The 142,384-nt window shown below is 45.1% G+C and overlaps 1 protein-coding gene across 1 annotated transcript; it reads left to right on the plus strand.

Moving 5' to 3' along the window:
• The first annotated feature begins 66,859 nt into the window (after positions 1 to 66,859).
• On the plus strand, positions 66,860 to 70,214 carry LOC133031383 (uncharacterized). The gene is made up of 3 exons (XM_061104868.1): positions 66,860 to 67,512; positions 67,690 to 68,357; positions 70,207 to 70,214. Exons 1-3 carry the CDS (start codon positions 66,860 to 66,862, stop codon positions 70,212 to 70,214), a joined length of 1,329 nt encoding a protein of 442 aa, XP_060960851.1.
• The last annotated feature ends 72,170 nt before the right edge of the window (positions 70,215 to 142,384 follow it).

The raw sequence follows: 142,384 nt of genomic DNA on the forward strand, positions 1-142,384 counted from the left end.
ACAAACTTGAAACTAATTAAATTCCAACAACAATGTAAATGTACAACTAACATACTTTCAACAATAGATTAAAAATAAAACAAACACAAACTTCCAACTCCAAATTTCAATACACATGTATGGGCTTGGGTTTGTTGCTAAGAAGAGAGGGTTTTTGAAGAGTTATGGATTTTGCCCTAAGATTTATAGGCTTGGGTTGGGCTCATATGTATGGGCTTAATTAAATAAACATAAAAATAGAAATTTCAAAACATGCGGTGCGGTGCGGTTTGAATCGCGGTTTAATAATTCAAAACTACAAACCAAACCGCACCGCGCAGTTTGGGAAAAATTCAAACCGCAACCGCACCGCGAAGAATTTCAAAACCCATTTTTTTGCGGTGTGGTGCGGTGCGGGCGGTTTGAGTGGTTTGAGCGGTTTGACGTACAACCCTACCCGGTCCTAGTTCTGTTTCCCAGGTCCCTATCCTGATTCTAGGTCCAGGTCCCAGTTATTGTGTGGGTTTGGGTCCCGGTCTAGGTTCGGGTTCGAGTCCTAGTCTAGGTTTGGGTTTAGGTCTCCGTCTGGGTTTTGATCTGGGTTCGGGTTGGGGTTTGGGTTTAGGTCCTTGTCCTGGTCCTAGTCCTTTTTATGTTCTAGTTCCATTTACGATTGTGAGATCAAGTACGGGTTTGAGTTCGGGTTGGAGTTCGAGTCAAAGTCTGAGTTAGGGTTCAGATCTAGATTTCAATCTAGGTCCAGATCAGGCTTTGGGTGTGGGTTCGCGTCCTGGGTCTTTGTCTAGGTTGGGTCGGAGTCCCAAGTTCCAATCCCAATCTGAGTCTGGATTCAGTTATGGTTCTAAGTCCTTGGTTCTTATCCTAGTCTGGGTTCGAGTTTGGGTCTGGGTTCGGGTCTGGCTTTGGGTCTGATTCTAGGTGTGGGTTTGAGTTCGGATCCGAGTCTGTGTCGGGGTTTGTGTCTAGGTCTGGTCCCCGATCTGGGTCTAGGTTCGGGTCCAGGTCCAAGTTCGGGTCCCGAGTGCAGGTAGAAGTTTGGGTCTAGGCCAAGATCTCAGTCCAGATCTGGTCCAGCATTTTGATCCCAATGTGGGTCTTGATCCTAGTCCAGGTTCGTATCCGGATCCCTATATTGGTCCAAGTTTGTGTTTGGGATCGGGTGCCAAATTTAGGTCCAGGTCCGGGTCTCTGTATCTTTCTGGGTACACGACCGTGTCCGGGCCCGAGTTCCAGTCTCAGTTTGGGTCTCCGGCTAGGTCTGTGTTCGGTTCTGGGTCCGGGTCCTGGTCACGGTCCTAGTCTTGTTCTAGGGTCTTGGTTCGGCGATTCTTATTCAGGTTCTAGTTTTGGTTCCCAGGTCTAGGTCTGGGTTCGGGTTTGGTTCTTCGTCTAGGTACTGGTCCTAGGCTGAGTTACAGATCTAGACACCGACTGGTGGTGTGTTCCAGGCCCCGTTACATGAATCCTGAGTCAAGATCTGGATCACTGACACGGGTCTCGATCTGGTTCTGGTTCAAGTCCCAGGTCCCATTTCTGAGTTTGGGTTTGGGATCGAGACTGGGGTACTTTTCTAGGTCCCGACCCTAGTTCTGTGTCCCTAGTCTGGTTCCATGTTTGGGTTTGAGTTCAGGTTCGGGTTCGGGTCCGGAGTCTAGGTTTGGTTTGGGATCCGGGTCCGGCTCCCATTTCCGGTCTAGGTCTGATTTGTAGTCTGGGTCCTGGTCCGGTTACCGTTCTGGATCTAGGTCCACTTTCAGTTATGATTCCAAGTCCAAGTCCTAGTGTTGGAAAAATATTTTACCAGGATCTTAGATCTACTCACAAGTATGTTTATCAACACCCTAAATATGAACATTCTAAAACGATGAAATAAACACATATAAAGTTTAAGAAACCTTACATTGGGTGCAGCGGAATATAATGACTCCTTCCGTTCAGATATCTAGCCCTTGATTCCTTTCTGTAGCACCTGGATCTCTTTCTCTGAATCTTTGATGCTGAAACTCCTTCTTGCTGAAAGTCTTTCTTCACGATCTTCCTCACTATGATTGAGGTATCACTTGCTGTGTGTGGGCACTACTCTTACACTAAGAATTTCGAAATTTAAGAGGGAAGAAAAAGAAGAAGTGGCAGCTAAAGATAGGGAGAGAGAAAGGCTCAGGTTTTTCTCTGAAGGAAAAATAGAACATTTAAGTGTAATTTTCCTGAAGCCTTCACTATCTATTTATAGCATTCCACTAGCGTTAGGTTTGAATTATTTGGCATTAAAATAATGAAAATATCAGTTTAAATTTCCTACAAAACTGGCAGGCCCTATACTAGTGGATTTGGGCCTCACTTTTTGCAATTTTGCAGTTTTAACTTTTCTGCAACTGATTTTCTCAAAAACGCCAATTTTCAAATTCAACCATTTAAATGTCAATTCTAACTATTTAATAACTATAAATAAGTATTAAATAATATTGTCATTTATCATATTTATTAATTGAACCATACAAAGTATCATAATTAACAAATATGCCCCTATAAACTCTTTCTTTACAATTTCGCCCTTACTTAGTGAAAAATTCACAAATAGACATAGTCTAATTTGAGAATTATAATTGATTAATCAAAACCAATTATATGAGTCTTACAAGCAATATTATCTCAACTAGTGCGGGGACCATGGGTCTATATAACCGAGCTTCTAATAAGTAGATCAAGAATTTAGCACTAAAATTCACTAACTTATTAAATCTTCGTTGAATCCACGCATAGAACTTAGAATTGCACTCTTAGTATATAGAATGCTCTATATGTTCCACCATATAGACACATCATTAGTTATCCATTGTTATAATCCTAATGTGATCAATGATCCTCTATATGAATGATCTACACTGTAAAGGGATTAAATTACCGTTACACCCTACAATGTATTTATTCCTTAAAACACTTGACCGCGTATAAATGATATTTCAGCTTATGTGAAATGAGTACTCCACCATTTATGTTCGTTTGGTCAAGCTCGAAGGAGATCATCCTTTGCTTACTATTCGCCAGATAGAAGCTATAGATTCCATGTTTATGATAGCGCTCCCACTCAATTGCACTACCGTGTTCCCAAAATATACGTATCACCCTGACCTAAAAGTAGGCTTAACTAACAAATCAAAGAACACGAATAGCCTCTCGAGATTGAGCCTAATCATATCAGGATTAAGATCATTTGATCTAGGATCAACTAGGCGATATTGACTTGAATAGATATTACGGTAAGTTTAATAAATCTAAGTCAAAGTTCAATATCGGTCCCTTCCGATGCATACTCCATGCATCCAACCTGAGCTTTACTTTAACCAATGCTCTGGAAAGAACATAGCATTTCTCCAAATGCAAGTAAACTCTTGTTGTAGATTATCATATCAGTAAAACCCTATGTCTGATAAATCTAGGAAACTTTATTCACATAGTCATGTTTACTTTCCAATGTGTTGACGGCACAATAAACAGGATCAAGTATGTGAAAAGGGTTTCAGATGAATTCATACATTATGTACATATAATCATGAAATAAATCATGTGAACCATGCAACATTAAATGTTATTTCTGATCTATATTAATAAGTAAATCTGATTATATTGAAATGAGTTTTATTTAGGGCATAAAACCCAACAAACTCCCACTTGCACTAATATAAAACAGAAAGTGTGTTTCAAATAATCTCAACACCTCGATATACAAATCAAGTGTAGTAGTAGTAAACTCCTCGTAATAGGATTGAAAGGTTGAATTAACCACAACCTTTCCTCCACTATTACTCTTCCTTAATCACAAAATCATTGATAATGTGAAATTCCTCTCTATATGTCTACTCTCTTGGGATACTGGATTCTATATCTTTGGCAACTACTTTTGGTTAATTAGGAAATTAACACTAGTAGTTTAGGCAATTTGGAATGGTGCCAAAAATGTATAGAACTTTCCTTAGACTGAATAAGTACCTTTCCTGTAACTTTAACATTCAGTCCCTTCCTGGTAGACCTAGAGACTTCAGATAGGTTTTTACACTTCTCCAAAATTACTATTCCACCCTAGAGTAACCACCATCTTATCAGAAAGATTTACTAGCACAAAGGCAAATTTCGAAATCTGATATGGTGTAGTCTAAGAGTTTTAAACACACTCTTATTGACTAACATATAGTTCCTCTTCTTAATCTTAGGATTTACTTGATTGTGTTCCAATGTTCTTCTCTGGATTAATCTGATACCTACTCATTACTCCCACTCAACAGCAGGTGTCTGGTCTAAGGCATACAAAAGCATATCTAAGACCTCTAACTGTTGATATAAGAAATTCTTTCATGGCTTTATCTTTTCTGGAATAGTTCAGACTTTTCCTTAGATAAATAAAATCTATACCTAAGAAGTTGTGAAGCTTCTATAGATTGCCATTAGAAAGAAAATGCTTCAGCATCTTACTAAAGTAAGTTGCTTGCATTAGAGTAAGTAATTACCAGGTATACCACAAGCCATAGGTTTAGATAAACTCAAACCTATAATACTAGGAACAGGAAGTTAAGTCCATTGAATGGACTTATAAACGAAAATTTCCTTTTATGTCCTTGTAATAGAAAACTTTAGGTTACTCCATGTGAATGGATTAAACCATAGTTCTATTGGCTTTCTTCTTAGTTTCTTATCTTGACAATCCATTACTTGTTTAAACTCACAATGGATTTTAATCACTAGTGTCTCCCAAGTCATAAGAAGGTGAGTTCCTAGAAACTCTCTCACTACGACAAGGTACCGTGAATTATGTCGAAGAAAACTAAATGGTTTTAACCTCTTTGGTTGTGACAAGACAACAGAGGCAGTGGGATCATCATATGTAAGATGATAGGACACTTTTGGAATCAAGAATTAAATATCTCTTTTATTTGCTACTTGTTTTTCAGACTTAGTCATTTTCTTAGAAAAGTAGTATTTGTTTGAACAAACACTTTCTTATCTATTGACTATGGGATGGTCCACCCCTAATCATTTATAATAGCTAACAAACCATGGTTTACAGTTCTAGCTTTTCTTAAGATTTTGATTAGGTCATCCATGAATCTATTAATGATTTACATTAAGTATACAACCATTACATCATTCTGAAATTGTATTACCATAGAAGGAATTAGGCAACGACTAGTAACTAATCATCAACATGCAACTCGAAATTTCTGGGGAGGTAAGTCTGGATATAATTCAAAAATCAATTTAATGATCTTTGAACTGCATATCTACTAACTATTTCTCCACCCCTATCAGTTCGCAAGATCTTTAACCACTTACCTTAATGGCTTTCACCATTGCTAGAAATTAATGAAATTTTTCACACATTTAAAATTTCTTGCTAAAAGGTATAATTTAGAGTTATCGTTTTAAGAATACAACGAAAAACTCATATCCACCCCTGAATGTACATCCATCTGCGAATGAGATGAACCACTTTCAGTGGATATAGGCATAGTAACTCTTTGCAGAGATTGATCTTGTCAAATCCACTATGAACAAGATACAAATGCCATAGATTAAAAAAAAGGTGGTAGTGTCTATTGATGACATAGGTTTAGTTACATCAAAGAGTTTTTAGAATACTGCAAGTGGATCCTCGTCACAGAATACCTAACTCATATTCCATACAGTTTTAATCCATTAATAGAAGATGGGTATTAAACACTTGAGAAAGTGTAACTGTATTGTATTTTGGAATTAGAAATATAAGAAAATTTCTATTTGGAATCTAAAAATAAAGTCAAAGGCTTAAATTTATACCAAATATAATGAGTAATTCTATCTTGGACCAGCACTACTAATACAAACTCTAAGTCAGATTTGCCCATACAAGTAGGAGATTTCTGAGATTGAGGATTTATATCAATTAGGAATAGAATTTCGGGATTATAATCATATGCGTCATTTAATTTCTTAAGAGAAAATGTAGAATGACATGAAATGATTTATAGACCATTCATCCAATGATATGTTTTGAAGCTAATTCGAAATGAATAAGCTAAGAGGAATTAGGATAATTTCGTTTATAAATAAGAATCCAACGATGCTTCGACTAGCGAATGTCAAAGTAATCTTATTTATACAATCTTCTTGTTTCATATCGTAAAAATACTAGTCTAAGGTGTCTTCAATTGATGAACAGCTAGATGTCACATATACAATATTTATCTTTCGAGATCTAACACTATTATGTATGTCTAATGGTGAAAATCCACTAGGGATTTATCTCATTAGATAAATGTTGCTCCAAAATTCGCCCAAAATACGTGGACCAGTCAAGAGGGGACACGTGGATCAGATAACTTGGAAAGATTTGCTAAGTCTTTTTATGCCACCAGGAAGCGCTATTAACATGGGTCCCGGAGGAGACACCCGGAGTACAAGTTACTCCTGGAAGCTAGTATAGCGTGAAGGCCCTCCGGGATGTGTCAGGTCTCTCCCGAGAAATCAAGTCGCATTTAATGCTGCATGGGAGGAAGCGTGTTGGGACTGTAACACGCAATAAAGTCTGACGGCACAACCCCCAAACAGCAGCGCTACAGTAATGAGCATTTAAGTCTAGCGACGGCTACTCTGCGAAGAGTCACGTCAATCATAAGACAAAAAGGACATTCTCCATAAAAGCCCTACAGCACCTAGGGATTTGACCATGCATCACCCATGGTATATTCATCGGAAATGCCCAACTTTATGGATACTTATAGACACATGTGTAAGAACAATTCTAGGGATTACCCCACCAAAACACTATAAATACCCCCTCAAAGCTCATTTAATGGGGTCGGAGAACCTTGGTTGCAAAAGAGCAAGAAGAGAAAAAACTCACCAGGAACATTCTCTGTATTTAAGAGAAAAACATTCTCACAAGTGTAGAATCTGTATGAAATATATCCATTAATAGCAGTGGCTCGTGGACTAAGGCTCATTAACGCCCCAACCACGTAAAAAGTCTTCATCTCACTTTCTTACAGCACATTATTATAATTATATTTTAATAGTTGCCGAAAACCTCGGTCAACATTTTGGTGCTTTCATTGAGAGCTGAGGAAAGCTGCTTCACAACAAGCATTTAACTTCACGATAATGGTGGAGACAAGAGCTACACGTCATCCTCGCCCTCTAGAAGACGCTCAAGATCCCAATGAGGAAGATGTAGCCTCAAGGGCAGCAGAGGAGTCCGAGGAAGACGAAGAAGGAATAATTCCCGATGAAAACCACGAGGAACACCTCGACGAGTACGCTTATGATGATGGAAGCTACCAAGAGCTGGTGCTCCTCAGACAAAAAGCTATCGATCATGAAGCTGAGATCGAAGCTCAGAAAGTGCAAAACCAAAAAATGCATGAAGTGATGCTAGCCATGCAGAAAGCCATGGAGGCAGCTGGTATTCACGTGCATCCCAAGGCGATGGCCGCTGGACTCGACGGGGAGCCAGCGACGTCTTCGCCTAATTCCCAGCAGCAAAGGCCTAGGGAACCTAGCCCTATAAGGCACCCTGCTGAGGAAAACCAAACAAAAAACCCTACTTCTGCCCCTGGTCGAAAGAAAAAGGTGCAGGATCCGCGAAAGGTCCGCTCGGATTTCCCTAAAGGGAAAGGTCCGCAGAGGGGCAAGCCCCAAAGAGGGAGTCTTGGCCCTCAGGATCGAGGGGACCGGAAAAGCGTTTCCGTGCACCAGGAACCAGGGGGTAGAGGAAGGGGAGGACAGAGATGTCCACCCATTGATTTGAGAAATCAAATCAATGGGAATCAAGGTGACCTCCGGGATCACCTTCACCAAAAAAGATACAGACCCGTAGTCTCTTCGGCATCAGAAACGAAGGGATTATGGCAAGAGCTTGCCATACTTCGAAAAGATATTGCCCGAGTCTCCCGGAGGCAGAAGGGAGATGACTCCGACTCGGACAGTGAGGATCGGGAGCCTTGTGCCAAACATATCCTGGAGGCGGAGCTCCCTAAAAACTTCAAGATGCCCGAGATGGCGGCATATACTGGGAACTCCGACCCCAGTGATCACTTGTCACGATTCAACCGAGTCATGACAGTCATGCGGGTCAGCAATGACGCCAAATGCCTATGCTTCCCCCTCACGCTGAGCGGATCGGCAGAGGAATGGTTCAAGAAATTGGAACCAGGATCGGTGGGATGTTGGAACAAACTCCAACCCAACTTCCGGAGACAATTTGTCGCCGCCAGGAAGGTCAACTTGGAGGTTAGTGCCTTGACCAACATCAAGCAACTGCCCACCGAGACCTTGAAGAATTACATCAAGAGGTTCCGAGAGGAAGCCTCGAAGACCAAGAAGGTCGACGACGGACAACGCTTGCGCTTCTCCAAGCAGAATCCGCACCGGACTCCCTTCGGAACGAATTACGCAAGAAGGCGCTCGCTAGCCTTCGTGACTTCAAGCGAGTCCAAAAATATATTAACCTCGAAGAAGCTCAGATCGTGGCTTACGGAGGCTATTATCCCACCGGATAGCAGGATACATGCCGGAGTATCGCCTCGGCATCGTCCCGACCGCGACCCCTCCGATAAGTGGTATACGCCGCCACTCCCGGATACATGCCCGTGGCCAAGCTTTGCCCCCGCATCTTCCCATTACGGCAACCCGTCCGGGTGAATGGACGGGCTCCTTCACAGGCTGCCCCGACCGCTAGCTTAATGTGCCCTACCTGTGGGTCGAGAAGCAAAAGGTCTTCCAAGGGCGGCACCCGAACGGAGAGAAGCGCCAAAAGAAGGGGTACACACCCCAATACACCCAAGACACAGAGCTCACGGACTCTCGGGAACGTGTATATTTTGCCACAAGGCAGAATACGCACTACCGGAGACCCTGCCCATTGTACAGAGATGCTCCGGAGAGATCCGAGTAAAAGGTGCGAGTACCACAACGACATTGGCCACAGCACCAATGAGTGTAAAAATCTCAAAGATGAGATTGAGAATCTGATCCGTTTGGGCCACCTCTATGAGTGGATCAAAAATAGGTTGCCCCACCTTAGCCCGGGGCAGGTGGCAGGGGGTATGCCTTCGGGAACACCAGGGGGTACGGCAGAGTATTGCCTCCAAGCTCCCCGCAGTGACACCCAGCATATACCCGGACTACCGCCCCGGCCTAATGGACGGGTAGCCATGATCTCCGGAGGTCCCCATATCGGAGGAAACACTCGAAAGGAGCGAAAGAGATATGCCGAGGCCACAAGACACAATGAGGTGTGGGAGGTCACTCAACTCCCAGCTCAAAGGCCTCGGCTAATGGACCAACCCATAAGGTTCACGGAAGAAGACGCCAAGACGGTGCGCTTTCCTCATCACGACCCGCTGGTCATAGAGACCCCCATTGCAAATAAAGTGGTGGCTAGGGTCCTGATGGACAATGGAAGTTCCGTGAACTTGCTCTTCAAAGAAGCCTTCACTGCGATAGGATTGACCGACCGGGACCTCTCTCCTAGCGGATCGCAGCTCACAGGGTTTAACGGGACAACGCTAATCCCGATGGGAAAAGTCAGGCTCCCAGTTACCCTGTGCCCGGATACCCCCCAAAGCACATTCAAGTATTGCACCTTCGTGGTGGTAGACTGTCCAACAGCCTACAACGCAATCTTAGGCCGACCGGCCCTTGTCGATTTTGGTGCAATAACTTCAATCCGACACCTATGCCTAAAATTCCCTACCCAGGAAGCCGGAGTCGGAACGGTGAGGGGAAATCAAGGAGAGGCCAGGCAATGTTACAATGTTGCCACCCACTTGCCAGTACTCATGATCCGGGGGCCCCCTGAAATAGAGAAGGCTGAAGAAGACGAGCTGGATCCTCGCATAGGATCCAAAAGGGTCGTAGAACCAATGGAGGACGTCGAAGAAATACCAGTGTGCGACGACGACTCCACCAAAGTACTCCGGATAGGGAGAAGCCTAGATCCGGAGGAAAAAGATAAAATAATAAAAACACTGAAGGGCGCCATCGACATTTTTGCATGGCGCCAAGAAGACATGACCGGCATCAGCCCTCATGTCATCACCCATGTACTCAATGTCAACCCGGACATGCCCCCTGTACAGCAAAAGAGACGCCCGCTCGACTCGGTGAAAGCCGAGGCCTTAGAGAAAGAGGTGGATAAACTTTTGTCCAATAGCATGATCCGCGACGTATACTATCCGGAATGGCTGGCCAATCCGGTCCTGGTGCCCAAGCCAAACGGGACTTGGCGGGTTTGTATAGATTTCACAGATCTAAACAAAGCCTGCCCAAAGGACTGCTTTCCGCTGCCCAGGATCGACCAGATGGTGGACGCCACGTCCGGATTTAAGCTGCTGTCTTTCATGGATGCCTATGCTGGGTACAACCAAATAAAAATGCATACGGCAGACAAGGAGTGCACTAGCTTCAGGACCGATAAGGGGTATACTGTTACCTAGTCATGCCATTCGGACTGAAAAACGCCGGAGCAACCTATCAAAGAATGGTTAACCGGATGTTTAAAAGCCTCCTGGGACGAAACATGGAAGTATATGTAGACGACATGCTCGTCAAATCCAAAGCATGCAACAGCCATGCAAGCGACTTAGAGGAATGTTTCGAAGTCGTCCGGAGAGACGGCATGAAACTCAACCCGAAAAAATGCACCTTCGTGGTCAAGTCGGGAAAATTCCTGGGCTTCATAGTCAGCCAAAGGGGGATCGAGGCGAACCCGGAGAAAATCCAAGCTCTCCTGGACATGCCATCCCCCAAGAAACATAAGGACGTGCAAAGTTTGACCGGAAAGGTAGCAGCACTGAGCCGCTTTATCTCACGGTCCACGGACAAGTGCATACCCTTCTTCAACATACTGAAGAAATGCCAAAAGTTCGAATGGACAGATGAATGCGAGGAGGCATTCAAAAGGTTAAAAGACCACATGGCCAAACCTCCTATCCTATCAAAACCCGTCCTTGGAGAAGACTTGTTCCTTTACTTGGCCGTCTCCGAGCATGCGGTCGATCGCACTGGTCCGGGAGGAAGAAAAAATTCAGCACCCCGTGTACTATGTTAGTAAACGCATGGTAGGGGCCGAGACAAGGTACCCGGTTATTGAAAAGTTAGTATTCTGCCTCCTGATGGCATCACGGAAGTTGAGACCATACTTCCAAGCCCATCCGATCAGAATTTTGACCAATCATCCACTCCGGCAAGTCCTCCAGAAGCCTGAAGCATCCGGAAGACTCCTCAAGTGGGCAATGGAGCTGAGTCAGTTCGACTTACATTACGTGCCCCGGATTTCCATAAAAAGCCAAGACTTGGCGGACTTCATCACCGAATGTAATGAAGCCGAGGCAACAACCAATACACCGGAGCCACCCATCCCCACTTGGAGAGTATTTGTGGATGGAGCTTCTAATGAAAACGGTTCAGGAGCCGGAGTGGCTATGATATCGCCTACTGGGTTGCGGCTCCAGGCAGCACTCCGATTCAACTTCACAGCTTCGAATAATGAAGCCGAATATGAGGCCCTGATAGCAGGGCTAAAATTGGCTAAAGCTGTAGGAGCCAAGAGGGTGGAAGTCTACAGCGATTCTCAGCTGGTCGTAAACCAAGTTTCCGGAGAATACCAAACTCGCGGCGAAAGGATGGCCGCGTACGTAACAATAGTCCGAGAACTGCTCCACGAGTTCACGGACTATAAAATAGAAAGAATCCCCCGAGAAAAGAACGCTCACGCGGACTGTCTGGCTAAGTTAGCCTCGGATAGCGAAATCGAAGAGCTGGGGGTAGTACCAGTGGAACGCTTGGCAGAGCCAAGCATCAAAATAAAAGAGACCACACAAACGGTTGGGCAAGAACCCAGCTGGATGGTCCCCATCATAAAATACATAACCACAGGTGAGTTGCCCCAAGAGAGGGCACTGTCTCGAAAGATTCAGTATCAGGCTCATTGTTATGTAATGATGGATCAAATTCTCTACCGGAGAGGACTCAGCAGGCCTTATTTAAGGTGTGTATCGGACCCTGAAGCTAGACAAATCATGTTGGAGGTCCATGAAGGGTCCGTGGAGATCATACGGGAGGACCCAGCCTCTCAAAGAAAATATTGAGGCGGGAAATACTTCGGCCAACAATGAAAAAAGATTGTATAGACTATGTCCAAAAGTGTGACTCGTGCCAAAGGTACGCGAACATACCGAGAGCTCCTCCAAATGAGATCACTTTGATGACCAGCCCCTGGCCCTTCGCGGTCTGGGGCATAGACCTCATCGGGTCTCTACCTACGGGAAAAGGAGGGGTAAAGTATGCAATAGTAGCAGTGGACTACTTCACCAAGTGGACAGAGGCTGAGCCTATGAAGACAATAACTGCTAAGAAGGCGTTGGACTTTGTTATTAAAAACATAGTGTGTCGATACGGCTTGCCTCACAAAATAGTCTCAGACAATGGAAAGCAATTTGATTGCGAGGAATTCTCGACTTCGCAACCAACACGGAGTAGTGAAAAGCTTCTCCGCGGTAGCCGGCCTCGGACAAACGGCCGGGCGGAAGCGATCAATAAAATCCTAAAGGTCACCTTGAAAAAGAAGCCGCTGGCTGTAAAAATAACCGGCCCGAAGAATTGCCAAGGGTATTGTGGGCCTACGGACGACCCCCGTAACCACAACCGGTCACTCGCCGTTCTCAATGGCGTACGGTTGTGAAGCAATGGTCCCAAAGTGGAAACATTATTCCCATCCCACGGGAGGATGACTTACGATCCGCCACCAATCGTGCCCTGCTCCAAGAAGCTCGGATCAAGTCGAAGAACTCGGGATGAGTCCCAAATACGGATGGCCGCTTATCAAAAGAAGGTGACCAAGTATTTTAACTCCAAGGTTAAAAACGTAAAATTCGCTATTGGGGATATGGTCCTAAGAAGGGTTTTCCCGGCCACCCAAGAACCGGAGTCGGGGTACTTGGCCAAATTGGGAAGGACCATATGAAATCGAGGACGAAATCCTGCCTTCCGGCACTTACAAACTGAAAAGAATGGACGGAACTACTGTCTCAAGAGCCTGGAATGCCGATCACCTCAGAAAATATTACCAGTAGCGAATTAAACTTAGATTTTGTTCAAAGGGTTTGTACCGTCCAAATGTATGCCTCCTCTATATTAAATAAAACTGAGTGCCTTAAAAACAAAGTTTCTATGCCACTCAGGGGGGTACTAGGGTATACCGCACGGACAAACAAAAAACAATCTAAGTAAAATATCCTGACCCAAAGGGCAGGTCAATCTAAGTAAAATATCCTGACCCAAAGGGCAGGTCAAAAAATATGCGCAAAAATAAAGAGCGTAAGTATAAAAACCACCGAGCCGTAGGACAAAGTTGAAATATATAAGTGTGAAAAAAGATCGCATATATATATAAATAAAAAGAAAAAATATATATCCTAGCCCGAAGGGTAGGTCATACACATGTAAATGGCCCGGGGACAGGCCTTAAATTGTCTCCCCTTCAAATAAAAGCTGCCGCCTGTATGCAAATTGTTCTAAGGCAGCAGCAAGTATGTACAAACAAAAAAGAAAAAAAAAGTTATAAGAAGAACGGGTAAAATCTGGGTCAATAATATGGCAGCTCAGTCAGCCCGCGGTGGAAGACGAGGTCCAATCCGTGCCTCAAGCTCAGCATCAAGCCTCTTCTTCTTTTCCCGAAATTTGGCAATCATGTCCTCGGGTTTGGGATAAAAAGTAAGCTTGATACTCTGATCATTGGTGGCCCAAGCCATGTAGACACCATCATCAAAGCGCTTCGGGCACCGGGCGCAGGAGACAGGAGAAAGGAGCTCGGCCCTCTTGGCCTTCCTGGTAGACTGATCTTTGTAGTCCCGAAGCTCCTTCAACTCCGCAGCTAGAGCGGCCTTGGATTCGATATCCGACTGGTGAGTCTCCTCTAGAGACCTCACCTTGGCGGCCATTTCATCCAAAGCCTCCCTGGCCTCCCGAAGATCTCGCCTGGCCTTCTCAGCAGCCTCGGTTTGAGCCTTTAGTTCCTCCTGATGATGGGCCTCCATCCTGCCTCTCCGCTGGGCCTCGGCCTGGATCATGGCCTCCGCCTGAGCCTCCCTCCGGGTGGCCTCCTCTTCCTTGGCCCTGGCCTTCTCTTCCTTGGCCGTGGCCGCTGCTTCCTGGCGCTCGGCAGCTTCCTGGTAGATCTGCCTCTCCGCTGTGAGGTCTTGGAGGACCTTCTTGACGTCGTTCATGTCCCCAAAGTCGGACAGAGCGAAGCCATGGTTTATAATGTTCCTGGAGAGGCGACCAGCCTCAGCGGCAAGCTGAACCATAACGGGGTATAAGGAAGAATTTCTCAAAGGAAGAAAACAAAATACAAACAACAAAAAGGAAACGCAAGAAATTGCAAAGTACTTACCACTGTGAGGGAATGGCTGAGGTCCTGGACCTGGAAGATGGAGTTCAGGGAAGCGCAAGTGGCAAACCGCTTGGGCGCACAGCGTGTAAGCTGAGAAGCGAACTCACCGGTCATTTCCGCGGCAAAGGGAGCCAAAGTGGGCCCTAGGAGGGGACGGAACCAGTCCGTTAAAGGGTCCAAGTTGAGGTTCCACGGATCATGATAGTCCGTATGGTTGATGCTCGCCTCAACCTCAGCTCGCAGAATCTTCCTAAGGGCCTCCACCTCGGCATACCCCCGGGAGTACTCATCCATAGCGTAGTTGTGTTTGGCTATGCGAAGCTCCTGCCTCACCTCATCCCCCGGAATCGGGGTAAGATCAATGTGAGGAGGAGCAGGATTTTCCTCCATCGGTGAAACCCCGCCGTCTAGGCCATGAGCAGGAGTGTCGGCCCTCCGAGGCCTCTTCGGCTCGTCCTGGGCAATCATCTTGCCCTTACGCTTGCGAATCAGAGCCACTTCAGGCTCCTCCTCGTCCTCCTCTGCTGCCACTGGAAGGGCTTGGGGCTCTCCAGTACCCTCGGCGGCTTCCTCCGAGAAGTCCCACCCCTTCCCTTGGCCTTCTCCCAGAAGCACCTCCTCGTCATCCACTAAGTCAATGGTTTCGGGAGGAGCGCCGGAAGGAACCTTCAAGGAAGGAGCCGGGGGAGAGGGGGTGAAAGCCGGAGGAGCCACGGGAGTATGAACCCCGGCAAGCTGTTCCAGGATGGCATCCATGGAGGTACCTGTTCCAATAAAATAAGCAAGTGTTAGAAGTTCGTGAGAAACTGCTTATAAAAGGTGCAGCAAATAAACTACTCCTACCCGAACTTCCTAATTCGGCCCTAGCAAAGTCCCGAACTTTAATGCTGGCAGCATCATCTCCGAGATAACTGTCCGAGGGCCGAAACCAGCTGGACGCTATGTAAGCCGACGGACCTAAGGGAATAGGTTCCGGAGGGCCGGAGCCCATCCGGGACCGACCTAGGTAATCTCCTAAGTTCGTAAAATAAAATTCCTTCAAATGATCCCCCCACCGGGTCGACGGCATCTTAAACCTACGGAGACGCTCGTCAAACCCTATGGGCCTATGACTGGTATATTCATCAACGGAAGGAACATAGCGAATTATCAAGGGAGACTTACCACCAGCACCGGAAGTGCTAGCACCGGGAGCACCCGAGTTTGGTTCGGGGGCTGAAGGCTGAGGCCGGGAGGTCTGGTTCTCAGAAGAACCTTCAAGACGAAGGGGCCCCCCGGCGAAAGGACCCCCAATCTCTTCTTGAAGAATCTTGTCAAAAAATTTTGCCTCGGACTTCCCGCCAATGGCTTGGCTCCTTCGCACCACCGGACTCCCCACGCGAAGCCCTCTCCCAGAGGCAGCCTCGGCCTTAGAATACGCCTTCTCCTGGGCCTTCTGGTAGAGATAATCTTGGTACTTCTTCTCTGCCGTAACAATGAGCTCATCCCGGAAGGCCTTCTCCGCAACCGGCGCCCTCACATTAGGGCAGATGACCTTGGAGAGGTTGGAGTCATCCACGGATTGATGAGAAAGGATAAGTTTAGCCTTTCTACAATTCTCCGTGGTGACTGTGCCCCGACATCAAGATCGGCATGGTCGTAGGAGGCGAAGGCTTGGGCCCTTCGAAGGAAAGCCTGAGTGGGGAGCGTCCGCTGGTAAGGTGGGATCCGCACCCACTCCGTGAGAAGCTCCGGGTGGTCCACGGCCCTGAACCCGGACGAGAAGAAAAATCGGTGGCGGTACTCCTTAACATGAGTCTGCCTATTATATGGAACCATCCCCTCGTTAGCAGGGTGGATCCGGAACCCATAAAAACCATCCTTAAGTTTGTCCCCTTTCTTGGGGACGGATACAAGTTCATAAAAATATAAAATTTCCGCCGGGCTGGGAGCCCCCCAGCCGCGGGCGGTGTAAAAAATAAATAAGCCTGAGAGCAGGCGGTAAGCTTGAGGAATAAGTTGGTATGGCGCAAGGCCGACAAATACAAGAAAATTCACAAAGTAATCTTGGAGCGGGAGCATGGCACCGGCCATCAAATGGGTCTGGCTCCAAGCCCCGAAGCCGTCATAGTTGTGATTAGGCGTCTCCGAGTCACGAGGAGGCCGGTGGAAGGTCCCTGAGGTAGAGGGTTTGATCCCGGCCACGTTAATGATGTTCTCCAGCTGGTGAGGGCAAGTCAGGGTCGATCGAAGCTCGGCCGCCTCCCAACCAGTGGCGCGGGACTTGTACCCTTCCTGGGCAACGGGTCCCAGAGACACCTCCTCCAGGGTGGCTATGTTTTTCCCTTTCTTCTTCGAAGATTTCGAGCCAGCAGCAGACATTTTATGTTCTGAGAAAAACAGAATGAAAAAACCCAGCAGTTAGGCCCCATACCAAACCCTAAATCAGAAAAAAGGGAGTGGGGGTCCCCTAACCGCTGGAAAGAGGCCCCCTCCGGACACGTGTCACCTGGGAAACTCAAGAGAGAATCCCTGAACAAGTGTCGGGTGCAGTAAAATCGCAGAAAAGTGGTTTTGCAAAAAGGAAATGAAAAGAGAAAAGCCTTCCTATGCCCTAAGCAATTGCTAATCGAAGAACACATGGCCTTCTTCAAACAAAGCTATACGCCTACAACAGAGGCATGGCAATGGCGACTCTACAACTAGCACAGTAAACATAAAGCAGAACTCGAAGAACTTAAACACTCACACACCCAGAAGCCTCTAAGTGCGAACCCAGAAAACAAACGAAGTAAATGTAAGCATGTTATTATCAAAAGATGCAAGAAACTTACAGTTGATTGTTGAACTGGGGGTACTGAGCGTGGTTGAGTGAGAGTTGAGAAGCACTGGCAAAGTCGAACACTGGAAAATTAAAAGAAGTGTTCAAGTGTTAAAGCAGTTTGTGCTACTTTGAGGAATTTTCTCTTTGAGAAATTCGAGCAGAAATGGCAAAGAATGGAAAGTAACCCGAAATGAAGGAAAGGTGGTGGCTTTTATAGGCAAATGTGCATGAGGAACAGGCGTCTTCACCTACCAATCGCACGGTGGGGGAAACGCACGATTCGAATTCCCAAAGGATCAACGGACCAGATCAATCTACCATTAAGGCGGTGGAAACGTTTGAGTATCCGTCTGACACCATCAATGCGCCGCATCAATCATGGGGCGTGAAACGAATCGACCTCTGAAAAAGTGAATCGCCGCATTTAATGCCATTATTAGACACACCTTCACGCGCCCCCAAGTCGTATCAGAAGACCGAGGAGACGGCTGGAAACATTCCTGCAAACAAGCATATTGCTGCATTAAATGACATCATTTAATGTGCCCCCACGCGCTCGAGGCTCGAGCTAGGGAAACGAGGGGTCAGCTGGAGACACTTGAACAAGCCTTGGTTTATTTTTACTAAGTAAACAAGGCTTGGGGGGTAAATGTTGCTCCAAAATTCGCCCAAAATACGTGGACCAGTCAAGAGGGGACACGTGGATCAGATAACTTGGAAAGATTTGCTAAGTCTTTTTATGCCACCAGGAAGCGCTATTAACATGGGTCCCGGAGGAGACACCCGGAGTACAAGTTACTTCTGGAAGCTAGTATAGCGTGAAGGCCCTCCGGGATGTGTCAGGTCTCTCCCGAGAAATCAAGTCGCATTTAATGCTGCATGGGAGGAAGCGTGTTGGGACTGTAACACGCAATAAAGTCTGACGGCACAACCCCCAAACAACAGTGCTACAGTAATGATCATTTAAGTCTAGCGACGGCTACTCTGCGAAGAGTCACGTCAATCATAAGACAAACAGGACATTCTCCATAAAAGCCCTACAGCACCTAGGGATTTGACCATGCATCACCCATGGTATATTCATCGGAAATGCCCAACTTTATGGATACTTACAGACACATGTGTAAGAACAATTCTAGGGATTACCCCACCAAAACACTATAAATACCCCCTCAAAGCTCATTTAATGGGGTCGGAGAACCTTGGTTGCAAAAGAGCAAGAAGAGAAAAAACTCACCAGGAACATTCTCTGTATTTAAGAGAAAAACATTCTCACAAGTGTAGAATCTGTATGAAATATATCCATTAATAGCAGTGGCTCGTGGACTAAGGCTCATTAACGCCCCAACCACGTAAAAAGTCTTCATCTCACTTTCTTACAGCTCATTATTATAATTATATTTTAATAGTTGCCGAAAACCTCGGTCAACAATAAACAAGCCAAGTTAGACCAACAATGAATATTCGAAATTAAACTACAACTTAATAACAGAAAATAACATGGTTCAATATAAATTCATACACAATTCAGAAATTATAAACATATAGCAAGTAGGAATGACAAGTGAAAATACTAAAACTTACAATCCTAAATAATTTCCAAGGTTTTTCAACAAACTGATACAGTGTCCCGTTTAGGCGAGAGTCAAAGCATCAACCATTGAATAGAGTTGTCAGCTCATCTTAAATGATAACCATTCTAGCAACCTTTTATTCGATCAAGATTGGAATTCAGCGTTGTCCCGTTTAGGCGAGAGTCAAGGCAATTCTATCTTATGAGCTTCCACCATTGTTTCATAATTTGCAAGTCAAGTATGGTCGCCACCATTAGGGTGATCCATACCATACAAAACACGTACAAACTACTTATCATGCGAGGTTAAACGGTGCGAAATTGCTAATGAACGTTCCTCCATTAGGGAGGATCACTCACTAAAACAAACGCGGTATAAAACCCACAATGGAGATCGAATATCTTAATAATAAAGCTCATTATTTAAAAAGAGTTGTATTTTCTTTGATTCTCTTTATTTAATCTATTTATTTTAAATATATATATTTATTAATTAAAATTTCTCATTTAGAATAAAAAATTCTAAATATAAATTTTAATTTAAAATTTATAAATTTTACTTAGATAGATATGAAAATAACATGAATTATTTCCATCTTAGTAATAATTTCCAATAAATATTTAGAAAAATATTCAATTTAAGTTGTTACAAAATTAATTTAAATTAATTTACAACTCAAATTTTATTTTCTATAAATATATATTGCATTTCGAAAAATTAAAGTATCTAAGAATACAATTTTCGAAAAATGCATATTAAAATAAAAAATAAATCCTGGAAAAATTATTCTAATTTAATGTTGGCCCAAAATTAATTAATAAAATTAATTTACAACAAAAAATATAATATTCCTATTTAATTAAATATATAAGAAAAATTTCAAATATTTAAGTATGATGATGAAAATCAACTTAAATATTAATTTTCTATTTAATTAAATACACTAGAAAAATACTTCAAGCAAAAATATCATCTATCTAGATTTTTCTTTGACTAATTAATTCAATTTCTAATAATATACTTTAATTCAATTTATTTTAAATTAATAAATAAATGAAAAAATCATTGATTTAAGTTGGTCCAAAATTAAAATAAATCATTTACAACTTTAATCTATTTTTCAAATAACATTCGAAATTCCAGCATTTAAGAAATGTAATTTCGAAATTTGATTAATAAAATAAAAAAATATATATTTTGAAAATTATTTAAATTTAGTTGAAAAATTAAATTTCAACTAAAAATAATTTTCTATTTAACTAAGTGTCATGAAAAAGAAATATTTAAGTATCATGATGAAAATGAACTTAGATATTTAATTTTCAAATTAATTAAATGTATTAAATTCAAGAAATAAAGAATTAAGTGTAGAGAAGGCTTAATTATTAATCTCTAGTTTAATACTAGGAAAAATATACTTAAAATAAATTGTACCAAAATTAATTATATAAATAATTAATTTCACAATGTATAATATTTTCCTATTTAATATTAGAAATAATAAGTAGTCTAGAAATAATTATCTAGAAAATATCTTATTTGACTAAGTATCTTTTCCACAAAATTTGAAAAAATATCTAATTTAAGTTGTATTAGAAAAAATCTAGAACTTAAATATTTTCAAATTTAAATTTAATTAAGTATCAAAAATTAAGTTGTAACCACTTAATTCAAAAATATTCCATTTTAAGTTAATATTCGAAAAGATATTAACTTAAAAAATATCTAAAGAATCTTAATAACCAATGCCTAAAATTCCTCAACTTAATTTTGAAATTTGAAATTCAAAAGATATTCAGATTTAAGTTGGTTAGTTGTAGATAACTAAATATCAACTTAAATAGGAATATTTAATGAAAATTTTAAATTAAGCTCCAGAAAGAATCTAGATAGTTATAATTCTATATTTAATTAAATACAAGAAAATACATATAGTTTAGCTTAGAATAAAGAATTCTTTAAACTATAATTTTCTTAAATTAATTTCAAAATGAATGAAATTGATTATGTTGCTAATCAATTTTATTAGGTTAAACTAGTTTAATTAACCTAGTACAGTTATTCAAATCAGGCAAATGGGCCTTCACAATTGGGGTGGTTCATGTGAGGGGGTGCTGGGTTCAGTATGTCGTACCCACTACTATAGCTCCCAACTCTCACACAAGGCCCAAAACAGAGGAATTTAACCTTAATAAGAACAACTGTTATAAATTGAATAGGCCCAAAAACTAAATGGGCCTAAATAAAGTCTATCAAGAACTATGATAATTTATTTTAGCAACAACAACCTATATGCATCTATAATAAAATTAAACACATAGGCTCACACAGGCACACTTTGGATGGGTCCAATCATGTTACTAGGTCATACACAAATGAAAGAAGATTGTAAATATACCTGTTACAAATTATTTACTTGACCAAGGGAGCCATCAGATCATTACATCTGGCAAAAAGTAACCATGGCTATTTGCAATCAAGTAATAATAGGTTTTGAAAACTTACAAACAAGCTAAAACACATACTCCTGCAACAAGGTTAGCTGGATAGTTGGATGTAGGATTTATTTAATTTTAAATTAAATAATTAATTTCGAAATTAAATAATTAATTAAAAAAAAATCGAAAATTTAAAAAAAAAAATTGAAATAAAAAAAATCGAAATTAAATTAAAATTTAAATTTAAAATTAAACCTACAGTTTTGAAAAATTAAGTTTCAACCAACCTAAATATCATTTCAAAATTTGCTAACTACTTTTAAAATTTAAATGTTATTTTATAAATAAAAATTAAATAAAAAATTAAAAAAGATAAATGAATATCTTTTTCAGATTTTAAATGTAATTTAAATAAATAAAATAACAAAATTTAAAAGTTAGCAAAATATCTTATATCTATTTAAAATTACATGATTATAGTTATCTTATTTTAAATTTAAATAAGGTTAAATTATTTAAAAAAAAGATTTAATTTAAAAAATTTAAAATCTGACCTTAAATTTAAAAATAAGATAAGATATTATCAAATTTAAAAATAAGATAGATTATTAAGCAAAAAAGATAGATACTAACTATTTTCAAATTCAATTACACTAATATCTTGAATTAAATTTAAAAAATATTAAATTAATTCAAAATGATAATTAGAATTGAATTAGAAATAGTAATAGTATAAATACAGAACTACACAAAAAATCGGAAGTTAGTTCCATGAAAAAACATGAAAAATCGAAGAAAAACGAAAAAATTGTGAGCTGTACGGACAGTTTTCGCGATCGCAGGAAAATTTCAGCACAACCCCGATTTTTTCGAATCTTCAAAAAATCATAACTAATTCAAATTAAATCGAAATTGAGTTCTATAAAAAAGTAACTTGCTTAATTTTTTCCATACTATCCAATAAAAATAATTCCAGAAACAGGATCGCAATTATTTTTCACGAAAATTTACAAACATCAATCAATCATCAAAAAACACTCAATACAACATGATACCATCCAAAAACAAACAAACAATCTTTTTAAAGTCCAAATTTCTTGCAAGTAAATCAATTACCATGGCTCTGATACTAGTTGTTGGAAATTTATTTTACCAGGATCTTAGATCTACTCACAAGTATGTTTATTAACACCCTAAATATGAACTTTCTAAAATGATGAAATAAACACATATAAAGTTTAAGAAACCTTACATTGGGTGCAGCGGAATATAATGACTCCTTTCGTTCAGATATCTAGCCCTTGATTCCTTTCTGTAGCAGAGCATTATCAATATCTGAACCTGGATCTCTTTCTCTGAAGCTTTGATGCTGAAACTCCTTCTTGCTGAAAGTCCTTCTTCACGATCTTCCTCACTATGATTGAGGTATCACTTGCTGTGTGTGGGCACTACTCTTACACTAAGAATTTCGAAATTCAAGAGGGAAGAAAAAGAAGAAGTGACAGCTAAAGATAGGGAGAGAGAAAGGCTCAGGTTTTTCTCTGAAGGAAAAATAGAAAATTTAAGTGTAATTTTCCTGAAGCCTTCACTATCTATTTATAGCATTCCACTAGGGTTAGGTTTGAATTATTTGGCATTAAAATAATGAAAATATCAGTTTAAATTTCCTACAAAAGTGGCAGGCCCTATACTAGTGGATTTGGGCCTCACTTTTTGCAATTTTGCAGTTTTAACTTTTCTGCAACTGATTTTCTCAAAAACGCCAATTTTTAAATTCAACCATTTAAATGTCAATTCTAACTATTAAATAACTATAAATAATTATTAAATAATATTGTCATTTATCATATTTATTAATTGAACCATACAAAGTATCATAATTAACAAATATGCCCCTATAAACTCTTTCTTTACAATTTCGCCCTTACTTAGTGAAAAATTCACAAATAGACATAGTCTAATTTGAGAATTATAATTGATTAATCAAAACCAATTATATGAGTCTTACAAGCAATATTATCTTAACTAGTGCGGGGACCATGGGTCCATATAACCGAGCTTCTAATAAGTAGATTAAGAATTTAGCACTAAAATTCACTAACTTATTAATACTTCGTTGAATCCATGCATAGAACTTAGAATTGCACTCTCAGTATATAGAATGCTCTATATGTTCCACCATATAGACACATCATTAGTTATCCATTGTTATAATCCTAATGTGATCAATGATCCTCTATATGAATGATCTACACTGTAAAAGGATTAAATTCCGGTTACACCCTACAATTTATTTATTCCTTAAAACACTTGACCCCGTATAAATGATATTTCAGCTTATGTGAAATGAGTACTCCACCATTTATGTTCGTTTGGTCAAGCTCGAAGGAGATCATCCTTTGCTTACTATTCACCAGATAGAAGCTATATATTCCATGTTTATGATAGCGCTCCCACTCAATTACACTACCGTGTTCCCAAAATGTACGTATCACCCTGACCTAAAAGTAGGCTTAACTAACAAATCAAAGAACACGAATAGCCTCTCGAGATTGAGCCTAATCATATCATGATTAAGATTATTTGATCTAGGATCAACTAGGCGATATTGTCTTGAATAGATATTACGGTAAGTTTAATAAATCTAAGTCAAAGTTCAATATCGGTCCCTTCCGATGCATACTCCATGCATCCAACCTGAGCTTTACTTTAACCAATGCTCTGGAAAGAACATAGCATTTCTCCAAATGCAAGTAAACTCTTGTTGTAGATTATCATATCAGTAAAACCCTATGTCTGATAAATCTAGGAAACTTTATTCACATAGTCATGTTTACTTTCCAATGTGTTGACAGCACAATAAACAGGATCAAGTATGTGAAAAGGGTTTCAGATGAATTCATACATTATGTACATATAATCATGAAATAAATCATGTGAACCATGCAACATTAAATGTTATTTCTGATCTATATTAATAAGTAAATCTGATTATATTGAAATGAGTTTTATTTAGGGCATAAAACCCAACACCTAGTTCCACTCCCGGTCAACTACCAGTTTTAGTTCCAATTTTGGGTCACAAGGTACGGGTTCGGGTCAACTTTTAGGTTTTGGACTTGGTTCAGGTCCCAGTGTGGGTTCGGTTCCTTGTCAGGGTTCGGGTCCAGGGCTGTGTCCCAAATCCAAACACCGACTACGGGTTTTATCCAAGCCCTGGGTCCAGATCTGGATCCCTTCTCGGGTCACAGTTTGGTTCCAATTTATGTGCCGGGTCACGAGCTGGGTCCAAGGTTCAAGTTCGGGTCTAGGTCGGGTACTAGATCCGGTCCTAGTTCTGTTTCCCAGGTGCCTATCATGATTCTGGGTCCAGGTCCCGGTTATTGTGTGGGTTTGGGTCTTGATCTATGTTCGGGTTTGAGTCCTAGTCTCGGTTCGGGTTTAGGTCTCTGTCTGGGTTTTGATCTGGGTTCGGGTTTGGGTTTAGGTCCTGGTCCTGGTCCTAGTCCTAGTTCTGTTCTAGTTCAATTTGCGATTCTGAGTTCAACTTTGGGTTTAAGTTTGGGTCTGAGTTCGAGTCCTGGTCTGAGTTTGGGTTCAGGTCCGGATTTCAGTCTAGGTCCAAATCAGGCTCCGGGTGTGGGTTTGCGTCCTGGGTCTTAGTCTAGGTTGGGTCCGAGTTTTAAATTCCAATCCCGATCTGAGTCTGGATTCAGTCCTTGGTGTAAGTCCTTGGTTCTGGTCCTTGTCCTGGTGTGGTTTGAGTTTTGGTCCGGGTCTGGGTCTGGGTCTAGCTTTGGGTCTAATTCTAGGTGTGGGTTTGAGTTTGGGTCCGAGTCTGTGTCCAGGTTTGTGTCCAAGTCATAACCCCGATCTGGGTCTAGGTTCGGGTCCAGGTCCAAGTTGGGGTCCTAAGTGCGGGTCAAGTTTGGGTCTGGGTTAGGATCTCGGTCCAAATCTAGGTCCAGCATTTCGATCCCATTTTGGCAAGGTCCGAGTCAAGGTTCGTATCTGGATCCGTATCTAGGTCCTAGTCTGTGTTTGGGATCGTGTCCCAAATTTAGGTCGAGGTCTGGGTACACGACCGTGTCCACGCCTGAGTTTCAGTCTCAGTTTGGGTCTGAGGCTAGGTCTATGTTCTGTTGTAGGTTTTTGTCCGGGTCTTGGTCACAGTCCTAGTCTTGTTCTAGTGTACCTTTTCGGCGATTCTGGTTCAGGTTCTAATTTTGTGTCCCAGCACTAATTTTGGGTTCGGGTTTAGTTCTTCGTCTGGGTTCTGGTCCATCTGAGTTTGAGTTCTAGACACCGACAACTTGTCTATTCGAGACCCCGTTACCTGAATCCCTGGTTAAGATCTGGATCACTGTCACGGGTCTCGGTCTGAATCTAGTTCAGGTAACAGGTCCCATTTCAAAGTTTGGGTTTGGGATCGAGACTGAGGTTCGTGTTCGGGTTCAGGTCTCAGTCTGGGTTTTGATCTGGGTTTGAGTTTTGGTTTACGTCCTAGTCCAGGTCCTAGTCCTAGTTCGGTTCTAGTTCCATTTGCGATTCTGGGTTCGAGTTTGAGTTTGAGATTGGGTCGGAGTTCAAGTCGAGGTGTGAATTTTGGCTTCGGGTTTGGATTTCAGTCTAGGTCCAGAGCAGGCTCTAGGTGTGGGTTCGTGTCCTGGGTCTTGGTCTACGTTGGGTCGGAGTCCCAAGTTCCAATCCCAATCTGAGTCTGGATTCAGTTCTGGGTCTAAGTCCTTGGTTCTGATCCTGGTCTGGGTTCGAGTTTGGGTATGGGTCCGGGTCTAGCTTTGGGTATGATTCTAGGTGTTGGTTTTAGTTCGGGTCTGAGTCTAAGGTTTGTGGCCAGGTCTGGACCCCGATCTGGGTCAAGGTTCGGGTCCAGGTCCAAGTTCGGGTCCCAAGTGCAGGTCCAAGTTTTGGTCTGGGTCAAGATCTCGGTCCACATTTGGTCCAGCATTTCGATCCCAGTCTGGGTCTTGGTCCTAGTCAAGGTTCGTATCCGGATCCCTATCTAGGTCCAAGTCTGTGTTTGGGATCGGGTGCCAGATTTAGGTCCAGCTCCAGGTCTCAGCTTCGTTCTATGTACACGACCGTGTCCGGGCCCGACTTCCAGTCTTAGTTTGGGTCTGAGGCTAGGTCTGTGTTCGGTTCTAGGTCTTTGTCCGGGTCCTGGTAACGGTCCTAGTCTTGTTCTAGGGTCTTGGTTCGGCGATTCTTATTCAGGTTCTAATTTTGGTTCCCAGGTTTAGGTCTTGGTTCGGGTTTGGTTCCTCATCTTGGTTCTAGTCCTAGTCTGAGTTCCAGATCTAAACACCGACTACTGGTCTGTTCCAAGCCCTGTTACCTGAATCCCGAGTCAAGATCTGGATCACAGTCACAGGTCTCGGTGTAGTTCTGGTTTAAGTCCCAGGTCCCATTTCTGAGTTTGGGTTCGGGATTGAGACTGGGGTGCGGTTCTAGGTCCCGTTCCTGGTTTTGTGTCCCAAGTCTGGTTCCATGTTATGGTCTGAGTTCAGGTTCGGGTTTAGGTCTTTGTCTGGGTTTTGATCTGGGTTCCGGTTTCCATTTAGGTCCTTGTCCGTGTCCTACTCCTAGTTAAGTTCTAGTTCCATTTGCTATTCTAAGTTTGAGTTTGGGTTTGAGTTCGGGTCAGAGTTCCAGTCCTGGTCTGAATTTTGGGTTCGGGTTTGGATTTCAGTCTAGGTCCAGATCAGGCTCCAGGTGTGGGTTCGCGTCCTGGGTCTTTGTCTAGGTTGGGTTGGAGTCCCAAGTTCCAATCGCAATCTGAGTCTGGATTTAGTTGTGGTTCTAACTCCTTGGTTCTAATCTTGGTTTGGGTTCGAGTTTGGGTCTGGGTCTGGGTCTAGTTTGGGAATGATTCTAGGTGTGGGTTTGAGTTCGGGTCCGAGTCTATGTCAGGGTTTGTGTCCAGGTTTGGACCCCGATCTGGGTCTAGGTTCGGGTCCAAGTCCAAGTTCGGGTCCTGAGTGCATCTCCAGGTTTGGGTCTGGGTGAAGATCTCGATCCACATCTGGTCCAGCATTTTGATCCCAGCTTGGGTCTGTGTCCTAGTCAAGGTTCGTATCAAGATCCCTATCTAGGTCGAAGTCTGTGTTTGGGATCGGGTGCCAGATTTAGGTCCAAGTTCGTGTCTCAGTTCCGTTCTGGGTACACGACTTTGTCCGGGCCCGACTTCCAGTCTCGATTTGGGTCTGAGGCTAGGTCTGAGTTCAATTCTAGGTCTTGGTCTGGGTCCTGGTCACAGTCCTAGTCTTGTTCTAGGGTCATGGTTCGTCGATTCTTTTTCAGGTTCTAATTTTGGGTCCCAGGTCTAGGTCTGGGTTCGAGTTTCGTTCTTCATCTGGGTTCTGGTCCTAGTGTGAGTCCTAGATCTAGACACCGACTATTGGTCTGTTCCAGGCCCCGTTACCTGAATCCCGAGTTAAGATCTGGATCACTGTAACGGGTCTCAGTCTGGTTCTGGTTAAGGTCCCACGTCCCAATTCTGAGTTTGGGTTTGGGATCGAGACGGGGGTGCCGTTCTAGGTCCCGACCCTGGTTCTATGTTCCTAGTCTAGTTCCATGTTTGGGTGTAAGTTGAGGTTCGGGTTTAGGTCTCTGTCTGGGTTTTGATCTGGGTTCGGGTTTCGGTTTAGGTCCTAGTCCTGGTCTTAGTCCTAGTTCGGTTCTTGTTCCATTTGTGATTCTAACTTCGAGTTTGGGTTTGAGTTCGGGTCGAAGTTTGAGTCCTGGTCTGAATTTTGGGTTCGGATCTGCATTTCAATCTAGGTCCAGATCAGGCTCCGGGTGTGTGTTCGCGTGCTACGTCTTGGTCTAAGTTGGGTCCGAGTCCCAAGTTCCGATCCCGATCTTAGTTTGGATTCAGTTTTGGGTCTTTGTCCTTGGTTCTGATCTTGGTCTGGGTTCGAGTTTAGGTCCTGGTCTGGGTCTAGCTTTTGGTCTGATTCTAGGTGTGGGTTTGAGTTCTGGTCTGAGTGTGTGTCCGCGTTCGTGTCAAGGTCTGGACCTAGATTTTTGTCTAGGTTCGGGTCCAGGTCCAAGGTCGGGTCCTGAGTGCGGGTCCAAGTTTGGGTCTGGGTCAAGATCTCGATCCACATCTGGTCCAGCATTTCGATCCCAGTCTAGGTCTTTGTCCTAGTCAAGGTTCGTATCCGAATCCCTATCTAGGTCCAAGTCTGTGTTTGGGATCGGGTCCCAGATTTATGTCCAGGTCCGGGTCTCATTTCCGTTCTGGGTACTTGACCGTGTCCACGCCTGAGTTCCAGTCTCAGTTTGGGTTTGAGGCTAGGTTTGTGTTCGGTTCTAGGTCAGGGTCCGGGTCCTAGTCACGGTCCTAGTCTTGTTCTAGGGTCCTGGTTCGGCGATTCTTGTTTAGATTCTAATTTTGGGTCCCAGGTCTAGTTCTGGGTTGGGGTTTGGTTCTTCGTCTAGGTTCAACTCCTAGTCTGAGTCCCACATCTAGACAAGGACTACTGGTCTGTTCCAGGCCCCGTTACCTGAATCCTGAGTCAAGATCTGCATCACTGTCACGGGTCTCGGTCTGATTCTGGTTGATGTCCCAGGGCCCATTTCAGAGTTTTGGTTCGAGATCGAGGCTGGGGTGCGGTTCTAGGTCCCATCCCTGGCTCTGTGTCCCTAGTCTGGTTCCATCTTTGGGTCTGAGTTCAAGTTCTGGTTCGGCTCCCCAGTCCATGTTTCGGTTGGGATATGAGTCCGGCTCCCAATTCGGGTCTGGGTCTGATTTGGAGTCCGGGTCTTGGTCTGGTTACGGTTCTTGATCTAGGTCTAATTTCAGTTATGATTCAAAGTCCAAGTCCTAGTTCCAGTCCCAGTCAACTTCCACTTTTTGTTCCAATTTTGGGTCACAGGGTACGGGTTTGGGTCCACTTATGGGTTTGGGACTTGTTCAGGTCCGGGTGTGGGTTCGGGTCCTTGTCAGGGTTTGGGTCCAAGGCTGGGTCCTAAATCCAAACACTCACTACGGGTTTTGTACAAGCCCTTGGTCCAGATCGGGATCCCAATCTCGGGTCCCAGTCTGGTTCAATTTCTGTTGCCGCGTCAAAAGCTCGGTCCTAAGTTCAAGTTTGGGTATGGGTCGTGTACTAGGTCCCGGTCCTAGTTCTGTTTCCCGGGTCCCTATCCTGATACTGGGTGCAGGTCCAAGTTATTGTCTGGGTTTGGGTCCCGGTCTAGGTTCGGGTTCGAGTCCTAGTCTCGTTTCGGGTTTAGGTCTCTGTCGAAGTTTTGATCTGGGTTCGGGTTTGGGTTTAGGTCAATGTCCTGGTCCTAGTCCTAGTTCGGTTATAGTTCCATTTGCGATTTTGAGTTTGAGTTTGGGTTTGAGTTCGGGTCAGAGTTCGAGTCCTAGTCTGAATTTTAGGTTCGGGTCTAGATTTTAGTCTACGTCTAGATCAGGCTCCAGATGTGGGTTCGCGTCTTAGGTCTTGGTCTAGGTTGGGTCCGAGTCCCAAGTTCCAATCCCGATTTGAGTCTGGATTCAGTTCTGGGTCTTAGTCCTTGGTTCTGATCCTGGTTTGGGTTCGAGTTTGGATTTGGGTCCGGGTCTAGCTTTGGGTCTGATTCTAGGTGTGGGTTTGAGTTCCAGTCTGAGTTTGTGTCTGGGTTTGTGTCCAAGTCTTGACCCCGATCTGGGTCGAGGTTCGGTTCCACGTCCAAGTTCGGGTCCCGAGTGCGGGTCCAAGTTTGGGTCTGGGTTAAGAGCTCGGTCCACATCTGGTGTAGTATTTTTATCCCAGTCTGGGTCTTGGTCCTAGTCAAGGTTCGTATCCGGATCCCTATCTATGTCCAAGTCTGTGTTTGGGATCGAGTCACAGATTTAGGTTCAGGTCTGGTTCTCAGTTCTGTCCTGGTTACACAACCGTGTCCAGGCCCGAGTTCCAGTCTCAGTTTGGGTTTGAGGTTAGGTCTGTGTTCGGTTCTAGGTCAGGGTGCGGGTCCTAGTATTGTTCTAGGGTCCTGGTTCGGCGATTCTTGTTCAGGTACTAATTTTTGGTCCCAGGTCTAGGTTTGGGTTCAGGTTTGGTTCTTCGTCTTCGTTCTAGTCCTAGTCTGAGTTCCAGATCTAGACACCGACTACTAGTCTGATCCAAGCCCAGTTACCTGAATCCCGAGTCAAGATCTTGATCACAGTCACGGGTCTCGGTCTAGTTCTAGTTCAAGTTCCAGGTCCCATTTCTGAGTTTGGGTTCGGGATTTAGACTGGGGTGCGGTTCTAGGTCCCGACCCTGGTTCTGTGTCCCTAGTCTAGTTCCATGTTATGATTTGAGTTCAGGTTCAGGTTTACGTCTCGAGTCCAGGTTTGGTTTGTGGATCCGGGTCCGGCTCCCAATTTGGGTCTAGGTCTGATTTGGAGTCTGGGACCTGGTCCGGTTACGGTTCTGGATCTAGGTCCAATTCCAATTATGATTCCAAGTCCAAGTCCTAGTTCCAGTCCCGGTCAACTTCCGGTTTTGGTTCAAATTTTGAGTCACACGGTACGGGTTCGGGTCCACTTTTGGGTTTGGGACTGGGTTCAGGTCTGGGTGTTGGTTCGGGTCCTTGTCAGGGTTCGGGTCCAGGCCTGGGTCCGAAATCCAGACACCGACTACGGGTTTTGTCCTAGCCCTAGGTCTAGATCCGGATCCCAATCTTGGGTCGCCTTTTGGTTCCATTTCTGGTGCCCTGTCACGAGCTGGGTGCTAGGTTCAAGTTCGGGTCTGGTTCGGGTATTAGGTCCCGGTCCTAGTTCTGTTTCCCAGGTCCCTATCCTGATTCTCGGTCCAGGTCCCGATTATTCTGTGGATTTGGGTCCCGGTCTAGGTTCGGGTTCGAGTCCTAGTCTCGGTTCGGGTTTAGTTCTCTGTTTGGGTTTTGATTTGTGTTCAGGTTTGCGTTTAGGTCCTGGTCCTGGTCCTAGTCCTAGTTCTGTTCTATTTCCATTTGCGATTCTGAGCTCGAGTTTGGGTTTGGGTTCGTGTCGGAGTTGGAGTCCTGGTCTGAGTTTGGATTTGGGTCCTGATTTCAGTCTAGGTCCAGATCAGGCTCCGGGTGTGGGTTCGCGTGTGGGTCATTGTCTAGGTTGGGTCCGATTCCTAAGTTCCAATCCTGATCAGAGTATGGATTCAATTCTGGGTCTAAGTCCTTGATTCTGATCCTTGTTTGGGTTTGAGTCTGAGTCTAGCTTTGGGTCTGATTCTAGGTGTGGGTTTTTGTTCGGGTTCGAGTCTGTGTCCGGGTTTGTGTCCAAGTCTGTATCCCGATCTTGGTCTAGGTTCAGGTCGAGGTCAAAGTTAGGGTCCCGAGTGCGGGTCCAAGTTTGGGTCTGGGTCAGGATCTCGGTCCAAATCTAGGTCGAGCATTTCGATCCCAGTCTGGGTCTTGGTCCGAGTCCAGGTTCGTATCTGGATCCGTATCTAGGTCCAAATCTGTGTTTGGGATCGTGTCCCAAATTTAGGTCTAGGTCCGGGAATCAGTTCCGGTCTGGGTACACGACCGTGTCCGTACCAGAGTTTTAGTCCCAATATGTGTCTTAGACAAGGTCTATGTTCTGTTCTAAGTCTGGATTTGGGTCTTGGTCACTATCTTAGTCTTGTTCTAGGGTCCTAGTTCGGTGATTCTTGTTCATGTTCTAATTTTGGGTCCCAGCTCTAAGTCTGGGTTCAGGTTTGGTTCTTTGTCTGGGTTCTGGTCCTAGTTTGAGTCCCAGATCTAGACACCGACTACTGGTCTGTTCCAGGCCCCGTTACCTGAATCTCGAGTCAAGATCAGTATCACTGTCACGGGTCTCGGTCTGGTTCTGGTTGAGGTCCCAAGTCACATTTCTCAGTTTGAGTTTCGGATCGAGACTGGGGTGCAGTTCTAGGTTCCGAACCTGGTTCTGTGTCCCTAGTCTGGTTCCATGTTTGGCTCTGAGTTCAAGTTCCGGTTCGGGTCCCGAGTCCAATTTTGGGTTGGGATCCGGGTTCGGCTCCCAATTCGGGTGCAGGTCTAATTTGGAGTCTGGGTTTTTGTCCGGTTACGGTTCTGGATGTAGGTCCAATTTCAGTTATCATTCCAAGTCCAAGTCCTAGTTCTAGTCCCGGTCAACTTCTGGTTTTGGTTCCAATTTTGGGTCACAGGGTACGGGTTCGTGTTCACTTTTGGGTTTGGGACTAGGTTCAGGTCCGGGTGTGGGTTTGGGTCCTTGCCAGGGTTCAGGCCCAAGGCTGGGTCCTAAATCCAGACACCGACTCTGGTCCCACTCTGGTTCAGATCCGGATCCCAAACTCGGGTCCCACTCTGGTTCCGTTTCTAGTGCCGGGTCACGAGCTGCGTCCTAGGTTCAATTTCAGGTTTGGGTCGAGTACTAGGTCACGATCCTAGGGGTGTTCGCGGTTCGGGTGGTGCGGTTTTTAACCATTTTTTCAAACCAGGCCGCACATGCGGTTTTTCCAATTTTCTAAACCTCACCCGCACCGGCACCGCGATACTAAAAAACTGCAAAAACTGCACCGCAAAAAATGATGCGGTGCGGTGCGATTTGAATCGCGGTTTAATAATTAAAAACCGCAAACTGCACCGCACCGCGCGTTTTGGGAAAAATTCAAACCGCAACCGCACCGTGAAGAATTTCAAACCCCGTTTTTATGCGGTGTGGTGCGGTGCGGGTTTCAACTCGTAGTCTGGGTTCGTGTTTGGGTTTAGGTCCTGGTCCTAGTCCTAGTTTGGTTCTAGTTCCATTTGCGATTTTGAGTTCGAGTTTGGGTTTGAGTTCGGGATGGAGTTCGAGTCCTAGTCTGAATATTGGGTTCGGGTCTAGATTTCAGTCTAGGTCCAGATCATGCTCCAGGTGTGGGTTCGCGTCCTTGGTCTTTGTCTAGGTTGGGTCGTAGTCCCAAGTTTCGATCCCAGTTTGAGTCTGGATTCAGTTCTGGGTTTAAGTCCTTGGTTCTCCTCCTGGTCTGGGTTCGAGTTTGGGTCTAAGTTTGGGTCTAGCTTTGGGTCTGATTCTAGGTGTGGGTTTGAGTTCGGGTCCGAGTCTGTGTCCGAGTTTGTGTCTAGGTCTGGACCCCGATTTGGGTCTAGGTTCGGGTCCAGGTCCAAGTTCGGGTCCCAAGTGCAGGTAGAAGTTTGGGTCTAGGTCGAGATCTCGGTCCAGATCTTATCCAGCATTTTGATCCCAGTCTTGGTCCAAGTCAGTGTTTGGGATCGGGTGCCAGATTTAGGTCCAGGTCCGGGTGTCTTTTGCGTTCTGGGTACACGACTGTGTCCGGGCCCGAGTTCCAATCTCAGTTTGGGTCTCAGGCTAGGTCTGTGTTCGGATCTAGGAATGGGTCCGGGTTTGGGTCCTGGTGACGGTCCTAGTCTTGATCTAGGGTCTTGGTTCGGCGATTCTTATTCAGGTTCTAATTTTGGTTCCCAGGTCTAGGTCTGGGTTCAAGTTTGGTTCTCGTCTGGGTTCTGGTCCTAGGATGAGTCCCAGATCTAGACACTGACTGGTGGTGTGTTCCAGGCCCCGTTACCTGAAACTTGAGTCAAGATCTGGATCACTGTCACGGCTCTCGGCCTGGTTCTAGTTCAGGTCCCAGATCCCATTTTTGAGTTTGGGTTTGGGATCGAGACTGTGGTACGGTTCTAGCTCCCGACCCTGGTTCTGTGTCCCTAGTCTGGTTCCATGTTTGGGTTTGAGTTCAGGTTCGGGTTCGGGTCCGGATGCCAGGTTTGGTTTGGGATCCGGGTCCAGCTCCCAATTCTGGTATAGGTCTTGTTACCGTTATGGATCTAGGTCCTTTTTTAGTTATGATTTCAAGTCCAAGTCCTAGTTCCAGTCCCGGTCAACTACCGGTTTTAGTTCCACTTTTTGGTCACAGGGTACGGGTTCGGGTCCACTTTTGGGTTTGGGACTCGGTTCAGGTCCGAGTGTGGGTTCGGTTCCTTGTCAAGGTTCGGGTCCAGGGCTGGGTCCCAACTCAAGACACTGACTACGGGTTTTTTCCATGCCCTTGGTCCAGATCCGTATCCCAATCTCGGGTCACAGTCTGGTTCCAATTCTGTTCCTGGGTCACGAGTTGGGTCCTAGGTTCAAGTTCGGGTCTGGGTCGGGTAATATGTCACAGTCCTAGTTCTGTTTCCCAGGTCCCTATCATGATTCTGGGTCCAGGTCCCGTTTATTGTGTGGGTTTGGGTCCCGGTCTAGGTTCGGGTTTGAGTCCCAGTCTCGGTTCGAGTTTAGGTCTCTGTCTGGGTTTTGATCTGGGTTCGGGTTTGGGTTTAGGTCCTGGTCCTTGTCCTAGTCCTAGTTCGGTTCTAGTTCCATCTGCGATTCTCAGTTCGAGTTTGGGTTTGAGTTCGAGTCCAGATTTAAGTCTAGGTCCAGATCAAGCTCTGGGTGTGGGTTCGCGTCCTGGGTCTTGGTCTAGGTTGGGTCCGATTCCTTGGTTCTAATCCGGGTCTGGGTTTGAGTTCGGGTCTGAGTCTGTATCCGGGTTTGTGTCAAGGTCTGAACCCCGATCTGGGTCTAGGTTCGGGTCCAGGTCCAAGTTTTGGTCCTAAGTGCGGGTCAAGTTTGGGTCTGGGTCACGATCTCGGTCCAAATCTAGGTCTAGCATTTCCATCCCAGTTTGGGTCTTAGTCCGAGTCTAGGTTCATATCTGGATCCCTATCTAGGTCCAAGTTTGTGTTTGGGATCGTGTCCCAAATGTAGGTCCAGGACCGGGTCTCATTTCCGGTCTGGGTACACGACCGTGTCCGAGCACGAGTTTCAGTCCCAGTTTGTGTCTTAGGCAAGGTCTTTGTGCTATACTAGGTCTGGGTTCGGGTCTTGGTCACAGTCCAAGTCTTGTTCTACGGTCCTAGTTCGGCAATTCTTGTTCAGGTTCTAATTTTGGGTCCCATCTCTAAGTCTGGGTTCGGGTTTGGTTCTTCCTCTGGGTTCTCGTCCTAGTTTGAGTCCCAGATATCGACACCGACTACTGGTCTGTCCAGGCCCCGTTACCTGAATCCCGAGTCAAGATCTGGATCACTGTCACGGGTTTCAGTCTGGTTCTGGTTCAGGTCCCAGGTCCCATTTCTGAGTTTGAGTTTGGGATCGAGACTGGGGTGCGGTTCTAGGTCCCGACCCTGCATCTGTGTCCCTAGTCTTGTTCCATGTTTGGGTCTGACATCAGGTTTGGAACCTGAGTCCAGGTTTTGGTTGGGATTTGGGTCTGGCTCCCAATTCGGGTCTAGGTCTGATTTAGAGTCCGGGTCCTGGTCCGGTTACGGTTCTGGATCTAGTTCAAATTTTAGTTATGAGTGCAAGTCCAAGTCCTAGTTCCAGTCCCGGTCAACTTCGGATTTTGGTTCCAATTTTGGGTCACAGGGTACAGGTTCGGGTCCACTTTTAGGTTTTGGACTGGGTTGAGGTCCGGGTGTGGGTTTGGGTCCATGCCAGGGTTCGGGTCTAGAGCTGGGTCCCAAATCCAGACACCGACTACGGGTTTTGTCCAAGCCCTTTGTCGAGATCCGGATCCCAATCTCGGGTCCCAGTCTGGTTAGATTTGTGGTGCCGAGTCATGAGCTGGGTCCTAGGTTCAAGTTCGGGTTTTGGTCGGATACCAGGTCCAGGTCCTAGTTCTTTTTCCCAAGTCCCTATCGTGATTATGGGTCCAGGTCCCGGTTATTGTGTGGGTTTAGTTCCCAGTCTAAGTTCGGGTTCGAGTCCTAGTCTTGGTTCGGGTTTAGGTTTCTTTTTTGTTTTTGATCTGGGTTCTGGTTTGGGTTTAGGTCCTGGTCCTGGTCCTGGTTCTAGTCGTAGTTCAGTTCTAGTTCCATTTGCAATTCTGAGTTCGAGTTTGGGTTTGAGTTAGGGTCGGAGTTCGAGTCCTGGTCTGAGTTTTGGTTCGGGTCCGGATTGCAGTCTAGGTCCAGATCAGGCTCCGGGTGTTTGTTCGAGTCCTAGGTCTTTGTCTAGGTTGGGTGCGAGTCCCAAGTTCCACTCCGGATCTTAGTCAGGATTCAGTTCTGCGTCTAAGTCCTTGCTTCTTATCCTGGTCTGAGTTGGAGTTTAGGTCTGGGTTCGGGTCTAGCTTTGGGTCTGATTCTAGTTGTGGGTTTGAGTTCGGGTCCGAGTTTGTGTCCGGGTTTGTATCCAGCTCTGGACGTCGATCTGGGTCTAGGTTCGGCTCCTGGTCCAAGTTCAGGTCCCGATTGCGGGTCCAAGTTTGGGTCTAGGTCAAGATCTCTGTCCAGATCTAGGTCCAGCATTTCGATCCCAGTCTGGGTCTTGGTCCGAGTCCAGGTTCGTATCCGGATCCCTATCTAGGTCCAAGTCTGTGTTTTGGATCGATTCCCAGATTTAGGTCCAGGTCCGGGTCTCAGTTCCGTTCTTGGTACACGACTGTGTTCGGGCGTGAGTTCCAGTCTCATTTTGGGTCTGAGGCTAGGTCTGTGTTCAGTTCTAGGTCTAGGTCCGAGTCCTGGTCACGGTCCTAGTCTTGTTCTGGTCCTAGTCTGAGTCCAAGATCTAGACACCGACTATTTGTCTGTTCCAGGCCCTGTTACGCGTATCCCGAGTTAAGATTTAGCTCACTGTCACGGGTCTAGGTCTGTTTCTGGTTCTTGTTCAGGTCCCATGTCCCATTTCTGAGTTTGAGTTTGGGATCAAGGCTGGGGTGTAGTTCTAGGTCCCGACCCTAGTTCTTTGTCCCTAGTCTGGTTCCATGTTTGAGTCTGAGTTCAGGTTCGGGTTCGGGTCCCGTGTCTAGGTTTGGGTGGGGATCCGGGTCCGGCTCCCAATTCTGGTCTAGGTCTGATTTGGAGCCGGGGTCCTGGTTATGTTACGGTTTTCGATCTAGGTCCAATTTCAGTTATGATTCCAAGTCCAAGTCCTAGTTCCAGTCCCTGTCAACTTCCGATTTTGGTTCCAATTTTGGGTCAGAGTGTACGGGTTCATGTCCACTTTTGGGTTTGGGACTGGGTTCAGGTTCGAGTGTGGGTTTTGGTCCGGGTGTGGGTTCGGGTCCAAGGCTGGGTCCCAAATCAAGATACCGACTACTGTTTTATCTAAGCCCTAGGTCGAGATCCGGATCCCAATCTCGGGTCCCAGTCTTGTTCCATTTCCGATGCCGGGTCACGAGCTGGGGTCCTTGGTTCAAGTTCGGGTTTTGGTCGGGTACTAGGTCCCGGTCCTAGTTCTGTTTCCCAGGTCCCTATCTTGATTCTTGGTCCAGGTCCCGGTTATTGTGTGGGTTTGGGTCCAAATCTAGGTTCGGGTTCGAGTCCTAGTCTCAGTTCGGGTTTAGGTTTCTGTTTGGTTTTTGATCTGGGTTCGGGTTTGGGTTTAGGTCTTGGTCCTTGTCCTAGTCCTAGTTCGGTCCTAGTTCCATTTGTGATTGTGAGTTCGAGTTTGGGTTTGAGTTAGGGTCGGAGTTTGAGTCCTGGTCTAAGTTTGGGTTCGGGTCTGGATTTCAGTCTATGTCCAAATCAGGCTCTGGGTGTGGGTTCGCGTCCTGGGTCCTGGTCTAGCTTGGGTCCAAGTCCAAGTTCCAATACCGATCTGAGTCTGGATTCAGTTCTGGGTCTCACTCCTTGCTTCTGATGCTGGTCTGGGTTCGAGTTTGGGTCCGGGTCCGGGTCTAGCTTTTGGTTCTATTCTAGGTGTGTGTTTGAGTTCTGGTCCGAGTCTGTGTCCGGGTTTGTGTCCAGGTCTGGATCCCGATCTGTGTCTAGGTTCGAGTCCAGGTCCAAATTCGGGTCCCGAGTTCGGGTCCAAGTTTGTGTTTGTGTCAGGATCTCGGTCCAGATCTAGGTCCAGCATTTCGATCCCAATCTGGGTCTTTGTCCGAGTCCAGGTTCGTATCCGGATTCTTATCTAGGTCGAAGTTTGTGTTTGGGATCGTGTCCCAAATTTAGGACCAGGTCCGAGTCTCAGTTTCGTTCTGGGTACACGACCGTGTCCGGGCCCGAGTTCTAGTCTCAGTTAGGGTCTGAGGCTCGGTCTTTGTTCGGTTATAGGTATGGGTCCAGGTCGTGGTCACAGTCCTAGTCTTGTTCTAGGGTCATGGTTCGGCGATTCTAGTTCAGGTTCAAATTTATGGTCCCAGGTCTAGGTCTGGGTTCGGGTTTGGTTCTTCGTCTGGGTTCTGGTCCTAGTCTGAGTTCCAGATCTAGACACCGACTACTGGTCTATTCCAGGCCCTATTACCCGAATCCCGAGTCAAGATCTGGATCACTGTCACGCGTCTCGGTGTTGTTCTAGTTCAGGTCCCACGTCCCATTTTTGAGTTTGGGTTCGGGATCGAGATTGGGGTGCAGTTCTAGGTCCCGACCCTGGTTCTGTGTCCCTAGTCTGGTTGCATGTTTGGGTCTGAGTTCAGGATTTGGTTGGGATCCGGGTCTGGCTCCCAATTCGGGTCTAGGTCTGATTTAGAGTCCGGGTCCCGTTCCGGTTACAGTTCTGGATCTAATCCAATTTCAGTTATGAGTCCAAGTCCAAGTTCTAGTTCCAATCCTGGTCAACTTCCAGTTTTGGTTCCAATTTTGGGTCACAGGGTACGGGTTCGGGTCCACTTTTGGGTTTGGGACTGGGTTTAGGTCCGGGTGTGGGTTCGTGTCCATGTCAGGGTTCGGGTCCAGAGCTGGGTCCCTAATCCAGACACCGACTATGGGTTTTGTCCAAGCCTTGGGTCCAGATCCGGATCCCAATCTCGGGTCCCAGTCTGGTTCCATTTGTGGTGCCGGGTCACGATTTGGGTCCTAGGTTCAAGTTCGGGTCTGGGTCAGATACCAGGTCCCAATCCTTGTTCTTTTTCCCAAGTCCCTATCCTGATTCTGCGTCCAGGTCCCGCTTATTGTGTGGGTTTAGGTCCCGGTCTAAGTTCGGGTTCGAGTCCTAGTCTCGGTTTGGGTTTAGGTCTCTGTTTGGTTTTTGATCTGGGTTCGGGTTTGGGTTTAGGTCCTGGTCCTCGTCCTAGTTCAGTTCTTGTTCCATTTGTGATTCTGAATTCGAGTTTGGGTTTGAGTTAGGGTCGGAGTCGAGTCCTGGTCTGAGTTTGGGTTCGGGTCCGGATTTCAGTCTAGGTCTAGATCAAGCACCGAGTGTGGGTTCGCGTCCAAGGTTTTGGTCTAGGTTGGGTCCGAGTCCCAAGTTCCATTACCGATCTTAGTCTAGATTCAGTTCTTGGTCTAAGTCCTTGCTTCTGATCCTTGTCTGGGTTCGAGTTTTGGTGTGGGTCCGGGTCAGCTTTGGGTTTCATTCTAGGTGTGGTTTTGAGTTTGGCTCTGAATTTGTGTCCGGGTTTGTGTCGAGGTCTGGACGCTGATCTGGGTCTAGGTTCGGCTCTAGGTCAAAGTTCAGGTCCCGAGTGCGGGTCCAAGTTTGAGTTTAGGTGAAGATCTCAGTCAAGATCTATGTCCAACATTTCGATCCCAGTTTGGGTTCGAGATCGAGGCTGGGATGCAGTTCTAGGTCCTGACCCTAGTTCTGTGTCCCCAGTTTGGTTCCATGTTTGGGTCTGAGTTCAGGTTCAGGTCCCGAGACCAGGTTTGAGTTAGGATCCGGGTCCGGCTCCCAATTCGTGTCTAGGTCTGATTTGGAGTCCTGGTCCTGGTCCGGGTACGGTTCTAGATCTAGGTCCAATTTCAGTTATGATTCCAAGTTCCAGTCCTAGTTCCAATCCCGGTCAACTTCCAATTTTGGTTCCAATTTCGGGTCACAGGGTACGGGTTCGTGTCCACTTTTGGGTTTGGGATTGGGTTCAGGTCCGGGCGTGGGTTCGGGTCCAGGGCTGGGTCCAAAATCTAGACACCGACTACGGTTTTGTCCAAGCCCTGCATCCAGATCCGGATCCTAATCTTGGGACCAAGTCTGGTTCCATTTCCGGTACTGGGTCACGAGCTGGGTCCTAGGTTCAAGTTCAGGTTTTGGTCGTGTACTAGGTCCCGGTCCTATTACACTACCGTGTTCCCAAAATGTACGTATCACCCTGACCTAAAAGTAGCTTAACTAACAAATCAAAGAACACGAATAGCCTTTTAAGATTGAGCCTAATCATAACAGGATTAAGATCATTTGATCTAGGATCAACTAGGCGATATTTACTTGAATAGATATTACAGTAAGTTTAATAAATCTAAGTCAAAGTTCAATATCGGTCCCTTCTGATGCATACTCCATGCATCCAACCTGAGCTTTACTTTAACCAATGCTCTGGAAAGAACATAGCATTTCTCCAAATGCAAGTAAACTCTGTTGTAGATTATCATATCAGTAAAACCCTGTGTCTGATAAATCTAGGAAACTTTATTCACATAGTCATGTTTACTTTCCAAAGTGTTGACAGCATAATAAACAGGATCAAGTATGTGAAAAGGGTTTCAGATGAATTTCTAAATCAAATAGACAAGCAATTGATAACATGAACCCAAACATACACAAATTAATGAAAAATACTTATGTTTCTTTATTGATGGATTACTTTTAAATGGAGTTTTATTTAGGGCATAAAACCGAACAAACTCCCACTTGCACTAATATAAAACAAAAAGTGCATTTCAAATAATCTCAACACCTTGATATACAAATCAAGTGTAGTAGTAGTAAACTCCTCGTAATAGGATCTGAAAGGTTGAATTAAACACAACCTTTTCTCCACCATTACTCTTCCTTAATCACAAAATCATTGATAATGTGAAATTCCTCTCTATATGTCTACTCTTTTTGGGATACTGGATTACCTTTGGCAACTACTTTTGGTTAATCAGGAAATAACACTAATAGTTAAGGCAATTTGGAATGGTGCCAAAAATGTATAGAACTTTCCATAGACTGAATAAGTACCTTTCCTGCAAGTTTAACATTCAGTCCCTTTCTGGTAGACCTAGAGACTTCAGATAGGTTTTTACACTTCTCCAAAATAACTATTCCACCCCCAGAGTAATCACCATCTTATCAGAAAGATTTTCTAGCACAAAGGAAAATTTCGAAATCTGATGTAGTGTAGTCTAAGAGTTTTAACACACCCTTATAGACTAACATATAGTTCCTCTTCTTAATCTTAAGATTTACTTGATTGTCTTCCAATGTTCTTCTCCTGGATTAATCTGATACCTACTCATTACTCCCACTCAAGAGCAGGTGTCTGGTCTAAGGCATACTAAAGCATATCTGAGACCTCTCACTGTTGATTTAAGAAAATCTTTCATAACTTTATCTTTTCTGGAATAGTTGAGACTTTTCCTTAGATTAATAAAATCTATGCCTAGAAGTCGAGAAGCTTCTATAGATTTCCATTAGTAAGTTGCTTGCATTAGAGTAAGTAATTACCAGATATACCACAAGCCATAGGTTTAGATAAACTCAAACCTATAATACTAGGAACAGGAAGTTTTGTTAAGTCCATTGAATAGACTTATTAACAATATTTCCTTTTATGTCCTTGTAATAGAAAAATTTAGGTTACTCCATGTGAATGGATTAAACCATAGTTCTCTTGGCTTTTCTTCTTAGTTTCTTATCTTGACAATCCATTACTTGTTTAAACTCACAAAGGATTTTAATCACTAGTGTCTTCCAAGTCATAAGAAGGTGAGTTCCTAGAAACTCTCCCACTACGACAAGGTACCGTGAATTATGTCTAAGGAAACTAAATGGTATTAACCTCTTTGGTTGTGACAAGACAACAGAGGCAGTGGGATCATCATATGTCAAATAAGATGATAGAACACTTTTGGAATCAAGAAATAAATATCTCCTTTATTTGCTACTTTATTTTCAGACTTAGTCATTTTCTTAGAAAAGTAATATTTGTTTAAACAAACACTTTCTTATCTATTGACTATGGGATGGTCCACCCCTAATCACTTAGAATAGCTAACAAACATGCAAACAATGGTTAACAGTTCTAGCTTTTCTTAAGATTTTGATTAGGTCATCCATGAATCTAGTAATGATTTACATTAAGTATACAACCATTACATCATTCAGAAATTTTATTACCATAGAATGTCTTAGGCAACGACTAGTAATTAATCATCAATATGCAAATCGAAATTTCTGGGGAGGAAAGTTTGGATATAATTCAAAAATCAATTTAATGATCTTTGAACTGCATATCTACTAACTATTTCTCCACCCCTATCAGTTCTCAAGATCTTTAACCACTTACCTTAATAGTTTTAACCATTGCTAGAAATTTATGAAACTTTTCAAACATTTCAAATTTCTTTGCATAAGGTATAATCTAGAGTTATCGTTTTAAGAATACAACGAAAAACTCATATCCACCCCTGTATGTACATCCATCTACGAATGAAATGAACAACTTTCAGTAGATATAGGCATATTAACTCCTTGCAGAGATTGATCTTGTCAAAACTACTATGAATAAGATACAAATGCTATAGATTAAAAAAGTGTGGTTGTGTCTTTTGATGACTTAGGTTTAGTTACTTCAACGAGTCCATAGAATAGTCCAAGTGGATCCTAGTCACAAAATATTAAACTCATATTCCATACAGTTTGAAACCAATGATAGAAAATGGTTATTAAACACTTGTGAAAGTGTAACTGTATTGTATCCTGGAATTAGAAATATAAGAAAATTTTTGTTTGGAATATAAAATTAAAGGCAAAGACTTAAATTTATACCAAATATAATGATTAATTCTTTTTGGACCACCACTACTAATTTAAACTCTAAGTCAGATTTGCCCATACAAGTAGGAGATATCTAAGATTGAGGATTTATATCATTGTGGCATAGAATTTCGAGATTATAATCATACGCGTCATTTATTTTCTGAAGAGAAAAAATAAAATGACATGAAATGATATATAGACCATTCATCCAATGATATGTTATTGAGCTAATTCGAAATGAATAAGCTAAGAGAAACTAGGATAATTTCGTTTATAAATAAGAATCCAACGATGTTTCGATTAGCGAGAGTCAAAGTAATCTTATTTATACAATCTTCTTGTTTCATATTGTAAAAATACTAGTCTAAGGTGTCATCAATTGATGAACAGCTAGATGTTGCATATACAATATTTATCTTTCGAGATCTAACACTATTATGTATGTCTAATGGTGAAAATCCACTAGGGATTTATCTGATTAGATAAACAAACAAAGTTATACAAACAATGAAGATTCAAAATTAAACTACAACTTAATAACAGAAAATAATATGGTTCAATATAAATTCATACACAATTCAGAAATTATTAAACATATAGCAAGTAGGAATGACAAGTGAAAATACTAAAACATACAATCCTAAATAATTTCCAAGGTTTTCAACAAACTGATATCAATGTCCCGTTTAGGCGAGAGTCAAAGCTACCATCCATTGAATAGAGTTGTCAGCTCATCTAAAATGTTAAACATTCTAGCAACCTTTTATTCGATCAAGATTGGAATTCAGCGTTGTCCCGTTTAGGCGAGAGTCAAGGCAATTCTATCTTATGAGCTTCTACCATTGTTTCATATTTTGTAAGTCAAATATGGTCGCCACCATTAGGGTGATCCATACCATATAAAACACTTACAAAGCTACTTATCTTTCGAGATTAAACGGTGCGAACTTTGCTAATGAACGTTCCTCCATTAGGGAGGATTACTCACTAAAACAAACGCTATGTAAAACCAACAATGGAGATCGAATATCTTAATAATAAAGCTCATTCTTTAAAATTTATTTTCATTATTATTTATAATAAAATATATTCATTAAATATCGAATTCAGAATGAAAATTCTAAATTAGATTTTAATTTAATATTTATAAAATTATACTTAGATGGTGATTGAAATAAATTAAATTATTTCCATCTTAGTAGTAATTTTAATATATAAATATTAAGAAAATTATTTAAGTTGTATTAATTTAAATTAATTTGCAACTCAAAATAAATTTTCATGAGAATATATTTATTGTATTTTGAAAAAAAAAGTATAAAAACTTTATATTTTCGAAATATTTAAATAATAATTACTTAGAAAAATACTTCAAGCAAAAATATCATCTATCTAGATTTTCCTTTGACTGATTAATTCAATTTCTAATAATAATATACTTTAATTCATTTATTTTAAATTAATCAATAAATGAAAAAATCATTGATTTAAGTTGGTCCAAGAATTAATTAAAATAAATAATTAATTTACAACTTAATCTATTTGTCAAGATAAATTCAAAATCATCTTGCATTATTAAATGCAATTTCGAAAATTGATTAATAAAATAAAGAAAAAATATATTTTGAAAATTATTTAAATTTAGTTGAAAAAATAAATTTCAACTAAAAATAATTTTCTATTTAAGTAAGTGTCATGAAAAAGAAATATTTAAGTATCATGATGAAAATCAACTTAGATATTTAATTTTTAATTTAATTAAATGTATTAAATTCAAGAAATAAATAATTAAGTGTAGAGCAGGCTTAATTATTAATCTCTAGTTTAATACTAGGAAAAAATATACTTAAAATAAATTGTACCAAAATTAATTATTTAAATAATTAATTTCACAATGTATAATATTTTTCTATTAAATATTAGAAATAATAAGTAGTCTAGAAATAACTATCTAGAAAATATCTTATTTGACTAAGTATCTTTTACAAAATTTGAAAAAATATCTAATTTAAGTTGTATTAGAAAAAATCTAGAGCTTAAATATTTTCAAATTTAAATTTAACTAAATATCAAAAATTAAGTTGTAACCACTTAATTTGAAAATATTCCATTTTAAGTTAATTTTGAAAAAATATGAACTTAAAAAATATCTAAAGAATCTTAATAACCAATTCCTAAAATTTCTCAACTTAATTTTGAAATTTGAAATTCAAAAGATATTCAGATTTAAGTTGATTAGTTAGAGATAACTAATATTCAACTTAAATAGGAATATTTAATGAAAAATTTAAATTAAGCTTCAGAAAGAATCAAGATGGTTATAATTCTATATTTAATTAAATATAAGAAAATACATATAGTTTAGCTTAGAATAAAATTCTTTAAACTATATTTTTCTTAAATTAATTTAAAAATAAATGAAATTAATTATGTTGCTAATCAATTTTATTAGGTTAAACTAATTTAATTAATCTAGTACAGTTATCCAAATCAGGCAAATGGACCTTCACAATTGGGGTAGTTGATGTGAGGGGGTGCTGGGTTCAGTATGTCGTACCCACTACTATGGCTCCCAACTCTCACACAAGGCCCAAAAGAGAGAAATTTAACCTTAAAATGAACAATTGTTATTAATTGAATAGGCCCAAAAACTAAATGGGCCTAAATAAAATCTATCAAAAACTATGATATTTTATTTAGCAACAACAACCTATATGTATCTATAACAAAATTAAACATATAGGCTCACACAGGCACACAATTTGGATGGATCCTCTCATGTTGCTAGGTCATACACAGATGAAAGAAGATTGTGAAAATTACCTGTTACAAATTATTTACTTGACCAAGGGAACCATGAGTTAAAATGAGATCATTGGATTTGTCAACAAGTTAACCATGGCTATTTGCAATCAAGCAATAATAGGTTTTAAAACTTACAAACAAGCTAAAACACATACTCCTGCAACAGGCTTAACTGGATAGTTGGATGTAGAATTTATTTAATTTTAAATAATTAAGTTTCGAAAAATAATTAAATAAAAGAATAATATTTAATTTTTGAATTTTAAAAAAAATATTTATATATTTTCGAAATTAATAAAAAAAATAATATTTAAAATTAAACCTACAATTTTGAAAAATTAGGTTTCAACTAACCTAAATATCATTTCAAAATTTGCTAACTACTTTTAAAATTTAATGTTATTTTATAAATGAAATATTCAATAAAAATAAAAAAGATAAATAAATATCTTTTTCAGATTTTATGATTTAATTTAAATAAATAAAATAACAAAATTTAAAAGTTAGCAAAATATCTTACTTCTATTTAAAATTACATGATTATAGTTATCTTATTTTAAATTTAAATAAGGTAAAATTATTTTAAAAAAATATTTAATTTAAAATTTAAAATCTGACCTTAAATTTAAAAAAAAGATAAGATATAATCAAATTTTAAAAATAAGATAGATAATTAAGCAAAAAAGATAGATATTTACTATTTTCAAATTCAAATTACACTAATATAATGAATTAATTTAAAAAAAATAATTAATTTAATTATGATATTTAGAATTGAATTAGGAATAGTAAATGTCTAAATAAAAAACTACACAAAAAATCGGAAGTTAAATCCATGAAATAGCATGAAAAATCGAAGAAAAACGAAAAAATTGCGAGCTGTACGGACAGTATGCATTGCATACTGTCCATGGGGGCGAATGGGAGTGCTTGGGCGAGGAAACACGGCGCAGCAACGGTGCTGCATGATTTCCGCGAGCGCGTGGTGCAGTGACACCATCTCGATATTTTTTGAAACATCAAAAAATCATAACTAATTCAAATTAAATCGAAATTTAGTTCTGTAAAAAAGTAAATTGCTTAATTTTTTCCATACGATCCAATAAAAATAATTCCAAAAACAGATATTAAATTATTTTTCACGAAAATTCACAAACATCAATCAATCATCAAACAACACTCAAAACAACATGATACCATCCAAAACACAAACAAATTGTTTTAAGTCCAAATTTCTTGCAAGCAAATCAATTACCATTGCTCTGAGGCCAGTTGTTGGAAATTATTTTACCAGGATCTTAGATCTACTCACAAGTATGTTTATTAACACGCTAAATATGAACTTCTAAAACGATTATGAAGTAAACACATATAAAGTATTAGAAACCTTACATTGGGTGCAGCGAAATAATATGACTCCTTCCGTTCAGATCTCTAACCCTTGTATCCTTTCTGTCGCAGAGTATTATCAAGATTTGAACCTGGATCTCTTTCTCTCCTTCTTTAGTGTTGAAACTCCTTCTTGTTGAATGTCATTCTTCACGATCTTCCTCACTATGATTGAGGTATCACTTGCTGTGTGTGGGCACTACTCTAATCACTAAGTGGTTCGAAATCTCAAGGAAGAAGAAAGAGAATAAGGTGGCGGCTAGGTATAGAGAGAGAAGGCTCAGGTTTTTCTCTGAAGGAAAAGTGTGAAAGTTAAGTGTAAATTTCCTGAAGCCTTCACTATCTATTTATAGCATTCCACTAGGGTTTGGTTTGAATTATTTGGCATTAAAATAATGAAAATATCAGATGAAAAACCCTATAAAAGTGGCCGGCCTATACCATATGGATTTGGGCCTCACTTTTTGCAATTTTGCAGTTTTATCATTTCTGCATCTCATTTTCTCAAAAACGCCAATTTTCAAATTCAACCATTTAAATGCCAATTCTAACTATTTAATAACTATAAATAATTATTAAATAATATTGTCATTTATCATATTTATTAATTGAACCATACAAAGTATCATAATTAACAAATATGCCCCTATAAACTCTTTCTTTACAATTTTGCCCTTACTTAGTGAAAAATTCACAAATAGACATAGTCTAAATTGAGAATTATAATTGATTAATCAAAACCAATTATATGAGTCTTACAAGCAATATTATCTCAACTAGTGCAGGGACCATGGGTCTATATAACCGAGCTTCCAATAAGTAGATCAAGAATTTATTACTAAAATTCACTAACTTATTAATTCTTCGTTGAATCCACGCATAGAACTTAGAATTGCACTCTCAGTATATAGAATGCTCTATATGTTCCACCATATAGACACATCATTAGTTATCCATTGTTATAATCCTAATTTGATCAATGATTTTCTATATGAATGATCTACGCTGTAAAGGGATTAGATTACCGTTACACCATATGGATTTGGGCCTCACTTTTTGCAATTTTGAAGTTTTATCTTTTATGCATCTGATTTTCTCAAAAACGCCAATTTTCAAATTCAACCATTTAAATGTCAATTCTAACTATTTAATAACTATAAATAATTATTAAATAATATTGTCATTTATCATATTTATTAATTGAACCATACAAAGTATCAATGATCCCCTATATGAATGATCAACACTGTAAAGGGATTAGATTACCGTTACACCCTACTATGTATTTTATCCTTAAAACACTTAACCCCGTATAAATGATATTTCAGCTTATGTGAAATGAGTACTCCACCATTTATTTTCGTTTGGTCAAGCTGGAAGGAGATCCTCCTGACCCAAACCCCGTATAGTAAGTATCAATGTGATACTTACTATTCGCCAGATAGAAGCTATAGATTCCATGTTTATGTTAGCGCTCCCACTCAATTGCACTACCGTGTTCCCAAAATGTACGTATCACCCTGACCCAAACCCGAACCCAAACCTAGACCGGGACCCAAACCCACACAATAACCAGGACCTGGACTCAGAATCAGGATAGGGACATGGGAAACAGAACTAGGACCAGGAACTAGTACCCAACCCAAACTCGAAAAGGAACCAGACTGGGACTCGAGATTGGGATCCAGATTTGGACCAAGGGCTTGGACAAAACCCGTAGTCAGTGTCTGGATTCGGGACCCAGCCCTGGACCCGAACCCTTATAAGGGCCCGAACCCACACGCGGACCTGAACCCAGTCCCAAACCCAAAAGTGGACCCGAACCCGTACCATGTGACCTAAAATTGGAACCAAAACTGGATGTTGACTGGGGCTGACACTAGGACATGGAGTTGGAATAATTACTAAAATTGGACATAGATCTTGAACCGTAACCGGACCGGGACCCGGAATCCAAATCAGACATAGACTCGAATTGGGAGCCAGACCCGGATCCCAACCTAAACCTGGACTCGGGCCCCGAACCCGAACCTGAACTCAGACTCAAACATGGAACTAGTCTAGGGACACAGAACCAGGGTCGGGATCTAGAACCGCACCCCAGTCTCGATCCCGAACCCAAACTCAAAAATTGGACCTTGGACCTGAACCAAAACCAGACAGAGACCCGTGATAGAGATCCAAATCTTGACTCAGGATTCGGGTAACGGGGCCTAGAACAGACCAGTAATCGGTGTCTAGATCTGGGACTCAGACTAGGACCAGAACCCAGACGAAGAACCAAACCCGAACCAAGACCTAGACCTGGGACCCAAAATTAGAAGCTAAAGAAGAATTATCGAACCAGGACCGTACAACAAGACTAGGACCGTGACCATGACCCGGACCAAAACCTAGAACCGAACATAGACCTAGCCTCATAACCAAACTGAGATTGGAATTCAGGCCCGGACACGGTCGTGTACCCAGACCGAAACCGAGACCCTGACCTGGACCGAAATCTAGAACCCGATCCAAAACACAAACTTGGACCTAGATAGGGATCCGAATACGAACCTGGACTAGGACCAAGACCCAGACTGGGATCGAAATGCGAGGCCTAGATTTGGACAGAGATCCTGAACGAGAGCAGAGCTTGGACCCGCACTCGGGACCCGAACTTGGACCTGGACCCGAACCTTGACCCAGATCGGGGTCTAGACCTGGACCCAGACTCTTACCAGGACTCAAACCGCGACCCAACCTTGACCAAGACCCAGGATGCGAACCCACACCCGAAGCCTGCACTGTACCTAGACTGACATCCGGACCCGAACCCAAACGCAGACCAGGACTCGAACTCGGACCCAAACTCAAACCAAAACTCGAACTCAGAATCACAAATGGAAATAGAACTGAACTAGCACTAGGACTAGGACAAGGACCAGGACCTAAACCCAAACCCGAACCCAGATCAAAACCCAAACAGAGACCTAAACACGAACCGAGACTAGGACTCGAACCCGAACCTAGACCGGGACCCAAACCCATAAAATAATTGGGACCTGGACCCAGATCAAGATAGGGACTTGGGAAACAAAACTAGGACCGGGACCTAGTTACCGACCTATACCCTAACTTGAACCTAGGACCCAGCTCGTGACCTGACACCAGAAATGAAACCAAATTGGGACCCGAGATTGGGATCCAGATCTGGACCCAGGGCTTGGATAGAACCTGTAGTCGGTGTCTGGATTTGGGAACCATCCCTGGACCCGAACCCTGACCACGACCCTAACCCACACCCGGACCTTAACCCAGTCCCAAATCCAAAAGTGGACCCGAACCCGTACCTTGTGACCCAAAATTGGAACCAAAACAAGAATTTGACCGGGACTGGAACTAGGACTTGGACTTGGAATCATAACTGAAATTGAACATAGATCCAGAACCGTAATCAAACCAGGACCCGGACTCCAAATCAGACCTAGACCCGAATTGAGAGCGAGACCCGGATCCATACCCAAACCTGGACTCGGGACCCGAACCCGAACCTAAACTCAGACCCAAACATGGAACCAGACTAGGCACACAAAACCAGGGTATGGACCTAGAACCGAACCCCAATCTCGATCCCGAACCTAAACTAAGAAATGGGACATGGGACCTGAACCAGAACAAGACCGAGACCCGTGACAGTGATCCAGATCTTGACTCAGGATTCGGGTAACGGGGCATGGAACAGACCAGTAGTCCGTGTCTAGATTTGGGACTCAGACTAGGACAAGAACCCAAATGAAGAAGACAACCCAAACCCATACCTAGACCTGGGACCCAAAATTAGAACCTGAACAAGAATCGCCAAACCAGGACCCTAGAACAACACTAGGACCAGGACTAGGACCCAGACCCAAACCTAGAACTGAACACAGACCTAGCCTCAAACCCAAACTGAGACTGGAACACGGGTCCGAACACGGTTGTGTACCCAGACCGGAACTGAGACCTGGACCTGGACCTAAATCAGGGACGCGATCCCAAACACAGACTTGGACCTAGATAGGGATCCGGATACGAACCTGGACTCAGACCAAGACCCAAACTGGGATCAAAATGCTGGACCTAGATGTGGACCGAGATCCTACCCAGACCAAAACTTGGTCCCGCACTCAGGACCCCAACTTGGACCTGGACCCAAACCTAGACCCAGATCGGGGTCGAGAGCTTGACACAGACCCAGACACAGACTCGGACCCGAACTCAAACCCAAACCTAGAATCAGACCAAAAGCTAGACCCGAACCCGGACCCAAACTCAAACCCAGACCAGGATCTGAACCAAGGAATTCAACACAGAACTGAATCTAAACTCAGATCGGGAACTTGGGACTCGGACCCAACCTAGACCAAGACCCAGGACGCGAACCCACACCCGGAGCCTGATCTGGACCTAGACTGAAATCCAAACCGAACCCAAACTTAGACCAGGACTCGAAGTCTGACCCAAACTCAAACCCAAACTCGAACTCAGAATCGCAAATGGAACTAGAACCGAACTAGGACTAGGACCAGGACTAGGACCTAAACCGAAACCCGAACCTAGACCGAAACCTAAACAGAAACCGAAACCCGAACCGAGACTAGGACTCGAACCCGAACCTAGACCGGGACCCAAACCCACACAATAAGCGGGACGTGGACCCAGAATCGGGATAGGGACATGGGAAACAGAACTAGGACCGGGACCTAGTACCCGACCCAGACCCGAACTTGAACCTAGGACCTAGCTCGTGACCCTGCACTAGAAATGGAACCAGACTAGGACCCGAGATTGGGATTTGGATCTGGACACATGGCCTGAACAAAACTCGTAGTCGGTGTCTGGATTTGGGACCCAGACCTGGACCTAAACCCTGACAAGGACCCGAACCCAAACCCGGACCTGAACCCAGTCCCAAACAAAAGAAGTTGACCCGAATCCGTACCATGTGACCAAAAATTGGAACCAAACAGGAAGTTGACCGGGACTGGAACTAGGACTTGGACTTGGAATCATAACTGAAATTGGACATAGATCCAAAACTGTAACCGGACATGGACCCGGACTCCAAATTAGACCTAGACCTGAATTGGGAGCCGGACCCGGATCCCAACCCAAACCTGGACTCGGGACCCGAACCCAAACCTGAACTCAGACCCAAACATGGAACTACACTAGGGACACAGAACAAGGGTCGGGACCTGGAACCGCACCCCAGTCTCGATCCCGAACCAAAACTCAGAAATGGGACCTGGGACTTGAATAAGAACCATACCTAGACCCGTGACAGTGATCCAAATCTTGACTCGCGATTCAGGAAACGGGGCCTGGAACAGACCAGTAGTCGGTGTCTAGATCTGGGACTCAGACTAGGAAGACAACCCAGACGAAGAACCAAACCCGAACACAGACCTAAACAAGGGATCCAAAATTAGAATCTGGACAAGAATCGCTGGACTAGGACCGTAGAACAAGACTAGGACTGTGACCACGACCCGGAACCAGACCTAGAACCAAATAAAGACCTAGCCTCAGACCCAAACTAAGACTGGAACTCGGGCCCGGACAAAGTCGTTTACCCACACCAAAACTGAGACCCAAACCTGGACCTAAATTTGGGATACGATGCCAAACACAGATTTTTACCTAGATAGGGATCCGGATACAAACTTGGACTCAGACCAAGACCCAGACTGGGATCAAAATGCTGGACCTAGATCTTGACCGAGATCATGACCCGGACCCAAACTTGGACACGCACTCAGGGCTGGGTCCCAAATCCAGACACTATAATGGGTTTTGTCCAAGACCTAACTGAGAGCTGGACCTGGACCTAAATCTGGAACCCGATCCCAAAAATAGACTTGGACGTAGATATGGATCCGGATACGAACCAGGACTCGGACCAAGACCTAGACTGAGATTGAAATGCTTGACCTAGATCTGGGCCGACATCCTAACCTGGACCAAAACTTGGACCCGCACTCAGGACCCCAACTTGGACCTGGACCAAAACCTAGACCCAGATCGGGGTCCAGACCTGGACACAAACCCGGACACAGACTCAAACCCGAACTTATCCCCACACCTAGAATGAGACCCAAAGCTAGACCCGGACCCGGACCTAAACTCGAACCCAGACAAGGATCAGAACAAAGGACTTAGACCCAGAACTTAATCCAGACTCAAATCGAGATTGGAACTTGGGACTCAGACCAAACCTAGAGCAAGACCCAGGACGCAAACCCACACCCGGATCCTAATCTAGACCTAGACTGAAATAAGGACCCGAACCCAAACTCAGACCAGGACTCGAACTCTGCCCCGAACTCAAACCAAAACTCGAACTCTGAATCGCAAATGGTCCTATTCTCTTTCTAGGGTCCGAGTTCCAATCTTAGTTTAGTTCTGAGGCTAGGTCTGTGTTCGGTTCTAGGTCTGGGTCCGGGTCTTGGTCATGGTCCTATTCTCTTTCTAGGGTCCTTGTTCGGCGATTCTTGTTCAGGTTCTAATTTTTGGTCCCAAGTCTAGGTCTGGGTTTGGGTTTGGTTCATCGTCTAGGTTCTGGTCCTAGTCTGAGTCCCAGATCTAGACACCGACTACTGGTCTATTCCAGGCCCCGCTTTCTGAATCCCGAGTCTAGATCTGTATCATTGTCACGAGTCTCGGTGTTGTTCTAGTTCAGGTCCCAAGTCCCGTTTTTGAGTTTGGGTTTAGGATCGAGACTGGGGTGCGGTTCTAGGTCCTCACCCTTGTTCTGTGTACCTAGTCTTGTTCCATGTTTGGGTTTAAGTTGTGGTTCAGGTTCGGGTCCTGAGTCTAGGTTTGTGTTGGGATCCGGGTCCAGCTCCCGATTCAGGTCTACTTTTTATTTGGAGTCTGGGTCCTGGTCTGGTTACGGTTTGGGATCTAGGTCCAATTTCAGTTATGATTCAAAGTCCAAGTCCTAGTTCCTGTCCCGGTCAAATTCTTGTTTTTGTTCCAATTTAGGGTCACAGGGTACGGGTTCGGGTGAACTTTTGGGGTTGGGAGTGGGTTCAGGTCCAAGTGTGGGTTCTGGTCCTCTTCAGGGTTCGGGTCTTGGGCTGGGTCCCAAATCCAGACACCGACTACAAGTTTTGTCCAAGCTCTGGGTCTCGATCCGGATCCCAATCTCGGGTCCGAGTCTTGTTTCATTTCTGGTGCCGGGTCACGAGCTGGCTCCTAGGTTCAAGTTCGGGTCTTTGTCGGGTAATAGGTCCATGTCCTTGTTCTGTTTCCCGGGTCCCTATCCTGATTCTGGGTCCAGGTCTCAGTTATTGTGTGGGTTTTGGTCCCGGTCAAGGTTCGTGTTCCAGTCCTAGTCTCGGTTCGGGTTTAGATCTCTGTCTTTGTTTTGATCTGGGCTCAGGTTTTGGTTTAGATCCTGGTCCTGGTCCTGGTCCTAGTCCTAGTTCGGTTCTAGTTCCATTTGCGATTCAGAGTTCGAGTTTGGGTTTGAGTTCGGGGCAGAGTTCGAGTCCTGGTCTGAGTTTGGGTTCGTGTCCTTATTTCAGTCTAGGTCCAAATCAGGATCCGAGTGTGGGTTCGCGTCCTGGGTCTTGCTCTAGGTTTGGTCATAGTCCCAAGTTCCAATCCCGATCTGAGTCTGGATTTAGTTCTGGGTGTAAGTCCTTCGTTCTGATCCTTGTTTGGGTTCGAGTTTAGGTCCGGGTTCGGGTCTAGCTTTGGGTCTGATTCTAGGTGTGGGTTTGAGTTCGGGTCTGAGTCTGTGTCCGGGTTTGTGTCCACGTCTGGACCCGGATCTTGGTCTAGGTTTGGGTCCAGGTCCAAGTTGAGGTCCTGAGTGCGGGTAAAAGTTTTGGTCTGGATTAGGATCTCTGTCCAGATCTAGGTCAAGCATTTGGATCCCAGTCTGGGTCTTGGTTCGAGTCCTGGTTCGTATCCAGATCCCTATCTACATCCAAGTCTGTGTTTTGGATTGGGTCCCAGATTTAGGTCCAGGTCCAGGTCTCTGTTCCGATGTTGGTACACGACCGTGTCTTGGCCCGAGTTCCAATCTCAGTTTGGTTCTGAGGTTAGGTCTGTGTTCGGTTATAGGTTTGGGTCCGGGTCCTTGTCACGGTCCTACTCTCTTTCTAGGGTCCTGGTTCGACGATTCTTATTCAGGTTCTAATTTTTTATCCCAAGTCTAGGTCTGGTTCGGGTTTGGTTCATCATCTGGGTTCTGGTCCTAGTCTGAGTCCCAGATCTAGACACCGACTACTGGTCTATTCCAGTACCCGTTTTCCGAATCCTGAGTCTAGATCCGGATCACTGTCACGGGTCTCGCTGTTGTTCTAGTTCAGGTCCCTGGTCCCGTTTTTGAGTTTGGGTTCAGGATCGAGACTGGGGTGTGGTTCTAGGTTCCGACCCTGGTTCTGTGTACCTAGTCTGGTTCCATGTTTGGATCTATGTTCAAGTTCGGGTTTGGGTTCGCATCCTGGGTCCGAGTCCCAAGTTCCAAACCCGATTTGAGTCTGTATTCAGTTCTGGGTCTAAGTCCATTGCTCTGATCCCTGTCTGGGTTCGAGTTTGGGTCTGGGTCAGTGTGAAGCTTTGGGTCTGATTCTAGGTGTGGGTTTGAGTTCGGGTCCGAGTTTGTGTCCGTGTTTGTGTCCAGGTCTGCGCCCCAATTTGGATCTAGGTTGAGGTCCATGTCCAAGTTCGGGTGCCGAGTGCGGGTCCAAGTATGGGTCTGGGTCAAGATCTCGGCCCTGATCTAGGTCAAGCATTTCGATCCCAGTCTGGGTCTTGGTCCGAGTCCAGCATCGTATCCATATCCCCATCTAGGTCCAAGTCTGTGTTTGGAATCGAATCCCTGATTTAGGTCCAGGTCTGGGTACACGACCGTGTCCGGACCCGAGTTCCAGTCTCAGTTTGGGTCTGAGACTAGGTCTGTGTTCGGTTCTAGGTCTGGGTCCAGGTCCTGGTCACAGTCCTAGTCTTGTTCTAGGGTCCTAGTTCGGCGATTCTTGTTTAGGTTCTAATTTTGGGTCCCAGGTCTAGGTCTGGGTTTGGGTTTGGTTCTTCATTTTGGTTCTGGTCCTAGTCTGAGTCCCAGATCTAGACACCAACTACTGGACTGTTCCAGGCCGCGTTACCCGAATCCCGAGTCAAGATCTGGATCACTGTCACGGGTTTGGTTTGGTTCTTGTTCAGGTCCCATGTCCCATTTCCGAGTTTGGGTTCAGGATCGAGACTGGGGTGCGATTCTAGGTCCCGACCCTGGTTCTATGTCCCTATTCTGGTTCCATGTTTGGGTCTGAGTTCAAGTTCGGGTTTGGGTCCCAAGTTCAGGTTTGGGTTGGGATCCGGCTCCGGCTCCCAATTCGGGTATAGGTCAAATTTGGAGTTCGGGTCCTGATCCGGTTACAGTTCTGGATCTAGGTGAAATTTCAGTTATGATTCAAAGTCAAAGTCCTAGTTCCAGTCCCGGTCAAGTTTCGATTTTGGTTCCAATTTTGGGTCACAAGGTACAAGTTCGGGTCCACTTTTTGTTTTGGGACTAGGTTCAGGTCCGAGTGTGGGTTCGGGTCCTTGTCAGGGTTCTGGTCCAGGCCTGGGTCCCAAATCCAAACACCGACTACGGGTTTTGACCAAGCCCTGGGTCCACATCCGGATCCTAATCTCGGGTCCTAGTCTGGTTCCATTTCTGGTGCCGAGTCACGAGCTGGGTCCTAATTTCAAGTTCGGGTTTGGGTCGGGAACTAGGTCGCGGTCCTAGTTCTATTTCCCTGGTCCCTATCCTGATTTTGGGTCCAGGTCCCGGTTATTGTGTGGGGTTGGGTCCTTCCCTAGGTTCGGGTTCGAGTCCTAGCCTCGGTTCGGGTTTAGGTCTCTGTCTGGGTTTTGATCTTGGTTCGGGATTTTGTTTAGGTGCTGGTCCTGTTCCTAGTCCTAGTTCGGTTCTAGTTCCATTTGCGATTCTGAGTTCCATTTTGGGTTTCAGTTCGGGTCAGAGTTCGAGTTTTGTTCTGAGTTTGGGTTCGGGTCAGGATTTCAGTGAAGGTCCAGATCAGGCTCCGAGTGTGGGTTCGCGTCCTAGGTCTTGGTCTAGGTTGGGTCCGAGCCCCAAGTTCCACTCCCGATCTGAGTCTGGATTCAGTTCTGGGTCTAAGTCCTTGGTTCTGATCCTTGTCGGGGTTCGAGTTTGGGTCCAGGTCCAGGTCTACCTTTGGCTCTTATTGTTTGAGATCAGCTTCGAGTCTGTGTCCGGGTTTGTGTCCAGTTCTGGACCCCGATCTGAGTCTAGGTTCGCTTCCAAGTCCAAGTTTGGGTCCCGAGTGCGGGTCCAAGTTTTGGTCTGGGTCAGGATCTCGGTCTTGATCTAGGTCTAGCATTTCGATCCCATTCTGTGTCGTGGCCAAGTCCAGCTTCGTATCCGAATCCCTATCTAGGTCCAAGTCTTTGTTTGGGATCAGGTCCCAGATTTAGGTCCAGGTCCGGGAATCAATTCCGGTCTGGGTACACGACCGTGTGCGGGCCCGAGTTCAAGTCTCAGTTTCGGTCTGAGGCTAGGTCTGTGTTCAGTTCTAAGTCTAGGTTCGGGTCCTGGTAACGGTCCTAGTCTTGTTTTAGGGTCCTGGTTCGACGATTCTTGTTCAAGTTCTAATTTTGGGTCCCAGGTCTAGGTTTGGGTTCGGGTTTGGTTCTTCATCTGGGTTCTGGTCCTAGTTTGAGTCCCATATCTAGACACCAACTATTGGTTTGTTCCAGGCCCTGTTACTCGAATCTCGAGTCAAGATCTGGATAACTGTCACGGGTCTCGGTCTTGTTCTAGTTCAGGTCCCAGGTCCCTATTCTGAGTTTGGGTTCGGGATCGAGACTAGGGTGCAATTCTAGGTCCCAACCCTGGTTCTGTGTCCCTAGTCTGGTGCCATGTTTGGGTCTGAGTTTAGGTTCGGGTTCGGGTCCTGAGTCCAGGTTTTGGTTGGGATCCGGGTCCGGCTCCTAATGCATGTGTAGGTCTGATTTGGAGTCCGGTCCTTGGTCCGGTTATGGTTCTAGATCTAGGTCCAATTTTAGTTATGATTCAAAGTCCAAGTCCTAGTTCCAGTCAAGGTCAACTTCTTTTTTTGGTTCCAATTTAGGGTCACAGGGTACGGGTTCGGGTGAACATTTGGGTTTGGGACTGGGTTCAGGTCCGGGTGTGGGTTCGGGTCCTCGTCAGGGTCCCAGTCTTGGGTCAAAATCCGGATCTCGATTTCGGGTCCGAGTCTAGTTCCATTTCTGGTGTCGGGTCACGAGCTAGGTCCTAGGTTCAAGTTTGTGTCTTTGTCGGGTAATAGGTCCATGTCCTAGTTCTGGTTCCCAGAGGGTCCAGGTCCCATTTATTGTGTGGGTTTGGGTCCCGGTCTAGGTTCGGGTTCAAGTTCTAGTCTCGGTTCGGGTTTAGGTCTCTGTCTTGGTTTTGATTTGGGCTCGGGTTTAGATTTAGATCTTGGTCCTGGTCCTGGTCATAGTCCTACTTTGGTTCTAGTTCTATTTGCAATTCTGTGTTCGAGTTTGGGTTTGAGTTCGGGTCAGAGTTCTGTTCTGAGTTTGGGTTTGGGTTCGGATTTGAGTCTAGGTCCAGGTCAAGCTCCAGGTGTGGGTTCGCATCTTGGGTGTTGGTCTAGGTTGGGTGTGAGTCCCAAGTTCTAATCCTAATCTGAGTGCGGATTCAGTTCTGGGTCTAAGTCCTTGGTTCTGATCCTAGTCTGGGATCTAGTTTGTGTCCGGTTCCGGGTCAAGCTTTGGGTCTTATTCTAGGTATGAGTTTGAGTTCAGGTCCGAGTTTGTGTCCAGGTTTGTGTCCAGGTCTGGACCCCAATCTAGGTCTAGGATCGGGTCTCAAGTGCGGGTCAAGATCTCGGTCCAGATATAGGTCCAGCACTGTGATCACATTTTGGGTCTTCGTCCGAGTCCAGGTTCATATCCGGATCCCTATCTAGGTCCAAGTCTTTTTTTGGGATCAGGTCCCAAATTTAGGTCAAAGTCTCGGTTCACGATCGTGTTCGGGACCGAGTTCCAATCTCAGTTTGCGTCTGAGACTAGGTCTCTGTTTGGTTCTAGGTTTAGGGGCGGGTCCTGGTCGTAGTCTTTTTCTAGGGTCCTAGTTCGGCGATTCTTGTTCAGGTTCTAATTTTGGGTCCCAGGTCTAGGTCTGGGTTCGAATTTGGTTCTTCGTCTGGATTCTGGTCCTAGTCTGAGTCCCAGATCTAGACACCAACTATTGGTCTGTTCCAGGCCCCGTTACCCGAATCTCGAGTTAAGGATTAGATCACTGTCACGGGTCTCAGTCTGGTTCTGGTTCAGGTCCCAGGTCCCATTTTGGAGTTTGGGTTCAGGATAGAGACTGGGTTGCGGCTCTAGGTCCCGACCCTGGTTCTTTCTCCCTAGTCTAGTTCCATGTTTGGGTTTGAGTTCAGGTTCAGGTTCGGGTCCCGACTCCAGGTTTGGGTTGGGATCCGTGTCCGGCTCCCAATTCGGGTCTAAGTCTTATTTGGGGTGCTGGTCCTGGTCCGGTTACGGTTTTGGATCTAGTTCCAATTTCAGTTATGATTCACAGTTCAAGTCCTCGTTCCAGTCCTGGTCAACTTCCAGTTTTGGTTCCAATTTTGGGTCAAAGGGTACGGGTTCGAGTCCACTTTTGGGTTTGGGACTGGGTTTAGGTCAAGGTGTGGGTTCGGGACCTTGTCAGGGTTCGGGTCCAGGGCTGGGTCCGTAATCTAGACACTATTACGGGTTTTGTCCAAGCCCTGGGTCAAGATCTGGATCTCAATCTCGGGTCCAAGTGTGGTTCCATTTCTCTCGTCGGGTAACGAGATAGGTCATAGATTCAGGTTCGCGTTTGGGTCGGGTACTTGGTCCTGGTCCTAGTTCTGTTTCCCAGCTCCATATCCTTATTCTGGGTCCAGGTCCTGGTTATTGTGTGGGTTTGGGTCCCGGTCTAGCTTCGGGTTCGAGTCGTAGTCTCGGTTCGGGTTTAGGTCTCTATCTGGGTTTTGATCTGGGTTCGAGTTTGGGTATAGGTCTTTGTCCTGGTCCTAGTCCGAGTTCGATTCTAGTTCCATTTGCGATTTTGAGTTCGATTTTGGGTTTGAGTTCGGGTCGAAGTTCGAGTACTTTTTGAGTTTATGTTCGGGTCCGGATAGTAGTCTAGGTCCAGATCAGGCTTCGAGTGTGGGTTCGCGTCCTGGGTCCTGGTCTAGGTTGGGTCCGAGTCCCAAGTTCCAATCCCCATCTTAGTATGGGTTTAGTTGTGCTTCTAAGTCCTTTGTTCTGATCCTGGTCTAGGTTCGAGTTTGGGTCCGGGTTCGGGTTGAGCTTTGGGTCTGATGCTCGGTGTGCGTTTGAGTTCGGGTTCGAGTTTGTGTCCGGGTTTGTGTGCAAGTCTGCACCCCAATCTGGGTGTTAGTTCAGGTCCTTGTCCAAGTTTGGGTCCCGAGTGCGGGTCCAAGTTTGTCTCTCGGTCAAGATCACGGTCCAGCATTTCTATCCTAGTCTGGGTCTTGGTCCGAGTCAAGGTTCGTATCCGGTTCCCTATCTAGGTCCAAGTCTGTGTTTGGGATAGGGTCCCAGATTTAGGTCCAAGTCCAGGTCTCAGTTCCGGTCTGGGTACACGACCTTGTCCCGGCCTGAGTTCCAATTTCAATTTGGGTCGGAGGCTAGGTCTGTGTTCGGTCTTACACTAGGGTCCTGGTTCGGCGATTCTTGGTCAGGTTCTAATTTTGGGTCCCAGGTCTAGGTTTGGGTTCGGGTTTGGTCCTTCGTCTGGGTTCTGCTCCTATTCTGAGTCCCAGATCTAGTCACTAACTATTCGTCTGATCTAGTCCCCGTTACCCGAATCCCGAGTTAAGATCTGGATAGCTGTCACGGGTCTCGGTCTTGTTCTAGTTCAGGTCCCAGGTCCCGTTTCTGAGTTTGGGTTTAGGAAAGCGACTTGGGTGCGGTTCTAGGTCCCAACCGTGGTTGGTCTAGGTCTGATTTGGAGTCCGTGTCTTGGTCCAGTTACGATTCTGGATCTAGGTCCAATTTCAGTTATGATTCCAAGTCGAAGTCCTAGTTCCAGTCCCGGTCAACTTCAGGTTTTGATTGAAATTTTGGGTCACAGGGTACGGGTTCGGGTCAACTTTTGGTTTCTGACTGGGTTCAGGTCTGGGTGTGGGTTCGGGTCTTTGTCAAGGTTTTGGTCCAGGGCTAGGTCCTAAATCCAGACACCGACTACGGGTTTTGTCCAAGCCCTGGTTCCAGATCCGAATCCCAATCTCGGGTCCCAGTCTGGTTCCTTTTTTTTTGCCGGGTCACGAACTGGGTCCTAGGTTCAAATTCTCGTCTGGGTCAGGTACTAGGTCCCAGTCCTAGTTCTGTTTCCCAGGTCCCTATCTTGATTCTGGATCCAGGTCTCGGTTATTTTGTGGGTTTGGGTCCCGGTCTAGGTTCTGGTTCGAAACTTAGTCTCGGTTAAGGTTTAGGTCTCTCTCTGGGTTTTGATCTGGGTTCGGGTTTGGGTTTAGGTCCTGGTCCTTGTCCTAGTCCTAGTTCGATTCTAGTTGCATTTGCGATTCTGAGTTCGAGTTTGGGTTTGAGTTCGGGTCTAAGTTCGAGTCCTGTTCTGAGTTTGGGTTCTGGTCCGGATTTCAGTCTAGGTCCAAATCAGGCTCCAGGTGTGGGTTCGCGTCCTTTGTCTTGGTCTTGATTGGGTGCGAGTCCCAAGTTCGAATCTCAATTTGAGTCTGGATTCAGTTATGGGTCTAAGTCCTTGGTTCTGATCCTGGTTTGGGTTCGAGTTTGAGTCCGGGTCCGGGTCTGGCTTTGGGTCGGATTCTAGTTGTGGGTTTGAGTTCGGGTCCGAGTCTGTGTTTGTGTTTGTGTCCAGGTCCATGTTCGGGTGCCGAGTACAGGTCCATGTTTGGATCTCGGTCAAGATCTCGGTCAAGATCTAGGTCCAGCGTTTCGATCCCAGTCTGGGTCTTAGTCCGAGTTCAGGTTCGTATCCGGATCCCTATCTAGGTCCAATTCTGTGTTTGGGATCGGATCCCAGATTTAGGTCCAAGTTTGGGTCTCAATTCCGGTCTGGGTTCATGACCGTGTCCAAGTTTGAGGCTAGATTTGTGTTCGGTTCTAGGTCTGTGTCCGGGTCCTGGTAACGGTCTTAGTCTTGTACTAGGGTCTTGGTTCTGGGATTCTTGTTCAGGTTCTAATTTTGGGTCCCAGGTCTAGGTTTGGGTTCCAGTTTGTTTCTTTGTCTGGGTTCTGGTCCTAGTCTGAGTCCCTGATCTAGACACCGACTACTGGTCTGTTCCAGGCCCCATTACCCAAAACCCAAGTCAAGATCAGGATCACTATCACAGGTCTCGGTCTGGTTCTGGTTCAGGTCCCAGGTCCCATTTCTTAATTTGGGTTCGGGATCGAGACTAGGGTGCTGTTTTAGGTCCTGACCCTAGTTCTGTGTCCTTAGTCTAGTTCCATGTTTGGGTCTGAGTTCAGGTTCGGGTTCGGATCCCGAGTCCAGGTTTGGGTGGGGATCCGGGTCCGGCTCCCAATTCGGGTCTAGGTCTGATTTGGAGTCCGAGTCCTGGTCCGTTTACGGTTCTGCACTACTACAATGTTAGCCTTTAGAGGCAGTTTTTTCAACCCCATTTATAAAAAGGGAAGCTAAAGGGTGTGAAAATACCCGCTATGTTCGAAATTGACATTTGGAGGCGGGGTTTTGATAAAAACCGTAGGTATAAAATTGCATTATACCATTTAGAGACGGTTGGAAATTAAATATTATTTTTTTTTCTGAACGACCCTATGGCGTCGGTTCCTGCATAGGAAAAGACGCCATAGGGTCGACCCTTGTATATAGGGGTTCAATCATCTTCTTCCTCCCCACTTCACTCAGCCAACCCATCAAAAAACCAGAGAGCCCATTTTCTCAGCCAAACCCTCGCCTCCACCACCTTCTCCCACCCTTAACTCCCCCATCTCTTAACCTTTTTAGCCCATTTTTTTTTTAAAATCCTCCATTTTCGATACTTAATAACATACACCTAAAAAGTTTTGATTTTTTACCCTCCTTAGAGACGGTTGGAAATTAAATATTATTTTTTTTTTCTGAACGACCCTATGGCGTCGGTTCCTGCATAGGAACCGACGCCATAGGGTCGACCCTTGTATATAGGGGTTCAATCATCTTCTTCCTCCCCACTTCACTCAGCCAACCCAGCAAAAAACTAGAGAGCTCATTTTCTCAGCCAAACCCTCGCCTCCACCACCTTCTCCCACCCTTATCTCCCCCATTTCTTAACCTTTTTAGCCCATTTTTTTTTTTAAAATCCTCCATTTTCGATACTTAATAACATACACCTAAAAAGTTTTGATTTTTTTACCCTCCTTGAGTGTCATCCTAACCCAAATAGTAAAGTTTGGGTTTGAAATCCGGCCACCCATTTTTCTTGAGAAATTGTTGAATCTCAACCGCGTTTAAGGTATAAATATTGCTTCTATTCTTTTCGTATTATGTATATTGATTTATTTTTTGTTTTTGTAAATTTTTCTTTGAGTTTTTTTATTTTATTATTAATACTATTGTGTTTTATGTGTATTGTGCCGGGATTTTTTACGGTGGTCGTCGGATTGCGGTTATTAGGTAATAATTTATACCTCAATGTATAGTATATATATATGTATTTGTATATTTTATTGAATATTTGTATATAATGTGTGTATATATTGTGTGTATATAGTGTGTGTATATTTTTTTATGGAAATAAATTTTGTAATTGTATTTTATATATTTTTTGTAATATATATTTATTGTGAATAAAATGACATTGGAGGGATTTCATTAGTTTAGAAATAAAAATTTTAAAATTGAATTAGTGTGTGATATAATTTAATTTTTTTGAGATAATATTGTGAGATATAATTGATTATATATATGTATGTATAATTTAGTAACTAAGTAACTTGTTACAATTTTTTATAACTAGTTATAAGTAATGAAATAATTAATTTTGTAATTTCGTTGTATTTCTTTATATTGTAGGGGTTCGGCATAATTTTGTGTGTAGCGTATTTGGGCTTGCAATTATAGGTATATACTTTAACTAACTTTTTCTTATTATATAATTAATTATCAATGCATGTTAGTTGAGTTTGAATATCTTAAATATTCATCCGTAGTGAAGTAGGTTCTGCGAATACATGTACTGCGGTCGGATGGGTGGATAAATTTTGTATTGTTTATCTATTTTGTTTGTTATTTTAGGCACTTGTAAAATTTTTGGAAACATCCAATTACAGCCGTTATGCTGCCAAAATTTCGGTAGAATTAGGATAAATCTTACTAAAACCATTCATAATATTTACATAACACAAATAACTAGTTAATTATAACATAATGATAAGAAGTTAGGTCACATAAAAAATAATAATATTCACATTTATGTAAACTTTTTAATTTTACCAACATTCTAATCAACTAAACAACCTAATAACATGAACTAATCTAAAACGAAAATTTGAGTAATTTATAAATTAATATGAATAAATTGTGTGAGAAACTTAGTTAGTTACATTGTGTAATTAGTAACTAGCTATAATTAGTTACTAAATACATTAACAAAATAAACATATACAATCCTTCTTTTTTTATTTTTTTTTCTTTCATTTGAGAGGTTCAATGTGGATTTTTATTTTTCAAAGAAAATAAAGAGCAAAAGTTAATTAAAAGGGGAAAATATTAGTTAATACCCTTATTGCTTTACCGAAAACTTTTCCCTTCAACTTTTTTTATTAAAAATATTTAACATTTTACCAACATTCTAATCAACAAAACAACCTAATAATATGAACTAATCTAAAACGAGAATTTGAGTAATTTATAAATTAATATGAATAAATTGTGAGAAACTTAGTTAGTTACATTGTGTAATTAGTAAGTAGCTATAATTAGTTACTAAATACTGAATTTTTTTGGATAAGATTTTTGTTATGGATAAATCATGGATGCGTGAGGAGAGAGACACACTGCGATTTCAAGTAGGGTTCGATGCATTTTTAGAGTTTGCCTTAAACAATTGTAAAAATCACGATCGTATTCATTGTCCGTGTGTAGATTGTTGTAATGTATCTAAAGGGAATATTACAATGATTAAGGACCATGTGTATTTACGAGGTTTCAATAGAAGTTATACTAATTGGTATTACCATGGCGAACATTTACCTAATGATCCATATCCATTAGGAAAGCGGGGGGTAGATGATATCGAGGGTAATGATTTCGATGATTATCCATTGGACTTGCTTAACGAAGCACAGGAGGAATTTCTTAATGATCCTGAGAAATTCGATAATTTTCTTAGTGATGCTGATAAACCTCTGTTCGATGGTTGTAAAAAACTAAGATTACCAACAATGGTAAAGTTTTACAACACAAAAGCAGAAAATGGAGTGAGCGATAAATGTTTTACTCAATTTTTAGCTGCTTTTAAAGATATCTTACCATTTGCCAACTGCTTCCCGGAATCTACTTATGAAGTGAAAAAAATGTTAAATTCTATAGGACTGAAGTATGAAAAAATTCATGCATGGCCGAACGATTGCATTTTATATCGTAAGGAATATGCAGACATGAATTATTGCCCGACTTGCGGTTTTTCCCGCCATAAAGTAAACAAGAGTAAGGAGAATAGGAAACTTATCAGCCAAAAAGTGATGTGGTACATGCCTTTGATTCCGCGACTGAAACGATTATATCGTAGTGCAGAACATTCTGAAAATTTGATTTGGCATGAGACCAAGAGAGTGAAAGATGGAAAACTCAGACATCCTGCAGATTCCCAAGCTTGGAAAAAAGTAAACTACATAAATCCTGAATTCAAATCTGAACCAAGACACATTCGTCTCGGTCTGTCTGCGGATGGAGTAAATCTACATAGATCTCTAAGTAGTCGTCATAGTTCATGGCCTGCCTTCCTAGTTATGTACAATCTTCCTCCCTGGTTAGTGATGAAGAGGAAATTTAACATGCTTTCTTTAATGATATCAGGCCCGCAACAACCTGGACATAATATCGATGTATATTTGGAACCATTGATTGACGATTTAATAGAATTGTATGAGAACGGGGTTCAAGTCTATGATGGTTTTAAAAAAGAATTCTTTAATCTGAAAGCTGTGTTGTTGTGGACTGTCAGTGATTTCCCTGCTTATTGTAATTTATCAGGCTTAAGCACAAAAGGTTACGAAGGTTGTCCGATTTGTTGCACTAACACATCGGCTCGTCGCTTGGCAAATGGACACAAGATGTGTTATATGGGTCACAGACGGTACTTGCCTGCAAATCAACCTGATAGACGAAAGAAGAAAGCATTCGATGGTACTGAAGAGGGTGATATGGCTCCTTTTCCACTGTCTGGGGAACAAATTCTCCAACAAGTTGAACTTGTAGATTTTAAGTATGGAAAGACGCAAAAAAATAAAAAAACTAATGGTTGTTTTCAAAGAAAGTCAATCTTCTTTCGTCTTCCATATTGGAAAAGTCTACTAGTTCGACATTGTTTGGATGTCATACATATTGAAAAAAATGTGTGTGAGAGTATTATTGGTACCTTACTTGATATTCCCGGCAAAACTAAGGACGGTCTAAATAGTCGTTTAGATCTCGTTGAAATGGGTATACGACAATCTCTGGCACCTGAGAAGAAAGGTGAACGATTATATTTGCCTCCTGCTTGTTTCACTTTGTCCAAAAAAGAGAAACAAACAGTTTGCAAATCACTTGCAAATATGAAAGTACCCGATGGTTACTCGTCTAACATCAAAAACTTGGTGAATGAGACTGAATTGAAACTAATGGGTCTGAAATCACCTGATTGTCACGCGTTAATGCAACATCTACTTCCAATTGCCATTAGATCAGTCTTGCCAAAAAATGTTCGAGAGTGTTTGACACATGTTTGCATTTTCTTTAATAGGCTGTGCGGGAAGGAATTAGAATTGGATAAGTTAGATGCATTACATGAACATGTAGTCAAAACATTGTGCAACCTGGAAAAGTTTTTTCCGCCATCTTTTTTCGACATCATGATCCATTTAATGGTTCATCTAGTGAGAGAAGCAAGGCTGTGTGGGCCGGTGTGGGCGAGATGGATGTATCCATTTGAAAGAAATATGAAGGTACTTAAAAGTTATGTGCGTAACCACTATCGGCCAGAAGCATGTATGGTTGAGTGCTACAAATCTGAAGAGGCTGTGGAATTTTGTTCAGAGTACATGGCTGGAGTTGAGGCAATAGGAATTAGCAAACCAAGAACTGACCCAAATGATGTTGATAGAGGATTAAGGGGGAAAGGGACAATGGTGACAGTGTCCAAGCTTGAACTAGATCAAGCTCAATTAGTCGTGATGAACAATAACGCAAAGGTTCAACCATATATAACGTAAGTACCTTTTTTTTATTAACATTACTTAAGTCACGATGAACAATAACTTGATTTACCTTACTTGTTTTACAGTGACCATATGGAGCTGTTACAATCAATGGTTCCAAGAAATCAAAAAAATAAACAAAAATGGGTTGCAGACCAACATCGTCAAACCTTCATTGGGTGGTTAAGGAATACCATTATATCAAAGTTGAACGAACCGAATCATGGAGTATCTGATGTGTTGAGTCGTATTGCCCTTGGACCAACTTTTGCGGTTGCAAAGCATGAAGCGTACATTGTAAGGGGTAAACATTTTCATACAAAGTCAAGAGATGATGCTCGAGAGGTTCAAAATAGTGGTATACGTATCGTCGCAGAAACTATGCACTTTGCAAGTGCAAAAGATAGAAACCCTATTTTAGGTACTATGAAGTATTACGGGGTCATTGAAGAAATATGGGAGCTCAATTATTTTGCGTTCCGAATTCCACTTTTTAAATGTTCTTGGGTTGACAACAACGTTGGAGTAAAAACTGACGAGCTTGGTTTTACTTTGGTTGATTTAAGTAACAGAGGAAGCAAGAATGATCCATTCATCATGGCTAGCCAACCAGCTCAAGTTTTTTACATTTCTGATCCGGCTAATGATAAATGGTCTATTATTTTATCGACACCAGATAGGAGGTTCTTAGAGACTGAAGAGGATGAGGAGAATGCTGACTTATGTTACGATGACTTCATTGTTGGACAACCAATTCATGAGCAACTTATGGGCATCGATCGTAACATTGAGGAAGACGACGCTGAATACATTAGAAACGATATCAATGAGGGAATATGGGTCAATTGTGATTCAGGCAAACATAAACAAAAAAAGAAAAGAAAACGTGTCTAATTGGTAACTTGATATATAGCTTACTTTATATTGTGGTTGTGAATGCTCCTGAATACTTAACAATTTGTTTATGCTTTTAATATTTCATATACACTACTTGTTATATATATAGCTAACTTTAAAGTTTGTTTGTTAATGGTGTAGACATGGCGAACTCGGAATCAGGATCTGATTCGGGCACAGAAAATGAGTTTCCAACCACAATACCTACACGAGGGCCGACGCAAATGAATGAAATATCCAAACTAATGGATCAGGGCAAAAGAGTGGCCCTCGAGGTTAATGACAAAGGTCAATACTATGGAAAAAGCTATGCGAAGCTCGTATCCACTCTAGGAGTCAGATGTCGGCAGACAATAGTGTTTGCCTATGAAAACTGGAAAGAAGTCAACCCGACTCTGAAAAATAAAGTTTGGAAAGACACACAGGTAAGCTGTTATTTGTTAGAATTTTGATTTGTTTTTCTATTACTTCAAATGTTGACTCTAACCGTGTTCGTTTTCCTTCAAAATAGACGAAATTCATTGTGCCGGACTCCTTCAAACATGATTGCCTCATCCTAGCTGGGAAGTTAATGAAAGACTTAAAGAATAGGATGACAAAAGACATCATAATGCCCGCGTTGAAAGAGAATGATCTGGGATGACTGGCACAAGTCCCTGAAAAACACCCCGAGATCGACGCTGCTAATTGGTGCAAATTTGTTGAAAGTCGACTAACTCCTGAATTTCTGGTACGCTAATTATATTAACACTAAGATAAACTCTTAAATACAAGTACATGTATCTAAAGTATTTTTTTGGCATTGTAGGAATTGAGTAAGGTGCAACGTGAACGTTCCTCAAAAATTCAATCCAGACATCGAAGTGGTCGGAGTGGAGTGGTGAACATATGGGAAGCTGTGGTAAGTAATGCTTAAATTTTAATGTGCTATAATGTGCTATACAATTTAATTGGTACTCATTTCATGGTTATAACGTTATGTAGAAAAAGGACCTCGAAGTTGCAGATCCCCCCTGCCACCGTGTTTGGATTAAATCTCGCACCAAGAGTAGAAAACTTGTCACTGATTACGACAAGGAAATTGCAGAGAAGATAGTAAGTATATATTAATCCTTAATTGAGTTCTACTCATGAGTTAGTGTATATAATTCATATACTAATTGCTTGAATATATGCGTGCATTAGGCTCAATTAGAGGAGAAGCTTAGTCAGGGACAAATTCAGGTCCAGGGCCAAAACGATATCATGACGCAGGCGCTCGGGACACCAGAGCATCCTTGACGTGTCAGGGCTGCTAGGTATGCTATTACTTGAAATGTTATTTATTTAGTTACACAAATAAAATCGTTGCTAATTTGCATTTTATGATTTGTAGGTTCCTGACCAGGGCATCTCAACTGTTCGGCAAGAAGAAAAGGGAAGTGTTTGATGTTGTGGCTCGGCAAGCGAAGGAGATTGAAAAATTAAAAGCCGAAGTCCAATCCCTTAAGCAGCAGAGAAACGCTGCCGAACAAGAGGAAGAAGGAGAGGTGGCTGGTGAGGCGTATGTTCTACAACCATACGCTCCTCAGGATGAGGTACAACCACAAACTTATGCTGAGGAGTTTATTTCCCTCAACGACCAAGGTATCCTGTACAATTTCGATGACCATGCGACCCTTAATCAGCAAGTACATCTCTGCTCTGACAACATCGACAACATTGTGGCCCGAGGGTATTTGTACGAGCATGTTTGTATAATCCAAGTTCACTGCCAGAACTACGATGATTCACATGCCCGGATTATGGTTTCGGAAATCCTGCAACAGGATGCTGAAATCCCAGTCCCAATTGAAGAGTGCAAATATGTTAGGGACGTATACCAGATGTTCCTTCCTTGGCCTAAACACTTAATTTTAACAACCAAGGTAACTTCTCAACTTAAATTTATATATGTGTTATTTGTCGTTATACAGCCATGTTCAAAATTTTTGGGGTCATTAAATTACAACCGTTATGCTACCGAAATTTCGGTAGAATTTGGATAAAATTTGATATATATATATATTATGTTCTGTTTTGTTTAGGGTCCACTCGCTCAACCGCCCTCAAGACGTGATGCGTCAAAGGGGAAAGCTCCGATGCTTTCTCCACAAGGCCGTGGTGCACGGGAAGATGACTTGTTCACAGAAGAGAAGATGGCTTTGATCCCTAATTCGCTAAAATGGATGATTCATGAATTCCTCAGGCTCAAAGATAAACGTGATAGAATCACAATTCCTGTCCCCCGAGGATTCATTGCACCGCGTACCCAGATCACGTTATCTAGAGAGGATTTGCAGCAGGTTGCTACGTGTGACTACATCAGCAACCAGGGAATGCTGTTTGGAATGATGTATACTCTTCTTTAATCTAATTAACCTTATATCAAATTATAGTTAAATTATTATCAGACACTAACACTTTTTTTGGCAGGCACATATGGGAGAGCATCAACGGTCTGAGAAAATTTTTCAAGTTTTACGACCCAGAGCTTCTCATAGTGCATGGGATCAACGATGAAGAAAAGAGTCAGTCTTTTGACGATGCGGCAAGACGATTGGCTAATTGGTTATCATTAATGAACAACAACCACCAAATGTTCTTTATTCCTTGGAATATCGAGTAAACTTTATTAAATTCTTTAGTGCTAATTGTTCATTTCTATATTATGTCTTCAAATTATTTTTATACTATCGTACTTATATTCCAATATAATTTTCTAGGAAGCATTGGACGCTAGTGGTGGTTACGCCAAGGAAAATTATCCATTTAAACCCTTTAAGTGGCCGCCCAATTCCCGAAGTAATAGAACAAATGATCGGAAGGTAATAATTTAATGACTTCTTATGTAACGAATTTAAATTAACTAACGAATTGAAATGCTAATATAATTTTCCAAAACAGGGCATTCATGTATATAGGGAACGCACATGAGTATCTTGGCCCGTGGCAAGGAATTAACCAAGCAAACTGTCCAAGACAACCTAAAAGCCAAGAATGCGGTTTTTATGTTTTGAAATATATCACTGACATCGTCGCACGTGCCAACCCCAGCCGTTACCTACAAGATCAAAAAGCTGTAAGTTTTAATTATTGATTATAGTATATAAATTCTATAATAAGAAATATATAATATACATATACATAAACTAATATAAATTTTTAATTTTTTTAACAGTTTGGGGGTAAGAAGCAATACGATCCAAAAACAGAATTGTTACCACTACAACGAAAGTGGATCGAACAATTGATGGCGGTCATTCACGGTGACGATTGAGGTTGAAAGGTCGAAGAATTTTTCTTCATTATGTAATTTTTATAGATTAACTTGTAGTTAGATTTATTAACTTATTAATACTTTTAACTAATTTTACATTACTGTTTATGTAATATTTAATTACTTTTATGAAATTAAATTATATATTTTACCCAAATTTAAATAATATTTAATTTACATTTTAAAAAATAAATATGTAATTTAAATTAAATAAAATAATATATAAATTAATAAATATATAATTAAATTAAAAAAAATGAAAAAACTGAAATTCGCGTACCTATGGCGTCGGTGGCTACACCACATATGGCGTCGGTTATTGGCTAGGAACCGACGCCATAGGTACCCCTATGGCGTCAGTTCCCAGCTAATAACTGACGCCATAGGGGTACATATGGCGTCGGTTCATATAAACCCTTTAGCGTCGCCCTGATCAGCGTCGGTAGCGAATTTTGCAAAAACTGACGCTGAAAGGGCTTAAAAACCGCCTCTAAAGGGGGTTTTTGTAGTAGTGCTGGATCTAGGTCCAATCTAATTTATGATTCAAAGTCCAAGTCCTAGTTCCAGTCCCGGTCAACTTCCAGTTTTGGTTCTAATTTTGGGTGACAGTGTACGCGTTCGGGTCCACTTTTGGGTTTGGGACTGGGTTCAGGTCCGGGTGTGGGTTTCGGGTCCTTGTTAGAATTCGGGTCCAGGGCTGTGTCCCAAATATAGACACTGACTACAGGTTTTGTCCAAGACGTGGGCCTAGATTCGGATCCCAATCACGGGTCCCACTCTGGTTCCATTTCTGGTGTCGGGTCACGAGCTGGGTCTTAGGTTCATGTCCGGGTCTAGGTCGGGTACTAGGTCCCAGTCCTAGTTCTGTTTCCCAGGTCCCTATCCTAATTCTTTGTCCAGGTCCCAGTTATTGGGTGGGTTTGGGTCTCGGTCCAAGCTAGGGCTACGAATTAGGGTCAAAGATTTGGTCTGGGTCAGGATCTCAGTCAAGATATAGGTCCAGCATTTCGATCCGAGTCCAGGTAAGTATTTGGATCCCTATCTATGTTCAAGTCTGTGCTTCAGATCGGGTCCCAGATTGAGGTCCAGGTCCGAGTCTTAATTCCGGTCTGGGTAGACGATTGGGTCCGGGCCTAAGTTCCAGTCTCAGTTTGGGTCTGAGGCTAGTCTGTGTTCGGTTCTGGTTTGGGTCCGGGTCCTGGTCACGGTCTTAGTCTTGTTCTAGGGTCCTGGTTCGGCGATACTTCTTTATGTTCTAATTTTGGGTCCCAGGTCTAGGTCTGGGTTCGGGTTTGGTTCTTCGTCTGGGTTCTGGTCCTAGTCTGAGTCCCAGATCTAGACATCGACTACTGGTTTGTTCCAGCTCCCGTTACCCGAATCCTGAGTCAAGATCTAGATCACTGTCACGGGTCTCGGTCTGGTTCTGGTTGAGGTCCGAGGTCCCATTTTAGAGTTTGGGTTCGGGATCGACACTGGGGTCCCGTTCTAGGTCCCGACCCTAGTTCTGTGACCCTAGTCTGGTTCCTTCTTTGGGTCTGAGTTAAGGTTCGGGTTCGGGTCCTGAGTCCATGTTTCGGTTGGGATACAGGTCCAGCTCCCAATTTGGGTCTAGCTTTAATTAGGAGTCCGGGTCCTGGTCCCGTTACAGTTATGGATCTAGGTTCAATTTCAGTTATGATTCCAAGTCCAAGTGCTAGTTCCAGTCCCGTTCAACTTCAAGTTTTGGTTCGAATTTTGGGTCACAAGGTACGGGTTCGTGTCCAATTTTGGGTTTGGGACTGGGTTCAGGTCAGGGTGTCGGTTCGGGTCCTTGTCACGGTTCGGGTCAAGGGCTGGGTCCCAAATCCAAACACCGACTATGGGTTTTGTCCAAGCCGTGGGTCCAGATCTGGATCCTAATCTCGGGTCCCAGTTTGGTTCATTTTTTGGTGTCGGGTCACGAGCTAGGTCCTAGGTTCAAGTTCAGGTCTAGGTCGGGTACTAAGTCCTGGTCCTAGCTCTTTTTCCCAGGTCCCTATCTTGATTATGAATCTAGGTCTCGGTTATTGTGTGGGTTTAAGTCCGGTCTAGGTTCAGGTTCGAGTCCCAGTCTCAGTTCGGTTTAGGTCTCTATTAATGTTTTGATCTAGGTTCGGGTTTGAGTTTAGGTCCTTGTCCTGGTCCTAGTCCTAGTTCGGTTCTAGTTCCATTTGTGATTTTGAGTTCGAGTTTGGGTTTGTGTTCGGGTTGGAATTCGAATCCTTGTCTGAGTTTAGGTTCTGGTCTGGATTTCAGTCTAGGTCCAAATCAGGCTCCGGGTGTGGGTTCGCATCCTGGGTCTTGGTCTGGGTTTGGTGAAAGCCTCAAGTTCCAATCCCGATCTGAGTCTGGAGTCAGTACTGGGTTTAAGTCCTTGGTCCTGATCCTAGTCTGGGTTCGAGTTTGGGTCTGGGTCCGGGTCTAGCTTTGGGTCTGATTCTAGTGTGGGTTTGAGTTCGGGTCGGAGTCTTTGTCCGTGTTTGTGTCTAGGTCTGGACCCCGATCTGGGTCTAGGTTCGGGTCCAAGTCCTAGTTGGGGTCCCGAGTGCGGATCCAAGTTTGTGTCTGGGTCAAGATCTCGGTCCAGATCTTCGTCCAGCATTTTGATCCCAATCTGGGTCCTTGTCCGAGTCCAGGTTCATAACCGGATCCCTATCTAGGTCCAAGTCTATGTTTTTGATCGTGTCCTAGATTTAGGTAGAGGTCCGGGTCTAAGTTCTTGTCTGGGTACAAGAATGTGTTGGGGCCCAGGTTCCAGTCTCAGTTTGGGTCTAAAGCTAGGTTTGCGTTTGGTTCTAGGTCTGGGTCCGGGTCCTTCTCACTGTCCTAATCTTGTTCTAGGTTCCTGGTTCGCCGATTCTTGTTCAGGTTCTAATTTTCGGTACCAGGTCTCAGTCTAGGTTTGGGTTTTGCTCTTCGTCTGGGTTCTGGTCCTACTCTGAGTCCCAGATCTAGACACCGACTACTGGTCTGTTCTAGGCCCCGTTACCTAAATTTGGAGTAAAAATCTGGATCACTGTCTCGGGTCTTGGTCAGTTCTGGTTCAGGTCCCAGGGTACATTTCTGAGTATGGGTTCGAGATCGAGACTGGGGTGCGGTTTTAGGTCCCGACCCTGGTTTTGTGTCCCTAGTCTGGTTCCATTTTGGGTCTGAGTTCAGGTTTGGGTTGGGGTCTCGAGTCTAGGTTTGGGTTGGGATCCGGGTCCAACTCCCGATTCCGGTCTAGGTCAGATTTGGAGTCCGGGTCCTTCTCCAGTTACGCTTCTGGATCTAGGTCCAATTTAAGTTATGATCCCAAGTCGAAGTCCTAGTTCCAGTCCCGGTCAACTTCTAGTTTTGGTTTCAATTTCAGGTCACAGGGTAAGGGTTTGGGTCCACTTTTAGGTTTGGGACTGGGTACCGGTCCGGGTGTGGGTTTAGGTCCTTGTCAGGGTTCGGGTCCAGGGCTGTGTGCCAAATCAAGACACCGACTACAGGTTTTGTCCAAGCTCTGGGTCCAGATCCGGATCCCAATCTCAGGTCCAAGTATTGTTCAATTTCTGATATCAGGACACGAGCTGAGTCCTAGGTTCAAGTACGGGTCTGAGTCGGGTACTAGGTTCATGTCCTAGTTCTGTTTCCAAGGTCCCTATCCTGATTCTTGGTCCAGGTCCCGGTTATTGTGTGGGTTTAAGTCTCGTTCTAGGTTCGGGTTTGAGTCCTAGTCTCATTTCGGGTTTAGGTCTATATCTGGGTTTTGATATTGGTTCTGATTTTGGTTTAGGTCATGGTCATAGTCCTAGTTCGGTTCTAGTTCCATTTGCGATTCCGAGTTCGAGTTTGGGTTTGAGTTTGGGTCGGAGTTCTTATCCTACCTTGAGTTTGGGTTTGTGTCCGAATTTCAGTCTAGGTCCTGATCAGGCTCCAGGTGTGGGTTCGCGTCCTGGGTCTTGCTCTAGGTTGGGTCCGAGTCCCAAGTTTCAATCCCGATCTGAGTCTGGATTCAGTTCCGGGTCTAAGTCCTTCGTTCTGATCAACGTCTTGGTTCCAGTTTGGGTCCTGGTCCGGGTCTAGCTTTGTGTCTGATTCTAGATGTGGGTTTGAGTTCAGGTCTGAGTCTGTGTCCGGGTTTGTGTCCAGGTCTGAACCCCGATCTGGGTCTAGGTTTGGGTCGAGGTCCAAGTTGGGGTCCTAAGTGCAGGTCCAAGTTTTAGTCTGTGTCAGGATCTCGGTCCAGATCTAGGTCAAGCATTTCGATCCCAGTCTGGGTCTGGGTCTTGGTCCGAGCCCTAGTTCGTATCCGGATCCCTATCAACGTCCAAGTCTGTGTTTGGGATCGGGTCCCAGATTTAGGTCCAGGTCTAGGTCTCAGGTCCGGTCTGGGTACACGACTGTGTCTGGGCCCAAGTTCAAATCTCAGTTTGGTTATGAGGCTAGGTCTGTGTTCGGTTCTAGGTCTGGGTCTGGGTCCTGGTCACGGTCCTAGTCTCTTTCTAGGGTCCTGGTTCGACGATTTTTGTTCAGGTTCTAATTTTTGGTCCCAAGTCTAGGTTTGGGTTCGGGTTTGGTTCATCGTCTGGGTTTTGGTCCTAGTCCGAGTCCCAGACCTAGACACCGACTACTGCTATATTCCAAGACCTGTTTTCCCAATCCCTGGTCCCGTTTTTTAGTTTGGGTTCAGGATCAAGACTGGGGTGCGGTTTTACGTCCTGAGCCTGGTCTTGTGTACCTAGTCTGGTTCCATGTTTGGGTCTGAGTTCAGGTACGGGTTCGGGTCCTGAGTATAGGTTTGGGTTGGGATCCGGGTCCGGCTCCCAATTCTGGTCTACGTTTGATTTGGAGTACGGGTGCTGGTTTGGTTAAGGTTTTGGATCTAGGTCCAATTTCAGTTATGATTCAAGGTCCAAGTCCTAGTTCACGTCACGGTCAACTTCCTTTTTTGGTTCCTATTTAGGGTCATAGGGTACGGGTTCGGGTCAACTTTTGGGTTTGGGACTGTGTTCATGTCCGGGTGTGGGTTCTGGTCCTCGTTAGGGTTCGCGTCTTGGGTTGGGTCCCGATCCGGATCCCAATCTCGAGTCCGATTCTGGATCCATCTCTGCAGCCGGGTCACGAGCTGGGTCCTAGGTTCATGTTCGGGTCTTTGTTGATTAATAGGTCCATGTCCTTGTTCTGTGTACCTAGTCTGGTTCCATGTTTGGGTTTAAGTTCAGGTTCGGGTTCGGGTCCTGAGTCCAGGTTTGCGTTGGGATCTGGGTCCGGCTCCCAATTCGGGTCTACTTTTGATTTGGAGTCCGGGTCCTGGTCTGGTTACGGTTTGGGATCTAGGTCCAATTTCAGTTATGATTCAAAGTCCAACTCCTAGTTCCACTCTCGGTCAACTTCTTATTTTAATTCCAATTTAGGGTCACAGGCTACGGGTTTGAGTCAACTTTTGGGTTTGGGACTGGGTTAGGTCCGGGTGTGGGTTCTGGTCCTCTTCATGGTACGGGTCTTGGGCTGGGTCCCAAATCCAGACACCGACTACAGGTTTTGTCCAAGCTCTGGGTCAAGATCTGGATCCCAATCTCGGGTCCGATTCTGGTTCAATTTTTTGTGCCGGGTCACGAGCTGGGTCCTAGGTTCAAGTTCGGGTCTTTGTCGGGTAATACGTCCATGTCCTTGTTCTGTTTCCCACATCCCTATCCTGATTCTTGGTCCAGGTCCCGGTTATTGTGTGGGTTTGGGTCCCAGTCTAGATTCGGGTTCCAGTCCTAGTCTCGGTTCGGGTTTAGGTCTCTGTCTTTGTTTTGATCTGGGCTCGGGTTTGGGTTTAGATCCTGGTCCTGGTCCTGGTCCAAGTCCTAGTTCGGTTCTAGGTCCATTTGCGATTCAGAGTTCGAGTTTGGGTTTGAGTTCGGGTCAGAGTTCGAGTCTTGGTCTGAGTTTCGGTTCGGGTCCTTATTTCAGTATAGGTCCAAATCAGGCTCCGAATGTGGGTTCGCGTCCTGGGTCCTTCTCCAGGTTGGGTCCGAGTCCCAAGTTCCAATCCCGATATGAGTCTGGATTCAGTTCTGTGTCTAAGTCCTTCGTCCTGATCCTGGTCTGTGTTCGAGTTTAGGTCTGGGTCCAGGTCTAGCTCTGGGTCTGATACTAGGTGTGGGTTCGAGTTCGTGTCTGACTCTGTGTCCGGGTTTGTCTCCAGGTCTGGACCACGATCTGGGTCTAGGTTTGGCTCTAGGTCCAAGTTCGGGTCCTGAGTGCGGGTCAAAGTTTTGGTCTGGATCAGGATCTCGGTCCAGATCTTGGTCAAGCATTTCGATCCCAGTCTGGGTCTAGGTCCGAGTCCTGGTTCGTATCCGGATCCCTATCTACGTCCAAGTCTGAGTTTGGGATCGGGTCCCAGATTTAGGTCCAGGTCCAAGTCTCAGTTTCGGTCTTGGTACACGACCGCGTCTGGGCCCAACTTCCAATCTCAGTTTGGTTCTGAGGTTAGGTCTGTGTTCGGTTCTACGTCTGGGTCCGGGTCCTGGTCACGGTCCTAGTCTCTTTCTAGGGTTCTGGTTCCGCGATTCTTGTTCAAGTTCTAATTTTTGGTCCCAAGTCTAGGTCTGGGTTCGGGTTTTGTTCATCGTCTGGGTTCTGGTCCTAGTTTGAGTCCCAGATCTAGACACCGACTACTCGTCTATTCCATGCCCCATTTTCTGAATCCCGAGTCTAGATCTGGATCACTGTCACGGGTCTCGGTGTTGTTCTAATTCAGGTCCCAGGTCCCATTTTTGAGTTTGGGTTCAGGATCGAGACTGGGGTGCAGTTCTAGGTTCCGACCCTGGTTCTGTGTACCTAATCTGGTTCCATGTTTGGGTTTGAGTTCAGGTTCAGGTTCGTGTCCTAAGTCAAGGTTTGGGTTGGGATCCGTGTGAGGCTCCCGATTCGGGTCTACATTTTATTTGGAGTCCGAGTCCTGGTCCACTTACGATTTTGGATCTAGGTCCAATTTCAGTTATGATTCAAAGTCCAAGTCCTAGTTCGAGTCCCCGTCAACTTCTTGTTTTGGTTCGAATTTATGGTCACAGGGTACGGGTTCGGGTCAACTTTTGTGTTTGGGACTGGGTTCAGGTCCGGGTGTGGGTTCTGGTCCTCTTCAGGGTTCGTGTCTTGGGGTGTGTCCCAAATCCAGACACCGACTACAGGTTTTGTCCAAGCTCTGGGTCCAGATCCGGATCCCAATCTCGGGGCCGATTCTGGTTCCATTTCTGGTGCTGGGTCACGAGCTGGGTCCTAGGTTCAAGTTCCGGTCTTTGTCGGGTAATAGGTCCATGTCCTTGTTCTCTTTCCCAGGTCCCTATCCTTATTCTGGGTCCAGGTCTCGGTTATTGTCTGGGTTTAGGTCTCGGTCTAGGTTCAGGTTCCAGTCCTAGTATCGGTTCGGGTTTTGGTCTTTGTCTTTGTTTTGATCTGGGCTCGGGTTTGGGTTTAGATCCTGGTCCTGAACCTGGTCCTTGTCCTAGTTCGATATAGTTCCATTTGCGATTCAGAGTTCGAGTTTGGGTTTGAGTTCGGGTCAGAGTTCGAGTCCTTGTCTGAGTTTGGGTTCGGGCCCTTATTTCAGTCCAGGTCCAGATCAGGCTCCAGGTGTGGGTTCGCGTCCTGTGTCTTGCTCTAGGTTGGGTCCGAGTCCCAAGTTCCAATCCCGATCTGAGTCTGGATTCAGTTCTGGGTCTAACTCCTTCGTTCTGATCCTGGTCTCGGTTCGAGTTTTGGTCCAGGTTCGGGTCTAGCTTTGGGTCTGATACAAGATGCGGGTTTGAGTTCGGGTCTGAGTCTGTGTCCGGGTTTGTGTTCAGATCTGGGCCGCGATCAGGGTCTAGGTTTGGGTCCATGTCCAAGTTCGGGTCCTGAGTGCAGGTCAAAGTTTTGGTCTGGATCAGGATCTCGGTCCAAATCTAGGTCAAGCATTTCGATCCCAGTCTGGGTCTTGGTCCGAGTCTTGGCTCATATCCGGATCCCTATCTACGTCCAAGTCTATGTTTGGGATCGGGTCCGAGATTTAGGTCCAGGTCCAGGTCTCAGTTCCGGTCTTGGTACACGACCGTGTCTGGGCCCGAGTTCCAATCTCAGTTTTGTTCTGAGGTTAGGTCTGTGTTCGGTTCTAGGTTTGTGTCCGGGTCCTGGTCACGGTCCTAGTCTCTTTCTAGGGTCCTGGTTCGGCGATACTTGTTCAGGTTCTAATTTTTGGTCCCAAGTCTAGGTCTTGGTTCGGGCTTGGTTCATCGTCTGGGTTCTGCTCCTAGTCTGAGTCCCAGATCCAGACACCGACGACTGGTCAATTCCAGTCCCCGTTTTCCGAATCCCGAGTCTAGATCTGGATCACTTTCACAGGTCTTGGTGTTGTTCTAGTTCAGGTCCCAGGTCCCATTTTTGAGTTAAGGTTCAGGATAGAGACTGGGGTGCGGTTCTAGGTTCCGACCCTGGTTTTGTGTACCTACTCTGGTTCCATGTTTGGGTCTGAGTTCAGGTTCGGGTTTGGGTCCTGAGTCCAGGTTTGTGTTGGGATCCGGGTCCGGCTCCCGATTCGGGTCTACATTTGATTTGGAGTCCGGGTCCTGGTCTGCTAACGATTTTGGATCTAGGTCCAATTTCAGTTATGATTCAAAGTCCAAGTCCTAGTTCGAGTCTCGATTAACTTCTTGTTTTGGTTCCAATTTAGCGTCACAAGGTACGGGTTCGGGTCAACTTTTGGGTTTGGGACTGGGTTTAGGTCCGGGTGTGGGTTCTAGTCCTCTTCAGGGTCTGGGTCTTGGGCTGGGTCCCAAATCCAGACACCGACTACAGGTTTTGTACAAGCTCTGGGTCCAGATCCGGATCCCAATCTCGGGTTCGCGTCTGATTCAATTTCTGGTGCCGTGTCACGAGCTGGGTCCTAGGTTCAAGTTCGGGTCTTTGTTTGGTAATAGGTCCATGTCCTTGTTCTGTTTCCCAGGTCCCTATCCTGATTCTCGGTCCAGGTCTCTGTTATTGTGTGGGTTTTGGTCTCGGTCTAGGTTCGGTTTCCAGTCCTAGTCTCAGTTTTGGTTTAGGTCTCTGTCTTTGTTTTGATCTGGGCTCGGGTTTGGGTTTAGATCCTTGTCCTGGTCCTGGTCCTAGTCCTTGTTCAGTTCTAGGTCCATTTGCGATTCAGAGTTCGAGTTTGGGTTTGAGTTCGGGTCAGAGTTCGAGTCCTGGTTTGAGTTTGGGTCCGTGTCCTTATTTCAGTATAGGTCCAAATCAGGCTCCGGGTGGTTGTTCGCGTCCTTGGTCTTGCTCTAGGTTTGGTGCGAGTCCCAAGTTCCAATCCCGATCTGAGTCTGGATTCAGTTCTAGGTCTAAGTCCTTCGTTCTGATCCTGGTCTGGGTTCGAGTTTAGGTCCGGGTCCGGGTCTAGCTCTGGGTCTGATACTAGGTGTGGGTTTGAGTTAGGGTCTGAGTGTGTGTCCGGGTTTGTGTCCAGGTCTGGACCCCAATCTGGGTCTAGGTTTGGCTCCAATGCCACGTTCGGGTCAAGGTCAAGCATTTCGATCCCAGTCTGGGTCTAGGTCCGAGTCCTAGTTCGTATCCGGATCCCAATCTACGTCCAAGTCTGTGTTTTGGATCGGGTCCCAGATTTAGGTCCAGGTCCAGGTCTCAGTTTCGGTCTTGGTACACGACCGTGTCTTGGCCCGAGTTCCAATCTCAGTTTAGTTCTAAGGTTAGGTCTGTGTTCAGTTCTAGGTCTGGGTCCGAGTCCTGGTCACGGTCCTAGTCTCTTTATAGGGTCCTGGTTCCACGATTCTTGTTCAGGTTCTAATTTTTGGTACCAAGTCTAGGTCTGGGTTCGGGTTTGGTTCATCGTCTGGGTTTTGGTCCTAGTTTGAGTCCCAGATCTAGACACCGACTACTGGTCTATTCCAGGCCCCGTTTACCGAATCCCAAGTCTAGATCTGGATCAATGTCAGGGGTCTCGTTGTTGTTCTAGTTCAGGTCCCAAGTCCCGTTTTTTAGTTTGGGTTCAGCATCGAGACTGGGGTGCAGTTCTAGGTTCCGACCCTTGTTCTGTGTACCTACTCTGGTTCCATGTTTGGTTCTGAGTTAAGGTTCGGGTGCGGGTCCTAAGTCTAGGTTTGGGTTGGGATCCGGGTCCGGCTCCCGATTCAGGTCTACGTTTTATTTGGAGTCCGGGTCCTGGTCTGCTTACGGTTTTGGATCTAGGTCTAATTTCAGTTATGATACAAAGTCCAAGTCCTAGTTCGAGTCCCGGTCAACTTCTTGTTTTGGTTGCAATTTAGGGTCACAAGGTACGGGTTCAGGTCATTTTTTGGGTTTGGGACTTGGTTCAGGTCCGGGTGTGGGTTCTGGTCCTCTTCAGGGTGCAGGTGTTGGGCTGGGTTCCAAATCCAGACACCGACTACAGGTTTTGTCCAAGCTCTGGGTCCACATCTTAATCCCAATCTCGGGTCCGATTCTGGTTCCGTTTCTGGTGTCGGGTCACGAGCTGGGTCCTAGGTTCAAGTTCGGGTCTTTGTCGGGTAATAGGTCCATGACCTTGTTTTGTTTCCCAGGTCCCTATCATTATTCTGGGTCCAGGCCCCGGTTATTGTGTGGGTTTAGGTCCCGGTCTAGGTTCAGGTTCCAGTCCTAGTCTCGGTTCGGGTTTTGGTCTCTGTCTTTGTTTTGATCTGGGCTCGGGTTTGGGTTTAGATCCTGGTCTTGGTCCTGGTCATAGTCCTAGTTCGATCTAGTTCCATTTGTGATTCAGAGTTCAATTTTGGCTTTGAGTTCGGGTCAGAGTTCGAGTCCTGGTCTGAGTTTGCGTTCGGGTCCTTATTTCAGTCTAGGTCCAGATCAGGCTCCGGTTGTGGGTTCGCGTCCTGAGTCTTACTCTATGTTGGGTCCGAGTCCCAAGTTCCAATCTTGATCTGAGTCTGGATTCAGTTCTGGGTCTAAGTCCTTCGTTCTGATCCTGGTCTGGGTTTGAGTTTAGGTCCAGGTTCGGGTCTAGCTTTGGGTCTGATACTAGATGTGGGTTTGAGTTCGGGTCTGAGTCTGTCTCCGGGTTTGTGTCTAGGTCTAAACCCCGATCTGGGTCTAGGTTTTGGTCCATGTCAAAGTTCGGGTCCTTAGTGAAGGTCAAAGTTTTTGTCTGGATCAGGATCTCGATCCAAATCTAGGTCAAGCATTTCGATCCCAGTCTGGGTCTTATTCCGAGTCCTGGCTCGTATCCGGAGCCCTATCTACGTCCAAGTCTGTGTTTGGGATTAGGTCAAAAATTTAGGTCCAGGTCCAGGTCTCAATTCCGGTCTGGGTACACGACTGTGTCTGGGCCTAAGTTCCAATCTCAATTAGGTTCTAAGGCTAGGTCTGTGTTCGGTTCTAGATCTTGTTCTGGGTCCTGGTCACGGTCCTAGTCTCTTTCTAGGGTCCTGGTTCGGCGATTCTTGTTCAGGTTTTAATTTTTGGTCCCAAGTCTAGGTCTGGGTTCGGGTTTGGTTCATCGTTTGGGTTCTGGTCCTAGTCCGAGTCCTAGATCTAGACACCGACTACTAGTCTATTCCAGGCCCGGTTTTCCGAATCCCGAGTCTAGATCGGATCACTATCACAGTCTTGGTGTTGTTCTAGTTCGGTCCTGGTCCCATTTGAGTTTGGGTTCAGGATCGAGACTGGGGTGCGGTTTTAGGTCCTGACCCTGGTCCTGTGTACCTAGTCTGGTTCCATGTTTGGGTCTGAGTTCAGGTTCGGGTTCGGGTCCTGAGTCCAGGTTTTGGTTGGGATCCGGGTCCGGCTCCTAATGCATGTGTAGGTCTGATTTGGAGTCGGGCCCAAGTCCGGTTACGGTTTTGGATCTAGGTCCAATTTCAGTTATGATTCAAAGTCCAAGTCCTAGTTCCAGTCCCGGTAAACTTCTTTTTTTGGTTCCAATTTAGTGTCACAGGGTACGGGTTCGGGTCAACTTTTGGGTTTGGGACTGGGTTCAGGTCCGGGTGTGGGTTCGGGTCCTCGTCACGGTTCGGGTCTTGGGCTGGGTCCCAAATCTAGACATCGACTACGGGTTTTGTCCAAGTCCGGGGTCATTCGGATCCCAATCACGAGGTCCCACGGTTCCATTTCGGTGCCGGTCTAGCCGGGTACGATACTAGGTGTGGGTTCGAGTTCGTGTCTGACTCTGTGTCCGGGTTTCCATGTCCCTATCCTCGGTCCACGATCGGGTCTAGGTTTGGCTCTAGGTCCAAGTTCGGGTCCTGAGTGCGGGTCAAAGTTTTGGTCTGGATCAGGATCTCGGTCCAGATCTTGGTCAAGCATTTCGATCCCAGTCTGGGTCTAGGTCCGAGTCTTGGTTCGTATCCGGATCCCTATCTACGTCCAAGTCTGAGTTTGGGATCGGGTCCCAGATTTTGGTCCAGGTCCAGGTCTCAGTTTCGGTCTTGGTACACGACCGCGTCTGGGCCCGAGTTCCAATCTCAGTTTGGTTCTGAGGTTAGGTCTGTGTTCGGTTCTAGGTCTGGGACAGGGTCCTGGTCACGGTCCTAGTCTCTTTCTAGGGTTCTGGTTCCGCGATTCTTGTTCAGGTTCTAATTTTTGGTCCCAAGTCTAGGTCTGGGTTCGGGTTTGGTTCATCGTCTGGGTTTTGGTCCTAGTCTGAGTCCCAGATCTAGACACCGACTACTGGTCTATTCCAGGCCCCGTTTTCTGAATCCCGAGTCTAGATCTGGATCAATGTCACGGGTCTCGGTGTTGTTCTAATTCAGGTCCCAGGTCCCGTTTTTGAGTTTGGGTTCAGGATCGAGACTGGGGTGCAGTTCTAGGTTCCGACCCTGGTTCTGTGTACCTACTTGGGTTCCATGTTTGGGTCTGAGTTCAGGTTCAGGTTCGTGTCCTAAATCCAGGTTTGGGTTGGGATCCGTGTCCGGCTCCCGATTCGGGTATACATTTTATTTGGAGTGTGAGTCCTGGTCCACTTAGGATTTTGGATCTAGGTCCAATTTCAGTTACGATTCAAAGTCCAAGTCCTAGTTCGAGTCCCGATCAACTTCTTGTTTTGGTTCGAATTTATGGTCACATGGTACGGGTTCGGGTCAACTTTTGGGTTTGGGACTGGGTTCAGGTCCGGGTGTGGGTTCTGGTCCTCTTCAGGGTTCGTGTCTTGGGCTGTGTCCCAAATCCAGACACCGACTACAGGTTTTGTCCAAGCTCTGGGTCCAGATCCGGATCCCAATCTCGGGGCCGATTCTGGTTCCATTTTTTGTGTTGGGTCACGAGCTGGGTCCTAGGTTCAAGTTCGGGTCTTTGCCGGGTAATAGGTCCATGTCCTTGTTCTGTTTCCCAGGTCCCTATCATTATTCTGGGTCCAGGTCCTTGTTATTGTGTGGGTTTGGGTCCCGATCTAGGTTCAGGTTCCAGTCCTAGTCTCGGTTCAAGTTTTGGTCTCTGTCTTTGTTTTGATCTGGGCTCGGGTTTGGGTTTAGATCCTGGTCTTGGTCCTGGTCCTAGTCCTAGTTCGATCTAGTTCCACTTGTGATTCAGAGTTTGATTTTGGCTTTGAGTTCCGGTCAAAGTTCAAGTCCTGGTCTTAGTTTGCGTTCGGGTCCTTATTTCAGTCTAGGTCCAGATCAGGCTCCGGTTGTGGGTTCGCGTCCTGAGTCTTACTCTAGGTTGGGTCCGAGTCCCAAGTTCCAATCTTGATCTGAGTCTGGATTCAGTTCTGGGTCTAAGTCCTTCGTTCTGATCCTGGTCTGGGTTCGAGTTTAGGTCCAGGTTCGGGTCTAGCTTTGGGTCTGATACTAGATGTGGGTTTGAGTTCGGGTCTGAGTCTGTCTCCGGGTTTGTGTCTAGGTCTTAACCCCGATCTGGGTCTAGGTTTTGGTCCAGGTCCAAGTTAGGGTCCTTAGTGCAGGTCAAAGTTTTGGTCTGGATCAGGATCTCGATCCAAATCTAGGTCAAGCATTTCGATCCCAGTCTGGATCTTTGTGTGAGTCTTGGCTCGTATCCGGATCCCTATCTACATCCAAGTCTGTGTTTGGGATTAGGTCAAAAATTTAGGTCCAGGTCCAGGTCTCAATTCCGGTCTGGGTACACGACTGTGTCTGGGCCTAAGTTCCAATCTCAATTAGGTTCTAAGGCTAGGTCTGTGTTCGGTTCTAGATCTTGTTCTGGGTCCTGGTCACGGTCCTAGTCTCTTTCTAGGGTCCTGGTTCGGCGATTCTTGTTCAGGTTCTAATTTTGGGTACCAAGTCTCAGTATAGGTTCCGTTTTTTCTCTTCGTCTGGGTTCTGGTCCAAGTCTGAGTCCCAAATCTAGACACCGACTACTGGTCTATTCTAGGCCCCGTTACCTGAATATGGAGTCAAAATCTAGATCACTGTCTCGGGTCTTGGTCTGGTTCTTGTTCAGGTCCAAGGTCACATTTCTGAGTTTGGGTTCAGGATCGAGACTGGGGTGCGGTTTTAGGTCCTGACCCTGGTCCTGTGTACCTAGTCTGGTTCCATGTTTGGGTCTGAGTTCAGGTTCGGGTTCGGGTCCTGAGTCCAGGTTTTGGTTGGGATCCGGGTCCGGCTCCTAATGCATGTGTAGGTCTGATTTGGAGTCGGGCCCAAGTCCGGTTACGGTTTTGGATCTAGGTCCAATTTCAGTTATGATTCAAAGTCCAAGTCCTAGTTCCAGTCCCGGTAAACTTCTTTTTTTGGTTCCAATTTAGTGTCACAGGGTACGGGTTCGGGTCAACTTTTGGGTTTGGGACTGGGTTCAGGTCCGGGTGTGGGTTCGGGTCCTCGTCACGGTTCGGGTCTTGGGCTGTGTCCCAAATCCAGACACCGACTACAGGTTTTGTCCAAGTCCTGGGTCAAAATCCGGATCCTAATCACGGTTCGAAGTCTGGTTCCATTTCTTATACCAGGACACGAGCTGGGTCCAAGGTTCATGTACGGGTCTGGGTCGGGTACTAGGTTCATGTCCTAGTTCTGTTTCCCAGGTCCCTATCCTGATTCTTAGGTCAGGTCCCGATTATTGTGTGGGTTTAAGTGTCGTTCTAGGTTCGGGTTCGAGTCCTAGTCTCATTTCAGGTTTAGGTCTCTATCTGGGTTTTGATATTGGTTTTGATTTGGGTTTAGGTCCTGGTCATAGTCCTAGTTCGGTTCTAGTTCCATTTGAGATTCTGAATTCGAGTTTTGGTTTGTGTTCGGATTTCAGTCTAGGTCCAGATCAGGCTCCGGGTGTCGGTTCGCGTCCTGGGTCTTGCTCTAGGTTGGGTCCGAGTCCCAAGTTCCAATCCCGATCTGAGTCTGGATTCAGTTCCAGGTCTAAGTGCTTCATTCTGATCCTAGTCTACGTTCGAGTTGGGTCCAGGTCCGGGTCTAGCTTGGGGTCTGATTCTAGATGTGGGTTTGAGTTTGGGTCTGAGTTTGTGTCCGGGTTTGTCTCCAGGTCTGGACCACGATCTGGGTCTAGGTTTGGCTCTAGGTCCAAGTTCGGGTCCTGAGTGCGGGTCAAAGTTTTGGTCTGGATCAGGATCTCGGTCCAGATCTTGGTCAAGCATTTCGATCCCAGTCTGGGTCTAGGTCCGAGTCTTGGTTCGTATCCGGATCCCTATCTACGTCCAAGTCTGAGTTTGGGATCGGGTCCCAGATTTTGGTCCAGGTCCAGGTCTCAGTTTCGGTCTTGGTACACGACCGCGTCTGGGCCCGAGTTCCAATCTCAGTTTGGTTCTGAGGTTAGGTCTGTGTTCGGTTCTAGGTCTGGGACCGGGTCCTGGTCACGGTCCTAGTCTCTTTCTAGGGTTCTGGTTCCGCGATTCTTGTTCAGGTTCTAATTTTTGGTCCCAAGTCTAGGTCTGGGTTCGGGTTTGGTTCATCGTCTGGGTTTTGGTCCTAGTCTGAGTCCCAGATCTAGACACCGACTACTGGTCTATTCCAGGCCCCGTTTTCTGAATCCCGAGTCTAGATCTGGATCAATGTCACGGGTCTCGGTGTTGTTCTAATTCAGGTCCCAGGTCCCGTTTTTGAGTTTGGGTTCAGGATCGAGACTGGGGTGCAGTTCTAGGTTCCGACCCTGGTTCTGTGTACCTACTTGGGTTCCATGTTTGGGTCTGAGTTCAGGTTCAGGTTCGTGTCCTAAATCCAGGTTTGGGTTGGGATCCGTGTCCGGCTCCCGATTCGGGTATACATTTTATTTGGAGTGTGAGTCCTGGTCCACTTAGGATTTTGGATCTAGGTCCAATTTCAGTTACGATTCAAAGTCCAAGTCCTAGTTCGAGTCCCGATCAACTTCTTGTTTTGGTTCGAATTTATGGTCACATGGTACGGGTTCGGGTCAACTTTTGTGTTTGGGACTGTGTTCAGGTCCAGGTGTGGGTTCTGGTCCTCGTCAGGGTTCGGGTCTTGGGCTCGGTCCCAAATCATGACACCGACTATAGGTTTTGTCTAAGCTCTGGGTCCAGATCCGGATCCCAATCTCGTGTCGGAGTCTGGTTCCATTTTTGGTGCCGGGTCACGAGCTGGGTACTAGGTTAAAGTTCGGGTCTTTGCCGGGTAATAGGTCCATGTCCTTGTTCTGTTTCCCAGGTCCCTATCCTTATTCTGGGTCCAGGTCCCGGTTATTGTGTGGGTTTGGGTCCCGATCTAGGTTCAGGTTCCAGTCCTAGTCTCGGTTCGGGTTTTGGTCTTTGTCTTTGTTTTGATCTGGGCTCGGGTTTGGGTTTAGATCCTGGTCCTGGTCCTGGTCCTTGTCCTAGTTTGATATAGTTCCATTTGCGATTAAGAGTTCGAGTTTGGGTTTGAGTTCGGGTCAGAGTTCGAGTCCTTGTCTGAGTTTGGGTTCGGGCCCTTATTTCAGTCCAGGTCCAAATCAGGCTCCAGGTGTGGGTTTGCGTCCTGAGTCTTGCTCTAGGTTGGGTCCGAGTCCCAAGTTCCAATCCAGATCTGAGTTTGGATTCAGTTTTGGGTCTAACTCCTTCGTTCTGATCCTTGTCTGGGTTTCGAGTTTAGGTCCAGGTTCGGGTCTAGCTTTGGGTCTGATACAAGATGCGGGTTTGAGTCTGTGTCCGGGTTTGTGTCCAGATCTGGACCGCGATCAGGGTCTAGGTTTGAGTCCATGTCCAAGTTCGGGTCCTGAGTGCAGGTCAAAGTTTTGGTCTGGATTAGGATCTCGGTCCAAATCTAGGTCAAGCATTTCGATCCCAGTCTGGGTCTTGGTCCGAGTCTTGGCTCATATCCGGATCCCTATCTACGTCCAAGTCTATGTTTGGGATCAGGTCCGAGATTTAGGTCCAGGTCCAGGTCTCAGTTCCGATCTTGGTACACGACCGTGTCTGGGCCCGAGTTCCAATCTCAGTTTTGTTCTGAGGTTAGGTCTGTGTTCGGTTCTAGGTCTGTGTCCGGGTCCTGGTCACGGTCCTAGTCTCTTTCTAGGGTCCTGGTTCGGCGATACTTGTTCAGGTTATAATTTTTGGTCCCAAGTCTAGGTCTTGGTTCGGGCTTGGTTCATCGTCTGGGTTCTGCTCCTAGTCTGAGTCCCAGATCCAGACACCGACGACTGGTCAATTCCAGTCCCCGTTTTCCGAATCCCGAGTCTAGATCTGGATCACTGTCACAGGTCTCGGTGTTGTTCTAGTTCAGGTCCCACGTCCCGTTTTTGAGTTTGGGTTTAGGATCGAGACTGGGGTGCGGTTCTAGGTCCCGACCCTTGTTCTGTGTACCTAGTCTCGTTCCATGTTTGGGTTTAAGTTCAGGTTTGGGTTCGGGTCCTGAGTCCAGGTTTGGGTTGGGATCCGGGTCCAGCTCCAGATTAGGGTTTACTTTTGATTTGGAGTCCGGGTCCTGGTCTTGTTAAGGTTTGGGATCTAGGTCCAATTTCAGTTATCATTCAAAGTCCAAGTCCTAGTTCGAGTCTCGATTAACTTCTTGTTTTGGTTCCAATTTAGCGTCACAAGGTACGGGTCGGGTCAACTTTTGGGTTTGGGAATGGGTTCAGGTCCGGGTGTGGGTTCTGTTCCTCTTCAGGGTTCGGGTCTTGGGTTGGGTCCCAAATCCAGACATCGACTATATGTTTTGTCCAAGCTCTGGGTCCAGATCCGGATCCTAATCTCGGGTAAGAGTCTGGTTCCATTTTTTGTGCCAGGTCACGAGTTGGGTCCTAGGTTCAAGTTCGGGTCTTTGTCGGGTAATAGGTCCATGTCCTTGTTCTGTTTCCCAGGTCCCTATCCTGATTCTAGGTCCAGGTCCGGGTTATTGTGTGGGTTTGGGTCCCTATCTAGGTTCGGCTTCTAGTCCTAGTCTCGGTTCGGGTTTAGGTCTCTGTCTTTGTTTTGATCTGGCTTGGGTTTGGGTTTAGATCCTTGTTGTGGTCCTGGTCCTAGTACTAGTTTAGTTCTAGTTCCATTTGCGATTTAGAGTTCGAGTTTGGGTTTGAGTTCGGGTCAGAGTTCTAGTCTTCGTCTGAGTTTGGTATCGGGTCCTTATTTCAGTCTAGGTCCAGATCAGGCTCTGGGTGTGGGTTCGCATCCTGGGTCTTGCTCTAGGTTGGGTCTGAGTCCCAAGTTCGAATCCAGATCTGAGTTTGGATTCAGTTCTGGGTCTAAGTCCTTCGTTCTTATCCTGGTTTGGGTTCGAGTTTAGGTCTGACTCCGGGTCTAGCTTTGGGTCTGATTCTAGGTGTAGGTTAGAGTTCGGGTCTGAGTTTGTGTCCGAGTTTGTGTCCCGGTCTGGACCCCGATCTGGGTCTAGGTTTGGGTCCAGGTCCAAGTTCGGGTCCTGAGTGCGGGTCAAAGTTTTGGTCTGGATCACGATCTCGGTCCAGATCTAGGTCAAGCATTTTGATCCCAGTCTGGGTCTTGGTCCGAGTTCTGGTTTGTATCCGGATCCCTATCTATGTCCAAGTCTGTGTTTGGGATCGAGTGCTAGATTTAGGTCCAGGTCACGGTCTTAGTTCCTGTCTTGGTACACGACCGTGTCTGGGCCTGAGTTCCAATCTCAGTTTGGTTCTTAGGTTAAGTCTGTGTTCAGTTCTAGGTTTGGGTCCGGTTCCTCGTCACGGTCCTAGTGTCTTTCTAGGTTCATGGTTCAGCGATTCTTGTTCAGGTTCTCATTTTTGGTCCTAAGTCTAGGTCTGGGTTCGGGTTTGGTTCATTGTCTGGGTTCTAGTCCTAGTCTGAGTCCCAGATCTAGACACCGACTACTGGTCTATTCCAGGCCCCGTTTTTCGAATCCCGAGTCTAGATTTGGATCACTGTTACGGGTCTCGGTTTTGTTCTAGTTCATGTCCCAGGTCCCGTTTTTGAGTTTGGGTTTAGGATCGAGACTGGGGTGCGGTTCTAGGTCCCGACCCTGGTTCTGTGTACCTAGTCTAGTTCAATGTTTGGGTTTAAGTTCAGGTTCGGGTTCGTGTCCTGAGTTAAGGTTTGGGTTGGGATCCGAGTCCAGCTCCTGATTAGGGTCTACTTTTGATTTGGAGTACGGGTATTGGTCTGGTTACGGTTTGGGATCTAGGGCCAATTTCAGTTATGATTCAAAGTCCAAGTCCTAGTTCCAATCCCGGTCAACTTCTTGTTTTGGTTCCAATTTAGGGTCACAGTACGGGTTCGGGTCAACTTTTGGGTTTGGCACTGGGTTCAGGTCCGGGTGTGGGTTCTGGTCCTCTTCAGGGTTCGGGTCTTGGGCTGGGTCCCAAATCCAGACACCGACTACAGGTTTTGTCCAAGCTCTAGGTCCAAATCCGGATTCCAATCTCGGGTCCGAGTCTGGTTCAATATCTGGTGCCGGGTCACGAGCTGGGTCCTAGGTTCAAGTTTGGGCGTTGGTCGGGTAATAGGTCCATATCCTTGTTTTGTTTCCCAAGTCCCTATCCTTATTCTGGGTCCAGGTCCCGGTTATTGTGTTGGTTTGGGTCCCTATCTAGGTTCGTGTTCAAGTCCTAGTCTGGGTCCAGGTCTCGGTTCGGGTTTAGGTCTCTGTCTTTGTATTGATTTGGGCTCGGGTTTGCGTTTAGATCCTTGTCGTTGTCCTGGTCCTAGTCCTAGTTTGGTTCTAGTTCAATTTGCGATTCAGAGTTCGAGTTAGGGTTTGAGTTCGGGTTAGAGTTCGAGTCCTCGTCTGTGTTTGTGTTCGGGTCCTGATTTCAGTCTAGGTCCAGATCAGGCTCCGCGTGTGGGTTCGCGTCGTGGGTCTTGCTCTAGGTTGGGTCCGAGTCCCATGTTCCAATACCGATCTGAGTCTGGATTCAGTTCTGGGTCTAAGTCCTTCGTTTTGATCCTGGTCTGGGTTCGAGTTTAGGTCCGGGTCCGGGTCTAGCTATGGGTCTGATTCAAGGTGTGGGTTTGAGTTCGGGTCTGAGTCTGTGTCCGGGTTTGTATCTTGGTCTGGACCCCGATCTGGGTCTAGGTTTGGGTCCAGGTCAAAGTTCGGGTGCTGAGTGCGGGTCAAAGTTTTGGTCTGGATCAGGATCTCGGTCCACATCTAGGTCAAGCATTTGGATCCGAGTCCTGGTTCGTATCCGGATCCCTATCTACGTCCAAGTCTATGTTTGGGATCGGGTCCTAGATTTAGGTCCAGGTCCAGGCCTGAGTTCCGGTCTTCGTACACGACCGTGCATGGGCCCGATTTCCAATCTCAGTTTGGTTTTTTGGTTAGGTCTGTGTTCGGTTCTAGGTCTGGGTCTTGGTCCTCGTCACTGTCCTAGTCTCTTTCTAGGGTCATGGTTCGGCGATTCTTGTTCAGGTTCTAATTTTTGGTCCCAAGGCTAAGTCTGGGTTTGGGTTTCGTTCATCGTCTGGGTTTTTGTCCTAGTCTAAGTCCCAGATCTAGACATAGACTACTGGTCTATTCGAGGCCCCGTTTTCCGAATCACAAGTCTAGATCTGGATCATTGTCATGAGTCTCGGTGTTGTTCTAGTTCAGGTCCCAGGTCCCGTTTTTGAGTTTGGGTTCAGGATCGAGACTGGGGTGCGGTTCTAGGTTCCGACCCTGGTACTGTGTACCTACTCTTGTTCCACGTTTGGGTCTGAGTTCATGTTTGGGTTAGGGTCCTGAGTCCAGGTTTGGGTTGGGTTCCAGGTCCAGCTCCTGATTAGGGTCTACTTTTGATTTGGAGTCCGGGTCCTGGTCTGGTTACGGTTTTGGATCTAGGTCCAATTTCAGTTATGATTCAAAGTCCAAGTCCTAGTTCCAGTCCCTGTCAACTTCTTTTTTTGGTTCCAATTTAGGGTCTCAATGTACGAGTTCGTGTCAACTTTTGGGTTTGGGACTGGGTTCAGGTCCGAGTGTGGGTTCTGGTGCTCGTCAGGGTTCGGGTCTTGGGCTGGGTCCTCAATCTAGACACCGACTACAGGTTTTGTCCAAGCTCTTGGTCCAGATCCGGACCCCAATCTCGGGTCTGAGTCTGGTTCCATTTCTGGTGCCTGGTCACGAGCTGGGTCCTAGGTTCAAGTTCGGGTCTTTGTCGGGTAATAGGTCCATGTCCTTGTTCTGTTTCCCAGGTCCCTATCCTGATTCTGGGTCCAGGTCCCGGTTATTGTGTTGGTTTGGGTCCCTATCTAGGTTCGTCTTCCCGTCCTAGTCTCGGTTCGGGTTTAGGTCTCTGTCTTTATTTAGATCTGGGCTCGGGTTTGCGTTTAGATCCTTGTCGTGGTCCTGGTCCTAGTCCTAGTTTTGTTCTAGTTCCATTTTCGATTCAGAGTTCGAGTTTGGGTTTCAGTTAGGGTCAGAGTTCGAGTCCTGGTCTAAGTTTTTGTTCGGTTCCTGATTTTAGTCTAGGTCCAGATTCGGCTCCGGGTGTGGGTTTGTGTCCTGGATCTTGCTCTAGGTTGGGTCCAAGTCCCAAGTTCCAATACCGATCTGAGTCTGGATTCAATTCTGGGTCTAAGTCCTTCGTTTTGATCCTTGTCTGGGTTCGAGTTTAGGTCCGGGTCCGGGTCTAGCTATGGGTCTGATTCTAGGTGTGGGTTTGAGTTCGGGTCTGAGTCTGTGTCCGGGTTTGTGTCTAGGTCTGGACCCCGATCTGGGTCTAGGTTTGGGTCCAGGTCCAAGTTCGGGTCCCAAGTCTAGGTCTGGGTTCGGGTTTGGTTCATCGTCTGGGTTTTGGTGCTAGTTTGAGTCCCAGATCTAGACACCGACTACTAGTCTATTCCAGGGCCCGTGTTCCGAATCACGAGTCTAGATCTGGATCACTGTCACGAGTCTCGATATTGTTCTAGTTCAGGTCCCAGGTCCCGTTTTTGAGTTTGGGTTCAGGATCGAGACTAGGGTGCGGTTCTAGGTTCCGACCCTGGTACTGTGTACCTACTCTTGTTCCACGTTTGGGTTTGAGTTAAGATTCGGGTTAGGGTCCTGAGTCCAGGTTTGGAGTTGGATCCGGGTCCTGCTCCCGATTCGGGTCTACATTTGATTTGGAGTCCGGGTCCTGGTCTGGTTACAGTTTTGGATCTAGGTCCAATTTCAGTTATGATTCAAAGTCCAAGTCCTAGTTCCAATCCCGTTCAACCACTTTTTTTGGTTCCAATTTAGGGTCACAATGTACGGGTTCGTGTCAACTTTTGGGTTTGGGACTGGGTTCAGGTCCGGGTGTGGGTTCTGGTGCTCGTCAGGGTTCGGGTCTTGGGCTGGGTCCCAAATCTAGACACCGAGTACAGGTTTTGTCCAAGCTCGGGGTCCAGATCCGGATCCAAATCTCGGGTCCGAGTCTGGTTCCATTTCTAGTGCCGGGTCACGAGCTAGATCCTAAGTTCAAGTTTGGGTCTTTGACGGGTAATAGGTCCATGTCCTAGTTCTGTTTCCCAGGTCCCTATCCTGATTCTTGGTCCAGGTCCTATTTATTGTGTGGGTTTGGGTCCCAGTCTAGGTTCGGGTTCAAGTCCTAGTCTCAGTTTGGGTTTAGGTCTCTGTCTTGGTTTTGATCTGAGCTCGCGTTTTGAGTTAGATCCTGGTCCTGGTCCTGGTCCTTGTCCTAGTTCGGTTTTAGTTCCATTTGCGATTTAGAGTTCGAGTTTGGGTTTGAGTTCCGGTCGAAGTTGGAGTCCTGGTCTGAGTTCGGGTTCGGGTCCTGATTTCAGTCTAGGTCCAGATCAGGCCCCGGGTGTGGGTTCGCGTCCTGGGTCTTGGTCTAGGTTCGGTCCAAGTCCTAAGTTCTAAACCCGATCTGAGTCCGGATTCAGTTCTGGGTCTAAGTCCTTGGCTCTCTAATCCTGGTCTGGGTTCGACTTTGGGTCCGGGTCCGGGTCAAGCTTTAGGTCTGATTGTAGGTGTGGGTTTGAGTTCGGGTCCGAGTTTGTGTCCGGGTTTGTGTCAAGGTGTGCACCCCAATTTGAGTCTAGGTTCAGGTCCATGTCCAAGTTCGGGTCCCCAGTGCGGGTCCAAGAATGGGTCTCGTTCAAGATCTCGTTCCTGATTTAGGTCCAGCATTTCGATCCCAGTTTGGGTCTTGGTCCGAGTCCAGCTTCGTATCCATATCCCTATCTAGGTCCAAGTATGTGTTTGGAATCGGTTCGCTTATTTAGGTCCAGGTCTGGGTCTCAGCTCCAGTCTGGGTACACGACTGTGTCCGGGCCCGAGTTCCAGTCTCAGTTTGTGTCTGAGACTAGGTCTGTGTTCGTATCTAGGTCTGGGTCCGGGTCCTGGTCACGGTCCTAGTCTTGTTCTACGGTCCTGGTTCGGCGATTCTTGTTTAGGTTCTAATTTTGGGTCCCACGTCTAGGTCTGGGTTTGGGTTTGGTTCTTCGTTTTGGTTTTGGTCCTAGTCTGAGTCCCAGATCTAGACACGGAATACTGGACTGTTCCATGCACCGTTACCTAAATCCCGAGTCAAGATCTGGATCACTGTCACGGGTTTCGGTCTGTTTCTTGTTCAGGTCCCAAGTGCCATTTCTGAGTTTTTTTTTGGGATCGAGACTGGGGTGCGATTCTAGGTCCCGACCCTGGGTCTATGTCCCTAGTCTGGTTCCATGTTTGGGTCTGAGTTAAAGTTCGGGTTTGGGTCCCGAGTCCAAGTCCTAGTTCCAGTCCCGGTCAACTTTCAATTTAGGTTCCAATTTTGGGTCACAAGGTACAGGTTCGGGTCAGGATTTCAGTGAAGGTCCAAATCAGGCTCAGAGTGTGGGTTCGCGTCCTGGGTCTTGGTCCAGGTTGGGTCCGAGTACCAACTTCCACTCCCGATCTGAGTCTGGATTTAGTTCTGGGTCTATGTCCTTGGTTCTGATCCTTGTCTGGGTTCAAGTTTGGGTCCAGGTCCGGGTCTAGCTTTGGGTCTGATTCTAGGTGTGGTTTGAGCTCGGCTCCGAGTCTGTGTTCGGGTTTGTGTCCAGGTTTGGACCCCGATTTGAGTCTAGGTTCGGTTCCAAGTCCAAGTTTGGGTCCCGAGTGCGGGTCCAAGTTTTAGTCTGGGTCAGGATCTCAGTCTTGATCTAGGTCCAGCATTTTGATCCCATTCTGTGTCTTGGTCTGAGTCCAGCTTCGTATCCGGATCCCTATCTAGGTCCAAGTCTTTGTTTGGGATAAGGTCCTAGATTTAGGTCCAGGTCTGGTTCACAGTTCCGGTCTGGGTACAAGACCGTCTCCGGGCCCGAGTTCCAGTCTCAGTTTGGGTTTGAGGCTAGGTCTGTGTTCGATTCTAAGTCTGGGTCCGGGTCCTAGTAACAGTCCTGGCTCGGCGATTCTTGTTCAGGTTCAAATTTCGTGTCCCAGGTCTAGGTTTGGGTTCGGGTTTTGTTCTTCGTCTGGGTTCTGGTCCTAGTCTGAGTCCCATATCTAGACACCAACTATTGGTTTGTTCTAGGCCCTGTTACCCAAATCCCGAGTCAAGATCTGGATAACTGTCACGGGTCTCAGTCTTTTTCTCGTTCAGGTCCCAGGTCCTATTCTGAGTTTGGGTTCGGGATCGAGACTAAGGTGCGGTTCTAGGTCCCAACCATAGTTCTGTGTCCCTAGTCTGGTTCCATGTTTGGGACTGAGTTCAGGTTCGTGTTCGGGTTCTCAGTCCAGGATATGGTTGGGATCCGAGTCCGGCTCCTAATGCATGTGTAGGTCTGAATTGCAGTCCGGGTCTTGGTCCGGTTACGGTTCTGGATCTAGGTCCAATTTCAGTTATGATTCAAAGTCCAAGTCCTAGTTCCAGTCCCGGTCAACTTCTTTTTTTGGTTCCAATTTAGGGTCACAGTGTATGGGTTCAGGTCAACTTTTGGGTTTGGGACTGGGTTCAGGTCCGGGTGTGGGTTCGGGTCCTCGTCAGGGTTCGGGTCTTGGGCTGGCTCCCAAATCCAGACACTGACTACAGGTTTTGTCCAAGTCCTAAGTCAAAATCCGGATCCCAATCTCAGGTCTGAGTCTGGTTCAATTTCTTGTGCCGGGTCACGAGCTAGGTCCTAGGTTCAAGTTCAGGTCTTTGTCGGGTAATAGGTCCATGTCCTAGTTCTGTTTCCCAAGTCCCTATCCTTATTCTGGGTCCAGGTCCCAGTTATTGTGTGGGTTTGGGTACCGGTCTAGGTTCGGGTTCAAGTCCTAGTCTCGGTTCGGGTTTAGGTCTCTGTCTTGGTTTTGATTTGGGCTCGGGTTTGGATTTAGGTCCTGGTCCTAGTCCTAGTTCGGTTCTAGTTCCATTTGCGATTCTGCGTTCGAGTTTGGGATTGAGTTCGGGTTAGAGTTCTGTTCTGAGTTTGGGTTCAGGTCCGGATTTCGGTCGAGGTCCAATCCCGATCTAAGTGCGGATTCAGTTCTGCGTCTAAGTCCTTGGTTCTGAACATAGTCTTGGCTCGAGTTTGTGTCCGGTTCTGGCTCTAGCTTTGGGTCTTATTCGAGGTATGGGTTTGAGTTCAGGTTCGAGTTTGTGTCCAAGTTTGTGTCCAGGTCTAGACCCCAATCTGGGTCTAGGATTGGGTCTCGAGTGCGAGTCCAAGTTTTAATCTAGGTCAAGATCTCGGTCAAGATCTAGGTCCAGCATTTCGATCCCATTTTGGGTCTTCGTTCGAGTCGAGGTTCATATTTCGATCCCTATCTAGGTCCAAGTCTGTGTTTGGCATCAGGTCCCACTTTTAGGTCCAGGTCTGGGTCTCAGTTCCGGTCTGGGTTCACGACCGTGTCCGGGCCCGAGTTCCAGTCTCAGTTTGGGTCTGAGGCTAGGTCTCTGTTCAGTTCTAGGTTTAGGGGCGGGTCTTGGTCCTAGTTTTGTTCTAGGGTCCTAGTTCGATGATTCTTGTTCAGGTTCTAATTTTGGGTCACAGGTCTAGGTGTGGGTTCGGATTTGGTTCTTTGTCTGGGTTCTGGTCCTAGTCTGAGTCCCAGATCTAGACACCGACTATTGGTCTGTTCCAGTCCCCGTTACCCGAATCTCGAGTTAAGATCTGGATCAATGTCACGGGTCTCGGTCTGGTTCTGGTTCAGGTTCCAGGTCCCATTTTGGAGTTTGGGTTCGGGATCGAGACTTGGTTGCGGCTCTAGGTCCCGACCCTGGTTCTTTCTCCCTAGTCTAGGTCCATGTTTGGGTCTGAGTTCTGGTTCAGGTTCGGGTCCAGTCTCCAGGTTTGGGTTGGGATCCGTGTCTGGCTCCCAATTCGGGTCTAAGTCTGATTTAAGGTGCTGGTCCTGAACCCGTTACGGTTCTGGATCTTGGTCCCATTTTAGTTATGATTCCAAGTCCAAGTCCTCGTTCCAGTCCTGGTCAACTTCCAATTTTGGGTCACAGGGTACGAGTTCGAGTCCACTTTTGTGTTTGGGACTGGGTTTAGGTCCGGCTCTTGGTTCGGGTCCAGGGCTGGGTCCCAAATCCAAACACTATAACGGGTTTTGTCCAAGCCCTGGGTCCAGATCCGGATCTCAATCTCGCGTCCTAGTTTTGTTCCATTTCTGGCGTCGGGTAACGAGCTAGGTCATAAGTTCAAGTTCGCGTATGGGTCGGGTACTTGTCCTAGTCCTAGTTCTGTTTCCCAGCTCCCTATCCTTATTTTGGGTCCATGTACTGGTTATTGTGTGGGTTTGGGTCCCGGTCGAGGTTCGGGTTCGGGTTCGAGTCCTAGTCTCGGTTCGGGTTTAGGTCTCTATCTGGGTTTTGATCTAGGTTCGGGTTTGGGTATAGGTCTTGGTCCTGGTCCTAGTCCCACTTCGGTTCTAGTTCCATTTCCGATTTTGAGTTCGAGTTTGGGTTTGAGTTTGGGTCGAAGTTCGAGTCCTGTTCTGAGTTTGTGTTCGGGTCCGAATTTTAGTCTAAGTCAAGATCAGGGTTCGGGTGTGGGTTCTCGTCTTGGGTATTGATCTAGGTTGGGTCCGAGTCCCATGTTCCAATCCCCATCTTAGTCTGGATTCAGTTCTGGCTCTAAGTCCTTTATTCTGATCCTGGTCCTGGTTCGAGTTTGGGTCTGGGTTCAGGTTCAGCTTTGGGTCTGATTCTCGGTGTGCGTTGTAGTTCGGGTCCGAGTTTGTGTCTGGGTTTGTGTCCAGGTCTGCACTTCAATCTGGGTCTTAGTTCAGGTCCTGGTCCATTTTTGGGTCCCGATTGCGGGTCCAAGATTGGGTCTCGGTTAAGATCTCGATTCAGATCTAGTTCTAGCATTTCGATCCCAGTCTGGGTCTTTGTCCTAGTCCAGGTTCGCATCCGTTTCCCTATCTAGGTCGAAGTCTGTGTTTGAGATAGGGTCCCAGATATAGGTCAAGGTCCAGGTCTCAGTTCCGGTCTGGGTACACGACCGTGTCTGGGCCCGAGTTCAAGTTTCAGTTTGGGTCTGAGGCTAGGTCTGTGTTTGGTTCTAAGTCTGGGTCCGGGTCTTGTTCATGGTCCTAGTCTTATTCTAGGGTCCTGGTTCGGCGATTCTTGTTCAGGTTCTAATTTTGGGTCCCAAGTCTAGGTTTGCATTCGGGTTCGGTCCTTCGTCTTGGTTCTGGTCCTATTCTGAGTCCCAGATCTAGACACTGACTATTCGTCTGATCTAGTCCCCGTTACCCGAATCACGAGTCAAGATCTGGATAGCTGTCACGGGTCTCGGTCTAGTTCTAGTTTAGGTCCCAGGTCCCGTTTCTGAGATTGGGTTCGGGAAAGAGACGGGTGCGGTTCTACGTCCCAACCTTGGTTCATCTAGGTCTGATTTGGAGTCCGAGTCTTGGTCCGGTTACGATTCTGGATCTAGGTCCAATTTCAGTTATGATTGCAAGTCCAAGTCCTAGTTCTAGTCCCGGTCAACTTCAGGTTTTGATTCAAATTTTGGGCCACATGGTACGGGTTCGGGTCCACTTTTGGGTTTGGGACTGGGTTCAGGTCTGGGTGTGGGTTCGGGTCTTTGTCAGGGTTTGGGTCCAGAGCTAGGTCCTAAATCCAAACACCGACTACAGGTTTTGTCCAAGTCCTGGGTCAAAATCCGGATCCCAATCTCAGGTCTGAGTCTGGTTCACTTTCTTGTGCCGGGTCACGAGCTAGATCCTAGGTTCAAGTTCGGGTCATTGTTGGGTAATAGGTCCATGTCCTAGTTCTATTTCCCAGGTCCCTATCCTTATTCTGGGTCCAGGTTCCAGTTATTGTGTGGGTTTAGGTACCGGTCTAGGTTCGGGTTCAAGTCCTAGTCTCGGTTCGGGTTTAGGTCTCTGTCTTGGTTTTGATTTGGGCTCGGGTTTTGATTTAGGTCCTGGTCCTAGTCCTAGTTCGGTTCTAGTTCCATTTGCGATTCTGTGTTCGAGTTTGGGTTTGAGTTCGGGTCAGAGTTCTGTTCTGAGTTTGGGTTCAGGTCCGGATTTCAGTCGAGGTCCAGATCAAGCTCCGGGTGTGGGTTCGCGTCTTGGGTGGTTGTCTAGGTTGGGTCCGAGTCCCAAGTTCCAATCCCGATCTGAGTGCGGATTCAGTTCTGGGTCTATGTCCTTGGTTCTGATCCTAGTCTGGGTTCGAGTTTGTGTCCGGTTCTGGGTCTAGCTTTGGGTCTTATTCTAGGTATGGGTTCTCGGTCTAGCTTTGGGTTTGGGATTGGGTTCAGGTCTTGGTGTGGGTTCGGGTCTTTGTCAGGGTTTGGGTCCTGGGCTAGGTCCTAAATCAAGACACCGACTACGGGTTTTGTCCAAGCCCTGGGTCCAAATCCGGGTCCCAATCTTGGGTCCCAGTCTAGTTCCTTTTTTTGTGCCGGGTCACGAGCTGGGTCCTAGGTTCAAGTTCCCGTTTGGGTCGGGTACTAGGTCCTGGTCCTAGTTCTGTTTCCCAGGTCCCTATCTTGATGTTGGGTCTAGGTCCATGTTATTTTGTGGGTTTGGGTCCCGGTCTAGGTTCAGGTTCAATTCCTAGTCTCGGTTCAGGTTTAGGTCTCTCTCTGGGTTTTGATTTTTATTCGGGTATAGGTTTAGGTCCTAGTCTGGTTCCATGTTTGGGTCTCAGTTTAGGTTCGGGTTCGACTCCTTAGTCCAGGTTTTGGTTGGGATCCGAGTCCGGCTCCTAATGCATGTGTAGGTCTGAATTGGAGTCCGGGTCTTGGTCCGATTACGGTTCTGGATCTAGGTCCAATTTTAGTTATGATTCAAAGTCGAAGTCCTAGTTCCAGTCCCGGTCAACTACTTTTTTTGGTTCCAATTTAGGGTCACAGTGTACGGGTTCAGGTCAACTTTTGGGTTTGGGACTGGGTTCAGGTCCGGGTGTGGGTTCGGGTCCTCTTCAGGGTTTGGGTCTTGGGCTGGGTCCCAAATCCAGACACCGACTACAGGTTTTGTCCAAGTCCTAAGTCAAAATCCGGATCCCAATCTCAGGTCTGAGTCTGGTTCAATTTCTTGTGCCGGGTCACGAGCTAGGTCCTAGGTTCAAGTTCAAGTCTTTTTCGGGTAATAGGTCCATGTCCTAGTTCTGTTTCCCAGGTCCCTATCCTTATTCTGGGTCCAGGTCCCAGTTATTGTGTGGGTTTCGGTACCGGTCTAGGTTCGGGTTCAAGTCCTAGTCTCGGTTCGGGTTTAGGTCTCTGTCTTGGTTTTGATTTGGGCTCGGGTTTGGATTTAGGTCCCGGTCCTAGTCCTAGTTCGGTTCTAGTTCCATTTGCGATTCTGCGTTCGAGTTTGGGTTTGAGTTCGGGTCAGAATTCTGTTCTGAGTTTGGGTTCAGGTCCGGATTTCAGTCTAGGTCCAGATCAAGCTCCGGGTGTGGGTTCGCGTCTTGGGTGTTGGTCTAGGTTGGGTCCGAGTCCCAAGTTCCAATCCCGATCTGAGTGCGGATTCAGTTCTGGGTCTAAGTCCTTGGTTCTGATCCTAGTCTTGGTTCGAGTTTGTGTACGGTTCTGGGTCTAGCTTTGGGTCTTATTCTAGGTATGGGTTTGAGTTCAGGTCCGAGTTTGTGTCCAAGTTTGTGTCCAGGTGTAGACCCTTATCTGGGTCTAGGATTGGGGCTCGAGTGCGAGTCCAAGTTTGAATCTAGGTCACGATCTCGATCAAGATCTAGGTCCAGCATTTCGATCCCATTTTGGGTCTTCGTTCGAGTCGAGGTTCATATTTGGATCCCTATCTAGGTCCAAGTCTGTGTTTGGCATCAGGTCCCACTTTTAGGTCCAGGTCTGGGTCTCAAATCCGGTCTAGGTTCACGACCGTGTCCGTGCCCGAGTTCCAGTCTCAGTTTGGTTCTGAGGCTAGGTCTCTGTTCAGTTCTAAGTTTAGGGGCGGGTCTTGGTCCTAGTCTTGTTCTAGGGTCCTAGTTCGGTGATTCTTGTTTAGGTTCTAATTTTGGGTCCAAGGTCTAGGTGTGGGTTCGGATTTGGTTCTTCGTTTGGGTTCTGGTCCTAGTCTGAGTCCCAGATCTAGACACCGACTATTGGTATGTTCCAGTCCCCGCTACCCGAATCCCGAGTTAAGATCTGGATCAATGTCACGGGTCTCGGTTTGGTTCTGGTTCAGGTCCCAGGTCCCATTTTGGAGTTTGGGTTCGGGATCGAGACTTGGTTGCGGCTCTAGGTCCCGACCCTGGTTCTTTCTCCCTCGTCTAGTTCCATGTTTTGGTCTGATTTCTGGTTCAGGTTCGGGTCCCGTCTCCAGGTTTGGGTTGGGATCCGTGTCTGGCTCCCAATTCGGGTGTAAGTATGATTTGGGGTGCTGGTCCTGAACCCGTTACGGTTCTGGATCTTGGTCCAATTTCAGTTATGATTCCAAGTCCAAGTCCTCGTTCCAGTCCTGGTCAACTTCCAGTTTTGGTTCCAATTTTGGGTCACAGGGTACGAGTTCGAGTCCACTTTTGTGTTTGGGACTGGGTTTAGGTCCGGCTGTGGGTTCGGGTCCTTGTCAGGGTTCGGGTCCAGGGCTGGGTCCCAAATCCAAACACGATAACGAGTTTTGTCCAAGCCCTGGGTCCAGATCTGGATCTCAATCTCGCGACCTAGTTTTGTTCCAATTCTGGCGTCGGGTCACGAGCTAGGTCATAAGTTCAAGTTCGCGTATGGGTCGGGTACTATGTCCTAGTCCTAGTTCTGTTTCTGAGCTCCCTATCCTTATTTTGGGTCCATGTCCTGGTTATTGTGTGGGTTTGGGTCCCGGTCGAGGTTCGGGTTCGGGTTTCAGTCCTAGTCTCGGTTCGGGTTTAGGTCTCTATCTGGGTTTTGATCTAGGTTCGGGTTTGGGTATAGGTCTTGGTCCTGGTCCTAGTCCGAGTTCGGTTCTACTTCCATTTGCGATTTTGAGTTCGAGTTTGGGTTTGAGTTTGGCTCGAAGTTCGAAACCTGTTCTGAGTTTGTGTTCGGGTCAGAATTTTAGTGTAGGTCCAGATCAGGGTTCGGGTGTGGGTTCGCGTCTTGGGTATTGGTCTAGGTTGGGTCCGAGTCCCATGTTCCAATCCCCATCTTAGTCTGGATTCAGTTCTGGCTCTAAGTCCTTTCTTCTGATCCTGGTCTTGGTTGGAGTTTGGGTCTGGGTTCGGGTTCAGCTTTGGGTCTGATTCTCGGTGTGCGTTTTAGTTCGGGTCCGAGTTTGTGTCCGGGTTTGTGTCCAGGTCTGCACTTCAATCTGGGTCTTCGTTCAGGTCCTGGTCCATTTTTGGGTCCCGAGTGCGGGTCCAAGTTTGGGTCTCGGTCAAGATCTCGATCCAGATCTAGGTCTAGCATTTCGATCCCAGTCTGGGCCTTGGTTCGAGTCCAGGTTCGCATCCGTTTCCCTATCTAGGTCCAAGTCTGTGTTTGGGATAGGGTCCCAGATATAGGTCAAGGTCCAGGTCTCAGTTCCGGTCTGGGTACACGATCGTGTCTGGGCCCGAGTTCAAGTTTCAGTTTTGGTCTGAGGCTAGGTATGTGTTTGGTTCTAAGTCTGGGTCCAGGTCCTGTTCAAGATCCTAGTCTTATTGTAGGGTCCTGGTTCGGCGATTCTTGTTCAGGTTCTAATTTTGGGTCCCATGTCTAGGTTTGTGTTCGGGTTCGGTCCTTCGTCTTGGTTCTGGTCCTATTCTGAGTCCCAGATCTAGACACTGACTATTCGTCTCATCTAGTCCCCGTTACCCGAATCACGAGTCAAGATCTGGATAGCTGTCACGGGTCTCGGTCTTGTTCTAGTTCAGGTCCCAGGTCCCGTTTCTGAGTTTGGGTTCGGGAAAGAGACTTGGGTGCGGTTCTAGGTCCCAACCCTGGTTCGTCTAGGTCTGATTTGGAGTCCGGGTCTTTGTCCAGTTACAATTCTGGATCTAGGTCCAATTTCAGTTATGATTGCAAGTCCAAGTGCTAGTTCTAATCCCGGTCAACTTAAGGTTTTGATTCCAATTTTGGGTCACAGGGTACGGTTTCGGGTCCACTTTTGGGTTTGGGACTAGGTTCAGGTCTGGGTGTGGGTTCGGGTCTTTGTCAGGGTTTGGGTCCAGAGCTACGTCCTAAATCCAAACACCGACTACAGGTTTTGTCCAAGTCCTGGGTCAAAATCCGGATCCCAATCTCAGGTCTGAGTCTGGTTCACTTTCTTGTGCTGGGTCACGAGCTAGGTCCTAGGTTCAAGTTCGGGTCTTTGTCGGGTAATAGGTCCATGTCCTAGTTCTGTTTCCCAGGTCCCTATCCTTATTCTGAGTCCAGTTTCCAGTTATTGTGTGGGTTTGGGTACCGGTCTAGGTTTGGTTTCAAGTCCTAGTCTCGGTTCGGGTTTAGGTCTCTGTCTTGGTTTTGATTTGGGCTCGGGTTTTGATTTAGGTCCTGGTCCTAGTCCTAGTTCGGTTCTAGTTCCATTTACGATTCTATGTTCGAGTTTGGGTTTGAGTTCAGGTCAGAGTTCTGTTCTTAGTTTTGTTTCAGGTCCGGATTTCAGTCGAGGTCCAGATCAAGCTCCGGGTGTGGGTTCGCGTCTTGGGTGTTGGTCTAGGTTGGGTCCGAGTCCCAAGTTCCAATCCCGATCTGAGTGCGGATTCAGTTCTGGGTCTAAGTCCTTGGTTCTAATCCTAGTCTGGGTTCGAGTTTGTGTCCGGTTCTGGGTCTAGCTTTGGGTCTTATTCTAGGTATGGGTTCTGGGTCTAGCTTTGGGTTTGGGATTGGGTTCAGGTCTAGGTGTGGGTTCGGGTCTTTGTCAGGGTTTGGGTCCAGGGCTAGGTCCTAAATCCAGACACCGACTACGGGTTTTGTCCAAGCCCTGGGTCCAGATCCGAATCCCAATCTCGGGTCCCAGTCTAGTTCCTTTTTTTGTGCCGGGTCACGAGCTGGATCCTAGGTTCAAGTTCCCGTCTGGGTCGGGTACTAGGTCCTGGTCCTAGTTCTGTTTCCCAGGTCCCTATCTTGATTCTGGGTCTAGGTCCATGTTATTTTGTGGGTTTGGGTCCCGATCTAGGTTTGGGTTCGAGTCCTAGTCTCGGTTCAGGTTTAGGTCTCTCTCTGGGTTTTGATTTTGGTTCGGGTATAGGTTTAGGTCCTAGTCCTGGTCCTAGTCCTAGTTCGGTTCTAGTTCCATTTTCGATTCTGAGTTCGAGTTTGGGTTTGAGTTCGGGTCAAAGTTTGAGTCCTGTTCTGAGTTTGGGTTCGGGTCCATATTTCAGTCTAGGTCCAGATCAGGCTCCGGGTGTGGGTTCGCGTCCTGGGTGTTGGTCTAGGTTGACTCCGACTGGCAAGTTTCAATCCCGATCTAAGTCTGGATTCAGTTTTGGATCTAAGTCCTTGGTTCTGTTCCTTGTCTGTGTTCGAGTTTGGGTCCGGGTTTGGGTGTGATTCTACGTGTGCGTTTGAGTTCGGGTGTGAGTTCGTGTCTGGGTTTGTGTCAAGGTCTGGACCCCAAGCTATGTCTAGGTTTGGGTACAGGTCCAAGTTTGGGTCAAGATCTGAGTCCAGATCTAGGTCCAGCATTTCGATCCCAGTCTGGGTGTTGGTCAAAGTCCAAGTTCGTATCCGGATCCCTATTTAGGTCCAAGTCTGTGTTTGGGATTGGGTCCAAGATTTAGGTCCAGGTCAGGGTCTCAGTTCCGGTCTGGGTACACGACTGTGTCTGGGCCTGAGTTCCAGTCTCAGTTTGGGTCTGAGGCCAGGTCTGTGTTCGATTCTAGGTCTTGGTTCGGGTACTGGTCGCGGTCCTAGTCTTGTTCTAGGGTCCTGGTTCGGTGATTCTTGTTCAGATTCTAATTTAGGGTCCCAGGTCTAGGTCTAGGTTCGGGTTTGGTTCTTTGTCTAGGTTTTGGTCCTAGTTTGAGTCCCAGATCTAGACACCGACTAATGGTTTGTTCCAGGCACCGTTACCCGAATCCCGAATCAAGATTTGGATCACTGTCACTGGTCTCGGTCTGGTTCTGGTTCAGGTCCTAGGTCCCATTTCTGAGTTTGGGTTCGGGATCGATACTGTGGTGCGGTTCTAGGTCCCGACCCTGGTTCTGTGTCCCTAGTCTAGATCCATGTTTGGGTTTGAGTTCAAGTTCGGGTTCGGGTCCCAAGTCCAGGTTTGGGTTTGGATCCGGGTCCGGCTCCCAATTAGGTCTAGGTCTTATTTGGAGTCCGGTTCCTAGTACGGTTACGGTTCTAGATCTAGGTCCAATTTTTGTTATGATTCCAAGTCAAAGTCCTAGTCCTAGTCCCGGTCAACTTCAAGTTTTGGTTCCAATTTGGTGTCACAGGGTACAGGTTCGAGTCCACTTTTGGGTTTGGGACTGGGTTCAGGTCCGGGTGTGGCTTCGGGTAGTTGTCAGGGTTCGGGTCCAGGGCTGGATCCCAAATCTAGACCGACTACGAGGTTTTTATCCAAGCCCTTGTTCCAGATCCGGATCCCAATCTCGGGTCCCGAAATGGTTCAATTTCTGGTGCCGGGGCACGAGCTGGGTCCGAGGTTCAAGTTCGGGTCTGGGTCGGGTACTAGCTCCCGGTCCTAGTTCTATTTCCCAGGTCCCTAACCTTATTCTGTGTCCACGTCTCGGTTCAGGTTTAAGTCTTTGTCTCGGTTTTGATCTGGGTGCGGATTTGGGTTTAGTTCCCAGTCCTGGTCCGAGTCCTATTTCGGTTCTAGTTTCATTTGCGATTCTGAGTTCGAGTTCTGGTTTGAGTTCGGGTCGGAGGTCGAGTCCTGTTCTGAGTTTGGGTTCGGTTCAAGATTTCAGTCTAGGTCTAGATCAGGCTCCTGGTGTGGGTTCGTGTCCTAGGTCTTGGTCTAGGTTGGGTCCGAGTCCCACGTTCCATTCTCGATCTGAGTCTGGATTAATTTCTAGGTCTAAGTCCTTGGTTTAGATCCTGGTCTGGGTTCGAGTTTGGGTCCGGGTCCGGGTCCGGGTCTAGCTTTGGTTCTTATTCAAGGTGTTGGTTTTATTTGAGGTCTGAGTCTGTGTCCGGGTTTGTGTCCATGTCTAGACCCTGATCTGGGTCTAGGTTCGGGTCCAGGTCCAAGTTGGGGTCCCGAGTGCGGGTTCAAGTTTGGGTCTGGGTCAGGATCTCGATCCAGATCTAGGTCCAGCATTTCGATCCCATTCTGGGTCTTGGCCCGATTCTAGGTTCGTATCCGGATCGCTATCTAGGTCCAAGTCTGTGTTTTGGATTAGGTCCCAGATTTAGGTCCAGGTCTGGGTCTCAGTTCCGGTCTGGGTAGAGTTCCTGTCTCAGTGTAGCTCTGAGGCTAGGTCTGTGTTGGGTTTTATGTCTGGGTCCGGGTCTTGGTCGCAGTCCTAGTCTTGTTCTAGGATCCTGGTTCGGCGATTCTTGTTCAGGTTCTTATTTTGGGTATCAGGTCTAGGTTTGGGTTAGGGTTTGGTTCTTCGTTTGGGTTTTTCTCCTAGTCTGAGTCCCAGATCTAGACGCCGACTATTGGTCTGTTCAAGGCCCCATTACCCGAATCCCGAGTCCAGATCTAGATAACTGTCACGGGTCTCCGTCTGTTTCTTGTTCAGGTCCTAGGTCCCATTTCTTAGTTTAGGTTCCGGATCGAGACTGTGGTGCGGTTCTAGGTCCCAACCCTGGTTCTGTGTCCCTAGTCTAATTCCATGTTTGGGTCTGAGTTCGGGTTTGGGTCCCAAGTCCAGGTTTGGGTTGGGATCCGGGTCCGGCTTCTAATTCGCGTCTAGGTCTGATTTGGAGTCCGGGTCTTAGTCCGGTTACGGTTTTGGATCTAGGTCCAATTTAAGTTATGATTCCAAGTTTAAGTCCTAGTTCCAGTCCCGGTCAACTTCAAGGTTTGGTTCCAATTTCGGGTCACAGGGTACGGGTTCGGGTCCACTTTTGGATTTGGGACTGGGTTCAGGTCAGGGTGTGGATTCGGGTCCTTGTTAGGGTTTGGGTCCAGGGATGGGTCCCAAATCCAGACACTGACTACGGGTTTGTCCAAGCCCTGGGTCCAGATCCGGATCCCAATCTCGACTCCAAGTCTCGTTCCATTTCTGGTGCCGGGTCACGAGCTAGGTCCTAGGTTCAAGTTCGTGTCTGGGTTGGGTACTAGGTCGCTGTCCAAGTTCTGTTTCCCAGGTCCCTATAGTTATTTTGGGTCCAGGTCTGGGTTATTTTGTGGGTTTGGGTCCCGGTCTAGGTTCGGGTTCGAGTCCTAGTCTCGGTTCGGGTTTAGGTCTCTGTTTGGGTTTTTATATGGGTTCGGGTTTTTGTTTAGGTCCTGGTACTGGTCCTGGTCCTAGTTCGGTTGTAGTTCCATTTGCGATTCTGTGTTCGAGTTTGGGTTTGAGTTCGGGTCGGAGTTCGAGTGCTGTTCTTAGTTTGGGTTTGGGTCCAAATTTAACTCTAGGTCCAGATCAGGCTCCGGGTGTGGGTTCGCGTCCTGGGTCTTGGTCTAGGTTGTGTCTGAGTCCCAAGTTCCAATCCCGATCTGAGTGTGGATTCAGTTCATGGTCTAAGTCCTTGGGTCTGATCGTGGTCTAGGTTCGAGTTTTGGTCCGGTTCTGGGTCTAGCTTTGGGTATGATTCTCGGTGTGGGTTTGAGTTCGAGTCTGAGTCTGTGTCGGGGTTTGTGTCTAGGTTTAGACCCTCATCTGGGTCTAGGTTCGGGTCTAGGTCCAAGTTGGGGTCCCGAGTGCGGGTCCAAGTTTGGGTCTGGGTCAGGATCTCGGTCCAGACCTAGGTCCAGCATTTCGATCCCATTCGGGTCCTTGTCCGAGTCCAGGTTCGTATCCGGATCCCTATCTAGGTCCAAGCCTGTGTTTGGGATCTAGTCCCAGATTTAGGTCCAGGTCTGGGTCTCCGTTCCGGTCTGGGTACACGACTGTGTCCAGGCCCGAGTTGTAGTCTCATTTTGGGTCTGAGGCTACGTCAGTGTTCGGTTCTAGGTTTAAGTCCGGGTCCTAGTCACGGTCCTAGTCTTGTTCTAGGGTCGTGGTTCGACGATTCTTGTTCAGGTTGTGATTTTGGGTCCCAGGTCTAGGTTTGGGTTCGGGTTCGGGTCCCAACTCCAGGTTTGGGTTGGGATTCGGGTTTGGCTCCTAATTCGCGTTTAGCTCTAATTTGGAGTCCGGGTCTTGGTTCGGTTCCGGTTTTGGATCTAGGTCCAATTTCAGTTATGATTCCAAGTCCAAGTCCTAGTTCCAATCCCGGTCAACTTCAATTTTGGTTCCAATTTTGGGTCACAGGGTACGGGTTCGGGTCCATTTTTGGGTTTAGGACTGGGTTCAAGTCTGGGTGTGGGTTCGAGTCCTTGCCAGGGTTTGGGTCCTGGGCTGGGGCCCAAATCCAGACACTGACTACGGGTTTTGTCCAAGCATTGGGTCCAGATCGAGATCCCAATCTCGGCTCCCAGTCTCGTTCTGTTCCTGGTGTCGGGTCACAAGCTGGGTCCTATGTTCATGTTCGGGTCTGGGTCGGGTACTAGGTCGCGGTCCTAGTTCTGCTTCTCAGGTCCCTATAATGATTCTGGGTCCAGGTCCGGGTTATTGTGTGGATTTGGGTCCTGGTGTAGGTTCGGGTTTGAGTCCTAGTCTCGGTTCGGGTTTAGGTCTCTGTTTGGGTTTTGATCTGGGTTCGGGTTTTTTTTAGGTCCATGTACTGGTCCTGATCCTAGTTCGGTTATGGTTCCATTTGCGATTCTGTGTTCGAGTTTGGGTTTGAGTTCGGGTCGAAGTTCGAGTCCTGTTCTGAGTTTGGGTTCGGGTCCGGATTTAACTCTAGGTCCAGATCAAGCTCCGGGTGTGGGTTCGCGTCCTGGGTTTTGGTCTAGTTGGGTCTGAGTCCCAAGTTCCAATCCTAATCTGGGTGTGGATTAAAATCTTGGTCTAAGTCCTTGGTTCTGATCTGTGTCTGGGTTCGAGTTTTGGTCCAGTTTCGGGTCTAGCTTTGGGTCTGATTCCAGGTGTGGGTTTTATTTCGAGTCTGAGTCGGTGTCCGGGTTTGTGTCTAGGTCTAGACCCCGATCTGGGTCTAGGTTCGGGTCTAGGTCAAAGTTGGGCTCCTGAGTGCAGGTCTAAGTTTGGGTCTGGGTCAGGATCTCAGTCCTTAAGTAGGTACACCATTTCGATCCCATTATGTGTCTTGGTCCAAGTCTAGCTTCGTATCTTGATCCCTATTTAGGTCCAGTCTTTGTGTGGGATCAGGTCCCAGATTTAGGTCCAGGTCTGGGTCACGGTTCCGGTCTTCATACACGACCGTGTTCGGGCCCGAGTTATAGTCTCAGTTTGGGTCTGAGGCTACGTCTGTGTTCGGTTCTAGGTTTGGGTCCGGGTCCTGGTCACGGTCCTATTCTTGTTCTAGGGTCCTGGTTTGGCGATTCTTGTTCAGGTTCTTATTTTGCGTCCCAGGTTTAGGTTTGGGTTTGAATTTGGTTCTTCGTCAGGGATTTGGTCCTAGTCTGAGTCCCAGATCTAGACACTGACTATTGGTCTGTTCCAGGCCCCGTTACCCGAATCTCGAGTCAAGATCTGGATCACTTTCACGGGTTTAAGTCTGGTTCCTGTTCAGGTCCCAGGTCCCATTTCGGAGTTTGGGTTCGGGATCGAGATTGGGGTGCTGTTCTAGGTCCCGACCCAGGTTTTGTGTCCCTTGTCTAGTTCCATGCATGTCTGAGTTTAGGTTCGGGTTCGGGTCCCGAGTCCAGGTTTGGGTTGGGATCCGAGTATGGCTCCCAATTCGGTTCTATGTCTGATTTGGAGTCCGGGTCCTAGTCCGGTTACGGTTCTGGATCTAGCTCCAATTTCAATTATGATTCCAAGTCCAAGTCCAAGTCCTAGTTCCAGACTCGGTTAACTTACAGTTTTGGTTCCAGTTTTGGGTCACAGGCTACGGGTTTGGGTCCACTTTTAAGTTTGGGACTGGGTTCAAGTCTGGGTGTGGGTTCGGGTCCTCGTCATGGTTTGGGTCCAGCGCTGGGTGCCAAATCTAGACATCGACTACTGATTTTGTCTAAGCCCTGGGTCCAGATCTTGATCCTAATCTCGGGTCCCTGTATGGTTCCATTTCTAGTGTCGGGTCACGAGCTGGGTCATATGTTCAAGTTCGTGTCTGGGTTGGGTACTAGGTCCCGGTCCTAGTTCTGTTGCCCAGGTCCCTATCTAGATTCTGGGTCCAGCTCCTGATTATTGTGTGGCTTTGGGCCCTGCTCTAGGTTCGGGTTCGAGTCCTAGTCTCTGTTCGGGTTTAGGTCTCTGTCTAGCTTTTGATCTTGGTTTGGGTTTTGGTTTAGGTCCTGCTCTTGGTCGTAGTTCGGTTATAGTTCCATTTGTGATTCTGAGTTTGAGTTTGGGTTTGAGTTCGAGTCCAGTTCAAAGTTTGGGTTCGGGTCCAGATTTCAGTCTAGGTCTAGATTAGGCTCCGGTTGTGGGTTCGCGTCCTGGACCTTGGTCTAGGTTGGGTCCGAGTCCCAAGTTCCAATCCTGATCTGAGTCTGGATTCAGTTCTGGGTCTAAGACCTTTGTTCTGATCCTGGTCTGGGTTCGAGTTTGGGTTCGGGTCTGGGTCTAGCTTTGGGTCTGATTTTAGGTGTGGGTTTGAGTTCTGGTCCGAGTCTGTGTCCCGGTTTGTGTCCAGGTCTTGACCCCAATTTGATTCTAGGTTCGGGTCCAGGTCTGGACCGCAATCTGATTCTAGGTTCGGGTCCAGGTCCAAGTTGGGGTCCCTAGTGCGGGTCCAAGTTAGGGTCAGGGTCAAGATCTCGGTCCAGATTTAGGTCTACCATTTCGATCCCATTCTTGGTCTTGGTCCGACTCCAGGATCGTATCCGGATCCCTATCTAGGTCCAAGTCTGTGTTTGGGATCAGGTCCGAGATTTAGGTCCAGGTCGGGGTCTCTATTCTGGTGTGGGTACACGACCGTGTCCGGGCCTGAGTTCCAGTCTCAGTTTTGGTCTGAGGCTAGGTCTGTGTTCGGTTCTAGGTCTGGCTCCGGGTCCTGGTCACAGTCCTAGTCTTGTTCTAGGGTCTTGGTTTGGCGATTCTAGTTCATGTTCTAATTTTGGGTCCCAGGTCTAGGTTGGGGTTCGGGTTTGGTTCTTCGTCTTGGTTTTGGTCCTAGTCTGAGTCCCAGATCTAGACACCAACTATTGGTCTGTTACAGGCCCCGTTAACCGAATCCCGAGTCAAGATCTGGATCACTGTCACTGGTCTCGGTCTTGTTTTGGTTCATGTCCCAGGTCGCATTTTTGAGTTTGGGTTCGCGATCGAGACAGGGGTGCAGTTCTAGGTCCCGACCCTGGTTCTTTGACCCTAGTCTAGTTCCATGTTTGGGTCTGAGTTCGGGTTCAGGTTCGGGTCCTGAGTCAGGTTTGGGTGGGGATCTGGGTCCGGGTCCCAATTCGGGTCTTGTTCTTATTTGGAGTCCGGGTCCTGGTCCGGTTACGGTTCTGGATCTATGTCCAATTTAAGTTATGATTCCAAGTCCAAGTCCTAGATCCAGTCCTGGTCAACTTCCGGTTTTGGTTCCAATTTTGGGTCCACTTTTGGGTTTGGGACTGGATTTAGGTCTGGGTGTGGGTTCGGGTCCTTGTCAGGGTTCGGGTCTAGGGCTGGGTCCCAAATCTAGACACCAACTACGGGTTTTGTCCAAGCCATGGCAACTACTTCTTGGTTATTCAGGAAGTAACACTAGTAGTTAAGGCAAGTTGGAACAGTGCCACAAATGTATAGAACTTTCCTTAGACTGAATAAGTACCTTTCCTGCAACTTTAACATTCAGTCTCTTTCTGGTAGACTAAGAGACTTCAGATAGGTTTTTACACTTCTCCAAAATCACTACTCTACCCCCAGAGTAATCACCATATTATCAGCAGACTTTCTAGCACAAAGGCAAGTCTTGAAATATAATGTGGTGTAGTCTAAGAGTTTGGAAACCACCCTTATGGACTAACATATACTTCCTCTTCTTAATCTTAAGATTTACTTGATTGTCTTCCAATGTTCCTTTCATGGATTAATCTGATACCTACTCATTACTCCCACTCAACAGCAGGTGTCTGGTCTAAGGCATACAAAAGCATATCTGAGACCTCTCACTGTTGATTTAAGAAATTCTTTCATGGCTTTATCTTTTCTGGAATAGTTGAGACTTTTCCTTAGATAAATAAAATCTATGCTTAGAAGTTGTGAAGCTTCTATAGATTGCCATTGGAAAGAAAATGCTTCAGCATCTTACTAAAGTAAGTTACTTGCATTAGAGTAAGTAATTAGCAGGTATACCACAAGCCATAGGTTTAAATAAACTCAAACCTATAATACTAGGAACAGGAAGTTTTGTTAAGTCCATTGAATAGACTTATTAACGAAAATATCCTTTTATGTCCTTTTAATAGAAAACTTTAGGTTACTCCATGTGAATGGATTAAACCATAGTTCTCTTGGCTTTCTTCTTAGTTTCTTATCTTGACAATCCATTACTTGTTTAAACTCACAATGGATTTTAATCACTAGTGTCTTCCAAGTCATAAGAAGAGTGAGTTCCTAGAAACTCTCGCACTACGACAAGGTACCGTGAAATATGTCTAATAAAACTAAATGGTATTGACCTCTTCGGTTGTGTTAAGACAACAGAGGCAGTGGGATCATCTTGTAAAGAATAAGATGATAGAACACTTATGGAATCAAGAACAAAATTTATCTCCTTTATTTGCTACTTTATTTTCAGACTTAGTCATTTTATTAGAAAAGTAGTATTTGTTTAAACAAACACTTTCTTATCTAATGACTATGGGATGATTTGCCCCTAATCGCTTAGAATAGCTAACAAATATGCAAACCAGGGTTAGCATTTCTAGCTTTCTTAAGATTTCGATTAGGTCATCCATGAATCTAGTAATGATTTACATTAAGTATACAACCATTGCATCATTCTGAAATTATATTACCATAGAAGGATTTAGGCAACGACTAGTAACTAACTATCAATATGCAAATTGAATTTCTGGGGAGGTAAGTTTGGATATAATTCAAAAATTAAATTAATGATCTTTGAACTGCATATCTACTAACTTTTTCTCCACCCCTATCAGTTCGCAAGATCTTTAACCACTTACCTTGATAGTTTTTCACCATTGCTAGAAATTCATGAAATTTTTCAAACATTTCAAATTTCTTTGGCATAAGGTAAAATCTAAAGTGATCGTTTTAAGAATACAACGAAAACTCATATCCACCCCTCAATGTACATCCATCTGCGAATGAGATGAACTTAATTTCAATGGATATAGGCATATTAACTCTTTGCCTAATAATCTTGTCAAAACCACTACGAACAAGATACAAATGCCATAGATTTATAAAACATGGTTGTAGTCTTTTGATGACTCAAATTTAGTTACATTAAAGAGTTCTTAGAATAGTGTAAGTGGATCCTGGTCACAGAATACTAAACTCATACAGTTTAAATCCATTGATAGAAAATGGTTATTAAACACTTGTGAAAGTGTAACTGTATGATGTGTAATTCTTTCTTGGACCACCACTACTAATTTAACTCTAAGTTGATTTGCCCAACAAGTAGGAGATTTCTAAGATTGAGGATTTATATCATTTTGGGATAGAATTTCGGGAATATAATCATATTCGTCATTTAATTTCATAAGAGAAAATATAGAATGACTTTATCTGATTTATAGACCATTCATCCAATGATATGTCATTGAGCTAATTCGAAATGAATAAGCTAAGAGGAATTAGGATAATTTCGTTTTAAATAAGAATCCATCGATGCTCCGATTAGCGAGAGACAAAGTAATCTTATTTATACAATCTTCTTGTTTCATATTGTAAAATACTAGTCTAAGGTGTCATCAATTGATGAACAGCTAGATGTTGCATATACAATATTTATCTTTCGAGATCTAACACAATTATGTTAGTGTAATGGTGAAAATCCATTAGGGATTTATCTCATTAGAAAAACAAACCAAGTTAGACCAACAATGAAGATTCGAAATTAAACTACAATTTAATAACAGAAATTAAGATGGTTCAATATAAATTCAAACACAATTCAGAAATTATTAATCACATAGAGCAAGTAGAAATGACAAGTGAAAATACTAAAACATACAATCCTAAATAATTTCCAAGGTCTTCAACAAACTGATATCAGTGTCGGGTTTAGGCGAGAGTCAGTGATACCATTCATTGAATAGAGTTTTCAGCTAATCTAAAATGATAATCATTCTAGCAACCTTTTATTCGATCAAGATTGGAATCCAGCGTTGTCCCGTTTAGGCGAGAGTCAAGGCTATTCTATCTTATGAGCTTCCACCATTGTTTCATATTTTGTAAGTCAAATAGAGTCACCACCATTAGGGTGATCAATACCATATAAAACACTTACAAATATACTTATCTTTCGAGATTAAACGGTGCTAACTTTCTAATGAACGTTCCTCCATTAGGGAGGATTACTCACTAAAACAAAAGCTATGTAAAACCAACAATAGAGATCGAATGTCTTAATAATAAAGCTCATTATTTAAAGAAAGTTGTATTTTCTTCTGAAACTTTTTTTAATTTATTTATTTTAAATGTATAGATTTATTTAATTAAAATTTCCAATTTAGAATGAAAAATTCTAAATATAAATTTTAATGTAATATTTATAAATTATACTTAGATGGATATGAAAATAACGTGAATTATTTCCATCTTAGTAATAATTTCCATAAATATTTAGAAAAATATACAATTTAAGTTGTTTCAAAATTAATTTACAACTCAAATTTAATTTTCTATAAATATATATGGCATTTCGAAAAATAAAGTATATAAGAATACTACTTTCGAAAATGCTTTAAAATAAAATAAAAATTAAATCCTGGAAAAATTATCTTAATTCTATGTTGGCCCAAAATTAATTTACAACAAAAATATAATTTTCCTATTTAATTAAATATTTAAGAAAAATTTCAAATATTTAAGTATCGTGATTAAGAATCAACTTAAATATTAATTTTCTATTTAATTAAATACACTAGAAAAATACTTCAAGCAAAATAGATAATATCTATCTAGACTTTTATTTACTAATTAATTCAATTTCTAATTATAATATATTTCTGTTCATTTACTTTAATTAATTATTAAATGAAAAAATCATTGATTTAAGTTGGTCCAAAATTAGAATAAATAATTTTTAACTTTAACCTATTTTTCAAATAAAATTCGAAATTTCTGCATTAAAGAAATGCAATTTCGAAATTTTGGGAAAAAGATTAATAAAATAAAATAAAAAATATATTTTGAAAATTATTCAAATTTAAGTTATTCTAAAATAAGATTCCAAACTTAAGATAATTTTCAACTTTAATTAAATAACATGAAAATAACAATATTTAAGTATCATGATGAAAATCAACTTAGATATTGAAATTTTCAATTTAATTAAATGTATTAAATTCAAGAACTAAATAATTAAGTATAGAGGAAACTTAATTATTAATTGTAGTTTAATACTAGGAAAATATTCTAAACTTAGATTGTACCAAAATTAATTATTAAACAATTAATGATATTTTCCTATTTAATATTAGAAATAATAACTAGTATAGAAATAACTATCTAGAATATATATCATTAACTAAGTGTTTTTCTAAAATTAACTTTAAAATATTAAATGAAAAATGAATTTCATATATTTTAAAAGGTAATTATGTTGCTAATTCAATTTTAATTAGGTTAGACTAATATAATTAACCTAATACAATTATTTAAATAAGGCAAATGGGCATTCACAATTAGGGTAGTTCATGTGAGGGGGAGCTGGGTTTAGTATGTCGTACCCACTTCTATTGGCCCCCAACTCTCACACAAGGCCCAAAAGAGATGAATTTAACCTTAAATAAACAATTGTTATTCATTGAATAAGCCCAAATCTAATTGGGCTTAAATAAAATTACTTATGTCAAATTTTATTTTAGCAACCTAGTCCATTTACTTAGTAAAACTTAAATGGGCTTCCTATATGCATCTAAGCCCAATAGCGAACATATAGGCTCACACAGGTCAAATGATTTGGATGGGTCCTATCATGTTACTAGGTTTACACAGATGAAAGAAGTACAAAATTTACCTCTTACAAATTATTCATAAGATCTATTGACAATTGGACTATGATTAAAATCAGATCATTAGATCTGTCAACAAGTTAATCATAGCAATTTAGATCCAATAAATAATAGGTTTGTTAAAAATTTTTTTTTTGAATAAACAATATAAATAAATAAACAAACATTGTCCATGTAACAGATGTGAAATAAGATATTAATATAATTAAATTATTATTCTTAAACTAACCAACTAAATTTTTGAAAATTTAGGGTTGTTAAAACAAACCTTAAAATCGCAAAAATAAAGAAAACTAATTTTAAAAATATCTAGGTTTATTTGAATCAAATTAAATTAAATATCAAATAAGATCAATGATTTGAAAGGAAAGAATCTTCAAAATCACTTTCAAATCTTATAATTTAATTAAAATAAACTAAATTTAAAATAGATTTAGTTAGATAGTTATTATTTTAGGAATAAAATAATAAATAAATAATAATTACCATAATTATATGTCAACTCAAATTAAGCAATATTCAAATTTCTACAAAATACTTAAGTTATTTAAATATTCAAGATATGATTTATAAATTTCCAATAAGAAAAAAATGATATATATAGAAAAATATTATTTTTAAACTTATAATTTATAAGTAATTAAATATTTAACAACATAACAAATTTTGAATTTAAAAATATTATGGTAAGTATATCTATAAAAATATCTATGTTAATTTCAAATTTATTAATTATTTAATTTGTCATATAAGATAATTTTAATATAATATTTTAAATAAAAAGACAAAGTTATATTTTAATTTAAAATATGTTAAATATCAAAATATCTAATCTTATAATTAAATAATATATAAATATTAAAGAAGTTAACAAATTTTTAAATCTGACCATAATAGGAAATATTCCAAATTGAAATATTTAAAAAAAAAAGGAAATATTTCAAATTGAAAATATTTAAAATTGGAAAAATGAATTTTGGGAAACAATCTATGAAAAAATTGGATTTTTGGGAAAAAAAACCCAAAAAATCGCAATTTGTGGGGAACACCATTGAACCCCGATTTTCCAAAAATCATAACTCTTTCAATTTTTATCGGAACCGAGTTCCGTAAAAACAAAAATTACTTAATTTTTCACAAGGAATCCTAATAAAATATTTTCAAAAATAGAGAAATTATTATTTATGGAAAATATTCGTACAACATAAACATTCATCACATAAGCACATAAACCAACATGAAACCATCCAAATCAACACAAAACATAAAAAAAATCATTTTAATTCATATTACATGAAAGTAAATCATTACCATGGCTCTGGTGCCAGTTGTTGGAAATATTTTACCAGGATCTAGATTTACTACCAAGTATGTTTTATTAATATCCTAATATGAATTCTAAAACAATGAAAATAAACACATAAGAGTTTAAGAAAACCTTACATTGGGTGCAGCGGAATATAATGACTCCTTCCATTCAGATCTCTAGCCCTTGATTCCTTTATGTAGCAGAGCATTAACAAGATCTGAATCTGGATCTCTTTCTCTCCTTCTTTGATGCTGATTCTCCTTCTTGATGGTTGATTTTCCACAGTCTTACATACTATGATTGAGGTACCACTTGATGTGTGTGGGCACTACTCTATCACTCAAGGGAATTTTGAAATTTAGAGAAGAGAAGAAAAGAGAGAGAAAGTGGCGCATAGCTTTTTCTGAAAGAAACAAATGTGCAAAGTCATAAGTTTCCTGAAGCCAACACTTTTTATTTATAGATTGCCCTCTAGGTTTAGGTTAGAATTGTGTGGCATTAAAATAATGAAAAAATAAAATGTTAAAAGCCTATGCATAGTGGGCGGCCCATATAAGGAAATTAGGCCTCACTTTGCAACTTTCCCATTTTGTTATTTCTCATTCCTATTTTCTCAAAAATGCCAATTTTCCAATTTAACCTTTTAAATGCCAATTCTAATTATTTAATAACTTAAAAATAATTATTAAATAATATTTCCATTTAATATATTTATTAATTTAGACATGTAAAATATCTTAATCAATAAATAAACCTAGAATCTCTTTTCTTTACAATTTCGCCCTTGCTTAGTGAAAATTCATAAGGTAGACATAGTCGAACTTTAGAATTATAATTGATTAATTAAAATCAATTAACTGAGTCTTACAAGCAGTATGGTCTCAACTAGTATGGGGACCATGGGTCTATATAAACGAGCTTCCAATAAGTCGAACCGAATTTACCAAGTAAATTCCCTAACTTATTAATTCCTTATTGAATCAAGTCTTAGAACTTGGAATTGCACTCTCAGTGATATAGAACGCTCTATATGTTCCACGATACAGATATGTCATTAGTTATCCATTGTTATAATCCTAATTTGATCAATGATCCTCTATATAGATGATTTACACTGTAAAGGGATTAAATTACCGTAACACCCTACAATGTATTTTATCCTTAAAACACTTAACCCTGTATAAATGATATTTCAGCTAAGTGAAATGAGTACTCCACCATTTATTTTTCGTTTGGTTTAAGCTCGAAGGAAACCATCCTTTACTTTCTATTCGCCAGATAGAAGCTATAGATTTCATATTTATGTTAGCGCTCCCACTCAATTGCACTACCGTGTTTCCAAAATGTACGTAGCACCCTGACCCAAAGGGCTTAACTAATCAAAGAACACGAATAACAATCTTGAGATTGAACCTAATCATATCAGGATTAAGATCATTTGATCTAGGATCAACAGGTGATATTGAATTGAATAGATACTACGGTAAATTCTAATATATCTAATCAAAGTTCAATATCGGTCCCTTCCGATGTATACTCCATACATCTGATAACTGGTAAACTTTGCCAATGTCATGGAAAGGAGATAACACTTTTCCAAGGTGTAAGAATACCTATCGCTGATTATACCATGTCCGCCTAAATCTAGTGTTCTGACAAATCAGGCAATAAACTTTGGAACATATAATTAAGATTATATTCCAATGTCCTGACAACACTATAATCATTAACAAATTCATATGTTCTGGACTTAAATGTAATTCATACATTATACATATAATCATAAAATAAATCATGTGAACCATGCAACATAAAATGTTATTTCTAATCTTTATTAATAAGTAAATCTAATTATATTGAAATAGGTTTTATTTAGGGCACAAAACCCAACATCGCGTCCCAAGTTCCATTACTGATCTGAGTCTGGATTAAGTTCTGGGTCTAAGTCCTTGGTTCTGATCCTAGTCTGGGTTCGAGTTTGGGTCCGAGTCCGTGTCTAGCTTTGGGTCTGATTCTAGATGTGGGTTTGAGTTAAGGTCCGAGTCTATGTCTGGGTTGTCCAGGTTTGGACCCCGATCTGGGTCTAGGTTTGGGTCCAGGTCCAAGTTAGGGTCCTGAGTGTGTGTCCGAGTTTGGGTCTGGGTCTGGATCTCTATCCAGATTTAGGTCCAGAATTTAGATCCCAGTCTGGCTCTTGGTCCGAGTCCAGGTTCGTATCCGGATCCCTATCTAGGTCCAAGTCTGTGTTTGGCATCGGGTCCCAGATTTAGGTCCAGGTCTGGGTCTCAGTTCCGGTCTAGGTACACGACCGTGTCTGGGACCGAGTTCCAGTCTACTTTTGGGTCTGAGGCTAGGTCTGTGTTCGGTTCTAGGTCGGGGTTCGGGTCCTGCTCACGGTCCTAGTCTTGTTTTAGGGTCTTGGTTCAACGATTGTTTTTCAGGTTCTAATTTTGGTTTCCAGGTCTAAGTCTGGGTTCGGGTTATGTTCTTCGTCTGGGTTCTCGTCCTAGTCTGAGTCCCAGATCTAGACACCGACTACTGGTGTGTTCCAGGCCCCGTTACCCAAATCTCGAGTCAAGCTTTGGATCACTATCATTGGTCTCAGCCTGGTTTTGGTTCAGGTCCCAAGTCCCATTTCTATGTTTGGGTTCGGTATCGAGACTGGGGTGCGGGTTCTAGGTCCCGACCCTAGTTTTATGTCCCTAGTCTGGTTCCATGTTTAGGTCTGTGTTCAAGTTTGGGTTCGTGTCCCCAGTCCAGGTTTGGGTTTGGATCTGGGTCCGGCTCCCAATTCGAGTCTAGGTCTGATTTGGAGTCCAGTTCGTTGTCCGGTTACGGTTCTCGATCTAGGTCCAATTTAAGTTATGATTCCAAGTCCAAGTCCTAGTACCAGTCCTGTCAACTTCCAGTTTTGGTTCAAATTTTGGGTCACAGGGTACGGGTACGGGTCCACTTTTGGGTTTGGGATTGGGTTCAAGTCCGGGTGTGGGTTCGTGTCCTTGTCAGGGTTCGAGTCCAAGGTTGGGTCCCAAATCCAGACACCGACTACGGGTTATGTCCAAGCCCTGGGTCTGGATCTGGATCCAATCTCAGGTCGTAGTCTTGTTCTATTTCTGCTGTCGTGTCCCGAGCTGGGTCCTAAATTCAAGTTCGTGCCTGGGTCGGGTACTAGGTCCCGGTCCTAGTTCTTTTTCCCTTATCCCTATCCTTATTCTAGGTGTAAGTCCCGGTTATTGTGTGGGTTTGGGTCCCGGTCTAGGTTCGGGTTCGAGTCCTAGTCTCGGTTCGGGTTTATGTATCTGTCTTGGTTTTGATCTGGGGTCGGGTTTGGGTTTAGGTCCTGGTCCTTGTCCTAGTCCTAGTTCAGTTCTAGTTCCATTTGCGATTCTGAGTTCGAGTTTGGGTTTGAGTTCGGGTCGGAGTTCGAATCCTGGTCTGTGTTTTGGTTCGGGTCTGGATTTCAGTGTAGGTCCAAATCAGGCTCCGGGTGTGGGTTCGCATCGTAGGTCTTGGTCTAGATTAGGTTCGAGTCCAAGTTCCAATCCCGATCAGAGTCTGGATTCAGTTCTGGGTCTAAGTCCTTGGTTCTGATCCTGGTCTTGGTCCGAGTTTTGGTCCGGGTCCGAGTCTAGCTTTGGGTCTTATTCTAGGTGTGGGTTTGAGTTCAGGTTCGAGTTTGTGTCCTGGTTTTTGTCAAGGTCTTGACCCCGATCTGGGTCTAGGTTCGGGTCCTTGTCCAAGTTGGGGTCCCGAGTGCGGGTCCAAGTTTGCGTCATGGTCAAGATCTCGGTCCAGATCTAGGTCTACCATTTTGATCCCAGTCTGGCTCTTGGTCCGAGTCCAGGTTCGTATCTGGATCCCTATCTAGGTCCAAGTTTGTGTTAGGGATCGGGTCCCAGATTTAGGTCTAGGTCCGGGTCTCAGTTCCGGTCTGTGTACACGACCGTGTCCGGGCACGAGTTCCAGTCTCAGTCTAGGTCAGGCGCTAGGTGTGTGTTCGGTTCTAGGTCTTGGTCCGTGTCCTTGTCATGGTCCTATTCTTGTTCTAGGGTCCTGGTTCGGCGATTCTTGTTCAGGTTCTAATTTTGGGTCCCAAGTCTAGGTCTAGGTTCGGGTTCGGTTCTTCGTCTAGGTTCTGGTCCTAGTCTGAGTCTCATATCTAGACACTGACTACTTGTCTATTCCAGGCCCCGTTATTCGAATCTTGAGTCAAGATCTGGATCACTATCACGGCTCTCGGTCTGGTTCTGGTTCAGGTCCCATATCTTATTTTTAAGTTTGGGTTCGGGATCGAGACTGGGGTGTGGTTCTATGTCCCGACCCTTGTTCTATGTCCCTAGTTTGGTTCCATGTTTGGGTCTGAGTTCAGGTTCGCGTTCGGGTCCCTAGTCGAGGTTTTGGATAAGATCCGGGTCCGGCTCCCAATTCAGGTGTAGGTCTGATTTGGAGTCAGGGTCCTGGTTCAGTTACGGTTCTGGATCTATGTCCAATTTCAGTTATGAATCCAAGTGCAAGTTTTGGTTCCAGTCCTCGTCAACTTCTGGTTTTGGTTCCAATTTTGGGTCAAAGGGTACGGGTTCGGGTCAACTTTTTAGTTTGGGACTGGGTTCAGGTCCGGGTGTGGGTTCAGGTCCTTATTAGTGTTCGGGTTCAGGGCCTCGTCCCAAATCAAGACACCGACTACGGGTTTTGTCCAAGCCCTGGGTCTAGATCCGGATCCCAATCTCGGGTCGCAGTCTGGTTCCATTTCTGGTGCCGGGTCACGAGCAGGGTCCTTGGTTCAAGTTCAGGTCTGGGTCGGGTACTAGGTCCTGGTCCTAGTTCTATTATTGTGTGGGTTTAAGTTGTCTAAGTTAAGGTTCGAGTCCTAGTCTCGGTTCGGGTGTAGGTCTCTGTCTGGTTTTTGATCTAGGTTTAGGTTTGGTTTAGGTCCTGATCCTTGTCCTTTTCCTAGTTCGGTTCTAGTTCCCTTTGCGATTCTGAGTTCGAGTTTGGGTTTGAGTTTGGATCGGAGTTCGGATTCAGTCTAGGTCCAGATCAGGCTCCAGGAGTGGGTTCGCGTCCTGGGTATTTGTTTAGGTTGGGTCCGAGTCCCAAGTTCCAATCCCGATTTGAGTCTAGATTTAGTTCTGGGTGTAAGTCCTTGGTTCTGATCCTGGTCTGGGTTCGAGGTTGGGTCCGGGTCCGGGTCTAGCTTTGGGTCTGATTCTAAGTGTGGGTTTGAGTTTGCGTCCGAGTCTGTGTCTGGGTTCGTGACCAAGTCTGGACCTCGATCTGAGTCTATGTTCGGGTCCAGGTCTAAGTTGGGGTCCCGAGTGCGGGTCCAAGTTTGGGTCTGGGTCAGGATCTCAGTCATGATCTAGGTCTAGCATTTTGATCCCAGTCTGGGTCTTGGTCCAAGTCTGTGTTTGGGATCGGGTCCCAGATTTAAGTCCAGGTGCGGGTCTCAGTGCCAGTTTGGGTACACGATCGTGTCATGGCCCGTGTTCCAGTCTAAGTTTGGGTCTGAGGCTAGGTCTGTGTTCGGTTCTAGGTCTGATTCCAGGTCCTTGTCATTGTCGTAGTCTTGTTCTAGGTTCCTGGTTCGGCGATTCTCGTTCGAGTTCTAATTTTGGATCCCAGGAATAGGACTGTGTTCGCGTTTGGTTCATCGTCTGGGTTCCGGTCCTAGTTTGAGTCTCAGATCTAGACACCAACTACTGGTCTGTTCCAGGCCCCCTTACCCGAATCCCGAGTAAAGATCTAGATCACTTTCACGGGTCTCCGTCTGGTTCTGGTTCAGGTCCATTGTCCCATTTCTGAGTTTGGGTTCGGGATCGAGACTGGGGTGCGGATCTAGGTCCCGACCCATGTTTGGTGTCCCTAGTCTGGTTCAATGTTTGGGTCTGAGTTCAGGTTCGAGTTCGGGTGCCGTGTGAAGGTTTGGGTGGGGATACGGGTCCGGCTCACAATACGGGTGTAGGTCTGATTTGGAGTCCGGGTCCTCGTATGGTTAAGGTTCTGGATCTAGGTCCAATTTCAATTATGATTCCAAGTCCAAGTCCTAGTTCCAGTCCCGTTGAACTTCCAGTTTTGGTTCCAGTTTTGGGTCACAGGGTTCGGGTTCGGGTCCAGTTTTTTGGTTTGGGACTGGGTTCAGTCCGGGTGTGGGTTTTGGTCCTTGTCTGGGTTCAGGTCCAGGGCTGGGTCCCAAATCCAGACACCGACTACGGGTTTTGTCCAGGCCCTAGGTCAAGATTCGGATCCCAATCTCGGGTAGCAGTCCGGTTTTTGGTGTCGGGTCACTACTTGGGTCCTACCTTAAAGTTCGGGTCTGGGTTGGGTACTAGGTCCCGGTCCTAGTTCCGTTTCCCAGGTCCCTATCATGATTATGGGTCAAGGTCCTGGTTATTGTGTGGGTTTAGGTCTCGGTCTAGGTTCGGGTTCGAGTCCTAGTCTCGGTTCGGGTTTAGGTCACTGTCTTGGTTTTGATCTGGGTTCAGGTTTGATCTTAGGTCCTAATCCTACTCCTAGTTCTGTTCTAGTTCAATTTGCGATTGTAAGTTCTAGTTTGGGTTTGAGTTTGGGTCGGAGTTCGAGTCTTGGTCTGAGTTTGGGTTCGGGTCTTTATTTCAGATAGGTCCAGATGAGGCTCCGAGTGTTGGTTCGCATCCTCGGTCTTGGTCTAGGTTCTGTCCAAGTCCCAAGTTCCAATCCAGATCTGAGTCTCGATTCAGTTCTTGGTCTAAGTCCTTGGTTCTGATCCTGGCCTTGGTTCGAGTTTGGGTCCGAGTCCGGGTCTAGCTTTTGGTCTGATTCTAGGTGTGGGTTTGAGTTCGTGTCCGAGTTTGTGTCCGGGTTTGTGTTCAAGTCTAGACCCCGATCTGGTTCTAGGTTTGGGTCCAGGTCCAAGTTGGGGTCCCCAGTGTGGGTCAATGTTTGGGTCTGGGTCAGGATCTCGGTCTAGATCAAGGTTCGTATCCGGATCCCTATCTAGGTCCAAGTCTGTGTTTCGGATCTGGTCCCAGATTTAGGTCCAGGTCCGTGTCTCAGTTCCGGTCTGGGTACACAACCGTGTTCGGGCCTGAGTTCCAGTCTCAGTTTTGGTCTGAGGCTAGGTCTGTGTTCAGTTCTAGGTCTGGGTCCGGGTCATGGTGACGGTGCTAGTCTTGTTCTAGGGTCATGGTTCGACGATTTTTGTTGAGGTTCTAATTTTAGGTCCCAGGTCTAGGTCTAGGTTCGTGTTTGGTTCTTCGTCTGGGTTCTGGTCCTAGTCTGAGTCCCATATGTAGATACCGACTACTGGTCTGTTCCAGGCCCCATTACCGGAATCACGAGTCAAGATCTGGATAACTGTCCTGGGACTCGGTCTTGTTCTGGTTCAGGTCCCAAGTCCCATTTTTGAGTTTGGGTTCAGGTTTTGTTCTTCGTTTGGGTTCTGGTCCTAGTCTGAGTCCCAGACTAGACACCGACTACAAGTCTGGTCCAGGCCCCGTTATCCGAATCCCGAGTCAAGATCAGGATCACTGTCACGGGTCTCAGTCTGGTTCTAGTTCATTTCCCAGGTCCAATTTTTGAGTTTGGGTTCGGGATCGAGACTGTGGTGCGGTTCTAGGTCCCGACCCTGGTTCTGTATCCCTAGTCTAGTTCCATGTTTGGGTCTGAGTTCAGGTTCGGGTTCGGGTCCCGAGTGCAGGTTGGGTTGGGATCCGGGTCTGGCTCCCAATTCGGGTCTAGATCGGATTTGGAGTCCTGGTCCTGGTCCGGTTACGGTTCTAGATCTAGGTGCAATTTTAGTTATGATTCCAAGTCAAAGTCCTAGTTCAAGTCCCGGTCAACTTCCGGTTTTGGTTCCAATTTTGGGTCTCAAGGTACGCGTTCGGGTCCACTTTTTGGTTTGGGACTCGGTTTAGGTTCGCAAGTGGGTTCGGGTCCTTGTCAGGATTCGGGTTCGAGGCTAGGGTCTAGGTTCGGGTTAGACTGCGACCCGGTCTAGGTTCGGGTTCGAGTCCTAGTCTCAGTTCGGGTTTAGGTCTCTGTCTGGGTTTTGATCTGGGTTCGGGTTTGGGTTTAGGTCCTGGTCCTGGTCCTAGTCCTAGTTCGGTTGTAGTTCCATTTACGATTCTGAGTTCGAGTTTGGGTTTGAGTTCGGGTCGGAGTTCGAGTCCTGGTCTGAGTTTGGGTTCGGGTCAAGATTTTAATCTAGGTCCAGATCTAGGTCCAGATCACAATGCTAACTAATCTTATGACACTTAGACAATCAGGACACTAACTGTCAACAGCAAACTATAACTAACAACTATCCCACAGGTTCATTACTCTAATTTTTTAAATTGGGCTAATGTCTAAATAAAAATACTTGGGATTTTAGAATAGAATTGCTACTTAAGAGTGATTGTGTAATTAGGAATTAGGAAAGCTTGTATATGCTAATATTATTACTATATATGCTTTTTTAAAAGTATTTTGTTTCCTTTTTAAGAAAGAAAAAGTATTTTTGTCTAGGTAAAATATGATTTATTTCAACTTTTACTACTTAGTTACTAATTATGATTTTTAATTATCCATTGGCTACTATGGTACTACCACTTGTGTTGTAAATAACTAGAAAAGAGCAAAATTACTCACCTTCCCCTCTGGTACCATACTTATATGCATTAATTATAAATAACTTTCTTTTTTACTTTTGTTTTACAATAAAGTCAATATTTATTGGTCGTATAAAATCCAAAGAATAATACATGTCTTATAATCTTTTCCTACTTCCTTGATTGAGCATAATATAAATATTACTATAAACCCTAGTGACATTGAATTGAATTCAAATTAATCAAAATGAGTAAAATGAGTAATTGATGAGTGATATATGAGTAGCATTATCAATTGTCACATTAGTTGTTAATTGTTAATTATTGAGATTGAAGTGTACACATGTGATGCTCTATAATTTTATTTAATGAAAATTTAAGTTTTTTTGTGTTTAGATCATAAGCAACTCCCAAAGCTGTGTTAAGGCTAATGGGATTAAAAGATCTGTTATTATACCGTTTGAAAAGCCATTTACAGGTAAATGTTCATCATTTATTTTTATTTTGTTAGCTATTTTGATTCTAAGAAAATATGATTTCATTTTTGTTGAAGTGAAGAAATTTTGAATTTTGCAGAAGAACAAACTAGGCAGCAGACTCGAAAACAAAATTTAGTAGAACACATCAAGGAAAATAATTGTGAGTCACTATTTTCTAAACATAACAAATTGTTCTTTTTTCTTTATTTTTGTACAAGCCAAAAAATTGTAACTTTAATTGATTTTGCCACCTTGTTATATACTTAATTTTAATTAGATATAAATACTTTAATTCTGCATTTTTTAGGTTGTTCATATGAGCAATTTGGTAGTCATTCCCAACTTCATCAAGATATGACAAAGAAAAAGGGTAGGCCTAATCATCAACTTTTTTTTTGCTTTGTCATTATAGATTTTAAGCCTAGTCAATTATCACTAAAGTAGGATTTATAACTATCTAATACTTCTCACTTATGGTACTATGAAATGTGGAAATATCAATTTTATTTTGCATAGAAAAGTATAATGTAAAGCACGATCAAGACAAAAAATACTAGTGTTTACTAAAAATCACTTACATATTTGCTAAGAAACTTATTCCTATGAATAATTATAATTATTATTACTTAATTTATTGTCAGAGATAAATTTGTAATACTACAAAATTGGCCACATATGCATGAACTTTCATCACTACATGTCAATAAGACTCTCACAGTGAAAGCTTTGACAGTTTCTCTTAACTCTTTAAGTATTTGAGTTTGTTAGTCTTACAATCGACCCTTTCTATTGTTGCATGACTATCTTCTTTGAAATTTTGTGATACTAATTACTATTTTCATAAAGCAGTGACATCCAAATTACAGAAGCACTGAAGCATCAAATTGAAGTACAAAAGAGATTGGAAGAGCAGCTATAGGTAAATTAATATACTAATTACTTTGCATACAAGATGTATGTACCAAATATTAGCAAAAAAAACTATTACAGTAGTATATATGTGTATAGTTATCAGTTGCGTTGGTGTGTTTTGGACTTTGTATATTATATTCTTCATGTACTAAAGTACTTTTTTACAGTATTGGTATTTATTTATTTATTTTTCTTTTTTTTATAATGTTTCAGTTTTACTTAATTTTGTAACTTTTTATCACTAACTTTGGTTTACACTTTGTTATGTAGGTTTATTATCTTAGAATTAACATTTTAATTATGACAATACCTTTGTGTAATCAAGTTACTGTATAATTTTATGTATTAATGTAAAGTTTAGCTGGTTAATTTTTTGCAGATAATTTTCTAACTTATTTAGTGATTACATGCCTCATTTAATTATAATTTTTTTAACTTTTTTTTAGATTATTTATTTAGTTACAGTTACTTTTATAGTTAATGATTATAAAATCAGAAAATACAGGTAGAAAAAAGTTGTATGGAAATTTGCAATTTTACCTTACCTACACCTTTGCTTCATTTTATAACTAACGCAATAGGTGAAAAAAAATATTTTGCAACAAGTTATGCGTCATTTAAGAACCGACGGTATAAATATTTTGTGTCAATTCCAAACTGACGCAATATGTCATAAAATACTATTTGAGTCTACTGTTTATACGGCAGTTTTGTTGACCGACGAAAAATCATTATATGTCACTAAAAAACTGACGAAAATACTCCTTTTTGTAGTAGTGTTTTCAGGGTTTGGGTCCAGGGCTGGGTCCCAAATCCAAACAACGAATACGGGTTTTGTCCAAGCCCTGGGTCCAGATTCGGATCCCAATCTCGAGCCTCAGTCTGGTTTCATTTCTGGTGGCGGGTCACGAGCTGGGTCCTAGGTTCATGTTCGGGTCTGTGTCGGGTACTAGGTCCCGGTCCTAGTTTTGTTTCCCAGGTTCGTATCCCTATTCTGGGTCCAGGTCCCGGTTATTGTGTGGGTTTGGGTCCCGGTCTAGGTTCGTGTTCGATTCCTAGTCTCGGTTTGGGTTTTGGTCTCTGTCTGGGTTTTGATCTGGGTTCGGGTTTGGGTTTAGGTCGTGGTCCTGGTCCTAGTCCTAGTTCGATCCTAGTTCCATTTGCGATTCTGAGTTCGAGTTTGGGTTTGAGTTTGGGTCGGAGTTCGAGTCTTGGTCTGTGTTTGGGTTTGGGTCCGGATTTCACTCTAGGTCCAGATCAGGCTCAGGGTGTGGGTTCGCATCCTCAGCCTTGGTCTAGGTTGGGTGCGTGTCCTAAGTTCCAATCCCGATCTGAGTCTAGATTTAGTTCTGGGTCTAAGTCCTTGGTTCTGATCCTCGTCTGGGTTTGAGTTTGGGTCTGGGTCTGGGTCTAGCTTTGGGTCTGATTTTAGTTGTGGGTTTGAGTTTGGGTCCGAGTCTATGCCGTGTTTGTGTGCAGGTGTGGACCCTAATCTGGGTCTAGGTTCGGGTCCAGTTCCAAGTTGGGGTCCCTAGTGCGGGTCCAAGTTTGGGTCTGGGTCAGGATCTCGATCAAAATCTAGGTCCAGCTTATCGATCCCAGTCTAGGTCATGGTCTGAGTCCAGGTTCATATCCGGATCCCTATCTATGTCCAAGTTTTTGTTTGGGATAGGGTCCCAAATTTAGTTCCATGTCCGGGTCTCAGTTCTTGTCTAGGTCCACGACCGTGTCAGGGCCCGAGTTCTAATCTCAGTTTGGGTTTTGAGGCTAGGTTCGTGTTCGGTTCTAGGTCAGGGTCCGGGTCCTGGTCACGGTCCTGGCGTTTTCTAGGGTCCTGGTTCGGTGATTCTTGTTCAGGTTCTAATTTTGGGTCCCAGGTCTAGGTCTAGGTTCGTGTTTGGTTCTTCGTCTGGGTTCTGGTCCTAGTCTGAGTCCCATATGTAGACACCGACTACTGGTCTGTTCCAGGCCCCATTACCGGATTCATGAGTCAAGATATGGATAACTGTCCTGGGACTCGGTCTTGTTCTGGTTCATGTCCCAGGTCCCATTTTTGAGTTTGGGTTCGGGATCGAGACTAGGGTGCGGTTCTAGGTCCCGACCATGGATCTGTGTCCCTAGTTTGGTTCCATGTTTGGGTTTGAGTTCAGGTTCGGGTTCGGGTCCCGAGTCAAGATTTGGGTTGGGATCCGGGTGCGGCTCCCCATTCGGGTCTAGATCTGACTTGGAGTCCGGGACCTGGTCCGGTTACGTTTCTTGATCTAGGTCCAACTTCAGTTATGATTCCAAGTTCAAGTCCTAGTTCATGTCCCAATCAACTTCCAGTTTTGGTTCGAATTTTGGGTCACAGGGTATGGGTCGTGTCCACTTTTGGGTTTGGGACTGTGTTCAGGTCCAGGTGTGGGTTCGGGTCCTTGTCAGAGTTTGGGTCCAGGGCTGGGTCCAAAATCACGACACTGACTACGGGTTTTGTCGAAGCCCTGGGTCCAGATCCGAATCCCAATCTTGGGTTGAAGTCTGGTTCCATTTCTGGTGTCGGGTCACGAGCTGGGTTCTAGGTTCAAGTTCGGGTCTGGTCGGGTACTAAGTCCTTATCGTAGTTCTGTTTCCCAGGTCCCTATCTTAATTCTGGGTCCAGGTCAAGGTTACAGTGTGGGTTTTGGTCCCGGTCTAGGTTCGGGTTCAAATTTAGGTCTCTGTCTCATTTTTTATCTGGGTTCGGGTTTGGGTTTAGGTCCTGGTCCTGGTCCTAGTCCTAGTTCGATTCTAGTTCCATTTGCGATTCTGAGTTCGAGTTTGGGTATGAGTTCGGGCCGAAGTTCGAGTACTGGTATGTGTTTAGGTTCGGGTTTGGATTTAAGTCTAGGTCCAGATCAGGCTTCGAGTGTGGGTTCGCAACCTGGTTCTTAGTCTAGGTTGGGTGCGAGTCCCAAGTTCCAATCTCGTTCTGAGTCTGGATTCAGTTCTGGGTCTAAGTCCTTGGTTCTGATCTTGGTCTGGGTTCGAGTTTAGGTCTGGGTCCGGGTCCCGCTTTGGGTCTGATTCTAGGTGTGGGTTTGAGTTCGGGTCTGAGTCTGTGTCCGGGTTTGTGTCTAGGTCTGGACCCCAATCTAGGTCTAGGTTCGGGTCCATGTCAAAGTTGGGGTCCCGAGTGCGGGTCCAAGTTTGGGTCTGGGTCAGGATCTTGATCTAGATCAAGGTCCAGCATTTCAATCTCGGTCTGGGTCTTTTTCTGAGTCCAGGTTCGTATCCGGATCCATATCTAGGTCCAAGTATGCGTTTGGGATCGTGTCCCAGATTTTGGTCCAGGTCCGGGTCTCAGTTCCGGTATAGGTACACGACCGTGTTCGGGCTCGAGTTCCAGTCTTAGTTTGGGTATGAGGCTAGGTCTGTGTTCAGTTTTTAGGTTTGGGTCCGGGTCCTGGTCATGGTCCTAGTCTTGTTCTAGGGTCCTAGTTCGACGATTCTTGTTCAGGATCTAAATTTTAGTCCCATGTCTAGGTTTAGGTTCGGCTTTGGTTCTTCGTCTGGGTTCTGTTCCTAGTCTGAGTACCAGATGTAGACACTGACTAATGTTCTGTTCCAGGACCCGTTACAAGATCTGGATCACTGTCCTGGGTCTCGGTGTTGTTCTGGTTCAAGTCCCAGGTCCCATTATTGAGTTTGGGTTTGGGATCGAGACTGGGGTGCAGTTGTAGGTCCCAACCCTAGTTCTTTGTGCCTAGTTTTGTTCCATGTTTTGGTCTGAGTTTAGGTTCACGTTCGGGTCTCGAGTCCGGGTTTGCGTTGGGATCCGGGTTCGGCTCCCAATTCGGCTGTAGGTCTTATTTGGAGTCCGGGACCTGGTCCGGTTACGGTTCTGGATGTATGTCCAATTTCAGTTATGATTCCAAGTTCAAGTCCTAGTTCCTGTCCCGGTCAACTTCTGGTTTTAGTTCAAATTTTGGGACACAAGGTACGGGTTCGGGTGCACTTTTGGGTTTGGGACTGGGTTCAGGTTCGGGTGTGGGTTCGGGTCCTTGTCAGGTTTTGGATCCAGGGCTGGGTCCCAAATGTCGACACTTACTACGGGTTTTGTCCATGCCCAGGGTCCAGATCCGGATCCCAATCTCGGGTCGCAGTCTGGTTCCATTTCTGGTGCCGGGTCACGAGCTGGATCCTAGGTTCAAGTTTGGGTCTGGGTCGGGTACTAGGTCCTGGTCCTAATTCTGTTTCCAAGGTCCCTTTCCTGATTCTGGGTCCAAGTCCCGATTATTGTGTGGGTTTGGGTCCCGGTTTAGGTTCGGGTTCGAGTCCTAGTGTCCGTTCGAGTTTAGGTCTCTATTTGGGTTTTGATCTGGGTTCGGGTTTGGGTTTAGGTCCTGGTCCTGGTCCTATTCCTAGTTCGGTTCTAGTTCCTTTTGCTATTCTGAGTTAGAGTTTGGGTATGAGTTCGAGTCGGAGTTCGAGTTTTGGTATTACTTTGGGTTTCGGTCCACATTTAAGTCTATGTCTAGATCATGCTCTCGGTGTGGGTTCGCGTCCTTGGTCTTGGTCTACGTCGGGTGCGAGTCCCAAGTTCAAATCCCGATCTGGTCTGGGTTCGAGTTTGGGTCCGGGTCTGGGTCTAGCTTTGGGTCTGATTCTAGGTGTGGGTTTGAGTTCGGGTTCGAGTCTGTGTCCGGGTTTGTGTCAGGTCTGGAACCCGATCTGGGTCTAAGTTTGGGTACAAGTCCAAGTTGGGGTCTCGAGTGCGGGTTCAAGTTTTGGTCTGGGTTAGGGTCTCGGTCCAGATCTAGGTCCAGCATTTCGATCCCAGTCTGGTTCTTGGTCTGAGTAAAGATTCGTATCTGAATCCCTATCCAGGTCCAAGTCTGTGTTTGGGATCGTGTCCTAGATTTAGGTCCAGGTTCGGGTCTAAGTTCCGGTCTGGGTACACGACCGTGTAAGGGCCTGAGTTCATGTCTCAGTTTGGGTTTGAGGCTAGGTCTGTGTTCGGTTCTAGGTCTGGGTCCGGGTCCTAGTCACGGTCCTAGGTCTAGGTCTGGCTTCGGGTTTGGTTCTTCGTCTCGGTTCTGTTCCTAGTCTAATTCCAAGATCTAGACACTGACTACTAGTCTGTTCTAGCCCCGTTACCAGAATCCCGAGTTAAGATCTAAATCACTGTCCTTGGTGTCGGTCTTGTTATGGTTCAGGTCCTAGGTCCCATTTCTAAGTTTGGGTTCGGGATCGAGACTAGGGTGCGGTTGTAGGTCCCGACCCTTGTTTTATGTCCCTAGTCTGGTTCCATGTTTGCGTTTGAGTTCAGGTTCAGGTTCGGGTACCGAGTACAGGTTGGCGTTGGGAACCGGGTGCGGCTCCCAATTCGGGTCTAGCTCTGATTTGGAGTCCGGGTCCTGCTCCGATTACGGTTCTGGATCTAGGTCAAATTTGAGATATGATTCCAAGTCCAAGTCCTAGTTTTGTCCTGGTCAACTTCCGGTTTCGGTTCCAATTTTGGGTAACAGGTTACGGGTTTGGGTCCACTTTTTGGTTTGGGACTGCGTTCAGGTTCGGGTCCTTGTCAGGTTTTGGGTCCAAGGCTGGGTCTCAAAGCCAAACACCGACTACGGGTTTTGTGGAAGCCCTGGGTCCAGATCCGAATCCCAATCTTGGGTCGAAGTCTGGTTCCATTTCTGGTGCCGGGTCACGAGCTAGGTCCTAGGTTCAAGGTCAGGTCTGGGTCGGGTAATATGTCACAGTCCTAGTTGTGTTTCCCAAGTCCCAATCTTGATTCTGGGTCCAGGTCCCGGTTATTGTGTGGATTTGGGTCCCAGTCTAGGTTCAGGTTCGGGTTTGGGTTTAGGTCTTGGTCCTGGTCCTAGTCCTAGTTCGGTGCTAGTTCCATTTGCGATTCTGAGTTTGAGTTTGGGTATGAGTTCGGGGCGGAGTTCGAGTCCTTGTCTGAGTTTGGGTTCGGGTCCAGATTTAAGTCTAGGTCCAGATCAGGCTCCGGGTGTGGGTTCGCATCCTGGGTCCTTGTCTATGTTTGGTGCGAGTCCCAAGTTCCAATCCCGATCTGAGTATGAAGTCAGTTTTTGGTCTAAATTCCTTGTTCGATCTTGGTCTGGGTTCAGGTTTTGGTCCGGGTCTGGGTCCAACTTTGGGTCTGATTCTAGGTGTGGGTTTGAGTTTGGGTCAGAGTCTGTGTCCGGGTTTGTGTCTAGGCCTGGACCCCAATCTCGGTCTAGGTTCGCATCCATGTCCAAGTTGGGGTCCAGAGTGCGGGTCCAAGTTTGGGTCTAGGTCAGGATCTCGATCCAGATCAAGGTCCAGCATTTCAATCCCGGTCTGGGTCTTTTTCCAAGTCCAGGTTCGTATCCGGATCAATATCTAGGTCCAAGTATGTGTTTGGGATCGTGTCCCAGATTTAGGTCCAGGTCCGGGTCTCAGTTCCGGTCTGGGTACCTTTGGTTCTTCGTGTGGGTTCTGTTCCTAGTTTGACTACCAGATCTAGACACAGACTACTGTTCAGTTCCAGGAATCGTTACCAGATCTGGATCACTGTCCTGGGTCTCGGTGTTGTTCTGGTTCAAGTCTCAGGTCCCATTTTTGAGTTTGGCTTTGGGATCGAGACTGGGGTGCAGTTCTAGGTCCAAACCCTAATTCTGTGTCCCTAGTTTTGTTCCATATTTTGGTCTGAGTTCAGGTTCACGTTCGGGTCTCGAGTTCGGGTTTGCGTTGGGATTTGGGTTCGGCTCCCAATTCGGGTCTAGTACCTATTTGGAGTCCGGGACCTGGTCCGGTTATGGTTCTGGATCTATGTCATATTTAAGTTATGATTCCATGTTCAAGTCCTAGTTCCTGTCCCGGTCATCTTCCAGTTTTTGTTCAAATTTTTGGTCACAAGGTACGGGTTCGGGTCCACTTTTGGGTTAGGGACTAGGTTCAGGTTTGGGTGTGGGTTCGGATCCTTGTCAGGGTTTGGATCCAAGGCTGGGTCCCGAATCTCGACACTTACTACGGGTTTTGTCCAAGACCTTGGTCCAGATCCGGATCCCAATCTCGGGTGGTAGTCTGGTTCCATTTCTGGTGACGGGTTATGAGTTGGGTCCTAGGTTTAAGTTCAGGTCTGGGTCGGGTACTAGGTCCCGGTCCTAGTTCTGTTTCATAGGTCCCTTTCCTTATTCTGGGTCCAAGTCCCGGTTATTGTGTTGGTTTGGGTCTCGGTCTAGGTTCGGGTTCGAGTCCTAGTCTCGGTTCGAGTTCAGGTCTCTATTTGGGTTTTGATCTGGGTTCGGGTTTGGGTTTAGGTCCTGGTCCTGGTCCTTGTCCAAGTTCGGTTTTAGTTCCTTTTGCTATTCTGAGTTAGAGTTTTGGTATGAGTTCGAGTCGTGGTCTGACTTTGGGTTCGGGTCCAAATTTAAGTCTTGGTGTAGATTTTGCTCTGGGTGTGGGTTCGCGTCCTGGGTCTTGGTCTATGTTGGGTGCGAGTCCCAAGTTCAAATCTCGATCTGGTCTGGGTTCGTGTTTTGGTCTGGGTCTGGGTCTAGCTTTGGGTCTGATTCTATGTGTGGGTTTGAGTTCGGGTCCGAGTCTGTGTCCGGGTTTTTGTCTAGGTCTGGAACCCGATCTAGGTCTAAGTTTGGGTACAAGTCCAAGTTGGGGTCTCGAGTGCGGGTTCAAGTTTGGGTCTGGGTCAGGGTCTCGGTCACGATCTAGGTCCAGCATTTCGATCACAGTCTGGGTCTTGGTCTGAGTAAAGGTTCGTATCTGAATCCCTTGTTTTATGTCCGTAGTTTGGTTCCATGTTTGGGTTTGAGTTCAGGTTCAGGTCCGGGTACCGAGTCCAGGTTGGCGTTGGGAACCGAGTCCGGCTCCCAATTCGGATCTAGGTCTGATTTGGAGTCCGGGTGCTGCTCCGATTACGGTTCTGGATCTAGGTCCAATTTGAGATATGATTCCAAGTCCAAGTCCTAGTTTTGTCCCGGTCAACTTCCGGTTTTGGTTCCAATTTTAGGTCACAGGTTACGGGTTTGGGTCCACTTTTTGTTTTGGGACTGCGTTCAGGTCCGGGTCCTTTGGGTCCAAGGATGGGTCTTAAAGCCAGACACCGACTACGGGTTTTGTCGAAGCTTTGGCTCCAGATCCGAATCCCAATCTTGGGTCGAAGTCTGGTTCCCTTTCTGGTGCCGGGTCACGAGCTAGGTCCTAGGTTCAAGTTCGGGTCTGGGTCAGGTAATATGTCACAGTCCTAGTTCTGTTTCCTAGGTCCCAATCTGGATTCTAGGTCCAGGTCCCGGTTATTGTGTGGGTTTGGGTCCCGGTCTAGGTTCGGGTTCGAGTTTAGGTCTCTTTCTGGGTTTTGATCTGGGTTCGGGTTCGGGTTTAGGTCCTTGTCCTAGTCCTAGTCCTAGTTCAGTGCTAGTTCCATTTGCGATTCTGAGTTTGAGTTTGGGTATGAGTTCGGGGCGGAGTTTGAGTCCTTGTCTGAGTTTGGGTTGGGGTCTGAATTTAAGTCTAGGTCCAGATTAGGCTCCGGGTGTGGGTTCGCCTCCTGGGTCCTTATCTAGGTTGGGTGCGAGTCCCAAGTTCCAATCTCGATCTGAGTATGGAGTTAGTTTTGGGTCTAAATTCTTGGTTCTGATCTTGGTTTGGGTTCAAGTTTTTGTCCGGGTCTGGGTCCAACTTTGGGTCTGATTCTAGGTGTGGGTTTGAGTTTGGGTCTGAGTCTCTGTCCGGGTTTGTGTCTAGGTCTGGACCCCAATCTCGGTCTAGGTTCGCATCCATGTCCAAGTTGGGGTCCAGAGTGCGGCTCCAAGTTTTGGTCTAGGGCAGGATCTCGATCCAGATCAAGGTCCAGCATTTCAATCCCGGTCTGGGTCTTTTTCCAAGTCTAGGTTCGTATCCGGATCCATATCTAGGTCCAAGTACGTGTTTGGGATCGTGTCCCAAATTTAGGTCCAGGTCCGGGTCTCAGTTCCGGTCTGGGTACAAGACTGTGTCCGTGCGAGTCCCAAGTTCCAATCCCGATCTGAGTATGGAGTCAGTTTAGGGTCTACGTTCTTGACTCTTATCCTGGTCTGGGTTCTAGTTTGGGTTCGGGTCCTAGTCTAGCTTTCGGTCTGATTCTAGTTGCTCATTTGAGTTCGGGTTTGAGTCTGTGTCTGGGTTTGTGTCCAAGTCTGGACCCCGATCTGGGTCTAGGTTCGGGTCTAGAACAATGTTGGGGTCCTGAGTGCGGGTCAAAGTTTGGGTTTGGGTCAGGATCTCAGTCCAGATCTAGGTCCAGAATTTCGATCCCAGTATGGGTCTTGGTTCGAGTCCAGGTTCGTATCCGAATCCCTATCTAGGTCCAAGTCTGTGATTGGGATCGTGTCCCAGATTTTAAGTCCAGGTCCGGGTCTCAGTTCCGGTCTGGGTACACGACTGTGTCCGGGCCCGAGTTCAAGTCTCAGTTTGGGTCTGTGTTGAGGTTCTAATTTTGGGTCCCAAGTCAGGTCTGGGTTCGGGTTTTGTTCTTCGTCTGGGTTCTGGTCCTAGTCTGAGTCCCAGATCTAGACACTGAATACTGGTCTGTTCCAGGCCACGTTACCCGAATCCCGAGTCAAGATCTGGTTCACAGTCACAGGTCTCGGTCTTGTTTTGGTTTAGCTCCCAGGTCCCATTTCAAAGTTTGGGTACGGGATCGAGACTAGGGTGTTGTTCTAGGTCCCGACCCTGGTTCTGTGTCCGTAGTCTGGTTCCATGTTTGGGTCTGAGTTCAGGTTCGGGTTCGGGTCCCGAGTCCAGGTTTGGCTTGGGATCCGGGTCCGCCTCCCAATTCGGGTCTAGGTCTTATTTGGAGTTCGGGTCCTTTTCCGGTTATGGTTCTGGATCTAGGTCAAATTTCAGTTATGATTCCAACTTCAAATCCTAGTTCTAGTCCCGGTCAACTTCCCGTTTTGGTTCCAATTTTGCGTCACAAGGTACGCTTTCAGTTCCACTTTTCGGTTTGGGACTTGGTTCAAGTTCGGGTCCTTGTGAGGGTTAGGGTCCAAGGCTGAGTCCCAAATCCAGACACTGACTACGGGTTTTGTCCAAGCCATGGGTCAAGATCCGGATCCCAATCTCGGGTCGCAGTCTGGTTCCATTTCTACTGCCAGGTCACGAGCTGGGTCCTAGGTTCAAGTTCGTGTCTGGGTCAGGTACTAGGTCACGGTCCTAGTTCTGTTTCCCAGGTCCCTGTCCTGATTCTTGTCCAGGTCCCGGTTATTGTGTGGGTTTGTCTCCCGGTATAGGTTCGGGTTTAGGTCTCTGTCTGGGTTTTGATTTGGGTTCAGGTTTGGGGTTAGGTCCTGGTCCTAGTCCTAGTTCGGTTCTAGTTCCATTTACGATTCTGAGTTCAAGTATGGGTTTCATTTCGGGTAGGAGTTCGAGTCCCAAGTTCCAATACCGATCTATGTCTTGATTTAGTTCCTGGTCTAAGTCCTTGGTTCTGATCCTGGTTTGGGTTCGAGCTTTGGTCCAGGTCTGGGTCTAGCTTTGAGTCTGATTCTAGGTGTGGGTTTGAGTTTGGGTCTGAGTCTGTGTCCGGGTTTGTGTCCAGGTCTGGACCCCGATCTGGGTCTAGGTTCAGGTCCAGGTGCAAGTTGGAGTCCCGAGTATGTGTCCAAGTACGGGTCTGGGTTAGGATCTCTGTCCAGATCTAGGTCCAGCATTTCGATCCCAGTCTGGGTCTTGGTCCGAGTCCAGGTTCGTATCCGGATCCCTATCTAGTCCAAGTCTGTGTTAGGGATTGTGTCCAAGATTAAGGTCGAGGTCCCGGTCTCAGTTTGGGTCTGAGGCTAGGCCTGTGTTCGGTTTTAAGGTCTGGGTCCGGGTCCTGGTCACGGTCCTAGTCTTGTTCTAGGGTCCTGGTTCGACGATTCTTGTTCAGGTTCTAATTTTTGGTCCCAGGTCTAGGTCTGAGTTCAGGTTTGGTTCTTCGTCTGGGTTTGTGTCCTAATCTGAGTCCTAGATCTAGACACAGACAATTGGTCTGTTCCACGCCCCGTTACTCGAGTCCCGAGTTAAGATCTGGATCACTATCACGGGTCTCGCTCTTGTTCTGTTTAGGTCCCAGGTCCCATTTCTGAGTTTGAGTTCGGGATCGAGACTTGGGTGCGGTTCTAGGTTTCGACCCTGGTTCTGTGTCCCTAGTCTGGTTCCATGTTTGGGTATGAGTACAAGTTCTGGTTCGTGTCCCGAGTCATGTTTTGGGTTGGGATCCGGGTCCGGCTCCCAATTCAGTTGTAGGTCTAATTTGGAGTCTGGGTTTTGGTCTGGTTACGGTTCTGGATCTAGGTCAAATTTCAGTTATTATTCCAAGTCCAAGTCCTAGTTCCAATCCCGGTCAACTTCCGGTTTTGGTTCTAATTTTGAGTCACAGGGTACGGGTTCGGGTCCACTTTTGGGTTCGAGACTAGGTTCAGGTCCGGGTGTGGGTTTGGGTCCTTGTCAGGGTTCGGGCCCATGGCTTAGTCCTAAATGCAGACACCGACTAGGGGTTTTCTCCAAGCCGTGGGTCCGGATTCGGATCCCAAACTCGGGTCCCATTCTAGTTCCATTTCTGGTGTCGTGTCACGAGCTGGGTCCTAGGTTCAAGTTCAGGTCTGGGTCGAGTACTAGGTCCCGGTCCTAGGGGTGTTCGCGGTTCGGGTGGTGCGGTTTTTAACCATATTTTAAAACCAAGCCGCAAATGCTGTTTTTCCAATTTTCCAAACCGCACCCGCAACGCGATACTAAAAAAATGCAAAAACTGCACCGCAAAAAATGATGCGGTGCGGTTTCTTGCGGTTTGAACTATAACAATTTTTTTTTTAAATCATCATAAAATAATTAAACTATCATTAATATAATTATTCCAAAACACTTAAGAAAATACAACAAACTTGCGACTAATAAAAGTGATAACAACAACAATAAGTCAATAATCTTTTTAAAGTTTCAACAACACACTTAAATCAAAATAACAAACTTGAAACTAATTCAATTCCAACAACAATGTAAATGTACAACTAACATACTTTCAACAATAGATTAAAAATAAAACAAACACAAACTTCCAACTCCAAATTTCAATACACATGTATGGGCTTGGGTTTGTTGCTAAGAAGAGAGGGTTTTTGAAGAGTTATGGATTTTTCCCTAAGATTTATAGGCTTGGGTTGGGCTCATATGTATGGGCTTAATTAAATAAACATAAAAATAGAAATTTCAAAACATGCGGTGCGGTGCGGTTTCAATCGCGGTTTAATAATTCAAAACTGCAAACCAAACCGCACCGCGAAGTTTGGGAAAAATTCAAACCGCAACCGCACCGCGAAGAATTTCAAACCCCATTTTTTTGCGGTGCGGGCGGTTTGAGTGGTTTGAGCGGTTTGACGTACACCCCTACCCGGTCCTAGTTCGGTTTCCCAGGTCCCTATCCTGATTCTAGGTCCAGGTCCCAGTTATTGTGTGGGTTTGGGTCTCGGTCTAGGTTCGGGTTCGAGTCCTAGTCTAGGTTCGGGTTTAGGTCTCCGTCTGGGTTTTGATCTGTGTTCGGGTTTGGGTTTGGGTTTAGGTGCTTGTCCTTGTCCTAGTCCTTTTTTGGTTCTAGTTCCATTTACGATTGTGAGTTCAAGTATGGGTTTGAGTTCGGGTTGGAGTTCGAGTCCAAGTCTGAGTTAGGGTTCAGATCTAGATTTCAATCTAGGTCCATATCAGGCTTTGGGTGTGGGTTCGCGTCCTAGGTCTTTGTCTAGGTTGGGTCGGAGTCCCAAGCTCCAATCCCAATCTGAGTCTGGATTCAGTTATGGTTCTAAGTCCTTGGTTCTCATCCTAGTCTGGGTTCGAGTTTTGGTCCGGGTTCGGGTCTGGCTTTGGGTCTGATTCTAGGTGTGCGTTTGAGTTCGGATCCGAGTCTGTGTCCGGGTTTGTGTCTAGGTGTGGTCCCCGATCTGGGTCTAGGTTCGGGTCCAGAGTGCAGGTAGAAGTTTGGGTCTAGGTCAAAATCTCAGTCCAGATCTAGTCCAGCATTTTGATCCCAGTGTGGGTCTTGATCCTAGTCCAGGTTCGTATCCGGATCCCTATATTGGTCCAAGTTTGTGTTTGGGATTGGGTGCCAAATTTAGGTCTAGGTCCGGGTCTCTGTATCGTTCTGGGTACACGACCGTGTCTGGGCCCGAGTTCGAGTCTCAATTTGGGTCTCCGGCTAGGTCTGTGTTCGGTTCTGGGTCTGGGTCCTGGTCACGGTCCTAGTCTTGTTCTAGGGTCTTGGTTCGGCGATTCTTATTCAGGTTCTAGTTTTGGTTCCCAGGTCTAGGTCTGGGTTCGGGTTTGGTTATTCGTCTAGGTTCTGGTCCTAGGCTGAGTTACAGATCTAGACACCGACTGGTGGTGTGTTCCAGGCCCCGTTACATGAATCCTGAGTCAAGATCTGGATCACTGACACGGGTCTCGATCTGGTTCTTGTTCAAGTCCGAGGTCCCATTTCTGAGTTTGGGTTTAGGATCGAGACTGGGGTACTTTTCTAGGTCCCGACCCTGGTTCTGTGTCCCTAGTCTGGTTCCATGTTTGGGTTTGAGTTCAGGTTTGGGTTTGGGTCCGGAGTCTAGGTTTGGTTTGGGATCCGGGTCCCGCTCCCATTTCCGGTCTAGGTCTGATTTGTAGTCTGGGTCCTGGTCCG

Source organism: Cannabis sativa, chromosome 9, assembly GCF_029168945.1.
Source record: "Cannabis sativa cultivar Pink pepper isolate KNU-18-1 chromosome 9, ASM2916894v1, whole genome shotgun sequence".
Lineage (NCBI taxonomy): Eukaryota > Viridiplantae > Streptophyta > Magnoliopsida > Rosales > Cannabaceae > Cannabis > Cannabis sativa.

Coding starts and splice junctions, on each gene's coding strand:
- LOC133031383 (XM_061104868.1), top strand. CDS start 66,860: ATGAAAGTACCCGATGGTTACTCGTCTAACATCAAAAACTTGGTGAAT. Junction 67,513..67,689: donor AAGGTTCAACCATATATAAC/GTAAGTACCTTT, acceptor TGGGTGGTTAAG/GAATACCATTATATCAAAGT.